We start from the raw sequence: 140,768 nt of genomic DNA on the forward strand, positions 1-140,768 counted from the left end.
AAGACTTTGTTGTCTCTTGGGAAGCCAGAAGGATCTTATCTCTCCACATTGTTCTGAAGTTTTACAAGTATTTGCTGTGCAGCAGATTAGCTTGCTTTCCCTGTGGGCACTTTCCTTCTGTAAATGGCTTACCCTCCAGGTCTGGGAAATTCCCCCAGAATAATTCCATAGCTGCTTTCCTTATTGGTTTTTCCTTTGTTCTTGACTTTTTTGTGTTAAGATCTTAGGTTGATGGGACTCCCTGGTCTGGTTTTCTTTTGAAAGAAAGGAAGAAAGAGAAAAAGATTTATTTTAAAGTATGTGTGTGTGCTCACATGCACACACTCGTGAATGCAGGTATCTGAGGAGGCCAAAAGTGTTGGATCACCCTGGGGCTGGAGTTCAGGTGCCTGTCAGTCACATGAGGTGGGTGCAGGGAACCAGTCTTCCCCAAGGGCGATTTGTGCTCTTCGGCTAGGGAGATTCATCTAAGATTCCAGCGCACACCGGTGGTAAAAGTGGGCGCTCCAGAGCAAGCTGATTGGCTAGACTAACCGGAATTGGAGAGTTTGGGGTTCAGTGAGAGACCCTGCTCCAATTTATAAGGTGGAGAGCTATTGACAAATACACTTGATGTCAGCCTTGGTCCTCTATACACATGTGCACACACAAGTATGACCACTTCTACACGTGCACGCGCGCGCACACACACGCATTACACATACTCCAAAAATATATTTTATCTGTCTTCTAATAGGCCATCTTATTAGTGAATGAATTATATTCCTACCCTGTTATATCAGCAACCTTAAAAAAATTCTCCTCACGCTTACTATTTTATTTTAATGATATAGTACAAAGGATCTTTGTTCTTCCTTAGAGTTTTATGTTTATTTAGCCCCCCCCAACCTTGAGCAGAGTCAGGTCACTCAGGTTGGCCTTGGACTCTGCATAGCCAGAGGATGGATGGACCTTGGGATCCTTCTGCTACCACCTGTCCAGGTGTGTACCCCATCTGTTTCACTCTGGGGTGCGGATCAAACCTAGGGTTTCAGTCATGCTAGCGAAGCACTCTACCAACTGATCGATAAAGCTGGCCTGTCTTTGAGACACGAAGCCCAGGCTGGGTCTTGAACTCCACACATAGTGGAAGTCGATCACCACTTCAGGATTCTACAGCTTTCACCTCCCAAGTGCTGGGATGGCAGGTGTGTCAGCTGAGCAGGTTTGTGATGTGCTAGGGATGGAACCCCAGGCTGGACGTTCTAACCTGGCTACATCTCCAGGAAAAAAGAAAAATTGTGACAGGATCTCACTGCGGCACAAGCTATATAGAATTTTCTAGAAGGGCCTCATGCCATAGCATATTGTAGTTATCCCATAACAAGGGGGCTCAAGAATCTCTCCGTGGCGTTGGCAGGAGAGGACGCGGGAGAACGAGGCCCTTCCTTATATCCGAACTGGCAACCCCACGACTCGCAGACCTTCCCAAACTCGGTCACGCCCGGGATACGGGAGCGTGCCAAGATGGCGGACGCCCCGCCCCGCGGCCCTTCGAGGCGCGTTCGCCGGCTGGAGCCGAGTATTTCCGAGCGTTCCCGAAAGCCCGTGGAACCCAGGAACGGCGCGGGCGGGAGCGGCCCCGCCCGGAGCCTGGGAGCTGCGTCGACGGCACCGAGGGGGAGGGGAGGCCGGATGTGAGTGGAGCGGCCATTTCCTGTTTCTCTGCAGTTTTCCTCAGCTTTGGGTGGTGGCTGCTGCTGTGCTTCGCCTTCCAAGTCCACTGAGGGCCAGGCGGCGTGGACAGCGGTCCCGGCACTCGGCGCCCCGCCGCCCGCAGCCTCGCACCCGCCTGCCCCGCGCTTCCCGAGCCCGCCGCTTCCCGCCTCAGTGACCGGCCGCCGCCGCTGCGGCCCACGAAGCGGCCCAGATGCAGGCCATCAAGTGTGTGGTGGTGGGAGACGGGTGAGTGCACGACCGTGTCGGGGAGCTACGGAGGAGGTATCGTCCGCGGCGCCGTGGGGGGCGGGCGGCACTCGGGTTCCCGCAGGCCCGAAAAGCCTCGGGCTGGCGTAGAGCGCGCGCCCGGCTTTCTGGGGGGCGCGGGCCTCCCACCCTCCCAGGCCTGGTTCCGGCTTCTGGTTGGGGGAGGGCCTGGGCCAGCCGGCCGGAGGGAAAAGTGAACTCCACCCTCCCGCTTTCTTTTCCCCAGGACACCGCCCGTCGCCCTGCTCTCGTTGGCACGTAGACGAGGCTGGTTTGAAAATTTTTGCTTTTTTTGTTTTTTCTGTATTGTTTTTGAGAAAAGGAAGTCCAGTTTCTTCATTAACTTAGGATTTCCCCCCCGAGAACTGGGCTAGGTAACGGCCTCCGAGTCGAACCTATTCGATGCAGGTTTGCACCGGCCACTTGGGTGACCTGGAAGTTGGGAGCGGACTCGATTGCTTCGACTTTGCAGGGTGTTTATAAAAATGCTCATTTTCACGCTTTGCGCCGAGAAAGTTACTGGAATGCTAGCTGAAGGAGTTCAGTGTGATGAAGACTGTCCATTGAACGCCGTGTGGTCATTAAAAAAAAAAATGAGCCTTCTCTGAAGGCATTAGATAGGGACGTTGCAGATCCAGCTCCCTGTGACTCGAGGCAATTCTTTTCATGACTGTTCGTGATGGGTTCAGGCCCTTGAGGGAGACAAGACTGGTCTTATGCAGGCGCCCCCCCCTTTCAGTAGAAACAAGAATCTCAGTGTAATCGGAGCAAAATCGCGCGTCTCAGCGTTGCTTGTGTAGGTTCGTGTTAACGAGGAAGCTTGCAGATTTACTACTCCCGGTTTCCTCAAACGCAAAACGCAACTGGTACATTTTCAAGTTCAGTATAACGCGCTGCAAACTTACTGTCTTCCACGCTTGCAGCGAACACGGATTTTCCTGAATCGCAGCCCCTGAATTCCTGATCGATTGTTCACCTATTTGCATAAACTCTACGTTAGACATTTGGGATTGCCCCAGTAACTAATGTAGCCAAACGATCAAATCTCCCCTTTTTTTGGGGGGGGTTGTCTCACAAACAACAGGGCTCAATGTATAGAACTACATATTGGGAGTTTCATCGGCTAGAATTGCGTGCACTGCTTTCCCTTTCGCCTCCTAAAAGGAAGCTTTGTCGCCTGGGACAGTTGTTTGATAATGAAAGCAGTTGAAGTTCTGTTTTGGAGCCAGGGTCTTTCTGCATCTTGGTCCTCGATGGTTATTCGCCTGTGACAACCTTAGTAGTGTTGGGTTTACAGGTATGAGCCATCAGGCCTGCTTTAAGTGAAAGCGTTTGTTTGTATTTTGAATGCACTTTTCCTGGGGAACGTTTGAAAAGTTATCTGAACTTCCTTTAAAAGTTAGAAATGCTTTTGTGGATTGGGAAGCCGTACCACATTCCTAGGTTTTTTATAAGTTAAATTACTCTATCACCACCCTCGTTGTCCCAAAGCTTACACCGTTGAGGAAGAAGGGAGTTTATAAGAACCAGAGGTCAGGGACACTAGATGGAAGCAGTATCTTCTGGACTATACTTCTGAACTCCATAGCAGCTGTACAGAATCCTAGCCCAGGGCAGGGAGGGCCGAGGCCCGAGGCCGAGTAGGAATGGACCCTTGATGGCTTCTTGGGGTGGGAGAATCAGTTTTCTTTATGGGTGTGGCCTTGGTAGATCCACCTAGCTCCAGGAGATGGCCCCACACTCAAGAGTATATGGGCAGTACAAATTGGACTGGGTGGGTTTTTAAGGGTGGGGGTGTGTGCAAAACTAGGAGGAGGAGTGGGGGATGAATATGATCAAAATCCATTGGAAGACATTCTCAAAAAAATTACTTTTTAAAAAAGAGGCAAATTGCTGCTGATCCAGTATCATACCACAGTGTTTGAAAAATTTTAAGATTCACTGAAATACACATGCAACAGGTATGGTAATATTTTTATTGATACTTATAAATCATATTGTAGGTCTGCCCCCCCCCGCGCTCTGGGGTTGGAATTCAGGGCCTTATGTTATGCTTCTGGCAAGTGCTGAACAGCTGAGATACATCTTAGCGGGTTACCAACTATAAAACAAAAAAGTCAAATAGTTAGAATGCCTACTGTGGGATCTGGAGCCTTCCTTTGGGTTTCATTACTTTTTTTCTTATTTTTAATTTTTTTATGTGTATGGATGTTTTGTCTGCATGTATGTATGTGCTATATATTCGTGCAAGCAAAGGATCCCCTGAAACTGGAGTTTTCTGGCGGTTGTGCATCACTATGGGGTGCTAGCAATCGAACCCAGATCCTCTTAAAGGAGCAACCAGTGCACTTAACTGCTGAGCCATGTCTCCAGCCCCCCACTGCTGTTTCAATTTCTGGAGTAACCCTCAGCCTGTCATTCTTTTCCTCAAGAGAGATGCCTCTAGGGAAAGTTAAACAAGACTAAACAAGATGCTGAATATTAAGAGACTCTTAAGTGCCTGGTTCTTGTGGAGTGCCTAGAAATGCTGGTTACCATTTTGTGTGTGTGTGTGTGTGTGTGTGTGTGTGTGTGTGTTTTCCAGTGCCTTATCTCTTGTGTGTTAGACAAGTGCTCACCACTGAGCCATTTCCATTAGCCCCTATTCTTACTGTCATTGTTGGAGTTTTTGTGTTTGTTTTTACTATGAGGGTCTGTGAAGAATGTTAGAAATGCAGTTTCTGGCCTTGAATTTTTCAGTTTTCTTTTTTAAAAGCAAAACTTTTTTTAAAAAAATGTATTTATTTGTATGTGTGTGGAAGGTATACATTGCCATGACAAGCTGTAAAGGTCAGAGGACAACCTGGAGGAATTGGCTCTTTCCTTCCATCACGTGGGTCCCAGGGATTGAATTCAGGTAGTCAGGCTTACCTTTACCTGCTGAGACATCTTTCTATCCCCAGTATACATTTTTTTTTTAATGGAGTCTCAATATGTATCACTGTCTGGCCTGGAACTCCCAGAGATCTGAATGTTGTGTTAAAGATGTGTATCACCAGCATCTAACTGTACTTTAAACATGCTGAATGTATAAGAGTGTTTTGCCTGCATGTATGTCTATACCACAGTTGTGTCTGGTATCCAAGGAGGCCAGAAAGAGGGCATTAGATGCCCTGGAACTGAAGTGACAGATGGTTGTAAGTCACAGTGTGGATGCTGGGAATTGAATCTGGGTTTTCTGCGAGAGCAGTCAGTGCTCCTAATCATTGAGCAATCTCTCCAGACCTTCTTGGTGTACTTTTTCGTACTATATTTGACATAGATATTGTTAGGGCTAAATGACAGAAGTATACATTTACCAAAAGATTGATGAAATTTACACTTGGAATGTACAGGAACATTAATTTAGAACATTGGTTCTCAACCTGTGACCCCCCCATTACAATTCATAACAGAAGCAAAATTACAGTTATGAAGTAGCATCGAAATAATGTTATTGTTGCCATAACATGAGGAACTGGATTAAAGGTTGCAGCATGAGATCCACTGGTCTAGAAGTATATAGATACATAGCTTTGCATGCGAATAATATTTTTTTGCTTTTCATCAAATAAACTGTGCCTGAGGTATAGATGGAGTGCCTTTTACTCTGAAAAATTTTAAAGCAATTAAGCCTAATGTCATATATAGTATACCAAATTTTACAGGGCTAAAAGCCTCTTGGTGTACCTTCTAATATAAGGAGTGATGACAAACTAAGGTTCTACAAATTGGGAACTTTCTTATTTAAAAGTTCTTTTGAGGAATTTCAGTTAAAAATTCTGATGACCATGTTAGATTAGTCGGTCTGTCTGGAGGGTTAGTCTCTGTTCAGTAGTTAATTGACAGTGGATATAAAATAGGAGAGATTTAACCTTGTATCAGATGGTCTTTCTGAAAGCAGAGCGTGTGGTTTTTCATGGTAGTGGTATGGCATACGCTGAACCACACTGAGCTAGTGCTCTTACTCTTGGACACACACACACACACACACACACACCTTTTTTCTTTGTGCTGGTGCTAGGACCTCACATTTAGTAGATAAGTGTTGTATTACTTCATTAAATCCCCACCCAGCCCTGACTTTGTTCTGCTGGGATTGCTGAGATGTGCCATCACAACTACCTCAGTGGTTTTAACAGGACTGCTTTAGTTTAGGACAACCAGGAAGCTGACAAGCCAAATCTTAAGTTTCCTTCTTGTCTGCGTGTGGACTTGGGTCCAGTACAGTGTCTAACTTCGACATTGCTGTCTAGGAATTTCGTTAGTTCAGCCTCCTATGATGTCATCCCTACAGGAATGCACACATTTTACTCTGCTTCCATTGATCAGTGATAGGTAGCATGGGCCATGAATTTGCTTAAGCTCCTCATGAGTTTTTGTTTTCTTGTGGTGTGGACGGCTGCTTATTTTGGCCTATTATAAAGGCACTTGAATTCTGCACTGGCTTCCAAATTTATATATTTTTAAATTTTTTTTATTTTTTTGGTTTTTCGAGACAGGGTTTCTCTCTGTAGCTTTAGAGCTTGTCCTGAAACTTGTTCTGTAGACAGGCTGGCCTTGAACTCAAAGACATCCTCCTGTCTTCTGCCTTCTGAGTGCTGGAATTAAGGCATGTGCCACCATCACCTGACTCCAAATTTAAAATTTTGTTTCTATTACTTTATATTCTTGGCTGTTTTGCCTGCATGTATTTTTGTACACCAAGTCCCTGGTGCCCTTGAAAGTCAGAAGAATGCTTTGGATCTCTTGGAGCTGGAGTTCCAGACTTTTGTGCGCCCCCGTGTGGGCGCTGTCAGTTGACCCTGAGTCCTGGAGAACCGCTCGTGCTCCTAACCTCTGCAGCATCTCTCCTGCCCCTCTTTCTAAGTAAACTGTGCCTTCACTGGACTCTCATTTGTTACTCCAGTGATTTGATGATTCTAGAAGTGAGGGGGTGGTCTAGAATAAGCCTTCTTGAAGCCTCATCTCTTTTCTGTATCTTCAGCCTTCAGTGTTTGAAAAACTTTGTACAGAGTCTTAGTTTGAAGTCTTTAATGGTGTTAATGTTATCTTTATACCCATTGGTTATGAAGTTCCTGACTCGTAAGCTTGAGAGTTCTGAATTGGAGTTTGTCTTTTCCTGGTATTGAACTATTCCTAATGATTCGTCTATTTTTCTGAACATAGCCTTGTCGTGGAAGAAATATTGTTACAGAATCTCTGTACCTTAGAGATATTTCTTAGAGAAATTTCAGGCCCTAGTTCAAGGTCAGTTACTGGAGGACTATGAGAGAGGAGGACATACATGTATTTGTGAATGAGCACACAGACATGGGTCTACATGGAGGGAAAGGTAGGCATCTTCCTCAATCATCCTCCACTACATTTCTTACTTTAAAATTTTTATATGTATTTTTATGAGTGGATGCCCACAGAGGTCAGGGTTGGGCATTGTCTACTCCAAAGGCAGAGTAACAGGCAGTTGTGAGCTGCATTTGGTTTCTAGTTACTGGATGAGTCCGTTTTCCTGGTCTTAGGAATATTTTGTCTTACAAGACCATGCAGAAAGTTCTTTAATCTTTTTTTTTTTTTCATACAAGGTTTCTCTGTAGCTTTGGAGCCTGTCCTGTAACTAGCTCTTAAAGACCAGGCTGGCCTCAAACTCATAGAGATCTGCCTGCCTCTGCCTCCCGAGTGCTGGGATTAAAGGCATGAGCCACCACCGCCTGGTTATGTTCTCTATTCTTGGACAGGGTTTTGCTGCTTAGTCCATGTAGGACTTGAACTTGAAGCAGTCCTTCTCTTTAAGACTCCCAAGTGCTGTGATTACACAGCCAGTTTTTTACATACCTTTAAAGGTTTTGTGTGTGTAGAAGTGTGTCTTGAGTGTATACATGCATGCACACAGATGCCTGCAAAAGAGTTATAGGCATTGTGAGCCCTCTGATGTGGATGTTGGGACTCACTGAGCCATCTTACTAGCCTCTCTACATGTTTTTAATGTGAGGAAGTTGTCAGTGCTTTCAGGTTATTGATATGTGTGTTTTAAGGTTTGGTCTGTAAATTTCAGAAAATAATATTAAAGCCGGTCAAAGCAGAAGACTTGAAGCACAGAATTCTCTTAACAGGAAAATGAAGACATCAGTAGGAACGGAAATCACTAGTGGGTTTCATTCTTAGTCTTTTCTGCAGGATAGGGCAGGAAGTGAAGATAGGTTAAAGAAATAGTAATGTCATGTGCTAGGGGAAGAACTAATATAGAACAGACAGGAGTTTCTTCCAGTAGACCAGGGCTCGTTTTCTAAAGATTAAAAGGAGGTTGAAACTAAGTACTTAAATATACAAATTCAGAAAATTCCAAAGCAGATAGAAACTTTCAGAAATTCTGCAGCACTGTCAGTCATGGCTGTGACCAAATATGGCTTCCATTCTCCATGTGAACATGTTCTTGATGTTACTTCCTGTAGTTCAATTGTTGACTTTGGCCTCTAGAGTTGATTTATGCCATGTGTTTACAAGGGATGAGTAAATACACTAGAAGAAGGGTAATAACCTTTCTATTTATGCTGATCCCATTTTAAAGTTAAGAATTTAGTCAAAGTACAGAGACAGGCTCTCACACATGCTATATGACCTTGAGCTTCTGATCCTCCTTGTTTCTACCTCCTGGGTGCCAGGATTACAGACAAGTGCCACCCTGCTTGGTTTTATTTAGTGTTGGGGAACAAACCCAGGACTTGGTGTTTGCTAGGCCAGCTGAGCTGCATCACAACCCTATAGTCATGTTTTTATAGAATGTAAATTGTAGTTAATTATGTTAATAATTACATTCCCAGTCATGTGTGGTGGCTCACAACTGTCACTCCAGCATGGAGGAGGCAGAGGTAAATGGGTCAAAGGATCATGATGGGCACAAATTCAAAACCAGCCCAATCTACATAGTAAGTTCAAGGTCATTAGGGTTGTGTATTGAGACCACTTCAGTAGGCGAAGGTACGTGCCATAAGCCTGACAACCTGAGTTCCATCCCTGGGGTCCACATGATAGGAGGGAAGAACGTGTTTATTCCCTTAAAGCAGCGATTCTCGACCTTCCTAATGCTGCAACCCTTTAATACAGTTTTTATGTGTGGTGACCCCCAACCATACAACTATTTTCCTTGCTACTATTTTTGCCACTGTTATGAGTTGTAATGTAAATATCTGTTTTCTGATGGTCTTTGCAACCCCTGTGAAAGACTCATTGGACCCCCAGGTTGAGAACTGCTACCTTGAACTTTTTATCTCACGCATACTATGACGTGTGTGCACAGGTACATTATTACAAATAGCAACAACACAGTTCTCAGTACCAGATTGTCTCAGTCTCTTTCCAGTTGGGTCTTTCAAAGATGATGCCTCTACTCTAGCTGGGCTGCAGAGCTAGTGAAAGGCTTGCCTAACATGCTGGGGAGCGTGATGGTGGTGTGAGGAAGATGAAGTGGTGGGGATTGAGTGCAGGATGCCTGTGTAGTAGGCAAATATTCTACCACTGAGCTACAGCCCCAGCTAAGGTTTTTGTTTTTTTTTTTAATTATTACTTATATTACTTGTACTAAGTTCCTTCATTGACATTTCCATATATGTGTGGAATGTACTTTGATCATCCTCTACCCTCTTCTACCATCCTATGTTTTTGTTGGTTTGTTTGAAGTAGGTTCTCACGAAGTAGCCCTAGCTAGAGGGAACTCAGCATGTAGCCCAGACTGACCTGGTACTCCTGGAGATCCTCTTTTTTCAGCCCCCAAGTGCTAAGATTGCAGGCTTGAGCCCCTACTCCTGGCTATCCATGAGTCTTGTTTCCTGCAGTATCTCAGCACCCAGTATCTTCCTTTGCTGGTGTAAATTGGTATTGGATTATTGCTCACTGTAGTTGAATGCATCTACTTATAAGCAAGAACAGAGGCAGCAAAGGAAGTTCAAATGTGCCAGAAACTATACAAGTAAGTGATTGAGCTAGTTCTGAATCTCCAATCTAGGTCTCTCCAGATCTTAGGCTGTCTTGCTCATACAGGTTTGTTTTGACATTCTAAGCCTTTCACAAGATAAATGTCTAATGAGTCATTTCTGTTTAGAAAGCCATTAGGGATTGGAAGTTAACCTGCTGGTGATGTAGTGTTTGACAGTGAGATCTTTAGGGTGGGAAGCTCTAGCTTCATTAAGCTCTTTATAATGTTACAAGTCAAGCAAGTATTGGCAAGACTGAGTGGTTGAGCTTCTGCCCTTATGGAACCCTTTGCCTCAAGAGTGGAAGGGAAGTACAAAACTTACCTTCTGGATAGTGAACCCCAGTCTGCAGTGGCCTGTGCTGAGCAACAGAATCTTACAAATTAACATCAATGTATCATCTTGATCTTAGTCAGCCATCAGAAGGCCACAACGAGCTGGACTCTACGGTTTGGATGGATCCTTTAGGATGTCCTTGTAGTCAAACTAGGGACTGTGGGGAAACTTGGAAATTTTATATTTTTTTACGAATGGTGCAGCAATTTTCATTTTTAGTTATAGTCTCAAAACAATATTTCAGGGGTTGAGAACTTTTTAAACAGTACCCTAACTTCTGCCTGAGTGATATCACTAAGTGATAGCTGTAGCTGTCTGTCCCTTATGGTTACTTATTTCTCTTTTGCCTTCTCTTTGCAACTGTTTGAGAAGTTTACTCCATCCCTGTGTCCTTTGTTAGCATGTTTAGTGTATTTGACTTAGCTTCTGTCACAACTTGTGAGGATTGGGGGGGGGACGATGTGCCTATATATGAGGGAGTGAGAGCCCTGTGACTGTTTTAACTGGTTGTGCTCTGTTATGGACAGACTTGGGAGAGGCATGGCAGTTTGAGAGCTTGGCCACTTAGAGGCAGGCGGTAGCATTAGTCACTACTTGAGAAATAGCAGTGCAGTTAGCAGAGGCAGTCATTGTTCACATATTAGTGTCAGCTCTGAGTGGAAGATGTTAGTGCTTCTCTGGGGCTTGTACTTACTCTATACCCTTGACTGCTGGTCCAGATGCCACACACACAGAAAGGGAGGTGTCCAATCTGCCTTTCTGAGAGATACAAAGGTTTTGTTTTTAAGATAAAAATATGTGCAGAGTGTTAAATGTTAGAAAAGCTCATTTGTTTATGCTTCTGAATGTGGTATAGCTGTTTCCCATCATTTTCTAGAGTATTCTAGCAGAGTAGTAGAAGCCAGGATTGTGTTGACTAAACAGCCGTTTTCTCTCCCTTCAGAGCTGTTGGTAAAACCTGCCTGCTGATCAGTTACACGACCAATGCATTTCCTGGAGAGTACATCCCCACTGTGTGAGTATCCTCCTCGGGTTGGGAACCATTTTACCTGCAATGCGTTTTCTGTTCTGTAAAGCCTTTGTCAATCCATATATGAATTAATAGTGTTTATTTTCCTCTCAAACATTGACTGGAATCTAATTGTTAGGTATTTAGAACTTCAAAAAAAAAAGAATCAATGTATGATTTTCTTACATGAGGCTTATATGGGGGAATGTACAGTTCCTTACTGATTTTTAGACATTTAGAAAACAAAAGATAGTTACACTATGAAGTGTGTAGACTGGAATGTAAAGAAAATCAGAGCCTGAGCACCGCAGTTCAGTTCCTGATAGCTTGGCTCTGTGGGGCCTGGAGCAGAGCATTGCATTGGTTTTAATGGGCCTTTCTGGCCAGTCATCAGTTGTTCATGTCTCGTTACAGGGCTGTAGAGGTGAAACTAGGGGGTGGGGCAGATTTGGATTCTGAGTTGGATTCTGTATGGGTAACCCACTTGACTGGGAAGACAAAGTACATTTCTTGTAATGGCTCACTGGGGAGCCTCATGATGGTGCAGAGCTCTGTCTAGCCTCAGGTCCCCCTCTAGTGGATCCTTGAAGGCTCAGACCACAAGGGGACCACTAGGGTTTTATTGTGTAGCCTTGACTGGCTTTGAACTCGTGATTATTTTGCCTCCCCTCTGTAAACCCCTACAGCTGCTTGTCTTTATAAAGGCTCTTCTGGTTAGTACAGTCTCTAAATCACATGAGCTTAAACTTTGCTTTTATAATAAAAGTCCCTATTTTTTTTAACTACTACAAATAGTAAAAATAAACCCCGTTAGCCATAACACTGATGTATTAAGATATTGTCTTGGGGCTGGAGAAATGGCTCAGTGACTTAAGAGCACTCACTAGCTGCCCTTTCAGAGAGTCTGGGTTTGGTTCCCAGCACCCACAGGCAGCTCCAGTTTCGGGGGATATGTTGCCCTTTTGAATTCCATGAGCACCAGAGACACATATGCTGTACATCCATATGTGCCAGCATTACAAATAAACACACTGTCTGGTTTTAAATTGCAGGGTAAAGTTGTTTTTGTGGGTTTTTTTTTTATTCTTGTTTTGTTGTTATTGTTGTTTTGAGATGGGGTATTTTGTAACTCAGGTTGGCCTTAAACTTTTCACCTGATCCTGCTCTGTGCCTTTTTGTTTTGTTTTTGAATGATCAGTGATACCAGTAGCATTCTGTTGTTTTGAGACAAGGTCTTTCTTACTCTATAGCCTAGATTGACCTGAACCCTTAGTGATCCTCTTGCCTCTTCCCTTAATGAGGGGATAACAGCTCTTTTAAAAAATGACTTTTCCTCTCTCTGATTAGTCAGTAGGCTTTTTTTGGGTGCCTCTTACTGTAGCAGTTTCAGGCTAATTTGCACACTTATGTGGTCAGGTGTACTCACTCTGAAAACGTGGGTGACTTCTAAAATCGCTGCTGTGTTTGGTTGTACCACTGCACTTTGTCCTCAGGCATAGGTGACTTTGCTGTGTACACTTAAACTGAGGACACTAGTTGAAACAAAATGTGCTCATGAAAATTAGACAAGTAGGATTTTTTTTAATGTTTTCTTTATTATTTATTATGTGTACAGTGTTCTGTCTGCATATACACCTGCAGGCCAGAAGAGGGCATCAGATCTCATTACAGATGGTTGTGAGCCACCATGTGGTTGCTGTGAATTGAACTCACGACCTATGGAAGAGCAGTCAGTGCTCTCTTAACCTCTGAGCCATCTCTCCAGCCTGACAAGTGGGATTTTCCATGTTTTATTTTTCCTGCAGAGAAAACCTCTATTAAAGACAGAGTTTGGTTTACATTTGTTTCCTTGTAAGTCAGTAGCCTGTCCTTTCCTTCTCATCTCTCTGCCTGTGTGTGTGGTTGGTTCTCTGTCCTGTTTCTCAGCCTGCCCTCTCTCCAGGCAGCTTCATAGGCCTCAGGGATGATTTCTGTACTAGCAGCCTCCAGGCCCATCCTCTTCCTGTGGCACACCTCCTTTGGGAAGCTGTGGGGTATGACTGACCTTTTCTTGTCCTGTTCTACAGCTTTGACAACTATTCTGCCAATGTTATGGTAGATGGAAAGCCAGTAAACCTGGGCTTATGGGATACAGCTGGACAAGAAGATTATGACAGATTGCGTCCCCTCTCCTATCCGCAAACAGTAAGGCTCATGCTTGATTTTTACCATGTTTTAGAGTGTATGGTTCTTCAGTGTCCACCTAATGAGCAGTGCGCACAGATCTGCTGTGGCTGGGGTCTGTGATCATTTAAGGGAATATAAATCATTCCGGTAGAAAATACATACCTCATTTCATGCAAACCAGAATTTGGGTTTTTAAATATTATCAGTTATTCAGCCTTTTTTATTTTGCATTCTTTTATTTAGTCTCCAGACAACCACACAGAACAGGTACTGTCACAAAGCCAGTCTTTTGTTTGTTTGTTTGTTTGTTTTTTCAAGACAGGGTTTCTCTGTAGCTTTGGAGCCCTTCCTGGAACTTTGTAGACCAGGCTGGCCTCAAACTCACAGAGATCTGCCTGCCTCTGCCTCCCGAGTGTTAGGATTAAAGGCATGCATTACCACCAACTGGCTGCAAAGCTAATCTTAACAGCAGTTACTTTGAAAGATGGACTGTTTGGGGATGTAAAATCAAATTAAGCAGTTAGGTTGGGCATGGTGGCTCATACCTGTCATCTAGCACTTGGGAAGTTGAGGCAACATTGCTAGAAGTTTGAGGCCAACTTGGCCTATGGTTTGAGACTTTGTCTCAAAAAAAAAACAAAAAACAAGGAGTTAACAGTAAGGTTTCTTGAGTTGGGATGTTGCTCAGTTGGTGAAATGATTACTTGCCATTCACAATCTTGAGCTATATCCCTGGCACCACATAACTGGACATAGTGACTTATGCCTATAATTGAAAGTGAAGGTAGATGATCAAGGTCATCTTTGGTTACATAGTAAGTTCCAGTCTGAACTACATGAGACCCTATCTCAAAAAAAGCTAGGATTTCTTTAAACTGAATTAGTAAAGTTACCTAAGGACTTAATCCCCCCCCCCTCATAAAGCACATAGTTCTTGACTTCAGTATTAGGTGTTCAGTGGAGGTGGAGGTTTCAGTTTTGTTAAATAAACCTTTGTGTTTAGCCAGGAAAAACATTTCTTTAGTTTAGCTTCTGTATGAGGCAACCAAATGATTGATCATTTACCTGAAGTGGTTGGCAGAACAGTGGTGCTGGAAGACAGTGTTAGGCAAAGCAGTTTTCATATGTGTGTCATTTGCTTGTCTTAATACAAGGTCTTCATTTTAGACAGTGTGTTCTGGGGCCGGGGTATGGCTCAGGGTGGAGTGTTGGTCTTTGTACATACCAGCACAGGGTAAGGAAGCGAAAGTGTATCTTAGACCAGTTTTGGTATAAGATGATCAGCATTAAAGGCAACAGAGTGAAAGCCTTGGGTTCTTCCTAGTTGTGCATTCTCAGGCAATTTCTTCATCTCTGGCCTTGCCTACTTGCCACTAGCATGAGTTAATACATCTCAGACCAGGTGTGTTGGTTCAAGCCTATAATCTCTAATACTCGTGTGCACACCAATTCTCGCAGAGTCCACACCCTGTATGCCCACTTGTTCTTCCTTCTACCTTAGATGGGCCAAGGATCCTTGGTCGAGGTTTTCCTTGGATGAACATTCCTTGTGTGCCTTTTAGTGCCCTTAGTGCCCTTCATTGTTTACTGGGAGATCTGGTTTAGGATCAGAAAGACAGCTTAGAGAAAGACAGACTTTGAGCCTTGACTGACAGGGCAACTATAACCAACTTAGTCCCTTTGGAGTGTCGCGAATTAGTTCCAGTCTACACTTTTGTGTTTGTAAATGAACTTCTGTATATTTAGTGGTGGTTTTACCCGTTAGAAGATAACCTTTTCTCTACCTTTCATTTCTTAGTGGAGGAGTTACCAGATACTGTCTTTTTGTTGTTGTTGTTTTGTTTATTTTTCTGAGACAATTTTTCTGTGAAATAGTTCTGGCTATCCTGTAACTCACTCTGTAGACCAGGCTGGCCTTGAACTCACAGAGACCTGCCTGCCTCTGCCTCCCAAGTGCTGGGCTTAAAGGCCTGTGCCACTACCACCTGGCCAGATACCGTCTTTTTGAACTATAGGTGTCTGTTAATTGACTTGTAGCCGAATAAATAAAGATCAAAAATGTAAGAGGGAGGGTTTGAATGGGTAGGATTTTGTTGTTGTTGTTGTTGTTGTTGTTGTTGTTGAGTCAATCTAGTGCTAAAACTTCTGTGGTTGAATATTTAAAATCAGTTCACAATCCCAAAATGATGGCAGTCTTCAGGACCTTTAAAGTGCTCTACCTCTAGTGGAAGCTGAATAATTCCGGGTTTTAGGTGGATTTTAGAACAGCAGTTGGTGTATGTCCAGCTCAGTGGAGTGTCTGGAAGGGTGTGGCATCATTTCTGAGAAATGAGGGCCACCCTATTGTGACTCAGTGGGTACAGACTAGGGCGAGGCCTTTCTGTGTAAGGGAGTCATTCTTAGCAAGTCAAAGGTGACTTGGCAGGAATCAGATTGTGTACTGAGTATCGCAGATGAGTGAGGTGGACTCTTCCAAGACTGAATGAGCCATAGCAGTGTGTGTGAGGCCTGACTCAACATAGGTCTTGTAAATTTGCTGTTTTATCTGTGTAGAGCAGGTGGACGGTTTTCTTATATAAGATAGACTGAGTAGCCAGAAAGGAGTAGGACAAGACTCTCACTCGGCCTGCAGCTAGAGATTTGCTTCTAGGACTCTCTGAGATCTGCAAGTTATGCTCAGATAAAGTCTGCCTGCTGTGGGCCACACTGTTATACAGGAACAGACCTGGGATTTCCTGACTGGCAATTTACTCTCTGTTTCTGCTGACTGACACGTGGTCCTGGCTCTTTGAGGTATCAGCCTGTTTTTGTGACTCAAAAAAACCTGTGTTCAGGTGTTATTCTCAAGTGGAATGTTCTTGTTTGAAGCGCACTAAAGAGATGTTAACACTTCCTGTGGCCATTGTTATTTTGAGACAGGGTCTCCTTTAGTATGTAGTCTAGGGTGGCCTGCAGCTTACAGTGATATTTTAAAGATTTGTTTGTTTTTATGTGTGTGAATATTTGCCTTCATATATGCATGTGTACCATGTGCATGCCTGGTGTCTGCAGGGGCCAGATCAGATCTGTTGGAACTAGAGTTAGGGACATTTGTGAATTACCTCATGGGTGCTGGGAATGGAGCCTGGGTCCTTTGGAAGAGCAGCTAGTTCTTGTAATCACAGAGCAAACCATCATCTCTCTAACCCCTGGGATAGAGTGGTGAGTCCCACGCACACCTGGCTGCAAGCTTTGATTTTCTTTTTTTGCTTTGTTTTTCTAAACAAGGTTTCTCTGTGTTGCTCTATAGGCCAGGCTGGCCTCAAACTCAGAGATCCACTTGCCTCTGCCTCCTGAGTGCTGTGTTCCTCCACCGCCTGGTGCAGTTTTGATTTCCATGCCTTTGTTAAGATGACTGTTAGATGTCTGGTCTTTCAGCCAGAGAGCACTAGAAACCACTTGCAGTTAACCAGAATAGGGTCTGCTGCTCTTTGCCATGAGGGAAACACCCTTTGGACCATATTATGTGATTGGGGGTGTGTAGGACTCAGTAAAAGGGGCTTACTCTGGCTGAGTTCTGTGATAGCCTTGTATTTTAGGAAGTCCTACCTAGAAGGTGGTGGGACGCGGTAGGGCTGAAGCTGCTCCTGGTGAAGAAGCAGTTCCTTGTATTCTGTGCCTCTGCCCCCCCCCGTTAGACTTTACAGGAACACTTCCACCAAGTGTCAGCATCAGGGCAGCTCCCAGGTGTTAGGCTGCTTGCCTTTTTCCAAGGTGTATTTTCTTGGGAACTCCTGTCTAGATTTTTTTAGATCTGCCTTTTCTCTGCTGTGTATGTAACCCCTAGCCATTTTCTGTGTGTGAAATTCCTACATTAAAGGGGCGGGGGGAGAAGAAAAGAAAAGTCCAGGTGTGAACCTGAAATATAGATGCAGTGTTTTAGGAGAGAGTAGAATAAAAGCCACCGTAGTTCTGTGGTGGTGAGGATTCAGCCACCTTTTGCTCTGCCCTGTCTGTTTCTCAACTCCGGCTCATACTGGAGAGATGGTGTGGCAAATAGGACCACTCTAGCTGTAGTTGGTGTTACGCTCTGTGTGTGTGTGTGTGTGTGTGTGTGTGTGTGTGTGTGTGTGTGTGTGTGTTAGTTGGTGTTACGCTCTGTGTGTGTGTGTGTGTGTGTGTGAGAGAGAGAGAGAGAGAGAGAGAGAGAGAGAGAGAGGGAGGGAGGGAGGGAGGGAGGGAGGGAGGGAGGGACGGACACATAGAGGTCAACCTCAGATGTTGTCCCTCAAGAGCCACCTTGCTGTCCTCATACCTCCCCAAAAAACACTTTACTAACTAAACTGTCTCTGCTCTGGCTGTTTTTGTCTGGTGAGGGAGAAGTAGTTGGTGATAAGGGAGTACTAAAGTCATGGGAGACTCACACTCAGCTGGAAGCATGTGAGTGTCCTGTGATCTGAGGAGAGCAGTAAAGTCCCCAGGAAAGATGGGCCAGTGACCATGAGAAAGGAAGGACAGAAGGAAAGGTGCTGTCCTGAGGGTGGGGAGGAGCAGGGATGCAGGTAGCACACAGCCCCTGTGCCTTGATATCAGGAAGGCAAGGTTGGAAGGGATCGATGGTAGGAAAGAAAGCATCAGAAGCTGACTAATTTAATTTAGACGGGGGGGGGGAGGGCAAAAAGGAACAAGAAAGGAAGAGGCAGGTGGTGTAGGTTGGAAGTCTGGTTCCACTTGTGCCTGCCTTCTCCATCTGGAAGATGCTGCAGGGATAAGGGGTAGAGTGAATGAAGCCAGGGGGTGTTCCAGCTCTTTTCTGACCTATCCTGATGACAGTTGCAATGAAACAGTGTTATGTTTTTGTTTTGTTTGGAGAGGGGCACATTGTGTCAATTCCTTAGAACACCTTCAGAAATAGCCCATAGATGAAACCTGGAGTCTCTGGAAATTGCACTCTTTGAATTGTAAATACAAAGCTTGAGTGAGGTGAGGTTAAAATATTGCCCTGATTGTCTTTATTAGCATTTCTGGGATGTTTTATATTGGGAGAGTAAGCGTGCAAATATTTATTTTATTTATTTTTGTGTATGTTGGATCCTGGAGTTACAGACAGTTGAGTGCTATCATTTGGTTGCTAGGAATTGAACCCAGGTCCCCTGGAACAGCAGTCAGTGCTCTTAACTGCTGCGTCATCTCTCCAGCCCCCAAATGTTTATCATTTTTACTGAGGATAAAAACAAATGGAAAGTATTGTGACGAAAATAAAAAGGTTGTCACTTATAAAATTGCTATCAAGTGGTGACTTCTTCAGCTCTGACACAAAGGGACCTTAGTTTGAGTAACATTGTTCATTTGAGTGAGTAACTGCAGTCTGAATTTTCACCGTACTCCAGAACCGGGGTCAGGAGACTGATGTGCCAGGCTGACTCCTTTGGCTCCCTGTTCTGGAAAGCCTCACTGTGCCTGTAGGCAGGTGCCTCACCTATCTTTGAGGTTTCCTTTGGCTTACCTCTGAGAACTATCTTGTCACTGATGAGTGCCATCAACAGGCCTTTTTATGTTAAGGGACACTTTCTGACCACTTTGGGCTCTGTGGGGTGTGTTAAATTCTGGCAGGTGCTACCATAGTGGGAGTGCCTTGGTGGCAGGCCCAGTGTTCCCTTGATTTCCTTGTTGAACTGAGCAGGGGACAGCCCCTTTGATTTTGTGGCTCTTGGTTTCTGAGATGTATTAAATCATTGTACACCTTTGGACTCCTCCGGAGTGCTGAGACAACTTCTGATGAAGACTAACGGGTTATATTGACTTTTGTATTTCTTAGTTTGTACTGAACTCAAGCAAAGTTCTCCTGCATTACTAGGTTGGAGACACAAGTGGTAAAGATAGAACCTCCAGGGGCAAAGACAAGCCGATTGCCGTATGTAAGACTTCCAGTCAACTTCAGCCTCCAGCTTTGTCTCTTCTCTCATTTCACTTAGTCTTCCCAGGAATACTGTTGAGCCTCATGTTCCTTGAGTGTTTTCTAGCTGATTCACTCAAGGAGAGGTTTCACTTGATGAAATAAACTTTTCACTGGAGCCTGACTGTTCACTACCAGTTGATTAAAGTGGTCCAAGAACTGCCTGCTTCCCTCCTTCCATATGAAAGAGGCTTCCTGAAGCCCCTCCCCAGGATGGTAGGAGGTGCAGGTGTGGAGGGTCCACCTGGTGCTTTCCTGGGTGGTCATAACGCTGAGCCAGACTAACCTCACTCCCAGGGTCTTTTCTCTTCCTCTGGTGTTCTGTGTGGTGGGCTGCGGGGGTGGCTGCAGCGCTGGTGAGCTAACCCAACTGTGCTTTGAGAGGGTTTGGAATCAAATCAACGTGGATGCTGGGAGGCCCTGGTGATTCTCCGATAGGCTTGTGCATGCGCCAGCATTGAAGTAAACAATGTCGTTTATAAAAAGCTGTCGTGTGGGATGTTTCTTTCCTTTTCAGGTACGAGATACCAGCTGGATGGTTTAAGGTGCTAGCTAGTTTGGGAACTGTACACATTTCATAAAATAGCTTAATTGCCTTTTCTAGGGCTGTGTCTTGATAAGCCTAGCATTTTAGAAACTCTTGGACATTATTTGTACAGGTAAACATCTGAATTTTATGTCATGTGCAATACTAGATAAGAAAAACTCAGATATTTAGCCAGCAATTTCTCTTGAGTAAGCACTCTTGCATTGCTTTTTCTTTGCATTCTTTCTGGGCTACAGCTGCCCTTGGGGCAAGTTTCCCAGAGGCCCCTGGCTGTGCTTGGGAAGCTGTGACAGTGCTGGGGTGTGGTTGTTGCTTGTCATTGGAAGTCACACTGGGTTCCCTCTCTGACTGGAGGACTGGGGAGCAAATCTTTGAATTCCGTTTTGTGCCGGGGACAGTGACAAGCTGGCTGATTGATACTAGTGATGCTATAAGATGATTTGTCCTTAACGTGCACGTGGTGAGCTTAATGAAAAGCATATCTTGGTAGGTGATGTATGTAAAATCCATGAGCCTGAGACGCTGTTTTTCAGAAGAGTTTCTGTGTTGGTAACTGAAAGCAGATAATTAGGTTCCCAGTTGGGCATGATTGGAAAAAAGCAGCCTCCTGGGAATGTGATTTGATACTTCTTGAGCCTCACACGACTGCCCGCAGTTTCATCTGAAGTCTGGTTGGCAGGCTTGGTAATGGTTTAGGAGTCAACTGATCCACTGGGTGAGATGGGGAGTAAGTGGGAAGTAGTGAGGACCTAGCTGCTGGTATCGGTAGGCACATAGTGTCTATGACGGTTCATTGCAAGCAGCAGTAGGCAGAGCTGGTGGGCAGTTTAAGATTGTCTGATTGTCTTCTACATGTTGCCTGTGTTTCCTTTCTGTAGGACGTGTTCTTAATTTGCTTTTCCCTTGTGAGTCCTGCATCATTTGAAAATGTCCGTGCAAAGGTAAGTGGAACTTACAGAATGATGCATAATGTCATTCTGAAGCATTAGGCTAATTAATCTTTATCAATAAAAAATCAGGAGTCAGCATTACTCTAAGAAAGAAATATTAAAAAGAAAGATGAATGCCATCAGCTGCTGGGAATTTTGAATTGTTTAACTTGACTTTAGTAACTGTACTAAGGAATGGGCCATTTGTAAGTCTATGGCTTTAGGGTGTTGGTCTCTAGAACTGATTTCTTTGGGAAGCAGACTCTCATCCCAGTGGTACTAAGCACTTCAGAATTGATGTAGTGACCATTTCTTTCTGCTCCAGCATCTTGCACCAATTTAGTGAAAAGGGGTGAGGGACCCTGTTGGTATAGAGATGGGGACCATGGTGGGGACAGTGGACCTAGCTTCTATATTCTCATCTCTAAGCTGATGGTGAGTTTTTCTAGGGTGATCCTATAAATTAGACCTTCCCTAAAAACAAAGTGATTCCTTTGAGGGTACTTTCCGTTCTGCCCATCTCTCCTTTCTCCTGGTTCTTGACAGGTGGGGTCTGTTGTGCTCTGTCTCGGGGCCTGGCTAGCCAGGGTACGCATGGTTCTTGAAGGCTTGAGTAGAAGGCAGAGCAGCAGTGTGGGGCCCGCTGTGGCTGGAGGTTTGGTACTCAGTGCATACTTGCTGGCTGAGGAGAGCGGCATGGCTTTGTTTCTTTCTTCACACTAGTGGTATCCTGAAGTGCGACACCACTGTCCCAACACTCCCATCATCCTAGTGGGGACGAAGCTTGATCTTAGGGATGATAAGGACACGATTGAGAAGCTGAAGGAGAAGAAACTGACCCCCATCACCTACCCACAGGGGCTAGCCATGGCGAAAGAGATCGGTATGAACCCTTTTCTTGTGTCTGCTTTGCAGTCCTGCTGACAAGTGGCTGGAGTTGTCCATCCGAGAAAGGAAGGTTTCTTCTACTTGGGGGTCTCTTTGCTTTGGGCACTCAGTCAAGCCAGGCCTTTGCTGGCCTTAGTGTTGGTGTGGGAGTTGGCTGCTGAGCCACTCTGTGCTGGCTTAGTCCAGGGAAACTGTGGTCTGATTTACAGTCCTGTGGTGTGTCATTGCCCGATGGAGTGTCCATCAGTGCCCTGTGGCTGTCTTTTCTAGGTGCTGTCAAATATCTGGAGTGCTCAGCGCTCACACAGCGAGGCCTCAAGACAGTGTTTGATGAAGCTATCCGAGCGGTTCTCTGTCCACCTCCTGTCAAGAAGAGGAAGAGAAAATGCCTGTTGTTGTAAATGTCTGAGCCCCTCGTTCTTGGTCCTGTCCCTGGAACCTTTGTACGCTTTGCTCAAAAAACGGTGGAGCCTTCGCATTTGATGCCAAGTTTTTGTTACAGATTCATTTTTCCATAAAACCATTTTGAACCAATGAACCAGTCAGTAATTTTAAGGTTCTGTTTTAAATGTAAGAAATCCAACTTACGGTCTATTAAAATTCAGCCCTAAATGACAAGCCTTCTTAAAGCCTTATTTTTCAAATACCCTAATCTTGCTCAGATTAAGAATTGCCAAAATACCTTCTGAACTAAGTCGCGTTGTGCTGAGAACACATAAGTACTAAACTGTTGAGAGAGACTTTTGTTTTTAAGAAGACTGCAGCTTCTGGAGTTGGGGTGCAGACCCTTCCCTAGTTTCCAGACCGCGTGATGCAGCACAGCCTCCTTAACGACACGTTGCCATGTAACGCACCTGTAACTTATCAGCCCATGTTCATTGCATAACTTTGTACTGTATGTCACAATGAGTGAGTGTAACAGCTCAGCCCTTTGATTTCATAGTGAGTTTTCTAAAATCCCAGTTGACTAGCTTTTGCAGACTTTGAACAGAACTCTGGTTTCCCGTGTTGCCTCGAATGAAGTATTCTGTTCCTAGTCGTGGGTGTGCTGGGTGGAGTGTGTGAAACACGACATGATCAAAGGATAAAGACAGTATTTTGACTAATATGAAGTAGAGATTACTTTACACTACATTGTACATGGAGTAATTCAACTGAATAAAAGTGTCACGGGTAAAGAGTTTTAACGGTTAATTTCTGTCAGACACAGTAGATGACAAAGGTCTTATCAGTGTCTCTCTTGAGCTTTTCCTTTCCCTACACTGCCGTCCCTCCCCAGATGGGTTGTTGAACCCATATTTAAACTAGCCATCCCCACAGTTGGTAACTTAGCAAGTACTTTTCTTTAGGGCCCCCTTCTTCACGAGCAATATGTCTGACCTGTACTATAAGATCTTTCTGATAATGCATTTGGAGTTTTTTTCTTGTTTTTTTTTTTTTTCTTTCCTTTTGGTAGATTGGTAGAAGTGCATTCCTGTTTTCACCTTACTTTACTCAAAGCTAATAAGTGCTTTCCTTAGTTTTCTAGTAATTAGGTGTAAAAATCATGTGTTGCAGCTTTATAGTTTTTAAACTATTTTAGATATTCTTAAACTATGAACCTTCTAAACATCACTGTCTTGCCGGAGTACCAACACTGTCATGTGACTAATGCTGCCCCTCTAGACCTCACCCACGTGGACACATGCTTCCTGTCGTGGCTCTGCCTAGAGATGTTCCTTTGGGTCTGTGAGGTTCTGTCAACTGCTAGTGCTAACGCTGTTCTGTGCAACCTAACTCACTGGCAAGAACACAGTGTTGGCCTTCCAACCACTAGAACAAACTTTTTTCAATTGACAGTTGCAGAATTGTGGAGTGTTTTTACATTGATCTTTTGCTAATGCAGTTAGCAGTATGTTTTTGCATGTATGACTTAATAAATCCTTGAATCAGACAACTGGTCATGCTTGTGTTTTTGTAACTTGACAAACAAGCTCTTGGCGTGTTTGCCTCTCTTTAAACTCCTGGATTGATGGCTGTGTGCTTCTCAGACTGGGGTGGAGGGAGTGCCACCTCCAGGGAAAAGGTAGGTGACTCCACAGCCACACAATGCGGTGGGGGTGGCCTTCATGTTCAGTCTTGTTGAGCCTGAGGTGCCCGCATGAAGATGCCCACAGTGGGGTGGGTTTGCATGAGCACATCCCTGTGGGAGATGTGCCAGAATTGAGTGCTTAATATGGGGAAGCTGAGTTGTGGAACTTGGCAGGGTAGACCACGTCGTAATCCTTGGGGAACCCGAACATGCACTGTTAATGCAGCCAGTTAGAACTGGCTTTCACTGGCGGCGGGTACCCTTACCTACTAAGCCATCTTTTCTGATCCCAAACCAACCTACCTTCCTTCCTTTCTTGAGAGTGTCTCACGATGTAGTGTTAGCTGCCCTCTGCCTCCCTAGTGCTGTGTGAATAAGGGACTGTGCCACCACACCCAGCTCCAAACCTTTTTTAAACCAGGGTTAAACAATTTAAAAACAGCAGTAAATGCTTATTATAAGGACATGAGCTCTGCCTGACCCACTCCAGAGGCAGGACTTCTTTTTTTTAAAGATTTATGAGTGCTTGCTCAAATGTCTGTCACTAGTGTACAGTGCCCACAGGGGTCAGAAGGCGGTTTTAAATCTTCTGGGACTAAAGATACAGGTGGTGGGAGCTGCTGCCCTGTGGGAGCCGGGAACCAAATGTGACTCCTCTGCCAAGAGCAAGTGCTTTTAGCTGTTCTGGATCTCACTCTGTAGACCAGGCTGTAGAACACAAAGATCTACCTGTGGCTGTCTCCTGAATAATGGAATTAAAAGGTATGTGACATGTCTGACTGTTTCCCCAGTCTAAATTTTTACCGCAGTGTTTGGCCACAGCTCTTAATCCAGTAAGGAAGGATGTGAGGGACGAGGTCTCCCCAGTGGCCCCAACGCCATCATCTTCATTCTCTCCGAACACTGAGTGTCCAGCAGACATGATTTTATAAGTACATACACTTGAAGCTGTATCCAGTGATAACAGAATTTGGCCTCACCCACACTTTCGGTTTCCGTAGGAAAATGCTTAAATCTGTTTATTTGTGAAGAGTTTGACTAAAAACTTCCTGGCATATTGAAATCTGAAGTTTAAGATGTGTGCACACGTCAATAGAGACCAGCCCCAGGTATCATCTCAGTGATGCTCCGTTTTTCTGAAGACAGGTTCTGTCACTGAACCTGCTGGGGTTCACCTGTCGGATGCCGTAGGGGCCTTCCTGTCTCCCTCTCCAGCGATTTGAACTTACATCCTTACTCTGGCCTGGCGAGACTACTGACCAAGTCATCTCTGGCCCTTCTGTTGAATCCTAAGATACTTTATTTTGATCAGTTTGCATTTTGCCACGTCTCAGGATCATCTGGCCACCAAATCTTTGTATCCTACACAACTCCACAATCTAATTTCCCCTATTTTGTCTCTGAGGGCCTTCATCTCAACAGAAGCTGTTCTCCTGGGGGATACTCTCTGGGTCTAAAATTACTGGAATTTCCTTGGGGTTTTGGTTTTGGGTTATTTTTCTTGTTTTTTGGGATGGGGGGGGTCTCATTATATAGTTCTGGCTGTACTGGAACTCACTCGGTTGACCAGGCTGGCCTCACAGGTACTGCCTGCTCGTTGCATGTGCCTCCCTACTGCTGAGATTAAAGGTGTGTGCCACTATGCCCAGCCTCTTAAGATTTCTGACCAAAGATTTGTTTCTTTCCTCGATTTTTTTTTCTTTCTTGCTATACTAGGGTGTGTGCTCTTACTTTTTTGAGACAGGATCTCACCATGGTATGGTCCTTTGTGGCCTAGAACTATGTAGACCTTGAATTCACAGAAAATGGCCTGCCTCTGCTCCAGAGTATTGGGATTAAAGGTGTGTGCCACTGTACTTGGCAGGTGTATTTATTAATATATCTTTTAAGTTTTCCCTTTAGTCTTTGTAGCCCCCTTTTGGGGTTTTGTTTGGAGTCAACATCTCGAGTTAGCATATTGTTGAGTAGCTAAGTGTGACCTCCAGTTCCTGGCCCTCCTGCCCCCCATTCCAAGTGCTGGGAAAACAGCTCAAGTCACCAACCATTTGGCATCTTTGTTTTCTGGACTTGGTGGACTTTGTATTTGGAATATATGCAGGTCTCAGCAGCCAGAGTTACAAGACAACTTGATTTTCAATAAAAAGGCAAAACTCTCATTGCCACCTAGTCACAGTGGTACGTGTCAGCTCCAAGAGGCTAATGCAGGCAGTTCCTGTCCCCCAGTAATACAGACCTTCCCGGGCAGTCACTGATGGTATATCAATTACTTTATTTTAAAAAAAATCCCCTCTGAGCCCAACACCTGGCTCCAGAGCTAGGATAATGTGAGAATTAAGCGTACATGAAAGTTAAACAATCAGTTCATGTTGTACGAATGAGGAGCCACAGTGGGCTCAGAGGATGCTCCGGCTGCCCTTAGTGCCGCACGAAGAATGCCGGCAAAGAATATAAAGTGCACACCTATCGTCTAAGTTCAGACTCTTGTAAACAACGGGATGGGTTCCTGGCAGGGGTTGAAGTGCTAGAGATTCACCAAGGGTCTTCATATGTGGAGTTCTCAGGTGGCTAAAGGAGGCTTGTTCCACAAGCTGTCCCAGAAGTCCTAACACCTCTGCGTGTTCCTGACTCCTGATCCTAGTAATACTGTGGTTAAAAATGGTTCTATAGGTTGGTGGTGGCGACTCATGCCTTTAATCCCAGGCAGTTGGATCTCTGAGTTTGAGGCTGGCCTGGTCTACAGATGGAGTTCCAGAACAGCCAGAGCTCCAAAGAAACCCTGTCTTAAGAAAAAAGTTTCTATGAATTGTATGGTCATATTGTTGCTCATTCTACAGGGACCCATCAGCTTACTGTTGATGGGAACCACCACACCAGCCTCACAGAAGCCACTCACATTCAGTCAGTCTAAAGGGAGGGGGAGCGCAAGCCCATTGTGCTGGGCAGTGTCCACGAGAGTGGTTAAGCCACAGCTGTAGGAGGGCCACCTTGCCCCGGGCAGGAGACACAGGCTGTTCTGTCCGCAACTACTCTGTCCAGAGCCTGATTGACGATGTCAGGCAGGTGGTCAGTCAGCATCTTTGGGCCTATCAGGATCTTGCCAAATTCTGCTTCATGTGCCCACCTTGCTCTGTACCGGGCAGCAGAACAGCAGCCAAACCTTAAACAAAAGAACATGAGTTAGTGATGCTGCCCTTGAGCCGGGCTCCTGGCTGGATGAGCGTGGAGACCCACGTGCCTCCCTCCACTCACCTCCCTGAACCGCTCTCTTCTTCCAGGTGGATGATCCTGCCAGGTGGGTACAGAGGTGGGTACTTGGTGGGAGAATCCAGTGGGGAGTCGCTAGAGCTGTAGCCCGGGGAGCATCGAGTCAGCAGGCTCTGCTCCCCAAGAAGAGGCTGAGTCAGGGCTCTCTGGTTGGCCTCGTCCAGTTCAGTTGGAGAGTTATCAGGGTTTCCTCCAAACAGTCCGTACCAGCAGCCGTGCAGCAAGATCTTGTACTGAAAGGTGAGACCCAAGGGCAATGTTGGTCCTGTGCTGGGTGGCAGCCCTCAGGGTTTAGCCTGTCCTTCCACAACCACAGGTCATGAGTGAGGCTAGTGCCAAGAACCCATCATATATACAGCAACAGTTAAAAATCAAATCATACGTGTATTTTGAAAGTTATTTTTAGGTTGGGCGGTGGTGGCACATGCCTTTAATCCCAGCACTCTGGAGGCAGAGACAGGCAAAACTCTGAGTTCGAGGCCAGCCTGGTCTACAAGAGCTAGTTCCAAGACAGGCACCAAAGCTACAGAGAGAAACCCAGTCTCGAAAAACCAAAGGAAAAGAAAGATAGTTTTGTTTGTTTTGTTTTTGTTTTTGTGCTGGAGATTAATCCCAGAGCTAAGCCCTTTACACACTCTATCACGGAACTGGCCACACCCCAGGAGACAGGTGCTACTTTCTAAAAAAAAAAAAAAACTATTAAGAAAGCATTGGGTTCCATCCCCATTACCACATAAAACCAGATGTGGTAGTGCACAATGTAATCCAGCACTTGGGAGGCAGAGGCAGGATTAGAAATTCTGGTCAACACTTACAATAGCATTCAAGGCCAGCCCAGGCTACCTGAGACTTATCTCGAAAAATAAAAAATCTAGTTGGGTGTAATGGCAACTATCTTGAGTTCGAGGCTGGCCTGCTCTACATACCGAGTTTCAGGACAGCCAGGGTTACATAGAAACCTGGTCTCAAAAACACCAGAAAAAGCTCTTGGGAGGCAGAGGCTGGTAGATTTCTGATTTCGAGGCCAGCCTGGTCTACATAGTTCCAGAACAGCCAGAGCTACACAGAGAGAGACCCTGGTTCAAAAAAATAAAACAAAACCAAAATAAGGTAAAATAAAATCTGGTGGTGGTGCCACTTTTTACTTCAGCACTGGGAAGGCAGAGGCAGGTGGATCTCTGTGAGTTCAAGGCCAGCCTGGTCTATAGAATAATTTCCAGGACAGTCAGGGCTAGACAGAGAGACCCTGTCTTGACTCCCCTCCCCCCACAAAATCCAACCCAAAACAACAACAAAACAAACAAAAACAAATTTAGATGTCTGATAAGAAGTGAATATTAAAATTCAGCTGGGTGGTGGTAGTGGTGCATGCCTTTAATCCCAGTACTCTGGAGGCAGAGGCAGGCGGATCTCTGTGAGTTCAAGGCCAGCCTGATCTACAAGAGCTAGTTCCAGGGCAGGCTCCAAAGCTACAGAGAAACCCTGTCCCGAAAAACCCAAAAAAAAAAAAGTGAATATTAAAATTCTGATAAACAACAAAATTGAAAAGGTAAAGCACCTGTCATCCCATTATCCAGATAAAACCACATTCAGCATACACTTTTTTGATATTGTCAAGATTCTCATTGATACATACCTGTTCTTTAAGAATACTGTTTTAATCCTACTTATTTTGTGTGTTCCTGTAGTGGCATGCCATGTGTGTGTTTGGGGGGTTACAGGACAAAAGGAGCTGACTATCTACCCCCTGGGTTCCAGGGACTGGACTCCGACTGGGCTTAGTGCCACATGGCATACCCGCTATCTTGCTGGCCCCCTCTTTTTCAAACTTACCCCATTAGCAGGCAACAAAACTAGGGCCTCGAGCATGCTGTTGTACCGCTGGGCTCCAGCCCCTGCCCCCTCCTTGGCTTCCTTTTCCTCTTGGCCTCAGATTTTTGGCAGTCCTACCTCAGTCTCCCAGCAGCTGGATTAGAAGCCAACACCATTACACCACCTCATGGCTGTCAGCTCCTATTGGCTAATTCACTTTCTCTTTTCCTGTGTGTGCAGGTTTGAACCTAGAACCTCCTGAAGGCTAGGGAAGTGCTCCACCACTGAGCTACACTTTCAAGTCTCTGCCATTAAAATTTTCCCATTACATTTATTTAGTTAATTGTATGCGTGTGGAAATGAGGACTGAATGCAGGTCAGTTTAGCAGCAAACGCCTTTCCCCACAGAGCCATCTTGCCAGCCCCCTAGAATCTTACTGGAAGCCTGGGACCATGTGACTGAGCACAGAGGAGACAGGCAAGCGTTTCTTTCCTAGGTGCCGCTCTGTGACTCATGCACACAGAATCCCAGACAGGTCTGCTCACAGGGCAGGAGGACGCGAGCATCAGTGTGCTGGGTCTAGAGGCTGTGCCCGCCTCCACGCGGACCCTAGGCGTCTAACCCTGGCTAAGCGCTTACCTTGGGCTTGTTGCAGTTAGCGATCACTCGCAGGAGCCTTCTCTTCAGGTCCTCCATGTTGGTCACGCTTAACCTGGTTAGTAAAAAATAATCTCAGTACCTGGCGTTGCCAATGACCCCGACCCCATGGGCCATTTGAGGGACACTGACCTGGGAATGACATCCATTCCTAGGATAAGTGACACGATGAAGTCCTTGGAGTGCTCGTAAAGGGATTTGCTGAAAGTTCAAGTGAGAGACAAGCTAAGTCAGTCTAGGTTCTGTTGCTGCAGAAGGCTTCGGAGAGAGAATAAACAGCTGCCAGGGCAGATGTTGGTGTCACATTCCAATCTTCTAACGGAGAAACGTGACATGGAGACCCCAGGGCATAGTACAGCTAAATCACCAAATGATCCCTGTGACTCAGAAGGCCCCAGTGGCACAATCTACTGATGTGGCCTGGCAATGTATGATCAGGCAGAGGTAAAAGGCTAGCCACTGCAGTGTGTGTCTGCAGGACAGAAGCTGGCCCAGTGCGGTCAGGCCTGTGATTCCAGACACTTGGAGGGTAAGGCAAGAGGACTGACCTACCAGGGCTAGACTGAATTCAAGGCTAGCTAGCCTGTACTCCCATCTAGCACTTAAGCAGTAAGTGGGACTAGCCTGGGCTACACAGTTAAGACCCTATCTAGAAAAAAAGTAAATATGTAAATAAAATATAAAGGTAAAAGTCATCTAAGAAATGCCTACTTCTGGTGTGAAAGGATTTTTTTTTTTTTGAGAGAGAGAGAGAATGAGAACATGAATACTGGCTTTATAGAACTGACTGGAACTATGTTGATATCCTGTATGCTAGATTAGAAAAGTTAAATAATAAAAGCATTCCCTAAAACCAAGCTCATAGTGTATTTTTCATATTGAGCAGGGTTCTGTTCTGGAGCACACCTATAGTCTCAGCCCTTGGGAGACTGAGGCAGGAAGATCACCAAGAGCCTGAGGCTAGCCTGGGCTACATGAGATCTAGGCCAGGCTAGGCTACACGTGAGACTGTCTCAAAACCAAAAAGCAAACCCACAGTATTTCTGTATCGCTCCTATTTTTCTGGCACGAACTTTACCTCACCACAAGCACATACCTGACAAGTTCTTTATGTTCCTTTCAGCTAATCAGTGCAGGGGGGAAGGAAACCCACTTTCCATCCCTGGCCTCTGAGAAAGTCCAGCTAAGGAAATGACGTGAGATGGCGACAGTGAGTGTGGCCAACAGGAAGTATATGTAGTGCTAAAACCATGCCCTCTGAATCAGATCTAATCTTCAGCGACCTTTTGCCAGGTATGACAGTGCACATCTTTAATCCCAGCACTCAGAGGCAGAGGCAGGTTGATGTCTATCAGTTCAACTTCAGGCAAAGGCTACATAACGAGACCCTGTCTCACAAACAAAAATCAAGCTGGGTGGCAGTGGTGGCGCATGCCTTTACATGCCTTTAATCCCAGTATTCAGGAGACAGAGGTAGGCGAATCTCTTGAGTTTGAGGCCAGCCTGGTCTACAAGAGCTAATTCCAGGACAGCTAGGGCTGTTACACAGAGAAATCCTGCCTTCAAAAACTAACATATAAACCAAAACAAAAGATCTGTTTCTACATTTTTAATTTTTTTCCTTTTTTTTTTTTTTTTGGAGTCAGGGTTTCTCCATGTAGCCCTAATTGACCTGGAACTCGAGCTGTAGACCAGGCTGGCCTCGAACTCACAGAGATCCACCTACCTCTGCCTCCTGAGTGCTGGGATTAAAGGCGTGCACCACCACTGCCCGGCTGTATTTCTCAAATATTTTGATGGCTATATTGTGGGGGGTTTTTCACTGTTCTGTTTTTACCTTTTATTGTTTTAATCCTTCATTAGTTTTAGTTTTTGCTGTAGAACAGATTTCTTTTATAATCAAGGCAAAGCTTACGTGTCCAGTCAGCATGCTCAACTAGCAGGGAAAACAGATGTCCAGCTCATAACTGTCCCGTTTGCTCAGCCCCAGAGACTGTGCGTGGTCCAGGAGAAGCCCATACACATGATGGATGCTAGGTGGCAGTGATGTGCCACAGGGGGCCTATCAGGATCAGAAGCGCACAGCTGGGGTCAGGGGCGGGGCAGGCAGCAGGGGAGGCTCACAGGGTAGGCATGGAGTATGTGGGGATTCTCTGTTACAAAAGAGCTCGGCAGGTAAAAACTCTTGCTGCCAAGCCTGATGCTCTGAGTTCAACCCCCGGGACACGGACAGTGGAAGACAGCAGACACTTCCATGGCATAAACACGCCCACACAGACACACATGCATGCTCCTACAAAGAAGTGCAGTTAAAACGGGAAAAAAGGGACAGATCTGAGGCCAGAAACCTGCTCAGTGGTGGCTGACAAGTACTCTAGCCACAGGCGCAGGAGAACGGACGCCCTCTCCTGGCTCCCACGGACAGCTGCACAGACGTGGTAGACTCTCAGACACACATATATAGTTTGAAGTTTTTTTTTTTCTTTAAGTGGTATTGGGAATTGAACCCAGGGCTTCATACACGGTAGACAAGTGATGTACCATTAAACTACATTTCTAGTCCTAAAGTAAGTTGTCTTTAAAACCCAACTTTTAGGGGCTGGAGAGATGCCTCACTAGTTAAAAGCACATCCGGCTCTCCCAGAGGACCCAAGCTTGGCTCCCAGCCCCCAGTTGGACAGTTCACAATTGCAGCAAGTGCAGCTCCAGGTACCAATGCCTCTCCTCTACAGGTACCTGCTCACATGTGCACACACACACAATGACACAAAGATCTTTAAAAACCAACAAAAGGAACCTTAGAATTCTATCATTTAGTCAGGTTATAATCCCAGCCACTATGGAGGCCGAGGCACAAGGATCAGTTCAACGTCTCCCCTCAGCGCCACAGCAAGTTCCAGGCCAGCCTGGGCTACGCAGGAAATTAGAGCTCTTGGCCGGGCTTCCCTAAGGACTGTAATTCTCTTGCCTCTGCCTTCTGAGTGCCTGCACCATAGGCATGCAGCACCATGTTCAATTTACATAGTCTTTCTTCAACTCCATAGTGTTTCTTAGCCCTTTTGATAGAGGGTCTCACGCAGCTCAGGGTCTAACCCGCCATGTGGTCGAAGAGAACCTTCACCTTGTAAGCCTCCCCCTGCAGCTTCTCCAGTGCTGGAGTGACAGACTACCCCAGGCTTCACGGATGCTAAGGGAGCTACCAACCGGGCCACATGTCAGCACTACAGTGTGTCACAAACTTCTGGGGAGGAGAGGTAATTAAGTTATGTAAATGAAAGAGCACCTGCTTGACGTGTCCTGCAGGAGAGTGAAGCCTTACCTCAGGAGCCCCCTGGGTGGCGAGAAGGCATAAGCGCGGACTTGTGGGTAGGCCTTCCGGAGCATGATGGCTAACAGGGCTGCAGCTCCGGCTCCTAGGCTGTGCCCCACCAGAACAAGCCGGTATTCCTAGGGGACAGAAGGCAGAGGGAGTTGAGGCCCAGAAGAACAGATGGACCGTGACAGGAACAGAAAATAGAAAACTGAACCGATCTCACCGGAGCGACACTGAAGGCTTGGCTCAGAATCCCATCATTGACCAGTCTGCGGTAAACGTACCTGGCAGCTTGAGCAATTCCCTGAAGGAATAGATGGGGTGGGGTCAGCATGGCTGGGAAGGCCGTCTCTGGCCTTACAGTTCACTGATACACTCTGGGCCTGTGTCCCAGAGGCTGGCTGCCAGGAAGTGGATGCTGGTATGTACTTAAGCCAGTGGGTGTCACCAGGAACACCATTTATAAAGCAGGCATATCTGTAGTTGTGTGTGCTAGTCCGTAGCTGCACGACACATGATGTGAATCCTCTAAGAACTGGGGATTGAAGCTGGGGCCCTAGTGTACGCCGGGCAAACAGTCTACCACTGAATTATACCAGACCCTTGAGAGCTTATTTTACGGGCTGGAGAAAGAGATGAACGATGAAGTGCTTCTGTCAGAAGAGCAGAGTTCAGTTCTCGCACCACATTAGGTAGCCCACAGACACCAGTCTGAGGGGATCTGCTGCCCAGTTCTGGGCTCCAGGGGCATGCGCACACGGACACACACGTAAATATGTCTGGTTCTCAATTTGATATGTAAGCCAGCCAGGCCTTGCACTTGGTGTGTGTGTATGGTGTCTTCAAATTCTTCAAATTAAAAGATCACAAACCAAAGAAAGCAGAGGACCTTGAGAAAGCTATTTATTAGTGTTTTGAGCTTTTCAAGCTACAAGAGAGCAGAGTGGGGGCACACTTACAGGTTATGTGGTAATGAAAGACACCCCCCCCCCAAAAGTGAGCCAGGAGCTCTGGTTTTGTGGTTTATTTTTTCTTTTTCTTTTCTTTCTTTTTTCTTTTTTTCTTTTTTTATATTTTTTCTGGAACTGCAGTTACAGACAGTTGTGAACTGCTATGTGGGTTCTGGGAGTTGAACCCTGGTCCTCTGGAAGAGCAGCCAGTGTTTTTAACAGCTGAGCCATCTCTCCGGCCTTGCAGCTAACTCTTAGTTGGAAAGGCAGATGCAGCAATGAATGCCCTACCACATGAGGGTGATGTTGTGCAGGAGAACCAAAGAGAACTGTTTCCAGAGAGCTCTGTTAAAGTCTGGTTGCCCGTTTAACAGCAAACAGAATACGGCTGGTAGTGTTAACAAAGATACGGAAGAATAAGAAACTACTTTGGGGGCCAGAGAGGTGGCTCAGGGGTTAAGAGCATTTGCTGCTCTTATAGAGAGAAACCAGTTTCAATTTCTAGCTCCTGGACCAGGTGAGTCACCCCTGCCTATAGCTCTAATGCCAGGCATCTGATGCCCTCTTCTGGCCTGGGTGGTCACTGCAAACGTATGGCACCCATAGACAAGCAGGCGTGTGTGCACCCAGAGAAATAAAAATACTATTTAAAAATACTATTTTGAGAACTACAGCAAGATTGAAATGAGTTATGAAAGATGGGCAGAATGGGGAAAATGAGGATTTTCTTATCTATTTATTTACAGGGGATCTGTAGTCCAAGCCAGCCTCAAACTCACTTACATGTCACCAAGCCTTAAGCTTCCAAGTCTCCTACTTGTGCCCCCTGAGTGCTGAAGGTTTGCACCACCACACCCAGTTCGTGTGATGCTGGGCACTGAACCCAGGGCTCCATACATGCTGAGCAAACACTATTGGCTTGGCCACATACCTAGCCCTGGTCTAGTAGTATCTGGTGATCTTAAACAGTTGCTAACATGATTGTTTGAAATAACAATACCATTAATGAGTACAGCTTCGAAGAAGCCCCCCCGCCGTGTGTATACATTAGTGTTCATGTACATGCGTGAGGACTCACACTTGTCACAGCAGGCAAGTGCAAGTCTAAGGACACCCTCGGTGTTGGGCCTTGCCTTTAATTTCAGACAGTTTCTTGTTAGCTTCTGTCTACGCTGATTGGCTCTAGAGCTTCTGGAAATTCCCCTGTCTCAATCTTCCCAGAGTGGAGACTGCAGGTGCCCACTTATTGTTTAAACGGTGCTGGCCAGGCAGCATGGCCCAGAATCAGTCTGCTTCCACCCATCCAGTGCTGACATCACAGATGCACACTGCCATGCCCAACTTTTACACGTGAGTGCTAGAGATCCAAATTTAGGTTCCCACACTGCCTGGCCAGCACTTCACCTGCTGAGCCATTTCCCTGGCCCCATTCAACTAAACGGATTTAAACACCCAATCTAGGGTTAGGGTGACCCTATCTCAAAATATAAGGTGGGGAGCAATTGGAAAAGACAGCCAGCATCAACCTCTGACCTTCATATGCACATATACACACATGTACGAGAACCTGCACACACACAGGAGCACACACACGCAAAGATGAACATCAGAAGATGCAACCTCACAAGGAGAGAGGGTAGAATATCAGAGCTGGGAGTGGGGCCGATAGTGTTTAGTAAGCCCAGAGCCAACGTCAGGGTTCATCAAAAATTAGGGTATAGGCAGAAAAGATGGGCATACAACATTGTACAAACGCATGATGGCAGTGACCTGAAATATCACAAACGGTTAAAATGATAAATGTAGTACACCCATCCAGCATCCACATACCCATCTTCCATTGATCTATCCATCCATTCACCTATCCCTCCATCTACCCGTCCACCCACTCACCCGCCCATCCACCCACCCATCCATCATTCATGTATCTGTCTTCCCATCTATCATATGTTTTTTTGGTTTGTTGAGAGAAGGTTTCACTATATAGCTCACAATGGCCTGAACATTGCTGTGTAGCCTGAATCTAACTCATGGTCCTCCTACCTAAGACTCCATGCCTGGAGTTATTACACTTGTTATAATAATAACAAATGTAATAATAATAATAATAATAATAAAAATGGTTTTAAACAATGTTTAAAAACCATTTCATACGCACACATCCATCTGAGGTGGGTTTTTCCTCCTCCCAAGAGGAACTCTGCCCCACTCACCCCCACAGAAAAGGAAGAGAGAAACAGAACTAGGCTCTGGCCACATCCACAGAGAACTTGTGGGAGTGAGCTGTCCATCCAGCCTGTGCCGCCCACAAGGTTGGACCAGGCATTTTCCCACGAAGATATCAGACTTTAATTAGAGGGGAAAGTGACTGGGGCTACAGTTCAGTTACTAGAATGCTTGCCCAACCTGCATCAGACTCTGGGTTCCATCCTAACCTGGAATCCTCATATTCAGACAATGGACGCGAGAAGAAAACGAGTTAGCTATAGGCCAGCCTGGGCTACATGGGACTCTTGCCTAAAAAAAGAAGGAAGGAGGCTGAGGCTGGGTGGTGGTGGCACATGCTATTAATCTCAGCACTTGGGAGGCAGGGGAAGGTGGATCTCTGTGAGTTCAAGGCCAGCCTGGTCTACAAAGTGAGGTCCAGGACAACCAGGGCTACACAGAGAAATCCTGTCTTGAAAAACCAGAAGCCAAAAAGAGAGAGAGAGAGAGAGAAGGAAAGACAGCCCGCCTCAAGTGTCGATCTGGCAGTCCATCCTCCGGCTTCAGCCACGTTACTCCATCTCTTTGAGATGTCCCTCTCAACACAAACATACCTTGTGGGCCACACAGTCCTGCAGCTCAGCATCCAGCTCGATGTTCTCACTCTCTGCAGACAGGTCAGTCAGGACATCCTGGGAATGTGGACACAGCAATGTCAGCCTGTGAAGCTGCACGGCGGGTGAAGGTGGCATGTGTGGGGACTGAGGACCGGGACACTTGGTCAGGCTGCTGAGAGATGTGTCCAGCCTCTACAATAGCGGAGGCAGGAAGCTGGCTGGGCGCCAGGCAGGAATGGCGGTGACAGAAGGACATCTAGAAACACCTTTTGTCTTGCACACTGTAATCTAAGGATCTTCCCAGCCCAGAGTACAGATTAGGGTCTGAGCAAAGCCCTGTTTCTGTCCCCGGAACACATTCAGTGCTCACTAAACAATGTGCTGATAGGGGAGAGGATGAGTGGCCAGGCTGAACCTGGAGGGAAGAATAACCATCCTCCCTGGGCTCCATGATGTTTTGGTTTCTGTTTGTGACCAGCTTTGAACCCCTTCTGCCTCTATCTCCCTTGCTGGGGCTGTAGGCATGTACCACATGCCCGGTTTACTTTCACATGATAAAAAGCCCCTCAGGCCCACTGAGGACACCTGGCACACTTAGTGCTGTGTACAGACTGGGACTAGGAAAGGGTGGCCAGGCAGGTCACAGCGCACCCACCAGGCTGGCAGGGAGCAAGCACTCGGAGGAAAGCCCTGTGCACTGGAGGTTTCTGGAGGAGGAAGGACAACACTGAGGCTTGTGCACAGCACAGAGAGACTGGAGCAGGCTGTGCTGGGTGCACGCTTTCGTTCTAGCACTTGGGGACACTTGGGGGCTACACAGGAAAGAAAAAAATTAACTAGGATGACCGAGATGACAGGAAACCTTTCTTTCGGTGCAGGAAACCAAATGGTCAAAACAAGGGCTGGGAAAGGATCTGGTCAGAGGGCCTGAGCTGTGAGAGCCAAGACGATCGACTGAGCGAGGAGTAATGGGCAATACTAATAGTATGAACTGAACTCCCGCCTTCCACATGGTATGTTAAGTGCTCTGCCTGAGTCTCTGAAAGGGAGTTAGATACTAGGCAGGTGCTCCACCGCTGCATTATATGCCCAAGAATCTTTTCTTAGCTCAGGCCTCACGATGTAGCTTTGGCTGGCCTAGAACTCACTCAGTAGACCAGGCTGGCCTCTAACTCTCAGAGATCTGCCTGCCTCTGCCTCCCAAGGGCTAGAATTGAAGTTGTGGCACTAGCATGCCCACCCCTGCCCTCTTTATTATTATTTATGTGTATGGGTATTTGTTTACATATATGTCTGTATACCAGACACATGCATGCCTGATCCCCTGGAAATGGAGTGATGATTGCAAGCTGCTATGTAGGTGCTGGGAATCGAACTTAGATCCTCTGAAAGAACAGTCAGTGCTCTAGGTCTGAGCCATCTCTCCAGCCCTGTTTTATTTTGATATAGGATCTAAGTTGATAGGCTGGCCCTAAATTTAAAATTCTCTTGTTTCAGCCTTCAAAGTGTCTGGATTCCAGGCCTGTCCTGCATAGTCAGCAGTCACTCTGGTCCTTCCTGGGCACGCCTAGAAGAACCAGGAAGTGAGAGTGGGGGTGGCAGAGAAGAAACCAGAAAGCAGATGCTGAAAGAGGGAAGAGAGCAGGACAAGAAGTGGAGGCGGGAGAGGACTGGAGGTGGACACGGGGCTCGCTGCACCCAGAAGAGGCAGCACATGGTGACTGGAGGAAGGGAGGGCCTGAGAGAACCCGCAAAGGAACTTGAGAGTACGTGACTATCTTTTTAAGTCTTTGTGTGTTGTGTATGTGTGCGTGTGCACGTTTGTGTATGAATGCAGGTGCATGTGTGCCATGGCCCAGGTACGGCGGTCAGATCAGAGGTGCACTCCATGTCAGCTGGTGTAGATGCCAGGCTATCTGGCCCTTGGGATTCCAGAGTCTCCTGTTTTCATCCCCTGCTTTGCTGCAGGAAACGCGGTACCGCCCCTGGGTTTTACGTGGGTTCCAGGGATTACACGCAGGTCCTCAGTGTTCCCCTCAGCGCACTTTACCATCGAGTCATCTCCAAGCTGCCCCTCCCACTTTTTCAAAATTCAGTCTTACTATGTAGCCTAAGCAGGAGCCAAACTTGCAATCCTTCTGCCTGAGCCTCTGGAGGTGGAATTACAGGAGTGTCCCACCACATGCGGCCCAGCGTGTCTTCTCACGGAAGGCTGACCCCACCATCCCATCTGGCTCTGGGTGCCAGAATTAGAGGGCGGGCTACCCAGGCTTGGGGTTATCCAGGCACATTTAAAGAGGGTCAGCAGGAGGCGACCCAAGCAGGTGTCCCTGTAGCCTGTCTTGGAATGTGTTGGCACCTCTGCTGCCAACAGCTGACCATTAATTGGGAACCACCTCCCCATGTTTCATCAAGTCGGTGTTCCACAACCCATGCTCACTTCCTGGCTCCAGTGCTTCCCCTGGTTACCTCACACAGTGGCTTTCTTTGTTCCTAATGAAGATTTCCTCTGCCCCAGCACCCACTCGTGGTTCACTCTCTGCTCCCCAACAGTGCCCAGATCTGAATGTGTCAAACACGGCGGCATTACCTGGAGAGACAAGGTCCCTCTCACAGCAACCACCACGGCCTCTTTTCTGTGATCCAGAACCACTATGAAGGGCAGCTCATAGACCTGGAAGAGAAGAAGCCAGCACAAGGCCTGACCCATGGGACACAGAGCATCACCACCACCAAAGAAACCTGCGTGTCTGTGACCTGGTTTCTCTATCCTCCTGCCTCAGCCTCCCAAGTGCTGGGGTTGTACACACCATCACACCTGGCAACTTCAGGAGGTTTTTGTTTTCTTTAAATTACATTTATTCATTTATTTTGTGTGTGTGTGTGTGTGTGTGTGTGACAGTATATGTGAAGAAATTACAAGACAACCCGAGGGAGCTTCTTGTTCTCCTTCTATTGTGTGGGTCCCAGAGATTGAACTCAGGTCCTCAGGCTTAGAGGCAGACACCTTTACCCACTGAGTCATCTCACTAGCCCGACTGTAGAAGTCTTAGAAGTTCTGCCAACAGATTCTGTGGGTTACAGAGTCTGAAAACAGTTGCCCTCCACCAGGTTTTGGAGTAGAGAAGAGATTGGAGGGCTACTGAGCAACGATAACCACAGATCTGAAGGTGGTAGGCAGGTAGGTGGGTGTGTGTGTATGTGCACGCGTACACACGCATACACTCAAGTATGACTTCCATTCCAGGCCTTGTGGTGCAGGCTTGTATCCCAGCTGTTTAAAAGCTGAAACTGAAGCTGAAGCAAAGCAAATTCAAGGCTTATTGGGGTCACAGGCTAAGCTCTGGGCCAGCAGATAGGCAACGTAGGACATCTCAAAATAAAAAGTAAGGAGGCTGGGGATCAGCAAGATGGTTCATGACTGAAATACTGCTAGGCCTGATAACCTGAGTTCAACACCCAGGACCCACATGCACGCACGCCACTCCTACCACTAGATCCCAGAGCACTCGCGGACCCTCATCTAGACACCCCGTCTGAGCGGTACCTTGTTGTGAAAGCTGATGTGAATGAAGTCCCTGTACTGCAGCCCGGTCGTCTTCAGGATGGAGGCAAAGTGGCAGCTGTGCTGGTCTCCTTCAACTGCGGCATGCTCTGTCTCTCTGCTTCTGCAGCTGCAGGGAGGACAAAGAGCTGACGGGCAGTCTGTGCCCCTAGCCAGAGCACAGTGATCCCCCTCTAGGATTTATCTAGAAAATTCAGGGCGGGGGAGGGCCGACCACTTCTAAGACATTCTAACAGCACAGTTTCTCAAGTAGCAGGGAATGGAATCCATGGTCTTGCGCATGGGGCAAGCACTTTTTCACTGAGCTACATTCCTGACTCTTCTTTCCTTCCTTTTCTCTTTCTTTCATGTCTCTATGTGTGTGTGCACATGTGCATGACCATGCATGCATTCATTCATCTCTGTGTGTTTGTGCACATGTGCATGCCCATGCATTCATTCATCTCTGTGTGCCTGTGTGTGCACATGTGCATGCTCATGCATTCATTCATTTCTGTGTGCCTGTGTGTGCACATGTGCATGCCCATGCATTCATTCATTTCTGTGTGCCTGTGTGTGCACATGTGCATGCCCATGCATTCATTCATTTCTGTGTGGCTGTGTGCACGTGCATGTACATGCCCATGCATTCATTCATTCATTTCTATGTGTCTCTGTGTGTGTGCACATGTGCATGCCCATGAATTTACTCATTTCTGTGTTTGTGTGTGTGTGTACATGTGCATGTCCATGCATTCATTCATTCATTTCTATGTGTCTATGTGTGTGTATATGTGCATGTCTATGCATTCATTCATTCATTTCTGTGTGTGCACATGCATGCATACATTCATTCATCCATTCATCTCTGTGTGTCTCTGTGTGCTCATGTGCATGCCCATGCATCCATGGAGGCCAGAGGAGGCCATGGGATTTCCTACTCTGTCATTCTGTGTTAATTCCTTTGAGACAGGGCTTCTCACTGAACTGGAGCCAGGCTAGAGGCCAGCAAGCCCCAGGGATCCTTCTGTCTCTCTACCTCACCCCCACCACGGGGGACACAGGTGAAAAAAGCTGAACAAGCTTTTTCATGTGGATGCAGGGCTTTGAGCTCCAGGCCTCCTGTTTGAACAGCAAGCACTTCACTGGTTGAGCCACCTCTCCAGCCCCATTACCAGTGGATACAAGGACTGCCAGTGTGACTTAGGAAACACTGGGGATCAAGCATGAGAACAAACTGCCCTGTGGCTGGGTTCAGGGGCTTACAGGGGGTGAAAGCGACAGAAATATGATATGAGAAAGTTACGCAAAATTCCTGTGTCGGGTCAGGAAAATGGCTCAGCAGTAAAGGCACCTCCTGCCAAGTCTCATGACCTGAGTTCAATCCCTGGGATGAGATCTATATGATAGACAGAAAGAATAAACTCCTACAAGTTGTCCTCTGCTCTGACATCCATGTACACTTACACACACACACACACACACACACACACACACACCAAAATGTAATTTAACCTTTTTTCTTGAACTGTCAAACTGTCGACCTGGAAGTCCTGCAGGCCGCAACACCTCAGAGGGATGGACGCCAAGCACTTAGATCTTGGTTTCTAATTAGCATCTCCACCTTGCAGGGTGAAGGGCAGAAACCACTCCAGGGCAAGCACAGGATGCAATTTCAACTCCTTTCATCAGGAACCTTCCATCAAAGCCAAGATGGCTCATGGGTAAAGGTGCGTGGTGAGTGATTTCACACGAGTTCACTCTGAGATCCCATGTGAGGCATGTGCTGTCTTCTGACCTCCACGTTTGCTGTGGCATACACGTACCACACACATCTAAGGTGTATGTTAATGATAAATAAAATCTGAAATATTTCCATCCGAAATGCAGGAAGAGGCCATGTGTGGTGACATGAGCCTGGAATTCTAGCACTTGGGAAGTGGAGGGAGGAGGATCAGGAGTCCATGTCCTTGGCTACATGACATCCCGCCTCAAAATCACCAAAAACCAAAACAGGTAACTAGGGAAGTGCTCAGAAAGTGACAGGGACCCATCAAAAGGACACAGAAACCAGCCTGCACAGTCAGGCCGGGGCATGTGAATACCAAATACTAATTATAGAAATGACAGCAATGAACCATGGCTGTGAATGCAGCAAGAAGCATGTGTTGGAACTGATACCAAGGAGCTTGCTGCACAGCAGAAGAAATGGTGATTTGAGAAAAACAGCAAGTTCCCACCCACTCTAGTCATGATTGACTAAGAACAAAGGGATGCTAAATCTGGACCTGGTGGCTGAGGACTCAGCTTAATGTGAGGATGCTTTCCTAGCATGAGCAAGGCCTGGATTCAAGCAGCAAGGAAAAAAGTAGGGCTGGTGAGGTGGTTTAGGGGGTAAAGAGCGCAGGCTGTGCAAGTAAGAGGATCAGAGTTCGAATCCACAGAACCCCTGCCCTGTGCCAGGCGAGGCTGTGAAAGTCCTGGAACCCAGCACTGCGAGGTGATGGGGTGGAGACAGGAGGATGGCTGGGACTACCAGTCACCAGCTTAGCTCCAGACTCAGGGAAATACCCTGCCCTGAGAGAATAAAGTGGAGAGAAGGGCAGCAGGACACAGACATCCTCCTCTGGTCTCCAAACCCTACACACGCATGTGAACATGCATACACGTTTGGACACTGTCAGATATCACACACATACACATTATTGTGTATTCAAGTTACCAGTTAGTTAGCAATCAATAATAAGAGTATTGACTTTTATAATTTTACTACAATGAACGTCCTGGGGAAATTGAGCTAAGTTGTTAGCTGACCTTTATCCAATAAGCATAAAATGTTGGCCCAGTGGGAAAGGTCCCTGCCGCCAAGCCTGATATGAGTCTGAATCCCAAGACCCACAGTGGGTGATAATAGTTTCCTTAAAATCCCTCCTCCCTTCAGAGATTGAACATTTTCCAGACCATGTGATCAAGTTAATAATATGCCCTGAAAAGGCAGGCATGGTGGTGCATGCCTTTCACCCAGCACTCAACCTGCTGAAGTCTAACCTGCTCTTGAGAGGACCGACCGTAATATGCTTGTGTTTCCCATGTAATCAGCGTCAACAACCTAAGTCAAATGCATAGCCTCTACTCTTTCTTGTTTGTTTTTTGAGACAGGGTTTTTCTGTGTAACAGTCCTGGCTGTCCTGAACCTCACTCTATAGAGCAGGCTGGTCTTGAACTCAGAGAGCTCTGCCTGCCTCTGCCTCCCAAGTGCTGGGCTTAGTGGCATGTGCCACCACTGCCTGGCAGCATAGCTCCACTCTTAAACTATTTACTCTTCCATGCTGGCCCAGAATAACATAGGTATGTGTGTGCTGTGGTAACCATTTGCTGAAACCGCCAACAGGTTGAGAGTGACCTTAAATGATGATGACCCCATGAATGCTGGAAACAACATGTAGATACAGGCTGACAACATCTGTATGTGGTTCTGAGCGCTGTTCTGAGTCAGCTGGGGTCAGTAAAGCTTTTTCAGAAGTTGCAAGTGCCAGGCATGGCGCACGCCTTTAATCCCGGCACTTGGGAGGCAGAGGCAGGCAGCCTGGTGAGTTCAAGCCCAGCCTCATCTATATGACGAGTTTCTTTCAGGCCAACCGGGACTAACATAGTGAGACCTTGTCTCAAAACTTAGAGCTAAAGCACGAAGTCTCAGGACACAGGACACAGTCACAGCTCTAGAAAGATCCTAGGTAAAGGACTTAAGACTCCATTCTAGTCTTGGATGCTTTCTCTTAGAGAGACAACAATTCCATGAGAGGCTCACACTAGGCCAACCTACCAGTCGCCACCAATCCTGCAGAGCCCCGTGAACGGGTTCCTGTAGATGTAGAGGGGCCATCCATAGGCGGCTGCTGCAAACGGCATGAAGTGATGACAGTTCTCCACTTCGGCATCCAAGTCGGCTTCCTGGGAGAGAGGAGGGAAAAAGCCTTTTTGTGTGTGGTATTCATGCAAGGGATGAACCCGGAGATCTGTGTGTGCGGCACTCTGTGGGGACACAGGTCCCACAGCATGAGTACCTTGTCAGAACCATGTTTGCTGGACCCACCCAGCTAGCTGGTCCTCCAGCCTCTAAGAGTCCCCTACCTCCAGTTCCCATCTTGCTGTAGGAACCCCAGGATCACAGAAGTGCTCCATCATGTGAGTTCGGTGGGGGGGATCCCCACACTTGTGAAGCAAGCCACTTAGCCCACTGGGTCACCCCACCCCCACACCAAGACCTTAACCTTGAGCTCCACTTTCTAACCCTTCCTGCCCTTTTCCTGCTTGACTCTCGAACATTCCTTTTCTCCCCATGTGTATTTGTGCATGTGTTCACAGGGTGTGCACCTGTGTTTGCATCTGTGTGCACATGGACACCCAAGGCTCACATCGAGAATCTTCACTCTCCCACCTTATTTGCCAAGGCAGAGTCTTTAATTCAAACCCAGAGGTCACTGACTTGAGTAGTCACCCTAACCAGCTTGCCTGAAGGCTACCCCACCCCTATCTTCACCTTCTAAGACTATAATTACAGATGGGCCAGCACACCCAGCCAGCATTTACATGGGTTCTGAGGACCCCAACTCCAGCCCTCACAGCTGTGTGGCAAGTACGTAACAGCTGAGCTGTCTCTCCAGTAGGGGGGAAACTGGTATTTTTTTGTTTGTTTTAAAGACAGGGTCTGTGTACCCCTGGCCGTCCTGTCCTGGAACTTGCTATGTAGACTAGGCTAGCTTAGAACTCACAGAGATCTACCTGCTTCTACCTCCTGAGTGCTGGAATGGAAGGCATGTGCCACCACAGCCAGCACCTCTGTTTCTTGAGACAAGGTCTCCCTATGTATCTCTGGCTGGCCGGGAACTCAGATCCACCTGCTTCTAAACAGCCACCGGTGGACTCCACCGGAACTGTGGCGAGGGAGGAAGGCAGCGGTCCCTGGAGAGTCTTCTGGCTCCTGTAGGAGCTTCCTGCCTAGAGTTCTTTACGACTTTCCCTGCTGGACATGGGTGCTTTCAACACCTGGAGGAGGCACGCCACTGGGGTAGGGTTTTGAAGTTTCAGAAGACCAACACCATCCCCAGAAGCTTTTTCTTTGCCTCACGGTTGTGTCTCAAGATGTCAGCTCTCAGCTGCTACTCCAGCACCATGCCTGCTTGCTGCTGCTGACAGTCACGGGCTCCAGACCTCTACAGCTGTAAGCCCCCAATAGATGCTTTCCTTCCTAAGTTACCTTGGTCCTAGTGTATTATCACAGCAACAGAAAAGTAACTAAGACACGGATTCCTGCCTCGAGGACTCCACGGCTTTCGACCCCAGTGACACAGGTGCAGTCACCGCCGGCAGAGGCAGAGGGACACAGTCTATGGCTTCTCTGCCATAGGCTCTATGTGTTATTTTTCTGTTTTTTTTTTGTTTTTGTTTTGTTTTGTTTTGTCTTGTTTTTGAGGATCTGGGAACATGGTACATGTGCCTAGTATGTACAAGACTGGGTTCCACATCCAGCAATACGAGAAGGGAGAGAGGAAAAGAGAGAGGAAAGAGGAAGAGGGAGAGAGAAAAGGAAAGAAATGAGTGAGTGAATTAGTTTTGTCCCTTCTACTGTGTAGCCTGGGATGGCCTGGAACTCACAATCCCCCTGCCTCTGTCCCCCACTGCTGGAATGCAGGCCTACGCTTCCAGGTCTGGCATGACTTTGTCTTTGGAAAACAGATCTGTGGCAGAAACATTTTCACTAAAGCTTGAGCTGTTTCTGCTCTCCAGACCTGGAGAAGAAAACACACTGAGGTGTCTCAGGCCCCATCCCAGAGGGAATCCTTCCTGAACATAGGACCAAATATTGACTTCCCTACAGCGCCACCTAGACAATAAGATGGAAGTGGGCTTCCTGTGCCTGGAATCTAGGTGAGAAAGTTGGGTTTCAGTCCATAGGCTACTGAGACTGTTCTTGGCTACTTCTCCTGCCTCTTCTCCCTTCTCCCATCTGTCCCTGTCTCCCTCTCATTCCTCCCCTTCCCTCACCTTCTCTCCTCTTACACAGGGTCTATTTCTAGCCTGGGGCTCCCTAGATAGCCCAGGCTAGCCTCCTACTCATAATCCTTCTGCTTCCTCCTCCTGAGTGTCCCACGGCCAGCTTAAGCTGTATGGCTCTGAAGGTTCACATAGACGCATGAATGTTGGAGGTGTTGTCATTACCTGAGACTGCCCTGGAAAGTGGGTGACGACCTCCTGAGGCTCCAGGCTGCTGCTGATAGTGTCCTGTTGCTGGTGGAGCAGGGTGAAGCCTGCTGCAATATCACTGGGCACCAGGTCTGTGTCCTGGGTGGGAAAGCACAACGGCTGGCCGTAAAACCCATCAGACTGTCCAGAAACCTCTTAGCATTCAGCTGAATAGAGTTCACAGGCAGATATGCAAATACACAGGTTCAATACATAGAAAAAGGTATTTATTATTTCTTGTGTGTCTGGGACAGTCTCGTGAAGCTTAGGATGGCCTCCAGCTTACTAAGTCGTTAAAGACGACCTGCGTTCCAGATCCTCCTGACTCCACTTCCCAAGTATAAGCATGAGCCACCACACCCAGCTTACAGAGTATCTAAAGGGACTTCTCTCTCTCTCTCTCTCTCTGTGTGTGTGTGTGTGTGTGTGTGCGTGCATGTACATGTGTATGCATGCATGCACATGTCCATGCATACCACATGAGTGGGGGAGCCCCCAGAGGCTAGAAGTGCGGGATTCCCTGGAGCTGGAGTCACAGGAATTTGTGAGTTAAACCAATGTGAGTTCTGGAACTGAATCCAGGTTCTGTAAGAGCAGGAGCTTTAACCACTGGGCCATCCCTCCATTCCCTTAAAGATCCTTTAAAGAGCATTTTCCTTTGCGGGATTCCTCCTAGATGTGAGCTTAGCATTTTCTCCTATCTTGTCCTCAAACAAATACACTAGATTGATCATTTTATCAAGATTTGATTTTAAGTGACTTAATAACTATTTCTGTTTTAAAAAAAAATGTGTCTGTGTGCAAGTGCACACATGTCAGAGTGCGTGTGTGACGGTCACAGGACAACTTCCATGGGTTGGTTCTCTCCTGAGGCAGGGTCTCTCTGTTTATGCTTGTTGAACTCTGTACTCCAGGCTAGCTAGCCTGTGAGCTCCCATCCTAACCACAGGCGTACTTATGCTTGTGTGCACGGGATTAGAGGTGTGTACCACCATGCCTGGCATTCTCACTTCTTAAGCTGATGGGAAGTTTGATACAGATACATTGATACAGACTCTGTGGCAGATTCATGAGTTTGAACATATGATTACTGGGTACACTGTGCCAAGAAAGAAATCAAAAACCAGTAAAACACTAGTGAGACTTCTCGTGTAAACAAATCCGGAAGTCAGAAATCCTCTACTAGCTGGGCTTGGTGGCACATGCCCAGAATTGTAGGACCCAGACGGCTGAGGCATGAGGATGGCAAGTTCAAGACCAGCCTGAGCTATACAATGAGTCCTTGTGTCAAAAAGCAAGGGAAGGAAGGAGTGAAGGAAGGTGGACAAGCATCGGCAGGCCACAAGATGAACGGCCCAGTGGGCAAAGACACTTGCTGCCAAGCCTGACGACCTGAGTCTGAGCCCCAGAACCCAGAGTCAGAGAGAACCAACGCCAGCACACTGTCCTTAGGCCTCCACCTATGTCATACATGTGTCCACACACACAAAACAAATGGAATTAAAATCAAACTAAACTAAAGGAAATTTCCACCAATAGCAGGATCTTCTAGCAGACTGGAAGGACCACTGGGCCTCTGATGGACAAAGGACACATGAAGCCTTGGGTTCCACCTCCATCCCTGCATAAAATCTGTCTTGGACCGTGGTGGTGGCGGGGCGGCTGCAGTAGTGCACACCTTTAATCCCAGCACTGGGGAGGTAGAGGCTGGCGGATCTTTGAGTTTGAGGCCAGCTTGGTCTACAGTCAGGGCTAGAGAGAAATTCTATCTCAAAACAACAACAACAAAACAAAAACTATTTGGTGGAGCACACCTGTAATCTCCACACCCAGGAGACAGAGGCAGAAGGTCCAGGATTTCAAGGCCTTCCTCAGCTATAGAATTAGTTCAAGGTCAGTCTCAGCTACAGCTAACAGCTACAGGAGACTGGTAGTGACTAGGGACCTTCTCTTCTCTTCTGGATATCTTCAGATTGGGTTGAACTGCTCCTGTAAGATTTAGGATGGCTCAGTGGGTAGACTGCTTGTTGCCCTTGCAGAGGGCAGTTCAGTTCCCAGCACCCCGGCAGACAGTCTCACAGCTCCATGTAACTTCAGCTCCTGGGGAGCCGATGCCCTCTTCTGCCCCCTGTGGGGTACCTGCACGCACGCAGCACATGCTCATACAGATGCAAGTAATAAAAACAAAAAAAAAATTTTTTAAAATTTAAAAAAAGCTTTCTGGGCACACCTCCGAATCCCCACACGAAGGCACTGCTGTGCAGTCTGCTGTCCCAAGTTGCCAGGCTACCTCTCAACAGTTACAAGTCAGAGCGAGCGAGCGAGATGGGAAGGTGCATGGGATGTCAAAAGGAATCTTCTCTTTTACTTGGTTTCAGTATCAAAAATAACAGTTAAGACACATCGTTACACAAACACATGGAGACGCAAGAAAAACGAGCGCGTCCAAGTCCTCGGGCAGCTCATCCTGGAACAGCGACTCCCTTGGTACCTCCGTCACTGGTCACGGAACGGAGTGGCAAATATGTAAGTTACTTTGTACATTTGTGTGTGTTTGCGTGTGTGTGTAGAGGTCAGAGGACGATGTGGGGCCCAGGGACTGAACTCAGGTCATCAATCTTGGCAGCAACCGTCCTTCCCTGCTGAGCCATCCTGTGGAAATGAGGAATTGCTTTCTGATACTCCCCTGCCTGTACGTGTCTATCTGCTGACTGCGCCGGATGGAGGAGACATAAGACAACTAGCAAATTCTTTCCTAACAGACACGTTGTGTTACTTAGTTCCTTAAAAAACAATGCACAAGCTGGGCTGTAACAGACTAGTGTCGATGAAAAGACACACCTGGCTGTCAAGAGAAGGGCTGAGAGCTGGGCTGGGGCTCAGCTAGTATATAGCACATGCCAAGCCCTGGGTTCCATCCTTAGTACCAAATAAACCAAGCATGGGGGAGCATGCCTGTAATCCCAGCACTGAAGAGGTAGCTGAAGGAGGATCGGAAGTTCCCGATTATCCTTGGCTACACAATCAGTTCCCGGTCAGCCTGGGTTACAGGAGACCCACACCTTAACAAAACAAAACAAATAAGAGGCAGAGAAGGCTTGGCCATCCTTGCGGTTAGCTGCCGCCTACCAAGCCCACCCAGGCAGTGTACTCCCGAACCCCATGCCCAAGGGGTCCAGGTCCTCAAAGCCACATTACGTTGGCTCACGTGGCTTTGTGCAGCGTGCTCAGCTTCCCACCGAAGACTTTACAGGAGAAAGAGACCACAGCAGATCCCTTCTGCTTACAGAGAAGTAAGTGGAGAAAAGGTCGGCCATGCTGGAAAAAGCGACCCTCGCGTTATCGTCCTGCACCACACAGCAGCAACAGAACATCACTCTGGTCTCCCACACGCTTTTGGCCGCTGTCTTCAGGCCAGTCAACAACTGGCTTGAGTTGTTACTGTCCAGGTGCTCGGGGCAGCCCGGAGGATGTGGAGACGTCAGGCCGCCCAGCGGATCAAAGACAACGAAGATGGTGACCATGGTGGCAGCCAGGACAATCCAACTGCAAAAGTAAAGCATGGGAAAGGCTTGGTGATCGAGAAGGCAGAGTAGCCTGAGTCCCCTGCAAGCACACAAACTAAGCCTGCTTCTGTACTGCCGAAGGAGAGGCAGAACTCCGAGAAGCCCACTGAGACAAGCAGTTTTCTTCTAGAAAGTTCTCTGAGGGTCAGAGAGATGACTCAGAAGGTAAAGGTGTTTTTGAACCTGCCTGGGGACCTGCATTTGATCTCGAGGGACCACATGATAGGAGAAAAATCAATTCTAACTTCCAACAAAAAAAATCCAAAAAAATCAAATCTAACTTCCAACATGTGCCATGTCATGCACACACGTACACACATATGACTAACTACACAAATAAATACAGAAAAAGAAAGACATTTCCTCATGAGTCCACAGCTAACCAAAGTCCCACAAAGGCCAGAGTTCTGAGAGGAAAGCCCAGAAAGGACACAAAGTGGGGGGGCAGCACGTAGCCTGGGCACAGAAGCCACGAGAACTATTCTCCAGGAGCCCCTGACTGTAATCCTCCGTGTCCTGGGGGTCTTCAGAGTAAAACTGAAGAATTTCCACATTATCGAATACTCCAATAGGTGTTCCCCGGCCCACATTTAACTATTTCTATTTGTGTGTGTGCTGGATATATGTGTTTGTGTGGATATGTGCATGTGTGTAGAGGTCAGTGGTTAACTTTGCGGGGAGGGGGTCTTCCTTGATCAGTCTCTACTAATACAGGGCTCTTACTGAGCATAGAGCCCAATGACTGGGCTAGGCTGCCCATGTCCACCACCCGAAGTGCTAGGAATCTGAACTGATTCCTACTGCTCTCATGACAGGCTTTCCCAACTGCTCCACTTCCTCAGCCTCAACTGTTTCTACACTGCCCACAGTGTGCAAGGCCCTGTGTGTTCTCCACTGCAATGCAGACGCTGCCGTCCCTGCCTGCCTGCCTCAGGGATGGCAGCACCAGCACCAGCCTCTACTTCCTTATTCATAACAATAGGGACAAAATTAGACTACTGTTAGGATCTTTAGCTTGGCGGTGAGAGGGCTCAGGGGGTACAGGCATCTGCTGCTCAAGACTGACGTCCCAAGTTCAATACCTGGGACCCACGTGGCTGAAGGAGAGAACTGACACCCACCAAGTTGCTCTCTGACCTCTGCATGTGCAATAAAATATAACCATACTTCCCCACATAAATAAACAAATGGTAAGGAAGATGTGAAAACTGCATTCTAACCCTTATTACACCGCCAGACGGTGGTGATGCAAACCTTTGATCCCAGCGTCTGGGAGGCAGAGGCAGGAGAACTCACACATCTCAATGAGTTGAGGCCAGCCTGGTGTAAAGAGTGAGTTCCAGGACAGCCAGGGTCACACAGAGAAACCCTGTCTCAAACAAACAAGCTTTATTAGACTATTATACACCATCTCAATTCCTGGCAGTGGTTCTCCTGACCTTTAACCTTCATCACATCTTTAACTTTCACTCTTTCCTTTGGCTGTGGGCTTCTCTCTGTGTAAGATTTATTTATTTTTATATTATGCGTGTGTGTGTGTGTGTGTGTGTGTGCATCTGTATGTGGGCACAGGTGCCCTGGAAACCAGAAGAGGACATCCCTAGATGCTGGAATTACAGGCAGCTGTGAGCCTTTTGATGCGGGTGCTGGGAACCAAACCCAGGTTTCTCAGGAGCAGCAAGTGTTCTTAACCACTGGGTCATCTCTCTAGTACCTGCCCCCCCTTAAAGAATTTATTTACTTATTTTATCTGTGTATATATGAGCTGAGAAGTAGCTGGGGCTCCTCTGAACTCACCGCTCTTGGCCGCTGTCTTCAGCCGGTCAACAACTGGCTGTTGAACATGTAAGTACATGACAGAAGGTATCCTCCTTGATCAATTTCCACTTTCTTCCTTTAAGGAGGATCTCTTCCTTTGAACCTGGGCTCATGTGTTCTGGGCTAGGCTGGGAGGCTGGAAGCCTCAGTGATCTCCTGGCCCCAGAGGTGAACATGGGAGTTCTAGTTTTTTACACGGATGCTAGGAACTGAGCTTCGGTCCTCACAATAGCATGGCAAGGACTATTAACTGCTGAGCTGTCTCTCCAGTCCCTCTTCCTGCTTACTTGCAGAAAAGTGAGGACTGGGAAGAAAGTGAACACTCACAAATGAAAGCTGGAAGAGGAGATGTTTCTTTCGGTCTAAAAGCCATCTTTAAGTTTTCATGAATTACTCAGAAAGACCCCACTCTGTGTTAGAAAGTCCCCAGGATATCAGGGTGTTATACTGCTCGGAAACACACCTGAGAAGCCAAGAGAAGGAGGGAGACCTCACCTGACAATGACGGTGGTGATGATGCCAATCACAACTGTCTTGTCACATTGGATACCTTTTACCACCCAGAAGGCCCCCAGAGAAGCCCAGACCATCTCTGGCAGGAAGAGCGCCAGGCGGACATAAAGCAGCTTAGCCATAGACTTCCGAGGTCCAGGGTTACAAATGGTTCCTGAAACACAGAAAAGAATGAACTGCTCACGAGCTTCCTAAGATGCAGAGCTGTCTGTCCGCAAGAAGACAGCTACCGGGGGCTGGAGAAATGGCTCGGCTGATACAAGCGCCTGCCACAGAAGTATGAGAACCTAAGCTTGGATTTCCAACAACCACATGAGAAAGGTGATGTGTGTCTCTAACCCGACGGCTGGCGGGAGCGGTCCTGGAGCCCACTGGTCAACCAGCCTAGCTGAACTAGGTTCACTGAGACCCAGGCTCAAAATGTAAGGTGGGGCGTGACTGAAGACCTCCCTGTGACGCTTATAGGTACCTGTAAGTACACACAGACTACAGGAGCTGGAAAGACTGCTTAGCAGTTAAGATCATGCACTGCTCTTGCCAAGGACCTGGCAAGAGGGTTCTCAATCTCTATAGCAGGCAGCTCACAACCCCACATAAATATCTCCAGTTTCAGGGGATCTGACCCCTCTAGCCTCCACGGGCACCTAAACCACACATAGTCACACACCCATAATTTAAACATAAAGTCAATCTTAAAAAGAAAAGAATATGGCTACTGAACATCTCTGCATTTTGCTGAACCCACCATAGGGCGTCTTATACTTGGTGACATGCCAAAATTAGAAAGCAAGTGATAACGCCAGGCGGTGGTGGCGCACACCTTTAATCCCAGCACTCGGGAGGCAGAGGCCGGCGGAGCTCTGTGAGTTCGAGACCAGCCTGGTCCACAGAACAAGTTCCAGGACAGTCAGGGTTATACAGAGAAATCCTATCTTGGAAAAAAAAAAAGCGCTGGGGTGGGGACGACAACAGAAAGAACAGAAAGCATGTGACAAACAGGAATGGGCGGCCGACTTCTCAGGCTCTCACTAAGGACTACATTGTCACTGCCCAAACTGGAATTCTCCTGAGAACCGAAAGTGGCACTCTGGGTAATTATACTGCAGCAACAGACATTCGGGGGCTGTCCCAGCCAGGAAGGGAGACAGACACCCAGATTAACAGCCAGGAAAATAGTCCCACCTACTGAACACCTTACCAAATATTTGTACTGCTAAATAATATCAATTATGCTCTAATTCTCACAAATTATGGGCGAGTCATTAACTCATCTTACAAATGAAGAAACTAAGGCTTAGAAGACATGTGTGGTGTGTGTGGTGTGTGTGTGTTGTGTATGTGTGGTGTGTATATGAGTGTATATGTGGTCTCTGTGTGTGTGGTATATATGTGTGGTGTGGGTGTGTATATATGTGTGGTGTGAGAGGCATATATGTGGTATCTGTGTGTGTGTGGTGTGTGTGTATGTGATATATGTGTATGTGTGTGGTGTATATGTGTGGTGTGTCTGTAAGTGGTGTGGGTGTGTGGTGGGGGGCGTTATGTGGCATCTGTGTGGTGTGTGTGTGTGTGTGTGGTATATGTGTGGTGTGTATGTGTGTGTTGGAGGGGTGTATTTGTGTGTGGTGTGTACACGAGTGGTGTGTGCGTGTGCCTACTACCTCCCATGGAAGCCAGAGAGGAATGCTGGGTGCTCTTCTCTTTCACTCTTCACCTAGTTTCTAAAAAGGATTTATTTTGTTTTTAATTATGTGCATGTGTTTGTATGGGGAGATGGCATACGCGGGACACACAGTGAAGCCAGGGGCTTTAGAAATCCTTGACCTGGAGCTGCAGGCAGTTGTGAACTGCCCAGTGTAAGAGCTGGGAGTTGAACTGGGATCCTCTGCAAGACCTCTGGGTCATTTCCTCAGCCCTTCCAAGCTTTAGCTTCTGAGGAAGGGTCTCTCGCTTCTTATCAGTTCGCCAGGCTGGTTGGCCAATGAACTCCAGGTGTCTGCCTGGCTCCACGCTTCCACACTGGGATTACAGGTGTACGATAGTAACAAATCACGGATTTAAAACGTTAGTGCTGGGGGATGGCTCAACGAAGGGCACCTGCAGCTCATGCAGAGACCCTGAGTTTGGTTCCCAGCACCCACCTCACCACACTGACCTCCAGTCCCAGGGCCCCGGTGCCCCTTCTGCTCTCTACAGGTACTCCCACATATGTGGCATCCCCCACACAGACACTCACACATAATTAAAAACTAAAAATATCTTTAGTGCTGGACGTCAGAGGTAGGCAGATCTCTGTAAATTCAAGGACAATCTGGACGACATAGCAAGTTTCATGCCAGCTGGGGTAACATGGAGAGACCCTGTCTCCAACAAGCATAAAACAATTAAAAAAATTTTTTTTATTATGCACTATCAAGCCTCCTGCTTGGCATTGACACTGTAATCGGTTTTTAAATTTTCATTTACATATATTTACTGTGTGTGAGCACATGTGTGACATGGCACAGAAGAGGAGGTCGGGGGACACCTGTGGGAGTCAGCTTCCTCCTCTCAGAAGTCCCAGACTGGGCACAGCAGCCCCTTTACCTGCTGAGCCCTCCGGCTGGCCTCACGGTGCTCTCGCTCCTCCTCTCTGAGGAACAAAGGAAGCCCGTCACTATGGGACAGTGGCCGAGACCCTAGAAAACAGGAACCCAGGCCTGCGCTGGGCTGGTAGGGTACTAAATATGGACACATTCTAACATGGTCAGCAGCATCAGCGATCGGGACTTCCACATAAAAGCCTCTGACCCAACATTTACCAAATACACAGGCAGACAAAGAAACAAAAGAGATGGAACACGTTTAACTTCCCGGAAGATGAAGGAGACACTGAAGGAAGCTGCATCTACCTAGAGAAACACAGTTTTAAATTCTTGGACAATGTCATGCATACATGGGGAACATTTTGGTCACTACCCCTCCCTGCTCCTCCCACTCCTTCTGGGACCCCTTCTTCCCAAGAAGTCCCCTCCTAGCTTCGTAGCTTTTGCTTTGTTTGCTTGCTTGTGATTCACCGAGTTTAATTAGGGTGACTGCTTAGGCAAAGGCAGGGAGTTATTCCCTGGAACACGGGCAGTTTACCAGGGGCTACATCACTGAAGAAAAATGACTCCCCCTCCATCAGCAACCATTAACTGCCAGCGGTCGGTTCCTGAGCTAGAGGTGGGGTCCTCAGGAGTCCCTCCCCACCCTGTGACAGAATGCTGATGGCCTCAAATGGATCTTAGAAAAACACATTTTTAAAGACAAAGTTCCACTCTGTAGACCAGGCTGGCCTTGAACACACAAGAGATCTGCTTGCCTCTGCCTCCCAAGTGCTGGAACTAAAGGTGTGCACCACTATGCCTGGCCAGAAAAACACTTTTATTTTCATATTTACTTTTTCTCCTCAAGATAAATAGGCTGGTAGAGACCCCCGGTTACTTAGCAGATATTCTAATTTGATGACTCTGACCTTCAGAGACACTGCTGTATTAGGCTGTCCTTAACAAAGACTTCCTAAAGTGACCCAAGGTCCCTGCCTGAAAGCAACAAAGAGAAAGTCTATGCCACAGATTTATGAATGACAGATACCTTAGCCACTGCAGCCATATTCTCTGACACAGAAGTTGAGCTATGAGCTCTTCAAACACAGAGAGACAAAGGACCCTACCCAGACATGGTGGATGGCAGTCCTCACATCTACCATGGGTTCTTCTGTTAAAACCCAACAGCCTTGAATGCAGACTATCCACAGTTACCCCCTATATAGTAGCAACTGTAGGGTTTCATGGGGGGAAGTTCTGGAGGTACAAGCCTTTGATCCTAGCCCTCATTGGGAAGCTGAATAGCACCCTGAGTTTGGGCCAGCCTGCGCTACACAGTAATATCCTGAAGAAGCAAAGAAAACACCACAACAAAAGCAAAACTGTCCTTAACTATGCCACGCATATCTATGACTATGAAAAAGAATCATCTTGGCCCTTCCTTCCACAAACGATACAAGGACGGTCACAAGCACTCCTGTGTGTATGCGAATATACAGGCAAAAACTGATTCATTTCCAGCTCCTGATGCAATGATGCGCTTATTTTAGTGTGTGTGTGTGTGTGTGTGTGTGAGAGAGAGAGAGAGAGAGAGAGAGAGAGAGAGAGAGAGAGATTGAGTCTGAACCTTTTGTTTTGTTTGTTTTTGTTTTATTGAGACAGGGATTATCTGTAGCTTTGGAGCCTGTCCTGGAACTAGCTCTGTAGACCAGACAGGCCTCAAACTTACAAAGATCCACCTGCCTCTGCCTCCCGAGTGCTGGGATTAAAGGCGTGCGCCACCACCGCCCTGCGAGTCTGAACCTTTTAAAATAAGAAAAAGTCTTCCTTTATTCTTCAGGCTGTTTACTATTGTTCTGCTGACCCAGGGTTCTTCCCTTATTTCTTACGAAAGCCTCACTGCTGGGTCTGGTGGCCATGCCTGTGATCCCTGTGCTAGGCAGGCAAAGACAAGAGAACTGCCCACTGTAGTTTCAGGCCAGCCAGGACTATCGTGCAAAACTTCATCTCAGAAAGACCTGGCCTCTGACTCAAGTGGAAAGGGTTTGCCTCATATGCACGAGGCCCTAGGTTCAATCCCTATTGATGCAAAAAAAAAAAAAAGAAAAAGAAAAAAGAAAAGAAAAGAAAAAGAAAAAAAGGGGAAAAGTCTATATCTATCTCTCTACTATCTATCCATCCATCCATCCATTCATCTCTCCCTGTATGTACCAAGGAAATTACCCCCTTTTCCCTATGTGCTACAACCTCCCCACACCTTTTTTTAAATTTTCTTTATTAAAATTTGTGTGTATGTATGTATAATTTTATTTTTTTTTTTTACATTTGTTTTTTTTTTTTTTTTTTAGTAAATTTTATTAAATTATAAAAGTTTCCAATTCCGCACCCCCTCCCAACACCCTCCCACTCCCCCCACTCCCCCCCTCCTTCCCCTATAATTTTATTTTTTGAGACAGAATCTTACTATGTAGCCCTAGCTGGTCTGAAATTTGCTATTTCAACCAGGCTGGCCTCAAACACAAGAGTCACGTACCTCTACCTCCCTGAGCGCTAGGTATAAAGTCATGAGCCACTGTGCCCTTAAGAAGAATTTTCTTTAAACATTTGTGTGTGGTGGACATGTGTGCTGTCACGTGTTTGTGGAGGTCAGAGGACAACTTGTGTGAGTAGGTTCTCTCCTACTGCATGGGTCACAGGGCATGAACCCAGTCATCAGTACAGGCTGCAAACACCTTTACCCACTGGGCTATCTCACTAGCCAAAAATCTTACCCGTGGCATTGACTTTGTTTACTTATTCCTGTTTTCGAGGCAGGATTTTACTATGTAGCTCTGGCTGTACCGTTACAGCAGTCCTCCTGCTTCTGGCTCCTACGTGCTTGGACTACAGGCATGAGCAGCAGCATGGGAGCATGGGAGCATGGAAGCACGGGAGCACGGGAGCACGGGAGCCGACACTTTAGCAGAACACGTTACTTAGAACCAAGAGCAATTAAAGGAACTAATTTGGGGGTTTGGGAGTGGTACTGAGGCCACCGAGCTCATCCCCAGGGTCTGAATTAAGCTTGTTTTTTCTTTTTCTCTCCCCCCGCACCACTCCCCACCCCGACAGTTTCTCTGGGTAGCACTGGCTGCCCTGGAACTCGCTCTGTAGACAGAGGCCTCAAACTCAGAGATCTGCCTGTCTCTACCTCCCAAGTTCTGGGATTAAAGGTATTTGCCACCACAGCCCAGCTAACATTTTTTAAGTTTCATTTTTATTCTTGTATTTGAGCCCCCTCTCCGTGTACACTATGTGTACACAAAGCCAGTAGAGACCAGTAGATTACATCAGACGCCAGGAATTAGGATTACAGAAGGTTATGAGCCACCTCGTGTGGGTGCTGGAAACAATTGTGTAAGAATAGAAAGTGTGGGCTGGAGAAACGGCTCAGAGGTTAAGAACACTGGCCGCTCTTTCAGAGAACCTGAATTCAATTCCCAGCTACCACATGGTGGCTCACAGCCATCTATAATGAGACCTGGTGCCCTCTTCTGGTGTGCAGCAAACATGCAGGCAGAACACTATATACATAATAAATAAATCTTTAAAAAAATTTCAATTTAAACTTGCACAGGAAGGACCTGTATCAACTAACACTGAACATGCAGGTAGGGGTAGGACAGAGGCCAGGGTTTCTTCGGACAATCTCCTATGTCACAGCTCATCTTGGCTGTGAGTGGAGACAGCCCCACCCAGAAGAAAAACAAAATCATGCCTTGGTTTGTTGCCAGCACCTTAGGAAGAGAGGTAAACTCTGCCCTAGGAAAGGAATTTTGACAACACCCTGCCTCAAAAAATTAGGTGGAGAATGATTCAGGGAGGCAGTCAATGGCGTCAACCTCTGGCTTTCACACATGTGTGCAAATGCCCACACAAACGTGTACATACACCACATACACAAAGAAGAAAATGCTCTGGTGTCAATTGTAGTGATAGCTTTTCAACTATGGAAACAGTCAGAACCTTAGTGAGGGCTGGGGAGACGGCTCAGTGAAGAGCACCTGCTGCTCTTGCAGAGGACCTGGGCCTGGTTCTGAGCACCTGAGTGCCGCGGTTCACTACCACCTGTGTGGCGTGGTTCACTACCACCTGCAACTCCAGGTCCAGGCTATCCGATCCAGTGCCCCGTTCTGACCACAGCAGGCACTTACAAGCATGTGCTTATCCACACACATAAACCCACACACACAATCTTAGAAGGAAAAGAGAGCCCCTGAATACACTCTGAAAGGGTCAGCTGTATGCTACACAAACGGTATCGCAGTCCGGCTGTTAAGATAAAAACCCGGCTTCACACGGGAAACGTGGCTCTTTACCTCTCATGCTGACACACACCATGGCCAACACGGTGCATATGATAACTGCCAGGAGAACAAGCAGAACCACCAAGTAGGTGCTGAGCAAGGCCCCACTGGGACAGTCCAGCTTCCTCCTATGCACGAGATACAACGTCAGACTGGCGATCCATCTGCGGACAAAGGAGAAAGTGGGTTCATAAAACAAGAATATGAGGAAATAAAGGGAGTCAATATTCTCCAGCGCAAGGGTAAGGTTCACTGTGGAATGTAATTTTCATCAATAAAAAGTTTGCCCAGAGCCGGACTGCTGGCTCACATGTTGCTTTCTGTTCTTACCTCATATCTACTGCAATCCAGGAACTGGGCACGCCTGGAGTCCCAGCACCCGAGAGGCAGTGGCAGGAGGATCGTAAATCAGGCCTGAGCCTGAGTTCCAAGACACTGCAAAAGGAGCCCCCGCTTAAAAAGCAAAAAATAGGCAGGGCTGTAGAGACGGCTGTCTTTCCAGAGTTCCCCAGTTCAAAACCCAGCAACCACATAGTGGCTCACAACCATCTATAAAGAGATGTGGTGCCTCTTATGGCATGCAGGCAGAACACTGTATGCATAAAAAATGAATAAATCTTTAAAAAAAAGCAAAAAGGCTGGGGATATAGCTCAGTCAATAGTAGGGTGTTTACCTGGTATGCGGAGCTCTTAGGTTCAATCCCCAATGATATACACTAACTGTGCACACCTGCAATCCCAGCACTGGGGAGGTGGAGGCAGGAGGAGAAGTTCAAGATCATTCCCACCCCCCCACAGTAGAGTTTGAGGCAAACAAGAGATACAAAAGAGCCTATCACAAAGCAAAGCCTAGGCAAGCATATATAAGGTTCTGCGGGAAAACACCTGAACACCTGTCATGACTTAGAACCGTGTGAATTGGAAACCACCAGCTGTGTGGCCGAACTAGTCACAGGAGGATTTGTGCATGTAGAGTAATGTACAGTGTAGCCTACCACAGTCCAAAACCAGGCACACACAAAGGAAATTATAAAAATAACTGATAGATTCAAAAAGGGAAGCCCTGCAGGCAAAATAACTGATAGACTCAAAAAGGGAAGCCCCGCGGGCTCCTAGGTACATTTTGTAATTCTGGAGTGAACAATGATACTGCACGGACCTCCAGCAGGTAAATTCACCCTAGGGGTACGTCAGCAGAGGACAGCACCACTTAGCAAGAATGTCTGCTTTTTTAAAATTACATTTATTTACTCTTTGTTTGGGGAGGAGTGTCATGGCATGCCTGCAGAGGGAGGTCAGAGGGCATCTCGAAGGAGTCAAGTTTTCTCCTTCCACCTGGGGATACAACTCAGGTCACTGGGCTTGGCAGCAAGCACCTGTACCCATTGAGAGATCTTGCTGCCCAAGATTGTTCTATTAAAGATTCAAACTCCAAGCGGAGTGGGGTGGCCCATGCACCCAGGAGGCAGAGGCAGGTGGATCTCTGGCAGCTCGAGGCCAGCCTGGTCTACAGAGCAAGTTCCAGGACAGGCTCCAAAGCTACAGAGAAACCCTGTCGTCTCTCCCCCCACCCCATCCGGGCCAAAAAGATTTTCAAATTTCAAAGCCCTAAGAGGCGTCATTCCAGATGATGGGGATTTAGCTCCGTTGTAAAGCACTTGGCTAGCAGGCATGAATGAGGCTGGGCTCAAGCATTAGAGGCAAAAAAAAAAAAATGAAGAATTGTTTTAGATAGCTTTTCTTTTTTCAAGATAGGGTCTTGTGCAGCCCAGTTGTCCTCAATACGTATCCAAGGGTGAATTTGAACTCCTGATCCTCTTGCTGCCACCCCCTAGTCCTGGGAGTTTTGTGCGGTGCTGGGGATCCAGGCAAGGGCCTCATGCATGCGAGGTGAGCACTCTACCAAAATGAGTTACACCCCCCAGGTCCTAGATAACACCCCCCAGGTCCTAGATAACTTTTTCTGTCCGTTTTGCAAACACCAAGGCTCCATGTCTGGAAATAACGGCAAAACAATCAGAGAAAAACCCGACCCTTAGAAGCAGAAAGTTCCTAGAAAGAGCTCTTGTGCTCCCTCCCATTCCTTTCCTCCTTGAGAATGCTTTTTCCTAAGAACGCTATTCCTCGTTGCCAGGCATGCCAGGAGCTGACTTCACGCACTAGTGCCGTTTCCCACTGAGCGTGGCTACGTTTTGCAAAACCAACCTATTATACTGGTTTCTGTGAATTGCTCTGAAATTGTAATTGCTCAAATGTTTGTTTTTGCAGAGACAGGTACTTCGCTACCCGCCCAGCAAAAAAGACTGGAGTGAAGCAAAGTTCCAAAGCCGGGCTCCCGAAAGGAGAGACCTGGAGGCTACGGATTTTGGGATGCTCACGCTTCCCTCACGCTCCCAGTGCCAGGGCTCGGCGCCGCACCCTAGCGCTCGTGCCCCGCGGCGCTGCAGGTCTGGGACACCTGTCAAATGCACAAAGCGACTGCGCCTATGGTCTAGGTGCAGACAGACCGAGCTCGGCAGCCGCGCCTGCCGTTAAGCACCGAGGAGGGACGACTTGGATCGCCTTCTGCAGCCACAGCGCGCCCTCCCGCCCGCGATGGTGGCCTCACTTACGATAGCACACGCAGGAACAGCTCGAAAGACCCGGGGAACACCAGGTCGTCGCTGGCTAGGGACCAGCGCCGGCCGAACAGCACCATACCCGGCATGGTGCACCTCCTACTGCGCCGCCCGGAGTCGCGCGCGCCCTTCTGACTCCGTGGGCGGCTAGGGCCTCAGGGCGCGCAGGCGCACGCTTAAGTAAAGGCTCGCGCATGCGCCCTCTGGCCCGAGGCGTGAGCACGCGCATTGATTAGCACGCAGTCGTCTTGGCCGGCTTTTCAGGTCCGCTGGCCCGGAAGGTAGCTGCTGGCTTACGACTGCGGGTCGGGGATGTGTGAGGTTTGTTCCGATGTGGTCATTTCTGTTTAACGGATTAAGATTCGGAAGACCTGGAAAGACTGCTCTCCCCACACTGCCAGGGCCACTAATGCCGAAGCTAGGACTTAATGCTTGGGTCTCTGAATCTTCTAAGCTTGGGGCAACTTTACTGTCATTTGTGGTTCCTTAGGACTCAAGACTGAGTTCAAGTCTGACAGGCCACCCAGCGGTTGGCAAGATAAGGTTTGATTCCTTTTCGCAGCTCCAAGGCTCTCCCTTCTCTTCTACACACCGTGGTGTAGCCACCTTCATCCTTGCTCCTGGTTGGTCTCACTCGCCGTTCTTCCACAGTCCCCCGGGTGACCTCGGTGACCCGTCAAACCTAGTCTAGGCGTAGAGTACATCTTAACTCTTCTCAGAGATCTTGCTCACAGAGTCTTACATCAAAAGCTCGTAATTCGTGCCTGTATTCCCAGGCTTCCACCTGCTGTCCTCCACCCTCACATCACATCCGTTTTAGTTACCCAGTTTTTTGTATCGGTGGTGTGTATGTGCTCGTGCGTGTTTTTGCATGTGTTTGGGGTGTGCCATGTAGTAGATGTGCGTGCACGTGTGCTCATGCATGTGACCGGCTGAGGTTGATATCAAGAATCATACCCCCTCCCCAAATCAAGGCCAGATGGTGATGGCACACGCCTTTAATGACAGGCAGAGGCAGGCGGGTCTCTATGAGTTCGAAGCCAATCTGGTCTACAGAGTGAGTTCCAGGACAGCCAGGGCTACATAGAGAAACCCTGTCTCGGAAAACAAAACAAAACAAAAAACAAAACAAAACAAAACAAAAGAATCATACTCGATCACCCAGTCACTCTTCACTTTGTTCACTGAGGCGAGGTCTCGCAATCTAATACAGAGCTTGCTGATCTGTGTAGTCTTGCTAGCCAGCTTGCTGTGGGGATCTTCTGACTGCCCCTGCCTAGGTTGCAATTACAGGTGTACTTCCTTGCCCATTCTGCATTTTCTTGGGTTTCCAGGGATCTGAATTTTATTCCTCACACCAGTGCAGCAAGTCATCCATCTCCTTAGCCCCTCACCCCCAAATTTTAACATTTTCTGTTTCCTCTTAAGGAGATGGTACTCTTACAGGTGTTTTTCTTTTGTCCCACCCCCACCCCCGCCACACACACAAACACACACACTTTTTTTTTTTCCTTTTTTTGGTTCTGGGGATTTGTTAGGCCAGCACTTTACCCCAGCTGCTCTGTCTCCCACTATCTGCAAGCGTCTCTGTATCTCTTCACCGAGGTCTCAGGTGTGGGGTCAGTATTTCCCAGATGCCTCTGTGAGGCCCTTAGCTAACAACACAGTGTGGGCTCCTTTTCCTAGCTCTTGTTTCCTTATTTGTGCTGAATCTCTCCCTGGCCCAAGTGTGACTGCTACCTGGCATGCTGATAAATTGAGACATGGTGTTCGGGCAGGGGAGATTAATTTTAAGGTCAGGACTTCGAATTAATTGAGAAGATGGAGGCTCTGTTAAAATGTCCATCCTGGGGCTGGAGGATGGCTCAGAGGTTAAGAGCATTGCCTGCTCTTCCAAAGGTCCTGAGTTCAATTTCCAGCAACCACATGGTGGCTCACAACCATCTGTAATGGGGTCTGGTGCCCTCTTCTGGCATGCAGACTACACATAGACAGAATATTGTATACATAATAAATAAATATTTAAAAACAAAAAAAAAGAATGTCCATCCTGAGGCCGGGGATGTAACTCAGTGGCTGAGTGCTGGCCTAGCATCTACGACCTTGATTTCCAACCCCAGCTACTGTGTAAACCAGATGTGGTGGATCATGTCCGTGATCCCAGTTATTGAAGGTAGAGGCAAGAGGTTCAGAAATTCTCAGCTACATAGTAGCTCATTCTCAGCTACATAGTAAATTCAAGGCTAGCCTGGGCTACTTGAGACTCAGAAATCTGAAAACAAAGTCCATCCAGGAAGAAACAAATTTGGGAGCACTTTATGTAGGTAGTGACAGGTGTTCCCAGGCTGGTGGGAAGATGATAGGGTGTTCAGAAACCAGGCCTGGACGAGTAGCTCCTTCCTAGGAAGCATCTGATAGCATCCGTGTTCCTGTCCCTTCACTCCCTTGAGGATGCTTTTCCTGAGAATAAGACTCATCGCTAGGCATGCCAGCACTGACTTCATGTACTGGTGCCGCTTCCCACTGGGCCCACATTTTGCAAAACAAGTTTATCTTGGCTGCTATCGCAATGCTTTTCCATTTTGCAAGCACAGGCGTTATTTCCTCACACGGCTCTTGTTACTGTAGTTTGTCCAAAGAGTTTCCTGACGCGTTATACAGCGGAGGGACCAGAGGGGATAGCTGTCACCCTTTGCCGATAGACAAAAGAACTCATTCTCCACCTGATTATTGTGGACATCAAGGGGAGGGTGAAGTTAAATAGAGAGTTATGCAGATCTCTGTCCATCTACTTTTTTTTTTTTGAAGCAGGGTTTCTCTGTGTGGTTCTGGTTGTCCTGGAACTCACTCTGTAGACCAGGCTGGGTTCAAACTTGCAGAGATCCACCAACCTCTGCCTCCCGAGTGCTGGGATTAAAGGTGTGCACCAACTGCTCCTGGCTGCCCATCTGCTTTAAAAAAAAATAGGTTTGTTTTTGTTTCTCTCATTATGTATATGTGGAGTGGGAGTATGTGCATGTGTGCATATGTCTGCAGAGGCCCAAAGAGGAGAGGGCATATATATTATATGTACAAAGCTGGGCTTTCTTGGTCAATAGTCTGTAGTCTGTAACTCTTGTAGCAACCCCTCAGCGGCCCTTTTTGCAATCTGCTTTCCTGGGAAACCTCTGATGGAAGGCCAGGAGGTCAGCATTTAGTGTCTCTCAAACAAGGTGGGCAAATTTTTAAATCTTTGGGTAACCTGGTCCATGTAAGTTGCCCGCTCTAGGGGCTGGAGAGATGGCTCAGTGGTTAAGAGCACTGACTGCTCTTCCAGAGGACCCGGGTTCAATTCCCTGCACCCACGTGGCAGCTCACAACTGTCTGAAGGTCCAGTTGCAGGGGATCTGACACCTTCACACCAATGCACATAAAATAAAAAATTAAATAAGCCTTTTTAAAAAAAGTTGCCGTTCTAACTCTCCCCTGGGTCTGTCCATTTAAAAGCAAAGATGGGTTGACTCACCTCTGCCAGTGCGAGGCTGAAGAATGCATCCTTCAGGTCCATGTACATCTGTTTCCCTGGAAGAATCAGACTCATGAGAATCCGAGATCCCAGGTTTCCTTCATAGGCAGGAGATGCAGGGTCACTGACAGGGCACCAGGAGGCCCGTCCCTTCAAGCCAGGCAGTATGGACTGCAATTTCCCCTCTTGTTTCCAGGGTCACTGGGTACTGTTTAATCTAGAGAAAGGTAGCGGAACTGGTTAGTTGAGAAATTATAGGAGCTTGGTGTTGGGCCAGTCCTTGGGGGGCTGGTTTCTTCTGACAGAGGGCAAGACAACAACATTTTGGTGGAAATCTTTAACTGCGCCTCATCATCGGTGAAGGTGACGGTGGCTTTCAGTCTATGCCAAAGGTTCCGTCCCCACCAGTTCTCTGTTGTTAGACACCCTTTGAGCTACCTCCAGCAGCTGGGACCTGCTTACACTTTAACAGTTTTCTAACTCGCTTTTAATATCTGGGTCCCACTGGGTAACAAAGAAAATATTTTTTTGTTTTGTTTTGTTTTTCGAGACAGGGTTTCTCTGTCTAACAGTTCTGACTGTCCTGGAACTCACTTTGTAGACCAGGCTGGTCTCGAACTCACTGAGATCCACCTGCCTCTGCCTCCTGAGTGCTAGGATTAAAGGTGTGTGCCACCACGTCCAGCAAAAGGGAATCTTTTTAACAGCTGTCTTTAATCCTTCTAAAAAGTATCTAGTGAAATTGCTTAAAGTCTCTTTGGTGAGCATTGGACAGAAGGGGGAAAAAAAATCTTCCATCAGCCTGTGTTGCTTTGCAGCAATGCCCAGGGGCAGTGGTTTGTTTGTTTGTTTTGTTTCATTTTTTGTTTTCTCAAAGAATAATGGGTTTTACAGATCATTGGTTGAAAAAGAGACATAAATTATGAAAGAGAAAGGAGTAGACCTTTCTCTTTCCTTCAGGCTCAGCCCAGGGGAACTTTTCCCTTCCCCAGGGCTGCTGAGAGCAGGCAGAAAAGAGGGACCTCACCCTTCCTGTGTGCATTCCATTTAGACTGCAGGGGCCCTGGGTGAGAAGCCAAACCCCTCCCTCCCTCCATGCAGGGACCAACCCTGACTGAGCAGGAGCCAAGCAACCAAACAAGCAGGTGCTCCTGCTCCCTGAGTGGGACAGTGGAGGATTTTTTTTGTTGTGGATTTGTTTGCTTTGGTTTTTTATTTATTCATTGGTTTCTCTGGGTGACCTGGCAGAGCTGGAACAATTTAAGTGCCCAACAGGGTGAGGCACAGGTCTTAAGCTGTAAGACCTTACACCAGAGAAAGCCACTGATCAATACAGAGAAACCGAACTGACAGAAACACATAGAAGACACGCGCACACACACACTAAAGACAGCCAGGGTGGCCAGCACACATTCACATGCCTGAACAGACAGGCGGATCGAGCCACACATCATATGGATCCCAGACCCTTAGTCAGCGCATACATCCAACCTTCTCCTCCCCGTCCAGACAGAAGCCGCCTTAACCATGCTTGTTGCCAGAGGTGACAGACCAAGCAACTTCCTGATTTGTTTCCTTCTGGGGTGGAGGTGTCAGACCCTCCTGAGTCATTAGGCAGCGATGGTCGATGGTCGAAGGGAGTCCTGGGGACCTGGAACATCTCGATTGTACATTCTCTAGGAGCCACTTGACTCTTCCTCACTCCAAGGGGCTCTGAGACTCGCCCCACCCCCATGTCTCGAGGTCTGGTCTCTGGGACCTCAGTGGGACCTCCAGAATGTGGGGCATTCGCCAGAGAAGACTGCTCAGCCGTGGGTCTCAGCCAATAGAAAGTCTTTATCAGCTGGCCAGCGACTCACTGGGTGTTTGGGATCCTGGTGAGCAGCTCAGGGTGAACTCTGAAGCATAAAAACTATGTTCTGGGTTGACATACTTCAATTAACAAGAACTGTTAGCCAGAAGCTGAACTACAGAAGCCAAAGGGCTAGGGTAGAAAATTTAGAGTTTCCCAGAACTGTGGACTTGGGTAGATTGGGCCTTTATTTAGCTTTGGCAGGTGCTGCTGTCTACGTGCTGAGTTTACAGCCTGAATGGCACTTCCATCATGGAGCTAGTTGTGCTAAGGGCCTACTAAGGTTGCTCTGTGGTCATGTCTGTGGGTGATTACCTTGATTATACTATGAGGTGGGGAGACCTGCCCAACGGTGAGCAGCACCATTACCTAGGCAGGGGATGCTTCTTGACTGGATACAGTGTGACCAGCTGTGCCCTGCTGCGCTGACTTCCCTTCCACAATCAGTTACCTGGAACCGGGAGCTAAAATATTTTCTCTTCTATACTGCTTTGGTTTTGGTTTTGGTTTTGTTTCGGTTTCGGTTTTCAAGACAGGGTTTCTCTGTGTGTGACTCTGGCTGTACTGGAACTCACTCTGTAGACCAGGCTGGCCTTGAACTCGCAGAGATCTGGCCTGCTCCTGCCTCCTGAGTGCTAGGATTAAAGGTCTGCGCCATCACCACCCGGCAAATTTTGGGTTTTTTAAAATGGTAATGAAACCATTTCATACAGAGAATATGCCTGGCACTTAAAGACCTGGGATGCAGACTTAGCAACAAAGATAACTGGTTGTTTGTTTGATCGTGGATTTTTGAAAAAGAGATCTTTGATAGTCTTCGCTGCTCCTCCTTTCAGATTAGCCTCTGGCCTCGATACTTATTTGCAAATGTATAGTAAGTTTTCTTCAGAAACCTTCTTGGCAGCTCACCACATCTGATATTACCTTGAAGAAACCTTTGTGCGCGCACATTCTCACACTCACTCTTGTACGCGTGGGTGCAGGTGCGGTGCGCTACTCTCCACCTCACTTTCTGAGACGGGGTCTCCTTGTCTTAGTCAGGGTTTCTATTGCTGTGAAGAGACACTGTGATCACAGCGTCTATAAAGAAAACATCTAATTGGGGTGGCTCGCTTACAGTTCCAGAGGCTCAGTCCATTATCATTGTGGCAGCATGCAGGCAGATGTGCTGGAGCAGCTGAGAGTCCTACAGCTTGCAGGCAACAGGAAGTTGACTGATACACTGGGCAGTATCCTAAGCATAGGAAACAAAGTCCCACCCCCACAGTGACACACTTCCTCCAACAAAGCCACACCTCCTAATAATACCACTGTCTAGGAGATTATGGGTGTCAGTTACATCCAAACCACCACAACCACCGAACCTGGAGCTCCCTGTTGTGGCTACACTTGCTGGACAGTGAGTCCTCAGAATCCATCTGACTGTACCCCACTGTGCTGTGTTGTAGGAACACACCACCACGCCAGACTTTGATGTGGGTTCTGGGGATCCAAACTCAGATTCTCATGGCTTGTGCAGCAAACACTTCACGTACTGAGTCCTCTTAACTAGGCAGAAAGGGACCTTTCATCTGTCATTTCCCCAAACTAACTGATTCCCTACCTCCATTTCTCTATGTAGGGCTTGACTTTCGTTTGAAATAAAATCCTAGTATCTTTGCGCTTACTGTTTTGTCGCTGTTGCCTGGGTTGGATTGGTATCTGTGCATGTGTATTTTTGCAAGGTCATTATTCAGGAATTTGAATAGGATTTTTTCTTTCATTTTTATTTCTTGTAAGACGTTTTCATTGGAGAGTTTTGTTTGTAGCATTTATTTATTTAAACATGTATTTAGTTTATTTAGTTGGGTTTTCTTTTGCGTTGTTTAAGAGGGAGGGGTCTTACTATGTTCCCTAGCTGGCCTGGAACTCATTATGTAGCCAGGGTAGCCTCCAATTTAGGGATCCACCTGTGTCTGCCTCATAGCTCTGTGTGGGCATTAGCCTCGATTCTCGGGCTTTAAAGGAGATAATAAACCACTCCTTTAGCCCGGGGACACCCCAGTTTCCTTATTGCAGAGGCATTTACTACCACAGGCACTTACTGTGCAAACAAGTTCGGGATTTCTTTCTATTTCAGTGTACTGACGTGTACTGTGGTGTTTGCCTAGAATGAAACTAGAAGTCATAGGTGAAAGTCAGGCAGAGATTTTGAGTGTCGTATTTCATTATCACACATAAGTTTGTGTGTGTGTGTGTGTGTGGCGTTGTGCTGTTTAGCTTTTCTCCCTCCCCCACTTCCTGTCCATGCTTCTGTCCCTTTCTCTTCCTCTCCCAATTCAGGAGATAGAACCAAGGACCTTGTGTATGCTAGGCAAGTGATCCACCATTGAGGTACAATCTTAGCGTGTGTGTGTGTGTGTGTGTGTGTGTGTGTGTGTGTGTGTGAGATATCCAGAGGTCAACCGGTCAACTTTGGGTCTCTATCATTCTCTACCTTCTTCCTTTCCTTTCCTTTCCTTTCCTTTCTTTCTTTTCTTATTTTCTTCCTTCCTTCCTTTCTTCCTTCCTTCCTTCCTTCCTTCCTTCCTTCCTTCCTTCCTTTCTTTCTTTCTTTCTTTCTTTCTTTCTTTCTTCTGTCTGTCTTTCTGTCATTCTTTGTTTTTGAGACAGGGTTTCTCTGTGTAGCCCTGGCTGTCCTGGAACTTACTTTGTAGACCAGGCTGGTCTGGACTCAGAGATACACCTGCTACCTGAATGCTGAGACTAAAGGCATGTGCCACACCTGGCCACCTTAATTTTTAAAACTAATACTTTGTGTACATGGGTGTTTGGTCTGCATACATGTGGGCTTTGTGCCCTTGGAGGCCAGAGGAAAGTGTTGGATCTCTTGGAACTGGAGTTACAGACACTAGTGAGCTGCCATGAGTGCACCCTGGAAGAGAAGCTAGTGTTCTTAACCGCTGAACCATCTCTCCAGCGCTGCTTCCTACCACCTTATTACCTTATTCTTTGAAACATGGTCTCTCTCTCTGACTTAGAGCTCATTTCTTCAGCTAGGCTGGCTTGCTAGCAAGCTCCCAGATCAATCTCTCTACCCCACAGTGCTAGAGTTACAAGCGCGCACTCAACTTCCAGGGAGGTGCTGGGGATTCGAACTCAGGTCTTCACGCTTGCACAGCTTATTCCCTGAGCCATCTCCCCAGCCCCAGATTTTCTTTTTTTTTCTTTCTTTTTTTTTTTTTAAAAAAAGATATACAGTGTTCTGCTTGCATGTATACTTGCAGGCCAGAAGAGGGCACCAGATCTCATCACAGATAGTTGTGAGCCATCATGTGGTTGCTGGGAATTGAACTCAGGACCTCTGGAAGAGCAGCCAGTGCTCTTATCCTCTGAGCCATCTCTCCAGCTCCCCCCCCCCCAGATTTACTTTTAAAGATAGGCTCTCACTAGGTTTCCCAGGCTAGCCTGGAATTTACTTACTACTGCCAGAGTCTCTGGAGTAACTAGGATGACAGTCCTGTACCACCATACCTGGCTTCACCTTTTAAATTGGCTTTTAAATTGCAGGGATAAGAAATTGGATTTAGCCGGGCGGTGGTGGCACACGTCTTTAATACCAGCACTGGTGAGTTCAAGGCCAGTCTGGTCTACAGAGTGAGTTCCAGGACAGCCAGGGCTACAAACCCTGTCTTGAAACACCCCCCCCCCCCCCGCCACCAAAAGGAAGGAAAAAGAAAGAAATTGAAATTATAAATGAGGCTTTTAAAACCAGCACTTGGGAGGCAGAGAAAGGCGGATTTCTATGAATTCCAGATCGGGTTGGTCTACATAGGGAGTTACAGGCCATCTAGGGATACACAGAGATTCTGTCTCAAAGCGAAAAAAAGAGAGTGGATTATTCAGAAGGAACATGTACACAAGATTCCACACTACAAAGGTTAGCTCAGACGAGAGAGCAAGGGACCTTGCAGAGCTCAGGCTACACGGAAATTCCAAAAATGACCACTAGGGGGCAGGAAAACAGAACAAAACTCCAGTGGAGGTCCCACTATTCAGGAAACCAGACTGATGGTTTGGGAAGGTCCCTAAAAGCCCATTTCTATACATCCATTCCTTTCCAAGGATTTATTTAATTGGTGATGGAGAGATGGCTTAGCAACTGAGAGTGTTGCTGCTTTTGAAGAGGTTTGAGCTCAATTCTCAGCACCCACATCAGTTGGCTCACAACCCCTGGAACTCCAGCTTCGAAGGCTATTTTATGCCTCTGGCTTCTGCAGAGACCCACATACACCCACACACCTATACTCATAATTTTATATATTTTATTTGTTATTGTCGGCTCATATGCTACAGCATGGAGGTCAGAGGACAATTTGCGGAGTTGGTTCTCTTCTTCCACCTTTACATAGGTTGCAGGTATTGAACGCCCACGGAGCCACCTCACCATCCTACACAGGTGTTTCTAACAAGGATTCCGAACCTTCTAGCAAAACAGTTGTCATCTGGGCCAGACAGGCTCCTGGCAACGCCAATTCCCAGAAAGCTTTTGGAGCAGCTGTCCCTAAAGAATGAAGGGAAAGGGAGTCTGGCAGGTCATTTGTTGTTGGCTCTTATTTATTTATTTATTTTTTAAGACAGGGTTTCTCATCGGGGCAGTGGTGGCACACGCCTTTAACCCCAGCAATCGGGAGGCAGAGGCAGGTGGATTTCTGTGAGTTCGAGGTCAGCCTGGTCTATAGAGCAAGTTTCAGGACAGGCTCCAAAAGCTACAAAGAAACCCGGAGGGAAAAAAAGACAGGGTTTCTCTGTCCTGGAACTAGCTCTGTAGACCAGGCTGGCCTCAAACTCACAGAGACCCACCTGCCTCTGCCTCTCAAGTGCTGGGATTAAAGGCCTGTGCCACTACCACCCAGCTTGGCAGGTCATTTCTTAAGAATACCAAGCTCAGGGCTGGAGAGATGGCTCAGCAGTTGAGAGCACTGACTGCTTTTCCAGAGAACCCAGGTTCAATTCCCAGCACCTACATAGCAGCTCACAACTGTCTGTAATTCCAATATCTGACACCCCAACACAGACTTACATACAGGAAAAACACCAATGCAAATAAAAGTAAACTATTTAAAAGAAAATATACCAAGCATAGCCAGGCAGTGGTGGCATATGCTGTTTGAGGCTAGCCTGGTCTACAGAGCAAGTTCCAGGATAGCCAGGGCTACACAGAGAAACCCTGTCTCAAAGAGCAAAATAACAAAACAAAGAATGCCAAGTTCTGCATCAGAAGCGTTTTGGAGGTGGAGGACCATGCACACACCATGGCGCTTATATGGTAGGCTCCAGAGACTGGATCTAGGTCATCAGGTGTGTCTGTAAGCACTTTGGCCCACTAAGCCCCATCTTACTGTCCCAGGGGATCATGTAAACCTCTGAAAGCCTGCAGATGGAGTTTCTTTATTGAACTGAGCAGAACTGAGATTCATAGTAAGTTCCATGCCTTGAGTTGCCAGAATCCACATGAACCTGAGTCCAAAATTTACACTTTTCTTATGTGGAATTTCAAAGAACATTATTTTAAATTAAAACCTGTCAAAACCCCCAACCTCTATATTGGGCTCTGCATGGTGGTACGTCTTTAATCTATGACTAGAAGGCAGAGGTAGGCAGATCTGTGTGAGTTGTCAGCCTGGTCTACACAGTGAGACCTCTCAACAAAACCCCAACCCCATAAACCTCAATGAGAACATGTTAGCTGGTAACCTTTATTCAGGAAGCAAAGTTAACTAGGAAACCATGCTTCAAAAATATGCCACACAAGCCAGGCCTCATGAGGCCACCGTCCAGTCATGCACTGATGCAGGCGCCAGTCTCAGCAAGATTCACCCTAACAGACCACCATGTGTTGGTAACACCAGTCAGTTTTACTCTACTCAGGTAGCATGAGCAAAGGTGCTGGCAACCTCAGGTTCAGATCCTTGCTCTGGGCAGTGTGCCCAACCCCAGCCAGTGCCTCATTTACATGTGAAATTCAGGTGTGAACTCCCCAACACCCTTCTGCCCTGTGTGGGCAGACAGATGACCTGATTCTCACTCATCCCCACAGAACTGTTAAGGATAAAAGCAGGTCCAAGAAACTAAGCAAGACTAAGATGCTGGTGGGGAGAGGATGCTGGTGTGTACGGAAAAAACACAGGCACAGGAGCAAAGTCATCGGACAGCAGGAGGCAAGCCTAGGTGTAGAGACCCCCACAGCAAATAAAAACAATGGGAAGTAGAAAAAGACAAGATCTCCTGAGTAAATTGGGAGCATGGGGACTTTGGGAGAGGGTTGAAGGGGAGAGAGGCAGGGAGGGGAGCAGAAAAAAAATGTAGAGTTCAATAAAAGTCAATAAAAATAAAATAAACACACAACCCTCAGCCGGGCAGTGGTGACACACATCTTTAATCCCAGCACTTGGGAGGCAGAAGCAGGGTGGATCTTTGTGAGTTGGAGGCCAGCCTGGTCTACAAGAGCTAGTTCCAGGATAGGCTCCAAAGCTACAGAGAAACCCTGTCTCGAAAAACAAAAACAAACAAACAAAAAACCCAAAATACAACCCTCCCAGCTTTCTTCATCCACAAGGCACTTTAACTGTAGGAAGTAAAGCTACTCCATTCTTGCCATCAGCACATTATAATTATTCAATACTTCTAATATTTATGGTGTATCAAATAAAATCATTCAAGTAAGTAAAAAAATAAACCAATGATGAAAAGTCCTACTTTTCCCATAAAACACAGGAAGATGTCCAGATTATTAGTTTTTATGTGTGTATGAGGTACACCTGCATGCATGTGCCGTTAGGGCCCAGAAAATGGTGTTAGATTCCCCCAGAACTGAAGTTAGAGGTAGTTGTTAGCCATGTGGGAGCTGCAAATTGAACTCTGCAAGAACGGCAAGTGCTGAACCACAGAGCCATCTCTCCAGCCCCTTGTAGAGCTTCGTGCAGCCCTGTAGAGCTTTGGCTGCATTGTAACACAATTTTTAGAAGCCTAATTCATAGAAAAGACTGTATATTCTGTTTAATAAAATGTTTATTTAGGATGTTAACACAAGGTAGGTCATGCAAGAGCCCAGTTTAAAAAAACAAACCTAAAAAGAGTGTAAGGAATGACAACTGGTGTTGCCAATTAAAAAGATTGCCAATCATTTTATCACCAAAAGCGCAAATGAAAACATTTGAATCTGACATGGTTGAAGTGATCCTTCGAATTTGTGACTGACAGCGACAGGTAGCCATTTGTGTCCCATCCTCAGAGGAGCAGAGTGCTCTGTCCAAATAGCCATCACCCTCCACTCTCCATATTCAGAAGGCAGGAGGCTCAGAACTTCCGGGTGTGGTGGGCTCTTGACACCCTCTGGACAAACTCAAGCTGCCACGTCTCAGCAGGGATGAAGGGTGAGTGTTTGGTGAGCATCAGCTGACACCGTTTCCACTGGGAACCTGATGTGTTGATAACGAAAACCGTAGGCCTTGCCAGCCACTCTCGCGGACCTGAAGTGTAGTGTTTTGACGTCTGGGGAAGGATTTTCAGGGCAATGAGGACTGATTTGAGCAGAAACACCAATGGAACACAGTGCCTCAGATTTCAGACAAACACAACTCATCTTTTGGCAAAAAAAATGAAATAAATAGCATGGAAATTTGACAGATGTTTGAATAATCTACCAAGTGTTGAGTATAATTTCATTGTAGACACAAAGAAGCGACCATCTCAACGAATTTTCAAAAAATAAAAAAGGCTTGTACTTATTCTGTACAAAACTGTCACTTTTGGAACTGCCCCAATTCATCTACACATTGAATTTATTAACACAGCATTAAGTTTCTTTGTGTAAAAAACTCTTTGTACATAGTAATAAAAAAGCTAAGGCAGGATGCAGTGGACAGAGCCTCCTGGTCCCTTCCTCTGCATCCCCGCAGAGCCACAGGGAGCGGCTGCGACAGAAGGAGCCATCTCTGCTTCTCCGCACTGAGCATCCGCGCCCTCGCTGTGGTGAGAATCCTGTCCGAGCACCCTGAAGGACAGAGGCTGCTGGTGATCTTTGGCACTTACGCTGGCAGACTGAGCTTCTTTCCCTTGAGTACTGGATTTGACAGAAAAGAACAGAAACAAGAGGTCACTGTATGAACAAGTTCAGTTCCCTTCTCCCTGGTCCTTGCACATGCTGCACAAGTACAAGGACATAACAGCAATAGAAAAAAACAGCCAGGCCAGGCGGTGGTGATGCACGCCTTCCATCCCAGCATCTGGGAGATAGAGAAAAGCAGATCTCTGAGTTCCAAGCCAACCTGGTCTACACAGTGAATTTTAGAACAGCCAAGGCTACACAGAGAAACCCTGTCTCAGAATCTTGACAGTACCTGCATCTATGAACTGAAGGCAGACATGACGTACCTTTTGTAATGTATAAGTAAAAGAAGTCGCAGTAGAGAATGGTCTGGACCACACCAGCCACCACAGCAATGAGATCAAAGAAACCCTCGAAGTAGAAGCGCCAAATCCAGTTGACGAGGTACAGAGCACGGTAGAGGCCCAGGAAGAAGAGGTAGTGGGTGGTGATGGTCTCAGCCTCGCCAGTCTTGCTGATCATAAAGAGCTGTGGAAGGATGGCCACGGACTCCAGGTAGATGGAGAAGGTCCATAAGATCTGAAAGGCAGGAGACGGGCTTCAGCTGGGGGGAGCAACCAGCTACCACACACGACACCATCTAAGAGGTTGGGTGAGCTGCCTAAGACGAGCTAGGTAAGGGAACTGTCATGTCTTACCTACCACGAATCCACACGGACAGTGTTCCTGTGTGGGCTCATCTCACTCCAGATCCAGAGTCCCCAACCCACCCTGCTTTCTGTCACTGCTTCTCTTGATTCTCCACCAACTGCCCTTATTTTTCCACCATAGATGGCTCTGCCTGACAATTCTTCAACTTTGCAACAATATGAAAGCAACGTACACCCAACAGAAACCATACTTGATTTTCATGTTCGGGCTAGTGGGATGTACTACGATGCTGGGCAGCAGCAGAGCTGCTGATCCCAGTCGGTCACAGTGCACCTCCTGCACCGACAAGAAACAATAGTCTACAATGTGCTAGGTTAGTAAGAACGGGTAAGGAAAAGGTGGTACATTTACACAAAGCAGTACTACACAGCAGAAAAAAATAATGACATCTTGAAATTTGCAGGCAAATTAATGGATCTAGAAAACATATTGAGTGAGGTAACCCAGCCCCAGAAAGATAATTATCACATGTACTCACTCATAAGTGGTTTTTAAACATAAAGCAAATAAAACCAGTCCACAAATCACAATTCCAGAGAACCTAGACAACAATGAGGACCCTAAGAGAGACATACATGGATCTAATCTACATGGGAAGTAGAAAAAGACAAGATCTCCTGAGTAAATTGGGAGCATGGGGACCATGGGAGAGGGTTGAAGGGGAGGGGAGAGGAAGGGAGGAGAGCAGAGAAAAATGTAGAGCTCAATAAAATCAATTTAAAAAAAGGAAAAGATAGCTATATTAAATGTTTCCTTTCTTCCTTCCTTTCTTTTTTTTTTTTTTTTTTTTTGAGATAGGATTTCTCTGTGTAGCCCTGGCTGTCCTGGAACTCGGAACTCACTCTGTAGATATGGCTAGCCTTGAACTCAGAGAAGCCTCTGTCTCCTGAGTGCTGGGATTAAAGGTGTGCACCACCACAGCCCAGCATGTTTTTTCAACTAGCAATGAATCTGTCAATAAATGGTCACAGCCCCATCAGAAGTTAGGAAGCTCCTGCATTTTCAGTGTGTATGCACATATGTGCTAGTGCTGGAGAACAGCTCAGGTGTCATTCCTTAGGTGCCATTCACCTCTTTTCTGAGATAGGGTCTTTCATTAGCCTTGTAAGTAAACTAGAAGCCAAGCAGTGATGATGCACACCTTTAATCCCAGCACTCGGGAGGCAGACACAGGTGGATTTCTGTGAGTTTGAGGTCAGCCTGGTCTACCAAGTGAGTTACAAGACAGGCTCCAAAGCTACAAAGAAACTCTGTCTCGAAACAAACAAACAAACAACAACAACAACAACAAGAAAGTAAGCTGGGCTGGCTCATAGTGAGCCCCAGCAATCTATTATCTCAACCTGCCCAACACTTGGGATTATATGCACCACTGCACCTCCATTTTTCATATGGGTTCTGGAGGGCAAACTCGGGCGTTCAACACTCTACTAGCAGATATCTCTCCAGTCCTTCTCATCCCCTTTCTTTTATTGAGACAAGGTCTTATATAGCTCACACTGGCCTCAAACTCACTATGTAGCTGAGGACAGCCTTGAATTCCTGATCCTTTTGCCTCTGCTTCCCAAGTGGGGATGAGAAGCACGTACCACTACACCAGGCTTAGTTTGGGGAAGCATCCAGCAATAAATCGCCGGCAGACACCCAAGTACCCAGGCGCTTTAATTCCAATATACCAAATCTATTACAACAGTGTATGCTGTACCAGAAGTCTGTCAAACACCAAAACAAAGGGAAGAAAACAAGAATAATTCATTTTCTGTTAACAGGAACCAGATGTGACCAGTAAATCCCTTAACCAACCTCAAGAGGAGAGAAGTCATGATTGACTAGAAATGAGAGGCCTCCCACGGGAACCACCAGAAACTCCACTCGGAAGGTGTCGTGATTTCCATCATAGGTGGCCTTAAACTTCATGTAGATCAGGTACACCGTGGCATAGGAGCAGGCAATGTAGATAAGCTAGGCAAAGGAGAGACACCAGGTTAGGAGCACATTGCAACTGTTCCTAAACACTACCTACCGTACCACCACCTAGTCAGCTTCTCTCTCTCTCTCTCTCTCTCTCTCTCATACACACACACATACACACTTCTGGCTGATATACAGTCCTGAGTCACACAGCCACCATAGGGCAGTTCTATCACCCAGATCTTACCCTCCAGGCTCCAGTTTGCCCTTCCTGTTCTGTTCCCAGTTTTGCCTTCTCTAGAACGTCACATGAGTGATGTCAAACAACACACTGTTTTCTGCACCTGTCTTCTACAGATGGCACAATGTGTCTGAGGGTCTGCCAAAGTTGCTACATACATTAGTAATTTTCCTTTTTAGAGATCAAAAACTTTTTATTTTTGAATGTGTACATATGCATCGACGGGGATCAGAAGAGGGCACCAAACCCCTTGAAGCTGGAATTACAGCCTACTGTAAACCTGCTGTAAGCTGTCAAATGTGGGTGCCGGCACTTGAGCTCCAGCCTCACAGCTGAGCAGCAAGCACTCTTACCCACTGAGCCATAACCTCTGGCCCGTTTCCTCCTTTGTGCTGAGCAGAGATCTAGTGTACAGGAACATCACAGTCTGCTCACTCACTCACTAGTTAAAGGGGAGGTGTCCTGTTTCCAGTTGGAAGATGGTGAGTAGCTGCTATGAACATGGATTACAGCCTTTGTGTGAATATAAGTTTCATTTCTCTTGCATTTATACCTTGGAGCAGGTTGGTTGGATCAAATGTTAAGCATATGTTTTAAGAGTGTAGGAAACTTCAGAGAAACAGGCTTTGCATCTCATCTTACCCTATGACACAGCAGCTTTAGAGGGAAAAGACTGCAAAGTTCACTGCAGTTCTGGACCAAGGACTTCCGTCTAACACTTCTTTGGCAGCTTTTTTGTAAAGATAAGATTAAGCACTGTAATACAGGTTAAACTTTTGCCACAGTGGCTTTTGCTTAAACTTCACTCATTTGTTTAGGGCCAGAAAGAAGGCACTTAAGGCGAAGCCCCACGACTGGAGTGTAATCTCTGGGCTATATGTGCTGAAAGGAGACCAACTCCTTCAAGGGATCCTGACCCCACACTTGAGCACTGTCATGTGTGTACTGGGGAATAGTATTGTAAGGTCTGTGACTTTTGTTTACGCTGCATTTGTTTAACTCTGGGAAGCTGTGTTACTGTGCCTGTCTAAACACCTGAGGGTCCTAATAAAGAGCTGAACAGCCAATAGTGAAGCAGAAACAAGAGTAGGCGGGGTTGGCAGGAGGAGAGTATAAACACGAGGAGAAGCAAGACCAGGAGAGCAAGGAGCAAACAAGAGAACAAGGAGAGGAGGACACCAGGGCCCAGGCCAGGCTACACAGCAAGCACAGAGAAAGAAGCAAGAAAGGCATATAGAAATGGACAAAGATAAAAGTCCAGAGGCAAAAGGTAGTTGGGATAATATAAATTAAGAAAAGCTGGCAAGAAACAAGCCAAGCTAAGACCAAGCATTCATAACTAAGAATAAGTCTGTGTGATTTATTTGGGAGCTGGGTGGTGAGCTCCTCAAAAAGCCAAAAGAGTAAAACATCACATAACATGTGTGCACCCATACATGTACACTTAACAGATATACACAAAATAAAGGGACATACTAAAATGTAAAACATTGTGTTACTTTAACAATAAATATCCAGATTGTTGCTATGAAATTCAGACTGGTATTGCAACAAAGCAAAGCCAAAAGTTAATTTTGTTTGTTTAAGATTATTACTATTTTAAGATTCTAAGTTTTTATTTTGTGAGTGTTTTGCCTGCATGTATATATGTACACCTGTCTAGTTCTCTCCACGGGCAGAAGGGATCGAAGTTCCTTGAACTGGAGTTATAGGCGTCAAGTCCTCTGCAAGGGCAAAAAGTGATCTAATCCACTGAGCCATCACCTTTCCAGCCTTTACTATTATTTTTAAATACTATGTGTCTGACTGTGTGTCTGTGCACTTGTGTGTGTGATTGCAGACTGGAAGGTACCGGATTCCCTGGAGTGGAGTTACAGGCGACATGATCTGGGTGCTAAGGACTGAAGTGGCGTCCTCTGCAGGAGCAGCACGAGTTGGAATCTTACTCCCTTTTCTGGCCTTTGTAGACACACAAAGTGCACATACACACACACATAAATCAAAAATAAGTTTTGGAGCTGGAGAGATGGCTCATCAATTAAGATGTTAAGTTCATACTGCTTTAAAAATTAGATTTAACTAATTATTAGTTATGTATGTACACTACATGTGTGCCTAGTGTCCATGAGGTCAGAAGATCCTCTGACCTCTGGATCCTCTCGGTCTTAAGTTACAGATAGTGGTGAGCTGACATGTAGGTGCTAGGAATTGAACCCAGGTCCTCTGCAAGAGCAGCCAGTGCTCTTAACCAGCTGGAGCTGGAATCACAGGCTGCTGTGGATGCTGGGTACTGAACTCCTGTCCTTTGCAAAAGCAGCAAATGCTCTTAACTGCTGAGCCGTCTCCCCACCCCCCTGAAAGCTAGTTTGTAAAACAATTCTGCCTCTAAGACAGCAATTTTGGGTACAGAGCAACAGAACTGTCCAAGGGCTTACAATTGAGTCCTGTGTTCTTTCATCTTCAAAAGGTCACCCGGCCCCAAGGAAAAGCCTAGTATTCTGAAATTATATCAATTTGTAAACTGCAGACACTCAGGCCTAAGAATCAAATGCAGATTTCAATCATGACTAGAGATGGCAGGGAAAGTACTACACTGTCTTGTTACTCCTTCTTCCTAGGAAATACAACTTAAGAAACCTAATTAGGAAAACACTGGGGCAAATGACTTAAATGGGGAAATGAGGGTAATCACCAAGTCCTTAACCCCACAATGACACTAAACAGTTCCCAGGCCTCATTATGCATTTATGTTTGTAAATCATCAGCATGTATTAAAACTGTTGGTTTTAACCTACACATTTATTAATAAAGAAAGCACACATGTAGGTGCACCCACACTGCGCCCCCTCTGGACCATACCTAGTCCAGGCTTACTGTAGCCGGGGACTTCCCAGGGCCCTGCCTGTAACCTACAACTGGGTTCTGGCTAAACAAGCAAGCAAGCAAGCAAGCAGGATTGTGCTGAGTTGGGACTCTGTAGAAGAGAGGGCTCTGACTCTCCCATCTGCAGTACCTGCAGTTTCATCTTATCAGACAACAAGCAGAACCTAGTTATCCTGGATATATGCATTCATCCAGGTTTGTGTTCCTGTGTGTGTAGGAAAGAGATTGACCTTGCGTGTTTGAGTTATTTTAATTTTTTTTTCTAGATTCTTTTTTTTTTGAAAGTAATTTTATTAAATTATAAAAGTTTCCATTTACGCCCCTCTTCCCAACACCCTCCCACTCCCCCCACTCCCTCTCCTCCTCCCTCTTCATCCCTAAGGGCAGTCAGGGTTTCCTGCCCTGTGGGAAGTTCAAGTTCCTCCCCCCTCCCTCCAGGTCCAGGAAGGTGAGCATCCAAACAGACTGGATCCCCAAAATCCAGTATATGCAGAGGAAACAAGTCCCAGTGTCATTGTCAATGGCTTTTCAGAGTTATTTTAATTTATGTGTATGTAAAAGTATATACCTGACAGAAGTCACAAGAGAGCAAGATCGTCTGAAGCAACAGACTGTTGTAAGCCTCTTGATGTGGGTGCTATGAACCAAACTCAGTTTCTCTGCAAGAGCAGTATGTGTTCTTAACTGCTAAGTCACTGCTCCACCGAAGGTGTTCTTGATACAAAGGGCTCAACACTCAGACTAGGCTGGCAGGACTGAGCCCTGGGGATCCTTCTCTCTACCTCCCTAGAGCAGGGACTACAAGTGAGTGCCCCCACGCACAACTTATATGGGTGCTGAGGATCAAATGACACTGCGCTGACATGGAAGCCACCTTCCTAGCCCAACCTAGTCATTTTTAGACAGTCAAATATTTCCTGGTTACTAGAGCCCTGAACGAAATGATTACAAGTAACTCAAACTTGCTCGTTTTTCCTTAGTTTTTTACACATTTATTTGCTATATGTGTTTGTGTATGCATGTGGCAGTTAAGGGACAGCTTGCAGGAGTTGATTCTCTTTTTCCACTATGTGAGTCCCCAGGATTGAACTCAAATTATCAGGCTTGGTGGTAAGTCTCCTTATCCACCGAGCCACCTCACCAGCTCTCAAATTTGACTTTTAGCAAAGATCATAAACCCAAATACTGCATGCCCACTTTAATCTATATTTATCAAGATGCTTTCAAACACAAAGTGTTGGGTAGGGAGGGGGTGCTGTAAAGTGCTTGCAGAACATGAGGCCCCAGTCGATTCCCAACACTAGAAAAATCAAGAAATAAAGCAAAAGACATGAAAGCAGAAGGGGGACAATAGAGTGCAATGGGGTGACTATGACTGGAAGCTCAGATCTCTCTAGAGAGAGAGAGAGAGACAGACAGACAGACACATCAGCAAGGTGGATCAGCAGGTAAAAGCCCTTGCCAATTGAGGCTGACAACCTGGGTTGGGTGGAAGGACAGAACTTATTCCCAAAAGTGCCCTCTGGTCGCCATGTGGGCACCACAGCATGTGCTTGCCCATGTTTACACATACACACATTGAAAATGAAAACTTTTAACAGAATAGCGTATCTAGCTATTAGTCTTAGAGAATTTAAATTTTAAAAAAAAGTGACTAGTTCCCCTGGGTGTGCACATGGGGGGTAGGTGTGCTGGACTGATGTCATACTATACCTTCATAGATGTATTATAGAGGGAAATGAATGAAGTAAAAAGATCCAGGTAACGAGTTGTGAAGACCAGTGCAAACAGAAGCTGGCTTTTCCCAGAAATGCCTGAAGAAACAAAAAGTGAGAGTTAGGACAGCCCTGGGGAAGAACTTTGGCTCCTGAGATCATTCTGGTCAGCAAGTCCACAGACAGGGAGAAGATACTTGGGGTCAAAGGCCCAGGCCTGGGGACAACTGATTAAACCAGAGAAAATAAAGCTTTTCTTTCTTACAACACCCCATTTTAGCTCTCCTAACCGGTCCTCCTATGGTGGATGAATCTCGGCAAGTGACTTTCTTACAATATCACCAATACACCAAGATGTCTACCCTCCAAGGACTAAGCTCAAACAGCTCAGCGCTTGCTATTCAGTACCACACATCTTTACCCTCTTTACCTCTGTATGACTCACATATGCCTAACTCCTGGGGCTGACTGTGCTGGCACACGCCTGAGTTCCCAACACTCAGGAAGCTGGAACAGGAAGACTGAGTTCCAGGCCTGCCTGAGCTGCACTGAGACCCTGTCCTGGTGCAATACATAATAAAAACGGATACACCTTGACACCATGTTTCCCTCTACAGAGCAGGGCAGCCACAGCTCACGTGGGGAAACCAGATCACATTACACAGGGAACCTTGCCCACATGTCTGTGTGAATTTCAAGATGCTGCAGACGGAGCGATCTGTGACAACTGGAAGGTGACGGGGATTCGAAGTTGACCGCCTCAGCGGCAGTGCACAGTCCACCCATCACACAGCGCAGAGCATGGACCCAGCAGAGAGCTCTCTCCACTCCCACTCCCTTCTCTCCTATGGAACATGGTTAAGTGCACTCTTTGACTTTCTCAGGTCATTTACAGCTTACAGAAACAACAAACCTGGACAGAAGACCTTTCTTATCAGGCGTGAACAAGCTCCTTCACAAAGGAGTAGAAAGAAGGAAAGCTGACTGCTTCCAATCAAGGACCTAGGGCAGAGCTGGGCAGCCGATCTGCTTACTGCTTTCCTCAGAAAGGGGGGCCTCTTTCTACCAGAGATCATTGTTTCAGAGGGAAAATGTCGAAGCAGATGCTACACACTGGGGTGAGAAAGACAGGAGCCACAGACAGGTCCTATGGGATACTTGGTGAAGTCCTGAGAATTTTCCAGTTGTCTTTTCAATAAAACAGAATATAGACAGGCAGTCTGTCAAGAAAGGTTTGTTCCAATGGGGCTCTGGTGCCAGGTACATGCTTATCAATCAGCATTCCTGCACTAACAGTCAAGAGTGCTAGCTCATCACTGTCCTTTGAGACCCAACTGAACAGCTATCACCTCCACTTGGAGACTCCCTTCCTTAGTGCTGCTGATTCATCCCATGGGCACTTCATGCCAGCTGCTGCCCTGGCTTCTCCACGGGCACTGTAAGACACTCTGTGGAGCTGGCTCAGGAGATGAAGCACTGGTCATGCGTGTGAGAGGATTCCCAGAAGCCATGTGAAGCCAGACTCAGCAGCAGGCACTTGCGATCACAGTCCTTCTACTCAAAGATGGGCAATGGAGACGAGAACCCCCGAGGTGCTCAAACATGGTGGAAGGCAAGGACACCTCTGCCCTCACACACTCTGACACAGCTTTGATGGTTCGGTTCCTGTGCCCTGCAAAGCCTCCAATAGTCACAGAACTCTCTTGTGGAGGTTGTGCCTCATTCCGTTTAGTATTTCCTGTGCTGTGCACTAGGCCTGACATGTAGTAGGTCTAGAAAAACACATGTTCAAAAGAAAATGGAATCCATTTTATCTTCATGTCATGGGCAGTCTCTGGATGAAACTTGCAGAGGATCTGAATTCTACTGTGTCTCTAGGACAGGAAGCAGATAAAGTGCCCTGGGCTCTGTCCTAACTTACTACAAATGGGAGGGTGCGACGCCCTGAGTGAGCAATGGGCAAAGGAGAAGCCAGGTGGTATGTGCAATGGTGTGGAATCCACACAGGAACTACCATCTGGGAATCTCGGACACTTAAAGGATGTGGCAACCATTCTCCCTGGTATGGAGCTTGACTAGAAAGTAACAGCTTTGCTCTTTCTCACTGAAAGGCGTTTCACCTCACAGAAGGAAGCAATCCCAAGTTAAAGATAGGAGGAGGTGGGCAAGAATCACCTGGGGTAGGGATGGAATTGAATAGCTGCTACCTTATCTGTCTACTGATGGATCAGCAGAGCTAGGCCTGCCTGCCTGCAGTCCTGAAGGTCAAACCCAGGTAGGCAAGCCCCTCATTACTGAGTTACAATCTCAGGCAATACCAACTTGATCTTGGATTAAAAAGTTCCCAGGTGATGGGCTACAAGAGCTAGTTCCAGGACAGGTTCCAAAGCTACAGAGAAACCCTGAAAAACCAAAACCAACCCAAACAAAAAGTTCCCAGGTGAATATGTACAAAGCACTCAAGAGCACTCCAGACTGACGCCCTGATATCTAATGCATCTTCCTGTTACATTTAACAGCAAAACACTTTAAATTAGTATCACTCATTCTTGTTCTTCCCCACAGAGCTCATCAAGGTTTATGAAAGCCCACACCTCCACAGTTGAGCCCACAGGACTTTAAATTACAGTGAAGTTCAAAGTTGGGTTTCTGACATTCCTACTGGTTTATCCAAACAAGAAGGAGATTCTAATAACAGCAGAGATGCCACCAAGCACTGTGGGTGAGGCCACCCGGAGAGGTTGTAATCTAAGAGTCTCTCAAAGGATCTGGATATTCTAAATTTAAAAAAACAAAAACAAAAAACTTTCTTTTGGTGGAGACAGCTGATCTTGAATTTGCTGTGGGTCAAAACTGGCCTTGACTTCCTTATCCAATCTCCACCCCTCCATCCCTCCAAGTGCTGGAATTACAAATGTGCACCTACGCACCTAGCTTGAACATTCTTTTAAAATTCATGACCTTTCCCTGGACTCCATAACTCAACACTTAAGAACGGTCTCACAGTCAGGCATGGCAGAAAGAGCCTGCAACCCCAGCCTAGCTGCTGTAATCAGGAAGCTGAGACAGGAAGATCAGAGTTCAAAGCCAGCCTGGGCTACATGGCAGGTCTCAGGCAGAGAATGTAGTTCACTGGTAGAGTGTCTAGCATGTCCAAGGCTCTGGGTTAGATTCTCAGCAGGAAGGGAGGTTTTGGAACCAAAGGGTCTAGGTTCCAATTCAGTCAAGATGCTTCATAAGGCTGGACTTATTATATGCCACCCTAATTCCATTATCTCTGCTTGTCAAACACAGATTACACTAACTTATTGAGAATGTTGAAACAATGGAGGAAAGTGCTTTATAGTACATATGCTATTGTGAATACTTAAGAAACAACAGTCAATATTAAAAAGTACATATCATTCTTAAACCTTTCCAAATGGGCTAAAATATACAGATGAGTAGAAGATCTTCTCTTTTAAAAAGATTTATCTTCATTACTTTTAAGTATTTATGTCTTTGTGGGTTAAGTGCGCATGAGTGTAGGTGCCTGCAGTGGCCACAAGAGGGTATCAGACCCAAATCCAAGTCCTCTAGAAAACCAGGAAGTACTCTCAATGACAGCCACCTCTTCAGCCCCTCTTTTAAAGAGCCCTCCCATCTCCTTTTTAAGTGTATGAGCTATTTTAAGGTCCCTCTTGGGCTGGTGAGATGGCTCAGTGGTTAAGAGCATTGACTGCTTCTCCAGAGGGCCCAGGTTCAATTCCCAGCACCCACATGGCAGCTCGCAGCTGTCTGTAACTCCAGTGCGCATGAAATAAAGTTAAATAAAATTTAAAAAAAAATCCCTCCCTTTCTAAAAAAAGTATTTAGTTTTACATGTACGAATGTCTGGCCACATGTGTGTATGTGCACCACATGTGTGCTTGGGGCCTGTGGAAGCCAGAAGCAGTCAGAGTCCCTGGAACTGGAATTACAGATCATTGTTAGCCCCATGTAGGCACCAGGGAGCCAATTCAAGTTCTCTGCAAGAGCAGTAGGGGCTCTTAACTGCTGAGCCATTGCACCAGCCCTTAAAGTCCCCTTCCCATTCATGTTTATATGTGTACCACATACATTTTTACCCTTTAAAGTAATCTGTGTTTTACAATCCACTGTTTGAAGTCATATCTTGGAATCATCTTTTCCTTCTAAGAATACACATGTCTGATTCCATCCTGTTTAATGTCTTCACAATGTTCAGTGTGGACATAAAAATATTTGAGACCACTGGACATTTGAATTTTCACAATTTTCCCTGTGGATTTATGTTTATTTTATAATTTTTATATTTTCTACTTATTTTTATTTTCTAGATTCTATTTATGTGGGGAGGTACACAGTGAGGAGAGAGAGGGCATCAGGTCCCGTGGGGCCACCCATATGGCTGCTGAGAACTGAACAGCAGCGAATGCATCAACAAGCCATTTCTCCAACCTGTTTATAGCTTTACTGGTGTAAATTCTACCCAAACATGTCTATTTACATCTGCTTTGTGGTTGGAGATGTGGCATAGTGATAGTGCTTGGCTGGCAAGCACGAAGCCCAGCACTCCATAAACTGGGCACGACAGCACACACCTGTGAGGACAGCACTGAGGGGATACAGGAAGGTAAGTAACTCAACACTGTCCTTGGCTACAGAAGCACTCTCCCCTCGGCAGTCTTTATACTCCTAGTTGGGAAGGCACAGCAGGTGTCCACTTCACACTCACAGAAGTTACTGCCCTTATGGCTTGACATCCATGTCTGTACCTCTTCACACATGATTTACCATCTCACCTGACCTGCACCTTTCTTTGTGCAATGCTAAGGCTCAAACCCAGGCCTCACACATGCTACACATGCTGAACAAGCATTCTCCCACTGCAGCATCTTTTTTTATTCTCTCAAGATTTTTCATAGCCAAAGATGGCTTTGAACTTCTGGTCCTCCTGTGTCTACTTCCAGAACTTACAGCATGCACTGCCATGCTCAGTTTATAAGATACAGGGATGGAACCAAGGGTTCTGCCATTGCAGCCTTAGACTGGAAACTTTGCTGCCATCTGCTGCTGAGTGTCTCACTGTTGTGTACACAGAGGGTGATCAATCAATGCATGCCATGATTACTAAGAGACTAGCCCTCAAAGAACAGAGGAAAGAACTCCAAGAGGAAGCCAGGAATGTGATGCAAAAGCTTCAAATATTCAGTATCAACAACAACAAAAACAAGCACTACCACTGGGGGAGAGAGTCCTGTGGCAGAGAGCTTGACCAGTACACACAGATCATGAAGTCCTAGGTTCAATTCGCAACACTAGCAAAATAAATAAATTAATAAAAGTATTAATTAAGAAATTAATTATTCAGCTATGTAAAATACAGGGACAGTTGCTCCTGTTGAATCTGATAGGTTGAAAAGTTTGTAACTACACAAGGGCTAGGAGGAAAGGATTGAGCAAAGGAGGCAGGCTGGAGGTCACTCACCTCAGGACCCCACTAGGCTTTTACTCAGTGCTCAACACTGACAGTGACTGTCAACTTAGACGGAACGTCAGAAAGCACTTCACCTAAATACACAGCTTTGTATTTGGATTTGGTTGAACTGGTAGAGAACTTGCTTGACTTCAATGAGGCTCTGGGTTCAAACTCCAGCACCATAAATGAGTAAATACTACAGCTTCTTCTTCTAAAGTACCCTAGATAAGGGCTTAGAACAACAACAACAACAACAACAAAAGTGACAATCTGAGAGAGAATGTAACCAATAAGATGCCTAGCAATTCAGGCACACAAGATACTCTACACTTCATTTCCCGATGTACTGACAACAGATGCGGCCACAGATTTTACACTCAAGCAAGATCAGCTTGCTGCCTCCAACTATCAAACAGGTCCTCAGAGTGGCGGTGCACAGTTGCAATCCTAGCTCTAGGGAGGCTGAAGCAGGAGGATTTCAAGTTTGAGGCAACACTAAATACTCAAAAGACAGAATGTCCCACTTCCTTGCCAGTCTGCCTTATCCTTCCTTAGGGAGAATTATCCTATGGTTTGGGAGTGCTGGAGTGCTCAGCACTGGTGTTCAAATCCTAATGTGAGCTCCCATTATTAAGCTGAGAACCACCTGGACAGACATGGCTCAAATTCCAGATATTTGAGAAACTCCGATCAAGTTCTTTCTCTCCCAAAAGTCACTAAACAACTATTATAACTTAAGATGAAAAACAAGCTAGGACAAGTCAGCGTTTAATTCAGAATAAAAGATCTTGGTGATTTTCATTTTTGAGAGGCCAGGATATTTTATATAGCAGCATGAAGAGGACCCTTGAGTCCAAGAGTGAGGATGGTTTAATAATGTTCATAGAATACTTGGGAAACACCTGAACTGAGCTTACCCATTTACCTCTCATCTTATAACTTAAACTGGAATACTTTGTTCATAATGCTCTAATCTCCCAGGAAAATATGAATATTCAATAGCACCACCTTCCATTCCCTTGTTATTCAAGGTTCTCTTAAGAATTCTACTGGGGGGACAGCTCAATGGTTGAGAGCACTTGCTGCTCTTGAAGAGGACCTGAGTTCGTTTTTCAGTAACACCATGGTGTCTTCTGACTGACTATAACTTCAATTCCAGAGGATCTGACGCCCTCTTCTGATCTCAAGGGCTCTCTGTACACTTGTGATAAATACACAGGCACACATTTATGCACATAAAAATATTTTTTTACAAAAAAACTCTATTTCTGGGGGCAGGAGAGATGGTTCAGCCACTAAGGGGATGTACTGCTCTTGCAAAGGACCTAAGTTCAGTTTTCAGCATCACATTAGACAGCTCAAAACTGCCTGTGACTCCATCTCCAGGGGAATATGATGTCTTCTGGCCTCCACAGGAACCAGCACTCACACAACTAAAATAAATCTTTACTTGGCAGAAGAACCTAAGGAACGAAGTCTTAGAGATTTTGAAAGAAAGCTAAAGACTGAAAGTTGTGTCAGAGTCCAACAACAACAAAAACACCTGAAGCACTGGCATCAAAGGTGCAGAAGAACCGCTGAGGACAAAGCAAGTGTTAATTTGAAACCCAGATTACGAATTACTGCTTATGTTTCAATCCTGGCTTTATCAAAACTGTGCTTCCCTCCCCACGACTGGTTCCCTCCTCCAGCATGGGTACCTGCCCACACGGTTATTTTAAGGGCTGTCTGAGATGAGCCATACAGAACACTAAGCTGACGACCAAATGCACACCCTATCCCAACTGCGCCGATTAATCTGCTGTCATCACAAATCATGCAATCGAGCCTCTCAGGTCACCTCCAAGCCAGACACGACGTTTTCAGGACTTTGTAACAACCACTTTGATTGATCAAAGGTCTTTTTTGGTTGTGCTCACTTCCTGGATCTCAACTATGTTCCAGGGAAAGAGATGAGACCTTCAGACAGCAGAGGCAAAGGGGTAGCACTAACTTTAGATGAGTTAAGTTTGTTAATAAACCAGATAAGTGGCGTCTCCATCACCCAGGTCCTCTAGGACTCCTATCTTCTGCTGTCTCTAAAAAAAATTAAATTTGAGTTTACAAAGCTATTTCATTGGGGGCAATGGCATTAAGTTTAAGGACAGCATTTTAAGAATGTATTTTGGGTTTGGGTTGACAGGTTGTTTTTGGAGACAGGGTCTCATATAGTCCATGCTATCTTTGAATTCCTGATCCTCAGGTTTCTACCTCTCAAGTTCTGGGATTACAGACAAGTACCATCATATTTACCAAGAAATTATCTAAAACTTAGAAGAGTCTTAAAACTTAATGACTTGCAGAAATTCACAGCTATTGTGCAGGGAAAGTTCATTCTAGTGCCTCTCTGCAATACTCAATAAAATATGCATGACTTGGGGGGAGGGACAGGGCCAACTCACTGGTGACGTGGAGCCAGGAAACTAGATAAGAACACTGAGGAGACCTCAGTGGTACCCAGCGCTTGCAGCTTAAGAGAACCAGTTACTAGATGGTCACACCCAAGAAAGAAAAAACCAGTTCGCTTCTCAAAGAAGCACGAAACTGTGCCAAATAATTCACTTACGACGCACATTTTTTTTTATCTTTTATCTTTTTTTTTTAATGATGGACGAGATCCTGAACCCCAAGACTTGAGTGCAGCCCTCTTAACCGTAAGCACAGGTCTGACCTGACAACGTCCTGCCTCCCCAGTCCATCCCCTGCTCCAGTCCCTCAAGAGAACAGGATGGAGAGCAGGATGCCCTCTTCCTCCAGTCGGCCCCACCTCGCGGGTGGCCTGGCTGCCACGTCAGGCCCTGCTCGCTCGCCCGCGGTTCAACCCATCGTCCTCGAGCAAGTTTCCCACGGATTCCTGGGGACTCAGCGGCGCCCCCCAAAAGCCCAAAGAGAGGGACAAGCCTACTAGAACCCCACACACCCTGTCCTAAACTTTTCAGATCCAGCGGGACCGGGGGGGAGGGCAGTTTAGCGCTCTGCACCCGGACGGATCAAGTTCGCGGGCGGACCAAGCGCAGACCGGGGGGCCCAGGACTGCGACGGACACCCCAACCCGTGTGCACACCGGGAGGGCTTTCAAGGCCCGCTGGGCCGGCCGAGGTGGGTGTGTCCTGCCATCGCGAGCCCCGCGCGAGCCTCCCAGCGACCGAGGGCCGAACGGGTCCTTCCGTGCGGTCCTGCCCCTCGCGCCTCGCCCCGGCGACCGCTCACCCGCACAGGAGCGCGTCTTCCAGATCTTCAGCAGGAGGATGACGATGGCCGCCAGGTGGGACAGGTCCCCAGTCAGCCGGAAGATGTTCATGGCGGCGGCAGTCGGAGCGGCGGCCCCGAGGCTCGGCAGCGACTCAGGACGCGGCGACAGCCCCTGAGAGAAGAAGCGGCGAAAGATGGCGGGAGCGGGCGCGACGTGGCCAGGGACGTGGCCGAACTGCCGTCGCGCGCGCGGGGCAGCCTGGGAGAGCAGGCGCCGCTGGTGCCACGCCCCCTGCCACGCCCCTTAAAGGCCCAGAGTCCGTGAGCTGCCGGACCCAACACCCCGCGTGGGCTGCCGACTGAGGAGGACCCAGAGTGCTCCGCAATTTCCGTCTCCAGGGTTTCCGCCTAGCTGCCAGCGATTTCCTTTTTTTAAGTTTTGAAATGACACTCCATTGTGAGGGTCGTCTGCGTTTTCTCCCTGATCCTACTAAGACAGCTGGGGTTATCCCTCTTAGGGGCATTGTGGGAGTACTAAGCATTGTTAAAAATCTCTGCAGTTAAGAACGCGTGCTTCCCAAGTTCAGTTCCCAGCACCCACACCGGGCAATTTACAAAGCCTGTAACTCTAGCTCCAGGGGACTTGATGCTTTAGGCCTTTGAGGGCACCTGCACTCACGTGCACATACCCACACAAACACCTCTGAAATAATAAAAATAAATACTTAAAAGTACATTTATTTGTAGGTTGTGTGGGGGACATCCAATCAGATACAGTTCTCTCCTTCCAACATGAGGGTCCCCAAGAGTGGATCAAGGTGTCTGGATTGATGACAAGTTCTCTAACCACTGAGCGATCCCACCACTTCTTTTCTTTCCTCTTCCCCCTCTTCCTCGGCTTGCTTTTTGCTTTTTATATGTTTATTTGCTTGTGTGCACACATGGGTATGCTGTGAGGCCACATATTGGTGTCTATGGCCTCCTAGCTCACTTTACGACTTATGTATTGAAGCAGGGCATCTCACTTGAACCCAGAACTTGCTGACTTGGCTAGTCTAGCCATCCAGCTTGCTGAGGGGGTCCCCTATCTCCACCGCCCAAGCTCCACCACACCTGCCTGGCATTTATGTGGGTGCTGGAGACTGGGACTCGGTTTCTTACGGATTTTTGTCTTTGACAATCATTCTGGATTTACAGTGTTTCTTGTTTGCCATTTATAAAGAAGAAATTTGAAGACTTCAATTGTGGGGCTGGGAATAGGGGGCTGGAGAGATAACCCAGTCAGTGACATGCTTACTATATACACATGAGGTCTGGAGTTAAGTCCCCAGCCTGGATTGGCTATCTCCCCAGCCTTACTATCAATGTTAACAACTAATTCTTGTAAGCTATTCCCAGCACTCCTGGTATTTCCCTGTAAATAAGCAAGGATGTTGGGGGTGGGGCAATTTGGGTCCTGAATAGGCAGCTCCTGGGCTTTCATATGCAGCCCTGGCCGCCTTGAAAGAAAGAACTTGGCTCCACTCAAGCCAGCACCAGAAATCCAGACAGCTTAAGAATGCTACACAATGATTTTCTCTCTCTCTCTCTCTCTGTGTGTGTGTGTGTGTGTGTATGTGGGGGGGGGTTGTGGGTGTGGGTGTGGGTGTGGGTGTGTGTATGTGGGGGGGTTGTGGGTGTGGGTGTGGGTGTGCTTGCCCGTGAGGATTCAGCTCAGGTGATTAAGCTTGGCCGTAAGCACCCTCCCTCCACTAAACCATCTTGCTGTCCCAGTGAACCTCAGCAAGAATGGTTTCAAAAGAACTGGACCTTTTTTTTTTTTTTTTTTAACCAGTAGTTTATTTGAACTCTAAATGGTACAGCTAAAGAGGTAATGTTGTGATTGGTGCAAATATTAGCCCTCATTTGCATGTCAGGTTTGCTGTGATTGGTGGCGATTTCCCTTCCCTGAGGAATTTTAAACCCACTGTTGGGCTCACTAGGTGAGACATCATTCCAGAGGTGATCTCTTCAGTATTCTGTCTGATTTTTTAAAATGACTTGTTTATTTTTATTTTACTTGAATAAATGTTTGCCTCCATGTACCCATGCAGTGCCCTCAGAGACCAGAAGAGGGCGTTCTTCAGCAGATTCAACCTGCAAGATGGACATGATTTGTCAAAGTTTTGCTTTGGATACATAGTATCAAACTGGAGTACATAAAGGAACTGGTTGCTCATTCACTCTCTTTACCCTTTCTTTTGTTTTTTAGGTTTTTGGAGACAGGGTTTCTCTGTGTAACTGCCTTAGCTGTCCTGGAACTCACTCTGTAGACCAGGCTGGCCTGAACTCACAGAGATCCACCTGCTTCTGCCTCCTAAGTGATGGGATTAAAGGTGTGCGCGCCACTGCCCAGCTTTTTGGGGTTTTTGTTTGTTTGTTTGTTTTTGTTTATTTTTCTTCTTTTTTCTTTTTCTCTTTTCTCTTTTCTTTTTCTTTTTCTTTCTTTTTTTTTTTTTTTTGAGCCAGGGTTTCTCTGTGTAGTTTTGGAAGTTGTCCTGGAACTCACTCTGTAGACCAGGCTGGCCTCGAACTCAAGAGATCTGCCTATCTCTTCCTCCCAAGTCTACCACTGCCCGGATTTTTGTTTTGTTTTGTTTGTTTTCCGAGACAGGGTTTCTCTGTGTAGCTTTGGAGCCTGTCCTGGAACTCATTCTGTAGTCCAGGCTGACCTCAAACTCACAGAGACACGCTTGCCTCTGCCTCCCAAGTGCTGGGATTAAAGAAAAATGTGTGCCACCACTGCCTGGCCTTTTGTTCCTTTTGTTTTGTTTTTGAGATGACTCAGTGTATACCCCTGGTTGGCCTTGAACTCACAGAGATCTGCCTGCCTCTGCTTCCTAGGCACACTGGGCTTCTTCCTCTTTTGAACAAACATTTTTTTGAGACAGGGTGTCACGTCACCCAGGCTGACATCAAAGTTAATAAGAAGCCAAAGATGACTTTGAATGTTGAGATAACAGGTAATGTACTCCACACCTGACTTCTATGGTCTGGAGATGGAACTCAGAGCTTCCTGAACGCTAGGTAAACAGTCAGTCTACCAATCAAGTTGGCAGCCACGGGTTGTTTTCTTGAGCACTTCGGTAGCCCTTTTTTTTCATGTTACTCTGGGTTGGTTGATCATGCAATTACTGAGCACTTGCTGTTTGGAGAAGCTAGAAGGAGCTGCACCAGCAGGAAGCTCTGGGTCAGGTAGGACACCTGGGAGCTGAACCCTGGGTGTGTGCAGATTTGCCAAGGGAGGGCAAGCAGTAGCCCAGTTCAAAGGTCATGATCACGGCAGATAAGGAGAACAGGTTCCCGAGGTTTCCTACGTGGACAAGTAGTGGGCTCAGGGAAGAGATAGCAGAGACACCAGTCCGTGTCGTGCCCAGGAGAGTGGAGGACACTGGTGACAGGGGGAGAAAGTGGCCCAGGAAGGCCTGGTTCGGAGGAAGGGGAGGGGGCAGAAAGAGCCAAGGGACAGTGGCCTCTGGTCACTGATGGACTGAGAGGCCAGAGTGCCCAGGAAGACAAGTGCATGGTACAGGTGAAGAATCAGCTTTTCGGGCCCACGAGATGGTTCAGCAGGTAAAGGTATTTGCCACCCAGCCTGACATCTTGTGAAGGGAGAAAACTGACTCTTGGAAACTGTCCTCCCACATGCATACACGAACTCACATGGTCATGTGCACATATATACACATATGCATACATACATAAAGATTTTTTGGTTTTGTTGGTTTTTCGAGACAGGGTTTCTCTGTGGCTTTGGAGCCTGTCCTGGAACTAGCTCTTGTAGACCAGGCTGGCCTCGAACTCACAGGGATCTGCCTGCCTCTGCCTTCCGAGTGCTGGGATTAAAGGCGTGTGCCACCACCGCCCGGCTAGATTTTTAAAGGGAGAAGGGGACAGCAAGATGACTCAGAGGGCAGCGATGCGTGCTACCAACCCTGATGACGTGAGTTCAACTCTCTGGACTCATATGCTCAAAGAAGAGAACCGATTGCCACAGTTATCTTTTGACAGTCACACAGTGGTTTCTCTCTCTCTCATACACACACACACACACACACACACACACACACACACACAAATAGATGTAGTACAGCTTACTTTTTAAAAAATAGCTCTGAATAGGAGGAGGTGAAGGCAGGATCAGAAGACATGAGATGGAGATGGGGCAGATGCATAGAAATGTATAGAAGTGTGTGTGTGTGTGTGTGTGTGCCTGTGTCTGTGTATGTATCTATGTGTGTGTGTGTATGTCTGTGTGTGTGTCTGTGTATGTCTATGTGTGTCTGTATGTGTGTATCTGTGTGTATGTCTTTGTGTGTGTGTCTCTGTGTGTCTGTGTATCTGTGTCTGTGTGTGCCTGTGTCTGTGTGTGTATCTATGTGTGTGTCTGTGTATGTCTGTGTGTGTGTCTCTGTGTGTCTGTGTATGTCTGTGTGTGTCTTTGTGTGACTGTGTGTGTGTCTGTGTATGTCTCTGTGTGTGTGTCTGTGTGTATCTGTGTGTATGTCTTTGTGTGTGTGTCTCTGTGTGTCTGTGTATCTGTGTGTGTGTGTGTGTGTCTGTGTGTGTATAGGGCCCTGCCCTGCATGATAGAATCTGGTTGCTGTGAAGCGTCCCTTACCTAGAGACTTCTGAAGTTTCCTTGGTGCTAGGACCATTCATCACATCCTTGGTAACCACAGCCCGCCCCCAGCCAAACATCCCCTATCCTCTGGAAGTCCAGTTGTGCCTGCCTGCAAAGATGAGCCAGTTCAGCTGGCCGTGCTGACTGTTGGCACTTCCTCATGGAAAGAGAGGGTACAGACGGGCTGTGGACCTTCACCAGGGTCCCACTGCTCCTCCAAGCCAGTCTTGGGCAGTTTTTCGATAATTGTACAGTGGCCTGAATTGGGGGTGCAGGTCTCAGGAGGTGCTAGGATATATGCTGGGAAGGGGGCTCCATCTCTACGGAAGCCATCATTCATGCTGCGTGAAGACTTTCTAGTGTGGCCACTTTGGGGTTCCCTACACTCCCTATGCACTCGAAGTAAGCCCAATAAACTCAGTGGTTCTGCAGGGGAACTTGGGTGAAATCATTCTTTGGTTTGACATTGGGAACTTAGAAGGAGGGGTAGACATGGTATACCTCCCACTCAGGAGAAAATTCTCACAACCCTAGCTAATAAAGGCACGGTGATGGACTCAACTGTGCTCCCCTCAAATTCAGATGCTGAGGCCCAACCTCCACTACCAGAGGTGGTGAGTGTATCTGTAGACACGTTCCTTAAAGAGGTCATTAAAGCCGGAGGCAGAGGGATTTCAAGTTAGAGACCAGCCAGTGGTGCATGTTAAGAACCTTTCTCAAACAACAACAACAACAAAAAAAAAACAAAACAAAAAAACCTAGAGGATATTAATGTCAAATGAGGTTGTGTGGGTGGGTCCCAATTCAACAGGACTGGTGTCCTTATAGAAAGAGGGAGCCAGGTGTGGTGGCGCACGCCTGTATTCCCAGCCCACAGGAGGCAAAGGAAGGAAGATTGCAAGATGCTTGGCCTATATTACTACACAGAGAGTGCCTCAAAGGGTGGAGGGGCTGGAAACGTAACACACTGGCAACAAGCTTGCTTAGACTCCCCCACAGTGGCAGAGCACTAGTCCAGGGTGCACAGGGCCTGGGCTCAAGAAGGCAAAAAAATCTAAATGAGACAAAATTCCCAAGAGACACACCATGGATACATGTGTACCAAGAGAAATCATGTAAGACATTGAGACACAGTGGCCACTTTACTGTGTCCCAGAGAAACCTGGCCTCCTGACACCTTGAGTTTGGACTTACAGCCTCCAAAACATACATATGAAGTAGGTGTGTTCAACCCTGGCCCCCACACAGTGGAAGGAGAGAGCCAACTACGGAGACGTGTCCTCGGACTTCCACGTGCTGTGGTGGGAACCCCCTACACGGATTAGCTGTCTATGTTTTTATGTTGTCAGCCTGGCCCAGGCTGGAGTCATCTGGGAAGTGCAAACACCAGTTGAGAAGTTGCTCTCGCCAGATTGGCCTGTGGAGAAGTCTCTGGGAGCATTTTCTTGATTAGTGATTGGTGTAGGAAGGTCCAGGACACTGGGGGAAATGCCACCCCTGTACAGGTCGTCCTGGGGTGCTGAGTGAGCCAGAGGGAGCAAGTCAGCAATCAGTCTTTCTCCAAGGTTCTGTTTCAGTTCCCACCTCCAGGCTTCCGCCCTGCTTGAGTTCCTGCCTTGACTTCCCTCCTTTAGGTGACTTCCTGCCTTTAGTTCCCTTGTGAACTAAAGTTGCTTTTTGACCACGATCTGTATCATGGTGATAGAAAATGAACTGGGATACCCTCCCCCATAAATAGATAAAATAAAATAAAACATTTTGAAGAGAAAAGAAACATTTTCTGGGAGATGGTGGTGCAGGCCTTTAATCCCAGCACTCGGGAGGCAGAGGCAGGCGGATCTCAGTGAGTTCGAGGCCAGCCTGGTCTACCAAGTGAGTTCCAGGACAGCCAGGATTGTGACACAGAGAAACTCTGTCTGGAAAAAGAAAAGAAACAGAATAAAATTTCCATTCAAGAGGACTTTGAATGCCCATAGACAAGAGTTTTTGGATCCAGAAAGTTCCAGCAATTTCCATGAGTTTCAGACTTTTATTTGTAAAAAGGAGATCACAAAATCCACCTCGGAGGGCTGTGAAGAAACTGAAACAAAACGTGTAAACACACGAAGCGTACTACTCAGTAAAGGTCACGGTGTCACCACTGGGAAAGCCACGCAGGGCTAGGCTACGTCACTGCTATTGTCGAGGAGCAACTTAATTCCAGGAGCATAAGCGCTGCACCCACATTTTATCATTTGGGGGAGGGGTTGGAGAGGGGACACATACTGGTTCATACACGGCACTGTGCACTGGTTCTGGGGCAGAACCCCCGTAAGATACAGTATATTAAACTGTGAGGTCCTGACCCACAAGGTGTCTATACCCAGCATTGTATGTGGCACCTGTCAACAGTATTGGCAGCTATGTTCATGAGTAGAGAAAGCCTGTTAGAAACACGGAAGACCTGTCTGTAGCCAGCCTCGGTCAAGAAATTAACATTTTACCATAGGCGGGGAATGTGGTGGCTTTGGAACTGCTAAGCCCAGATGTGTACTTCAGGCACGGTTGGATCCAGGGGCAAAGATGCACACATAGCAACCTTCTCTTGTATTTTGCTGATACGGAGGCACCCCACCCCCAGGTTCCCACCCTTTGTACACACACTGCTTCCAGAGAAACGGAAGCTTTCCCTTTCAAGCTGTCTGGACTTGAGTCTTGAACTGTCTCCGAGCCACATGGCCACTTACTTTCTGTACCTGCTCAGCTCACTGGCCCTGGAGTAAGGGAGCCATAATATTCCAAAAGAATACAAGGGGCTTTTCTGACAAAAGGTTGCAAGGTAGGCCCAGCTCACAGCTGCCCACTGGAGTGTCTGCAGGAGAGACTACTTACAGGTGACCTAGCAGTCACCTGGTGACAGTCTGGAGCAATGCTCACTCCAGGCACGCTTAGGGGCCATGTAGAAGTTTTTATTTTGTTTTGACATTGTTTTGAACATTTTAATAATTAGTGTGTGTGTGTGTGTGTGTGTGTGTGTGTGTGTGTGTGTACTAACGGGTTGTGTGTGCATGTAGAAGTCAGAGGACAAGTTTTGGGAGTCAGTTTTTCCCCTTCCACCATGTGGGTCCCAGGGATCAAACTCAGGTCTCAGGCTTGGTAGCAAGCGCCCTTACCTACTGAGCCATCTTTCTGGCCTTGTTGTATTGAGATACGGCCTCATATGTAGCCTAGTCTGGCCTCAAATTCATTATGTAGCCAGGAACAACCCTGAAACTCCTGCCTCCACTTCTAAGGGATCATGGGTGTACATCACCACCCCTGGCTGCCACCTAAAACCTTAAGGAGGCTGGAACCTGCTTGGCCAAGGGGCCATGTAGCAGATTTCAAAAATGTCCTGATACTCCCCACATTTCTGAGTTCACAGTGTGGCCATCACAGCATCTGCCTACCTGAACTCAAGGCCAGCCTGGGCTACCCTGTCTCAAAATATAAATTAAAATAAACAGATGGTTTTTCTCCCACTCCAATATGATGGCTCTTGTCACTAGTGTGCCAGTCTGAGACAACCCCAAGAGGCTTGTGTGCATTGATTTATTGAATGAGACGAGGTCTCCTGTCACTCAGGTTGGCTCCAATGACTTTGAACTCCAATCCTCCTGCCTCCACCTCCTCAGTGCTGGGATTACAGGCATGCACCACTACAGCCCATTAATGCATCGACAGGAATCGAACCCAGGACTTAAAGCACGGTAGGCAAGCACTCTACCAACTGGGCTACATCCCCAGCCCTGAATTTCTGTGCTTTTGCTTATTTGTTCTCTTGGGCTCTTGCCTCACTTAGGAAAGTGATCCCAGTTTTGGGTAGAGGATGAGCCACCACTTGAGGCTGTCCTCGCTTTCTCTGCCACAGTTCCACGTGTGGGAGAGACCTCTGCATGACTGGCAAGGCCACTTACCGTGACTCACACTGTTGCAGAGGTGTGAGGATCCACGGGGTCTGGTTCAGATCAGCCTGGCCCAAGTCACCCAAGCCTTGAGCACTGAGTGGTCGTCATTTTAAGTCATTTCGAGTTAAGGTTTTTCATCCCAACTGCCTGGGGCCTAAGACAGAAGGATCCCAGGTTCTAGGCCTGCTTGGATTATAATGAAAGAGTTCAAGACCAGCCTGGGTAACTTAGTAAAACTCTGTCTCGAAATTTAAAATTTGAAAGAGGGTGGGGATAGAGGTTAATGGTAGAATACTTGCCTAGAATCCGCCAATAAGGGGCTGGGACTTGGCCCAGCAACATAATGCTTACCCAGAACCCCCTAGTGACAGTTCCATTCTCCAGAATACACATGGTGAAATAAGAGAACTGGCTTCCTCAGGTTACCCTCTGACCTCCACCTGCCTACGTAGTGGATGCGCCCTAATAAATAAATAAATGGATGTTAAATAATCCAGATAGAATCCCTTACTGAGGAAGGAACTGGGGGCATGGCTCGGCAGCAGGGCGCCTGCCTAGCATGTCCAACACCTTGGGATAATGGAGAGAGGAAAGCAAGGTTAAGGCTGGCTTGTTACACAGCACTGCTGTAACAAATCGATAACAGATACAAGGCAAGTTAAGGAAAAAAACCCTAGCTAGTGCTTGGTTTGTCAAACCGCAGTCCAGTGGCTGGATCTTCGGGCAAGGGGCATGTGTTTCTAACTTCAGGAAAATGCTACAGAGCTCTGCCTGGGCTGAGAGATTTTGCCTGGTGGAGTCTATAATCTGTAGATCTCATGTGTGTGTGTGTGTATATATATATATCCATTCTGGAGATTGAACATAGGCGACTCATGCATTCTCAGTGAGCACACTGCCACCAACTGCACTTCTAGCCTCCTCTTCCTCCTGTCTAGTTTTTCTTTCAAGGATAGAGTCTCAATAATTTACCCAAGCAGGCCTTGAACTCTCTATCCCCCTGCTTTAGCCTTCTGAATAAACCGTGACTATTACTTTACTACTTCTCCTTCCAAGTCAGGGTTTCCCTGTGTAGCCCTGGCTGTCTTGGAACTCACTCTGTAGACCACGCTGGCCTCGAACTCACCTGCCTCTGTCTCCTGAGTGCTGGGACTAAAGTCGTGCACCACCACATCTGGCATAAGCTATGTTTTTAAATCCTAACTCCATCAGAGATTTTAAAAATATATTATTCTTTATTTATTTGTGCATATATTCCAGGGTGTACATGCAAGGAAGTCGGAGGACAACTTGTTCCTTCTCTCTACCCCTTCATATACATACTGGAGATTTGAACTCAAGTTGTCAGGTTTAGTGGCAAACACCTTTACCCACTGAGCCATCTCTCCTGGCCTACAACGTGGACCAAAACTTGTAAATCCAGGTTTAGTTATTTAATTTTATGTGTAGGGGTGTTTTACCCGCATGGATGGATTGCATGCTTGGTGCCTGGGAAGGTCAGAAATTGACATCAGAAGATTACCCACCCCCAAACAAAACAAGACAAGACAAAACAAAAGTCCCTGGAGTTTGTGAGCCACCACGTGTTGGTGAGATTGGAAACCCCGTCCTCTGTAAAAGCGACTAGTGTTCTAAGCTGAGCCATCTTTCCAGCTCCCCAGCAAGGACTGTTTCTAAAGAAAATTGTTTTATGAGTGTATGGGTGTTTTACCTGCATGTATGTCTATGTACCACATGTGTTCAGTGCCTGTGGAGGCCTGAAGAGGGAGTCAAATCACCTCCCTCTTCATGGTTGTGAGCCTCCATGTGGATGCTGGGACTTGAATCTAGGTCCTCTGGAAGAGCAACCAGTGTTTGAACCACTGAGGCCCTCTCCAGCTGCCCAACAAGGGTTATTGACACCCTTTTCCTGGGACACAGGTACCAGGCACTGTGTACAAGCTTTGCTGCTAGGGAGAAGTGCATGCTGACGAGCCAGGTTCCTCCTTGAACATACACATCTTGGTTCAAATGTTTTTATGGGTTGGATGGGCATAAGAAAGGAACAAAGAGAGAACACACTCAGCGTCAAGGCCTGTGGAAGGCTCTCAAGATCCAGATGTGGGCTGGGGATCTGACTCCGTGGGTAGAGTGCTTGCCTAGCGTATATGAAGCCCTGGCTCCCAGCCCCAGCGCTGTAGAAAGATTCAGTGGTAGTGGTGCATGCCTGTAATCCCAGCACTGAGAAGGTGGAGGCAGGAGGATCGGTTCAAGGTCATCTTCTACACAGAGTCTGAGAGTAGCCTGGTCTGCATAGTCTTCTGTCCCAGAGAAAAGAAACCAAAGGTTCCAAGTCCTACCTATTGGGATTTTGATTTTAGTGGGAGAAAAAGTCGGAGGTGCTGGAGAGATGGCTCAGCGGTTAGGAGCTCCCAGCTTATACCGGCCTCCAACTTCTGCTACAGGTCACCGGATCCCCACTTCTGACCTCGGAACACTAAACTCACGTGGACAAACCCACCCGTGGATGTGTATATTCACACAGAATTAATTTCTTAAAATTCAAGATACAAAAAATGAAATTAAAAAAAAGGGCAAGAAAAAAAAATCCAAGATACAGATGAAAGCCTTTCATACTTCTCCTGGAGAAAGTCAAGTGAGGAGCTGGGGTGGGTAGTTCATGCCTTATGGTCTCAGTAGGCAGAAGGTTGAGGCAGGGGACTGCCACAGATCTGAGGCTTGTCTGGGCTACAGAGACTGTGTCTCAAAAAAAAAAAATAACGATATAAATTAAAATAAAAGTCAAACTGGGCTTTGTGGTACAGGCCTATAACCCCAGCAATTGAGAGTGAGAGGCAAGAGGAGTCAAAGATCAAGGTCAGCCTGGCTATGAAACACCATCTCAAATGCATAAATAAATAAATAAATAAATAGCCAGGGTTGGAGGAATAGCATGGTGGTAGAAGCTAGAAACACAGGGCCTGGGGTTTGAATCCCAGCAACATAAAATAGATTTAATTTAAAAAAAATTTAAAAAACAGAAAGCAAGATGGCTCCTTGGGTAAAGGCACGTGCAGCCAAGCCCGCAAGCTGCCCTCTGACATCCATGCTGTGGCACACACTTGAGCAAACACGCACAGAGTAAGAGACCCAAAGAGAAACAGCCCCACGGGAGAGAGGCCTATGGCATTGTATTGTGGGAATCTGGGGCCTAGAACACCAAAACCAAGGGATGGGAACTCTGTTCATTGTCCCATCCACGTGCAGGCTCCAGGCGACTCATCTCTCATCCCAGGCTTACACAGTGCAGTCTTGGGGCTCCCGGACGGCCCAGATTGTGTCAGCTACCCCTGAGCCTGCCCTCCTCACTCAGCCTGTTCCGGGCAATGGCATCACTACCCAGGTGAGGAGCGGCGACTGACCACTGAACTGACGTCACTTCCCCATCCAGCCATTGCCATGTCCCCTTGGCCCTAACCGCCGGATTTCCAGTCTACTCCCAACTGCTCCAGCTCGCATCTGACCACCTCTAAATAGGATCTGAGCTGGTAAGATTGAAAGCTCAATTCTTAGGGCTACCAAGATGGCTCAGTGGGTGAAGGTGTTTGCTGCCCAGCCTGATGACCTGAGTTCAATATCCAGGACCCACATGGTGGAAGGAGAAAGGCAGCTCATGCCAGTGTCCTCTGACCCCCAACTGCTCTGTGAACGCCCCTCCCACCCCAATTCCACACAAAATTAGAACCCCCTATCTCTCGGTTTTGGCTGGACCAGGAGGTGCAGAACTGCCTTCCACTTACTGGGGAGGCTAAGGTAGAAGACTTAAAAGTTCAAGGCCCACTTGGTCTACAGAGGGAGGTCAAAGTCAGACTGAGCAACTAAGACACTTCCCCAAAAGCAGAGCGAGGGCTGGGGTGTAGCTCGGTGGCAGAGTACTTACCTAGCATGTTCCAGGCCCTGGGTTCATTCCCTTAGTAACATAATGCCAGCGCTGGGGAGGCCTAGGCAGGAGTACAGCGGTGAGCTGGGGGCCAACCTGAGCTACATAGTGAACTGGAAGGCCAGTCTGTTGTTATATAGTGACTCCTTATGAGAGAGAGAGAAACAGAGAGAGAGAGAGAGAGAGAGAGAGAGAGAGAGAGAGAGAGAGAATATAAATAAGAATATGGAGCACAGTAGCACACGCCTATGATCCCAGAACTTGGGAGGTAGAGGCAGGAGGATCAAGGTTACCCTTGACTGCACAGTGAGTTTGAGGCCAGCCTGAGCTACACGAGACCCTGTCTCTCAAAAATAAAATTAAATAAATTCATAAAAAGAAGACAAAGCCTAGATCCAATGGCCTAATAGCAGTGGCTCTCCTCTCCCTCTTTCTCAGTAACCCCAGCCGAGAATTTTTTCTCCCACTCCATGTTGCCACAGCCCCCCCACTTCCAGCCTCTACAACCCTGTTTCACAGTCTCCATCTTGCCTGCCCTCCTCCAGGAGCCGTGGAGGCAGTGAACTTGTAGGCTTTTTTTCTGGTGCTGGCTTAGTGGGTTCATCCTCGAGTGTCCGTCTCTGGTCCAGAGCCCCCTCCAGCAGACTCAGAGAGTAACTCTGTACATCCCGAGCGGTGTATTCCCACCAAGCCACAGGCAAGGGTTCCAGGCCAGCGGCCACTTTGCAATCCGCCCTCAGGTGGGACAGCCCCTGACATAAAGCAGCATTTTATTCACCGTTGTGGGTACGAGGCAGGGTGTGGTGACGGGAAGCCAGGCAGGCTGTCTGGGAGACCAAGGAGGATGGGCAGAAGAGGGCCAGGCGGAGCTTAGCAGCTGAGGTAGCAGGAGATACGGGGCTGCGGCCCCCACTGCACCCAAGCCCTTCCTGCAGACAAGCTGCATGATCAAGTACCCTGGACCCTGTGACGTCCCTCGGGGGTTACAGCCTCCACTTCCGGTCTCCGTGCTCAGACTGCAGAAGATGCTTGGTGGCAGCTATCACCAGGCCAGGGGTGAAACCATCCCGGAGCTGCGTGGGCCATCTCCTGCCTGCAGGTCGCTGAGTGCTCTCTAGAGATGTGAGGGAGTGGTCAGTGGTCCCAACATCAATGACACCCTTCCTGCCTCTTCCTGGCACCCAGGTGGCTGGTGCTGAGGCTGTGACCCCACCACACCAGAGACAGGGTATATGCCATTGACAGACACTCTTTCCCAGGGGAACTTGGGGAGGACGCTGTCCTAGGCCCACCTCCCTTCAGGGGCCCCTCCAGCCTCCACCCCGGCTCACCTCAAATTTGCTCATGAATTCTGAAAAGATGCCAAAGAAAGCCTCTGAGGTAGTGGCCTTGGAGTCCTCTCCGAAGAAGGCCAGGGCCTTCCCTAGCTCTTCCATGGCCTCCCGTTGCAGCCCGTCCAGAGCCCGCAGAGCAGGTTGTGCCGTTTCCAGAAAGGACTACAGGGCGGGGGGCCTTGGTTAAGGAAAGAGTCACTGGATGACTGACCCTCCTCGGCTGGAATCTGCATGCTCTCTCTCTCTCTCTCTCTGCTCTGATAGAGTCTTCCTTCCTGCAGGCAGAGAACTGTGCCCCACCCTCACTCCCTATGCCACAGGTTTCAGGCCACCCGTCCTTCATACAGAATTAATTTACATTGTGTACGTCCTCAGACATTCCTCTCTCCACAAGGGGGCGCCATCGTCTTGGAGAATTCTGCTTAGTAGCTTCTTGACTCTTGTTTGTTCATTTTGTTATTATTTGTTTGTTTTATTTCCAGACAGGGTCTCATTAAGGCCCAGGCTGGCCTTGAACTCCAGCTCTTCCTTCTCCTCCTCCTCCTTTTTTTCCCTTCAGATACAGGGTTTCTCTGTAGCTTTGGAGTCTGTCCTGGAACTAGCTCTTGTAGACCAGGCTGGTCTCGAACTCATAGAGATCTGCCTGCCTCTGTTTTCCGAGTGCTGGGATTAAAGACGCGAGCCACCACTGCCCGGCTAAACTCCAGCTCCTTCTACTTCAGCATCCTGAGTGCTGGGATTTCAGTGTGTTGAGCTCCCTGCCCACTTCTCAGACCACTCCCTTGGGCTGATCCTGTCTACCTGATACTAGGTTATATGTTTGAGACAGGATCTCTTGTAATCCAGGCTGACTGAGAACTAGCTAAAAAGTCGAGGATAACTTTGAATTCCTGATCCTCCTGCCTCTACCTCCGAGTACATGTGTGCAATACCACAGCAGGCCTTTTCTCTTTTGCTTCCCCCTCCTTTTTCTTCCTTCCCCTTTTTGTTTTGCTTTCTTTCTTTTTTAAAACGCCTCCTTCTTTCTCTAGCTTTTGTTAGTATTTAAAACGGTTCAAAAGCTCATTGTTTCTGTCCTCCAAGGGCAGCTTGTTCCCTCTCTGGACCTCCAGGATTTAAGATAGCATCTGGTGCACCATAAGAAAGACTTAGTGGTCCTAATTCAAAGTGTGCAGTTCATTGGGAGAACAATTATTGAATGCTCTGGATTCAATCCCCACAATGCCTCTCTCATCTTGCTTTGAGCTTATAGTGCCTGACTGGCCAAGCTTCTCCTTGTCTCTTGTGATTTAAATCCGGGCCCCACCATTTTTAAGGACAGATAGTTGTCAACATATCAATGACTTTGGGAACTATGAGTGTGCCTGATGGTAAAGGCCTGTCACCCCAGATCCTTGGGAGGACGAGGCCAGAGAATTGTAAGTTCAAGGCCTGCCTGGGCAATAGAGTGAGTCTGAGGCCAGCCTGGACAACTCAGAGAGACTCAGACTCAAAAGAGTAATGGGGACTGAACTGGGTATTATAGCTCAGTGCCTCCCTGTGTCCATTGTCCGGAGCTCAATCTCCAGAGTGGAAAAAAAAAGAAAAGAAAAGCAGATAAATAGGGGGAAAAAAGAGTGGTGCAGATGTAGCTCAGTGGTAGAGCCCCTGCCTAGAATCCCCCAGTGAGGGGCTGGGGTGTGGCACTGTGGTAGAGCCCCTGCCTAGAATCCCCCAGTGAGGGGCTGAGGTGTGGCTCAGTGGTACAGCCCCTGCCTAGAATTCCCCAGTGAGGGGCTGAGGTGTGGCTCAGTAGTAGAGCCCCTGCCTAGAATCTCCCAGTGAGGGGCTGGGGCATGGTTCAGTGGTAGAGCCCCTGCCTAGAATCCCCCAGTGAGGGGCTGAGGTGTGGCTCTGTGGTAGAGCCCCTGCCTAGAATCCCCCAGTGAGGGGCTGGGAGGGGCTCAGTGGTAGAGCCCCTGCCTAGAATCCCCTAGTGAGGGACTGGGGTGTGGTTCAGTGGTAGAGCACCTGCCTAGAATCCCCCAGTGAGGGGCTGAGGACAGGGCTTGGCAGTAGTATACCTGTTGGGAATCCTCCAGTGACGGTTGCCAGCCTGGCTCAGCAGTAGAACATATGCCTGTACACCTGAAGCCCTGGGTTCGATCCCCAGTATCATAAATACACAGAAGAACTCCATCTTCAGCTACCCAGCTTTGGCATAAGCATATGGACTCTACATAATCCAGGATGGAACCCCTCCCAGAATCCCCAGGCACACGCAGCTTCTGCCTGGAATTCCTGCAAGGGTCTGCACTGAGCCCCAGAACCACAGTCAGCTTTACCCGACCATCCCAGAGTCCGGTCTGGTGCTGGAGCAGGCTGGTTAGAGGATACAGTCATGACGACAGCAAACCTGTCCTCGCTGGAGGGGGACATGCTCTGGCAGGCCACCTGAATCTCACTGACAGTGCCATGGAGGTCAGCCAGGTCACCAGTCAGGGCTCGTTGGTTCACTGCGTGTCAGGAAAGGAACCAAGTCTTACGGGGGCTGCATCCCCAGCTCAGGGAAGCATGCATCTGTCTCCCTCACCCACGAACCCAACCTACCTTTGGCAGCCAGGGGCACAGTGGGAAGGTCCTGGGCAAAGCCCAGGAGTTCAGGAAAGTGCTGGCTTAGCGATTTGGCAAGGATGTGCAGAAAGGTAGATTTCCCATCCACTGTCTTGGTGGAGTTTAGCTGTAAGGGACGCCCGCCACAGAAGCTCCTCAAAGTCCCACCCACCAGACTTCTGGCCACATGACCCCAGGCTTTTCTGCGTTCCTAGACTCCTTAGTCTTTAATACCCTTTCCAACAGCCCTCCCAAGCCTAGGTCCTGGATCTGAACCGGAGAAGCCCCGTCCCATGCTCCTGCCCTTTGCCTGAGTCACATCTGGGCCTGTGTGCAGCCGGCATCCCCCTTCCCCAACCAGGGGAAGAATTTGTGGGCATAACGTTTTCTTCTCCCCCGCAGAACATTTTTTGTTGTTGTTGTTGCATAAACCAGGCTCTTATTTAGCCTAGGCTAGACTCCAACTCCTGATCCTTGAGCCTCAACCTTCTAAACGCTGGGCTTACAGGTGTATGCCACCACACTTGGCTCTACTGCCACAACTTGACATAGGTTTGATCTCCAAGTCTGGCAACTGGAGCAAGTGACTGCCTGCTGGCCCTCACCTCTGTCAGGAAGTTGATCTTGAAGCCGGTAGTCTTGTTGGTCTTGGGCTGTCCATCATTGAGATAGTTACCCATGGCCAACACAAACTGTGAGAAGAAGAGCGAGGGTAACGGGGTCCATAGGCTCACCCCATCCCTCTCCCCATGTGTAGTTTTTGGTTTCCAGACTGGAAGCCCCAGGAGACAGAAGATCAGATTAAACAAGCAGGGATGGGAAGCCACCTGACCTCCAGGATCTTGGCGAGTTTCCGGCTGTTTTTGAGCTCCAGGGATGCTTGTCGCAGGCACTCGAGGCTGCCTCGGATCTCCTCCGTCTTCTCCTGTAAGGTGGCCTGGAAGTGTAGACTGCGCAGGCGGGTCTTGTATTCGGGAACCGACAGCATCTACAGGAAAGTCGGGGCCAGGATTCATCCATCTGCCGTCAGTACCTACTGTCCAGCCCGGGGAGGGAGTCCTCTAACTACTGCACTGAGTACTCCTTGGGAAAAATTAGCACGACCCCTAGGGGACGTTCTCTACCCATCTGCTTGACCGCGAGTGGGAACGGATCATCAAAGGAGTTAAATTGGGACGCAGAGGCCAGGGACAATCTTCAAGGGATCTGGACAGAAGCCAACTCCCGACTGCGGAAGGAGCCCAGGCGAAGGCGCCCGTAGCCATGTTGGGTGGGGGCGACAACTACCAGGGGGCCGTCTTAGCACCTGCAGGACGAACTGGTCCGGCTCGCTGAGGCGGCCTGGAGCCTCGCGGAAAGCCTGGTAGCGCTGCTCCTCGTCGGCGTCGGGAGCGAAGAGCAGCAACTGCGCCAGATGCGCAGGTTCCAGGCGCCTGGGCTCCATGCTCATGAGTACCTGCCTCAGCTCGCCAGGGGTCAGCTTCAGGTGCGCTAGGAGGATGGCTGAGGGCAGGGCACCAGAGTGAGCCGGGGCGGGGCCCAGGGAGAGGGCGGAGCTCAGAGCAGGGGTGGGGCCTCAGGGCAGCGGGCGGTGCGGGGGGGGGGGGCTTGATGACTGGCAGTGTCTACTGGGAGAAGCATAGAAGGGATGCGGGAGGAGGGGCCTGGGAGAAGTGCCTAGTGGAGAAAGGTGTGGCATGGATTTAGCCAGAGCCTAGGGATCTTATAGACTGATAAGGGGCGGAGCCCCAAAGACATATACCAGGAATATGTGCGGGATCAGCAGACTGGGCTGGGAACTAGGGAAGGACGAAGTAGATAGGTAACGCGATTGGAGGCGGGGCCAGAACGAAGGAATCCATTGTGGTGAGCGTGATCAATAGAGGGTTTCTAGGTATGCACCTGAGTCCCAGGTAGGGGATCCTGCTACCCTTAGAGGCAGATTATTTAGCAGGGTGACAGGTCCCAACTCCCACATCGGAATTTCGGTCACCCCACCCCTTTGCGTGTCTCAGCTTCTGTGACCCAGGGGATGGGCCCCTTAGGCTTCTCACAGGTGTTGTAGGCCTTCTTGTGGGACAAGATCTCCACCACTTCTTTCTTCCTGAAGGGCTCGGGGCCGGGCACAGGCTCTGGAAGGGAAACTGGATGGTTTAATGGGGAGCGGGAGGCTAGGCTAGGACTGATGTGGCAGGACCAAGGGAGAGATGTGATCACAGCAAGCGGTCAAGGACCCTTTTCCTGGCAGTCATCACCTTAACTACATCAGTGCCAGGCATCCAAACTCCCCTCATTCCTCAGCCTTTTAGCCTAAGGCCGTTCAGCATGTGACTTGTCTGACCCCAGCAATGAAAACCACCACTCTCTGAGCTTGTGTCACGTACAAGAACTGACTGCGAATGCTTAGAGTCACATTCCAACCACTACAAGGAGATACCTAGGAAGGACTAGGGGGAAGGGTAGACTGAGAAGGACATTCATAGATGCCTGCAGCTCACCCTATCCTGGTTCTGTGACTTTCTGCAAACTACCTAGCCTCTCTGGGCTTCTTCATTAAGAACTGAAGGTGGCTGCAGGATCTAGCTTGCAGCACTGTCGAGGGATTCAAGCATGCAGAAGGGCCTGAAGCTTGGAAGACCCAATAGCAATAAGTGCATGCTGTGGGGACTGGGAGCTAGAGCATGCCCAGAAAGCAGCAGGCAGTGTGGCTTGTTGACATGACCCAGGCCCATCAGGCCACTCACTCGAAGGTTTCTGGGTGCCGAAGTGGAGTTCCAGGTCCAGGTATTTCACCATATCACTCAGCTTATCATAGTCAGAGTCTGCCCCGAGCTGCAAGGGGTTATGGGAAGGTCAAAGCAGGAAGAGCCCAGGCAGCTAGCCTGCTTTTGTCCTCTGAAGTTCGTACGGGGGTCTCCCAAAGTGATGTAGGTGATCCCGAGACCTCCAAGACCCAGGAAGTCCAAGAGGAAGACAGGAGTGAGAGGAGGCTGCAGGAAGTGCTAATCAGAAGCTGGGCATGGTGGAGCATGCTTTTAATCCCAGTACTCAGGAGGCAGAGGTCTCTGTGAGTTTCAGGCCAGCCTGGTCTACACAACAACATCTTTGTCTCAAAAAGGAAGGAAGAGAAAGAAATTAGCTGGGTGGTGGTGGGTGGGTGGGTGCATGCCCTTAATCCCAGCACTAGGGAGGCAGAGGCAGGCGAATCTCTGTGAATTTGAGGACAGCCTGGTCTATAAAGTGGGCTCTAGGACAGTCAGGGATACATGGAGGGATCCTGTCTTGAATGTCCCCCCCCCAAAAAAAATAGAACAAAAGAAATGCTACAAGCAGGGCCTGGAGAGATGGCACAGCAGCTAAGAATACTTGCTGCTCTTGCAGAGGACCTGAGTGTGGTTCCCAACATCCACATCAGGCAGCTCATAACTACTGGTCACTCCAGTGCCAGGGTACCTGATGCCCTCTTCTGGCCTCCAGCAGCACCTGCACTCATGTGCACATATCTGCACACACATATAATTTTTTAAAAGAAAGAAATACTACATAATCCAAATTATAAACTGACTACCCTTCTGGTCAATAAAGCATCCATTCTTGGTACTCTATCCATGAGGACGGGGCTGGGACAGGAGAGATGAGGCTGGTGACAACCACGAGGGCTCAGAAGAGACCTGAGGAGTTAGTCCTGTTTCAAAGGCTCCTTTTGTGTGTGTCTGGTCTATGTGTACATACTTGCCCATGTGTATGCATGTATGTGGAGGCCACTGGCAGGCTTCAGGTGTCTTTAACGTATTCCACCATTTTTTCTTTTAGGTTGTTTTTGAGACAGGGTTTCTCTTTGTGGCTCTGGCTGTCCTGGAGCTTGCTTTGTAGACCAGGCTGGCCTAGAATCCACAAAAATAGGCCTGCATCTGCCTCATGAGTGCTGGGAGTAAAGGCGTGCACCACCACTTCCTAGCCACCTTTTTTTCTTTTGCTTTGTTTTGTTTATTGAGACAGGGTTTCTCTGTGTAGCCCTGGCTGTTTTGGAACTCACTCTGTAGACCAGGGCAGCCTCGAACTCAGAGATCCGACTGCCTCTACCTCCCAAACGCTGGGATTAAAGGCATGCACAACCACCACCCAGCTCATCTTTTTGTTTAAGCATGAGTACTGGGGATTTGAACTCAGGTCCTCAAGCTTGAGTAGTAAGTGCTCTTACCTACTAAAGTATGTCTTTAGCTCTATCTACCCTAGTTTTTGAGATCATCTTATCACTAAATCTAGAGCTCTACTGTGGCTAAATTAGTTGGCCAATGAGCTCCAGGGATCTGTCTGTCTCTACCCTCGTCAGCCCTGGAGATATAGATGTACACCACCATGTATATTTTCACAGATTTTCACAGGGGTGCTGGGGTCTGAACCCAGGTCCTGATGCTTATGTGGCAGGCACCACCCACTGAGCCACCTCCCAGCACTCTCCTACCCTCTTTTTGAGATAAAGACCTGCTATGTAGCCCAGAGAGGTCTCGAACTCATAATCGTCCTTCCTCAGCCTGCTGAGTGTTGGGATGACTGGTACACGCCACCACACCTGCCTGAGGGTTGGCAGCGAATGGGTTCATCTGAAGGTTGGCAGGGAATGTGTTCATCCCAGGGCTGCCTTAGGCAGGATGAGCTAGTTAGTGCTAGGGCCATTGAAACTGGGACAGGCCAGCGGCTGGACGCTGAACCGAAGGACTAAGACAGTTCATGTAGAGGGTGACCACCTGCAATGGCCATAAGCGGCTTGAACAGGGGCTGAGGATGAGGGTGGTTGCTGTGGGAAAGATCCTAAAGGAAGAGAGACAAGTAGATATATAGTTTCAGAAAGAGGCTGCTGGGTAAGAATGCCTGGCAGTGTGGGTGGCCAGGGGTGTTCAGTCTTGGTGACTGGGGATGATATTGGAGAGCACGTTTGTGGACACATCTCAGGCTTGGGGAGCACGTTTGTGGACACATCTCAGGCTTATAGGAATCTGGTCTCCAGGAACCCAAGACGAGAAACTTCCCTTCCCACCACCACCACCACCAAACTGATCATACAGACAAGGATGACCTTGAACTGACCCTCCTGCCTCCACCCCCCCCCCCAAGTGTTGGGATTACAGGCATGCAATATGATTCATGTGCTTGGAGTCTCGCCGCAGCCTCCTAAATGTTGGAATTACAGGCATGAGCCACTGTCACCAGCTTTCCGTGGCCGTATTTGAGGAGCAGTTGAGCTGGCTGGAGTGGTTCATTCCTCTAACCCTAGCACTTTGAGGGTGTTGAGGCAGAAGGATTGCCTGGAGTGAAAAACCAGAAACTAAGAGATCTAGTTCAGCTGCAGGAGTGATGGGTTTGCAGGAGAGTAGGGTAGTATTTCCAGAACTCCCCACTGCGCTTTTGGCTTGGGGACACATTTATCTTTGGGAAGGCTGTCACTTCTCCTCGGCTCAGGATGAGAAGGACCAAGGGATATTCTAGCTGATGTTAGAAGAGGCCAGGAACTGGTGAGATGGCTCAGGTGCTTTCACGACTTTGATGACCTGGATTAAAGCCCTGGGATGTTGCCCTTTGACCTCCACACCCATGCCCCTCTCCCACTCAATATAATTTAATAAATGTAATTAAAAAAAAAAACTAAGGAGGAGTGGAAGGAGGAGGAGGCAGCGGCAGTGGACTAGAAGATGGATCTTCCCATCAATGTTACTATCCAGACTACTCAGCCAGTTGGGAGAGCCACTGGTCCCCGGGTCACCTACCTGACCCCAGATAGTGCCTTCTGAATTCTCCACCTGTTCCCAGCGCAAGCGCTTGACGCTCATGTGGCTGGTCTCGCTTCGGCGGTGGCCCACGCCCCGGGAGAGCATGGGGGGCGCGCAGGGCACGGGTGGGGGCAGGGGTGGTGGAGGTGGGGGTGGGACTGGGTGGCTGAGCTGGGTGAGGGGTTTGGTCAATGATTGAGGAGGACCTCGGGGAACATCGGAGGAGCGAGAGCTGGGTTTGGGGTCGTGGAAAGGCAGGGGCGGTGGCGGTGGGGGGCTGAGTGGGGGCGGGGGGATGTGGTCAGAGATGGAGGAGTAGGTCAGAGAGCTGCCTTCCTCGCTGCTGCTGACACATTCGCTAGCGCTGCTTCTCTCATTGGTCACAAAGCTGCCCTGGTCGTCGTGGAAGCTCATCTGTCCCGGGGAGAGCAAGGCGAGCGGGAGGTCAGGTTGGAGCCCTGTAGACTGGCACAGTTTGCAGTAAAACCGCAAGCAGGTGGAGAGCAAGAGAAACTAGGGACCAGGATAGGCAGTCCGCTGCCTTAGGCTGAAGTCGCTCGTGGGATAGCTTGAGAATGGGCTAACCTGAGACACAGTAAGTATATGGAGGTAGCCTTAGGGAAAGGATGAAATAGCCCAGGGAAAGGTACAGAAGCGATTGGTGGGTTTGGCCTGAGGCTGTGAGCTGGATATTCTAGGTCGAGGAATGGGGTAACCTGAGACAACAAATATATGATAGCCTCAGGCAACGGTGGGATAAATACTGAACAGGGGATAACTTGGGGTGGCTACAGACGTGGAATGGGGTAGCAGACAGATTCCAGCACAGACTGAAGCAGGGATGAAGCAGTCGGAGGTAGTCTGCAGTGACACAGGCCTCCTGTAGACTCTGGGGGACACTGTACCCGCTATACACCTCCACCCCTTAACTCTCCACGCCCACTCGCACGCCCACCTCCTCATAGTCGTTCTCAGGTGTCAGGAAGTCATCCACAATGGTCACCCGGGGACCCAGCTGCTCGCTCAGAACATCCAGGAAGCGATCTGTGTCTCGGCTCCGCACGGGGCGCGAGAAGGCAAAGAGCTTCCTGCGACTGGGTGGCCGGATGGGGTCTGGACTCGGCGGGCTGTCGGGGTGGATGGATCCAAGGCCTGGCTGTGGGGAGGGCGCCCTGCTGCTGTCCAAGCTGGCGTAGGGGTGGGACTCCGAGCTGCTGGGGGAGGCCAGGCCCCCAGAGCACAGCGGATCATAGCAGGGGGATGGCAGGAGCCGCTCGCTGGGCCATGAGACTCCAGACAGGGTCCTGGGCCCTTGATTGGTGGTGGAAGAAGAGGAAGTTTATCAGCCAGCATCCAGCATGGGGTAAAGGAGTGGTCAGCCATCTGTCATGCTTTCTGTCTCTGGGCTATTGCCTCCCAGGCTCTTCCCTGAGAGAGTAACCAAACCTACAGGAGGTGAAGCAGAGACTATCTCTTGGCTTCAGTTCTTGCCATACCCCAGCTCACAAGGGAACATACCCCTCCCTGAAGGTCTCACCAAGACTCATGAGGGATCGTCCCATAGGTCTCAGGCAAGGGTCTTGAGGTACCACCCCTGCCCAGCAAGTCTCAGACACACAGGAGGATCTTAGGGAGTGGGAGGATCTGCCCTCCCACCCTACCGCCATTTTCTCAGTAGTGGAGACCAAGGCAAGTACCCTGTCAGTTAGTTATAGCTGTATACCTCTTTATCCCCACTTAATACTTTTTTTCTTTTGGCTGGGCAGTGGTGGTATATACCTGTAACCCCAGTACTCAGGAGGCAGAGACAGGCAGATCTCTGTGAATTCAAGGCCAGCCTGATCTACAAAGCAAATTCCAGGACAGCCAAGCTGTTACACAGAGAAACACTGTCTCCAAAACAAAACTATATATTTAATATATATATGTATGTATATATATATTTTATAAAAACAGAGTCTCACATAGCTCAGGGTGGCCTTGAACCCCCTACGAAGGCTGAAGATGCCTCTTGCCTCCATTTCCTGGGGTCTCCATCACGGGTGTGCTCCCCCACACCCACTCTTGTGTGGTGCTGGGAATGGACCCAGGACCTCATGTACGCCAAGCAAACACTCTGCCAACAACCCCGAACCCCACTTTCTTAACATTTTGAGGCAGGATCTTGATAAGTTGCCCAGGCTAGCCCTGCACTCATTCTGAAGCCCAGACAGGCTTTGAACTATGATCCTCCTGTCTTAGGTCCTGAGTAGCTAAGACGACTGTGTTACAGGCACAGCTGGTCTTGCTTAGACTGCGGAGAAACTGTCTTCCCAGCTGTGACATTCATGCGGCAAGACATGCAGTTTACAGTGTGTTCGAGAGCCACATGCTAACTTGAGGACTCGTTTTGGGGAGCACTCTGCTGTTTCGGGTCACCAGCCGGGGTGAAGACCACAAAGGACAAGCTCACCTCGATGGCCTGTTGCACATGCACAGAGGTCTCTGGGTTTCTCTAGGACCCAGATGCACAGCCTCTAGGGGGTGTGCCTGGGAGCAGGGATGACATACGCACAGTCACCTAGAAGGACAGAAGCCAGGACCCCCTCAGGACCAGAGGCTGGCTGAGGCCATACCTGCTGTGCCTACCAGGCTGGGGACTGGCGGAGACGCCCGGGATTTGGACACGGTTCCTATCTTCCCTTTGAAGCTGCTGTTCAGTCGCGACTCAAGCTCCGCGTAGACGGCAGACATCTAGTGGGCAACGGAGACTCGTGGTTCAATGGGACCATGCATGGACAGTTTGCCCTAGCTGCTGGGAAACTTTGGTCAGGGTCCCACACACACTGGCCACCAGGGCCCATGATCATCGATTACATCTGGAAGACAGAAAGGCCTCACCATTTTGGGGTTGGGGGTCTCCGGAAGGGATGTGCCGTCACCAGCCTGACGCTCGCCTGGGATCAGAGGTAGAGGCATCTCAGGGCAATCACCAGGACCTGCCAGGAAGGTGCCACGGAGACTTCATTATCCTTCCTGAGCTCTGTGGCTCAGTCCAGACCTGCACAGCCTCACTATTCCCCAGGTTCCCGACTCCTCATCGGGATGGTTAACCCTGGTTGTCTGCTCAATTGGAACTGGAATCAGCTGAGTCTCCCTTTGGGTGAGTCTCTGAAGGTACTGCCTGGAAGGGTTACCTGAGAAGGGAATACTCCCCTGGAGTGGGCAGGACCTTCCTGCAGCAGCGCAGGTAGAACAAGATCTGATGGAAAAGTTTGCCTGCCTTCCTTCCCTCCTTGCTGGCGAGTCTATCCACTCTGCCACTGCAGCTGCTGTTATCAGAAGCCACATTCTTCAGGTTCCCAGTGTAGATTGGATTAATAGCTCTGTGGAATCCTGTGGGCCTTCAGGCACTAAATTGGGACCTAGAACTACTGATGTCTCCAGCTCATGGACTGAGCAGCTAATGGATGCGCAGCCTCTCTGGCATGCAGGCGGCCATTGCTGGGCCACTCAGCTGTTACCATGGGAGCCAATCTAATACATCCTCTTTGTGATCTACGATCATTGTGTGGGTTCTGTCCCTCTAGAGAACCCTGACTAATACACTCATCCTTCTGCTGACTCTGATGTACAGGAGAGGAAAGCTGCCCCAGTTTTTCTCCATGGGGTGGGGCCTCACCACAGCTGAGGCTGGCCTCCAGGCCCTGGGAGCGCAGGCTGCGACGGCACATGGAAGAAGCTCTTTGGGAACTCCTTGGTTGTGGCTCCGGCGTGGGCTCCGGTGTGGACTCTGGCTCCAGGTCCAGTGAGGACTCAGGTTCTGTGGTGGGACAGGCAAGGTTTGGCATGCCGCTCTTGAACCATCAGCCTCCACAGCAAGGGAGGTGAGGGAAGAAGTGACCACCACTGATATGTGACCGCTCGACCCTGGGGCCTTCCTGCCTTGTCCCCAGCATAATGCTACAGGTTTTCTTAGGTCGTGCTGAAGATGAAAGCCAGTACCTTGTGCATGGTCGGCAAGAGCTCTACCACTGAGCCACACCCCAGCCCCTCACTGGGGGAGTCTAGGCAGGTGCTCTACCACTGAGCCACACCCCAGCCCCTCACTGGGGGAGTCTAGGCAGGGGCTCTACCACTGAGCCACACCCCAGTCCCTCACTGGGGGATTCTAGGTAGGGGCTCTACCACTGAACCACACCTGGCCCCTCACTGGGGGATTCTAGGCAAGCACTCTACCACTGAGTCACACCCCAGCACCTCACTGAGGGATTCTAGGCAGATGCTCTGCCATTGAGCCACACCCCAGTCCCTCACTGGGGGATTCTAGGCAGGTACTCTATCACTGAGCCACACCCAGCCCCTCACTGGGGTTCTAGGCAGAGGCTCTACCACTGAGCCACATCCCAGCCCCTCACTGGGGAATTCTAGGCAGGGGCTCTACCACTGAGCCACACCCCAGCCCCTCACTGGAGGAATCTAGGCAGAGGTTCTACCTCTGAAATACATGTATCTCCAGCTCTTTAGAGTAATGCTTAAGCAGAAATCCTGAGACCAGAAACCAGGTACCTGGAGTAAGAAAAGCAGCTGAAGGATGGAAAGCATAGTGGAGGCTGGCACTGTTCCCAACAGGGCTCTGGGTCCAGGCTTCTGGGTCCCAACACCCTGTGCTTATTCCAGGCTGCTTACCGACACCCAGTAGAACTTGTTAGGCAAACTGAAAATGTTCTGGGCACATGCTGCCCTTCTGGGGACCCTGTGTTTCATGCTAAAAGCCCTTAGCCCTCCTCAATCCTCCAAACTATAGGAAGTAGGTACCTTGAAGGAGAAGCAATAGCAAATGTGGCTGCAGAGTGTCTGTAGCAGGTAAGGTCACAGGACACTATGCTCACCCAGTACTTATGTGGGTTTGGGGATTTGAACTGGGGTTGGTTCTCACACTTGCACAGCAAGTCCTTACATCACTAATTCTTTTCTTCAGCCCCAAGTGTAGGGGGTTTTAGGCACACGGGGGATGTCCTCTAACAGTGTAGGTAGCACTGGAACAATGAATGAGGTTGTGTGTAGCTCAGCGGACCCCTGCATGTGTGCTTGTGCAGTGGAGTCTACCAGCCAGGGTGATCTGACCATGGGGCCATAGTCCAGGTGACATGGACTGATGAATTTGTAAATGGTGACCAGGACGCATGAATTCAATTATATGTGTATTTGTGTGTATGCATATTTGCATGTGTGTGTTTGTGGGCATGCATGTGTGCACATGTGGAGGTCAGAGGTGCTTCTATCACACTCTCCTTTATATACTGAGGCAGGGCTTCTCTCTTGAACCCAGAGTTCGTCATCAATTTTGTTAATCTAGATAGCCAGTTGGCTTCAGGAGTCCCCTATCCCCCACCTACCGAGTGCTAGTATTATAGGTGGTCAGCCTCACCTACCTGGCGTTAATATGGGTCCCGGGAATCTGAATTCTAGTCCCCCTACTTGCGCAGTAAATTCTTTTACTACTGAACCATCCCCAGCCTCTTGTTTTGATTCTGAGACAAGGTCTTACTATGGGCTACCGTGGTAGTTTGAATGAAAATCGGTCCCCATAGGCTCATAAGGTGTGGCACTATTAGGAGGTGTGGCCTTGTTGGAATAGGTGTGGTTTTGTTTGAGGAAGTGTGTGTCACTGGGGGTGGGCTTTGAGGTTTTAAATACTTAAGCCCAGACCAGTATTACTCTCTTTTCCTGCCGCCTGCAGATCCAGGTGTAGAACTTGTGGCTACCTCTCTAGTACCACATCTGTCTATGTGCCACCATGCTCCCTGCCATGACGATAATGGACTAAACCTCTGAACTGTAAGCCAGTCCCAATCAAATGTTTCCTTTATAAGAGTTGCTATGGTCATGGTGTCTCTTCACAGCAACAGGAACCCTAACTAGGACAGCTACATTGTGAGTCTCAGCTGGCTCCAAACTTAGAATCTTCCTGCCTCAGCCTCCCCAAGTGCTGAAGTTACAGGCCTGAGCCACGGTGCCTGGCTATGGATTCTCCAACAAGGACAGGGCTGTAGTTCAGTGGGAGAGCACTCGGTTAGCATGGGCAAGACCCTGGGTTCCGTCCCCACTGATGTACCCTGGCTGAGGTGACACACACCCAAAATCCCATCACATGGGAGATGGAGGTGGAAGGATTAGGAGTTCAAGGCCTGCCTGGGCTACATATGAGTTTGAGGTCAGCTTGACTGTGTGAGACCCTGTTTGAGACAGGAGAGAGGAAGAGGAGGAAGCAAAGGAAAGGATGAAGAAATGAGCATTTTACACTTATGCTGTGCTGGCCACATGAAGGACCAACTGGGCAAGCACGGTCCTCCCAGCCAAGCGCCAGTGTTGAGTATGTATCTGCCAGACACCGGGCATGGGGACGTATGTATGTGAAGGCCAGACCTCTGGGAGGTGAGAACAGGTGTCTGCTGGGTCACCTGGCAGGTGGGGCAGCTGGCAGCCACCCTCAGGGACTGAATGCTTACCTGTCATGGCCGTGTAGCCCAGGAAGCATGCGATCTTCTCCTGACACAGCTCCTGCTCCTCGTAGGTCAGCAGCTGGTAGAGGAACTGCCAGAGGACCTGCTTAGCAGGTGTGTCCAGAACAGGGTACACGTCGACGATGAGGGTGTCGATGTTCCTGCAAAGGGGGGGTGCAGAAGCAGGGAACTCATCACTCAAGAGTGTGGACGAGGTGGTGGTTCCAGACCCTGGAATTCAGCTCATGCCTCGACCCCCAACGTTGAAGGACAGAGCAGAGAGGGCAGGAAGGCAGCCTCCAGAGGCAGTCGACTCTGATTCAAATCCCAGTTTGGGCTGGGGATGTTAACACATTGGCTCATTGGTGGAGCGCTTACCTAGCATACCCAAGGTTCTGGGTTCATTTCCCAGCACCACCAAAAAAAAAAAAAAAAAAAAAAAAAAAAAAAAAAAAAAAAAAAAGTAATAGTCAAACCTCAGCTTTGCCATTTACCAACTAAGTGACCTTTCTCATGCAACTTAACTTGTTTTCTTTTGCAAAATTGGAGCTAAAAATAACATCTAGTGGGGTGAGGAGATGGCTCAGCAGGCTGTGGGCACTGCGGCATGCATGACCCCCATATTCAATCAATCAATCAATCAATCAATCAATAAATGTTTTTAAGAGAAAGATTGGGGGATGAAGATGAAGGAGCATGTCACAGAAAGTTGTTGGTATTCCTTTTACATGTGATAAGGTTCCAAAATTCACCGTGGTGACGGTTACATATACTTGCAAGGATACCCAAACCACCAAACCACTGAACTGTACAATTTGATGAATGAATTATGGCCAGAGAGATAGAAGGCTCAGTGATTAAGATCATTTGTGCTGTGGGGCAGTGATGGTGCTTGCTTTTAATTCCAGCACTCAGGAGGCAAAGGAGGGTGGATCTCTGTGAGTTCGAGGCCAGCCTGGTCTACAGAGGGAATTGCTAGACAGGCAGGGCTACACAGAGAAATCCTTTCTCCAGAAATCAAAACAAACAAACAAAGAAAGAACATTTGTAATACTAATGCAGAGGACCCAAGTCCAGTTCCCAGGACCTACCTACCAGCTCACAAACACCTATAAGTTCAGTTCCACGAGATCTGACACCCTTTTTGGCCTGTGTGGGCACTGCACATATGTGGTGCACTTGCATGCAGGCAGAATTGCCATACACATAATTTTTAAAATTAAAAACAAATGAATGACTGAATTATATAGCATGTGAATTATATTGCACACTATATGTTATTTAAATGTTATCATTATATATACTTTCAACCAAATCAAGAAGAATGGATAGGAGGAAGGCTTGCTACAAGGCATGACAGACATAGCTACTGTAAAAAAAAAAAAAAATCCAGGGGGCTAAGTGCGAACTGGTGAGGTTTCTTGATTGGAGTCCCATTAACTGTTTCTGCCTGCCTCAATTCACAGAAACGTCTGTATTTGCCCAAGGTGTCAGAGTCCAGATTAGCTGGGCATAGTGGCAGTGGCCTTCAGCACTGAGGAGGCGAAGACAGGCTGATCTCTGTGAGTTTCAGCCCAGTCAGCTGCTACAGAGCAAGACCGGGTCTCAAAAGTAAATAGAGAATTAAATTTAAAGGGTGGGGTTTGTTCTAGGGCACCTCAACTCCCTTGATACTAGCTATTGACTTTTTAGGGCCTTCTCTACCCAAGAAGGGTGAGGAGGCACAGGCAGGAGGATGAGGATTGCCAGTTTTAGATGGGACTTGGTTGGGGCCCAAACAGGTTAGGTCCCTATCACTGCTATGCCCAGGCACCTGTGCTGGAAGAAGCTCTCGAGAGCCCGACAGATTCCATAGCGCTCGGGAGGAGTGAGGAGGTGGTCCAGCTGCTGACTGAAGGTCCTCCCCTGGACTCGGATACTGGAAGGCAAGATATCTGCCACCCACTGCAGCGAGGTGAGAGCCGATGACCGGGTCGGGGAATCCAAAGAATCTGAATCTGCGAGAGACCACAGGCATGGGGAGGTACGGGTGACCTGGAGTCACCAGGCTAGGTACAGTTTCCCAGGCACCTGGGGTCAGCAGCCTGCTGAGCTGGGGCGTGCAATATATTGGAAAGGCAACCTTGGTAGAGAGCACTGAACAGCATTGAACGCGGCGCATTGGGCTCTATAGCACCCCCTGGTGGCGTTCCTGGGAAGCGACCAACACATTACTTGTATGGCTTAATAGTCTCACCGCTAGCAAAAGGGACCGGTCCTTCCTCTACCACCAGCGTGGGCATTGCGCCACTGCCTTGCAACATGGACACCACCTTGTCGTGGGAGCAGTTCCTGCAAAGGAGATGGCCCGTGAGGGCCTGACAAGTGATGTCTGTCCATCATGTAGAGGTCACCCAGCAAATCCACTGTTCATTCAGGACTAGCCAGAACCCTAACTTTCACATAAGTTAACGTCTTGTGCAGTATGTGCCCCAGGCATTCGACAGTTTGGTCTGCAGATGCCCTGGGTTTGGCATTCCTGGCCATAGAAGGAGCTATTTCCGTATCAACCGAGCTATTTCCAAGACTCCCCTCCAGAGCAAGAAATAATTGGTCTTTTCCTTTCTGTGTTCTCAACATGTAGCTGTAACATTTTCGGTTGGAAGGATGGACTGGAGGGTCTGCCAAAATGGAAGGATGGGTTCAAGTGGAATCCTTGGTACTGGCTGAGCATGGTGTAATCCCAGCACTTGGGGAGCTGGGGCAAGAGGATTGGAAGAATTTGCATAATTTGAAGCAGTCTGAACGATACAGCAAGTCCAAGTTGCCTGGACAACTAAACAAGACCTTGACTCAAAACAAAGAACTTAAACAGGGCTGGCTTGGTAGCTCACACCTGCAATCCAGCACTCATTAGAGGCAGGTGGATTTTCATGAATTCAAGGCAAGTCCAGGTTACATAGCGAGTTTCAAGCCAACCTGAGATACAGAGTGAGGCACTGTCTAAAAAAGAAAAATCTTAAATAAGGGGCTGAGGATGTAGCTCTGAGATAGTGTTTGCCTAACCCAGGGTCTTGTGTTCAGTTCCCAGTAGGACAGGGGAAAAAAAAAAAAACAGCCTTCAGGGGACGATGGGTAGGCACAGGAGACATAAGCCATAGGACATATGCCAGAAGGCCATCAGGGCCACTGTTAGTGTCCCAAGAGGCCAAAAGTCCTGGGGGATGGCTCATCTCCAAGATCACAAGACACCTCAGGGACGGCTCACCTCATGTCCAGTCCATTGAGGAAGAGGATCCGGTCACCTGACTTGAGGGACGCGTTTTCAGCTGGGCTGCCTGGAGAAGAGAGAAGGTATATAGTCAGCTGACCACCTCATAGTGGAATTGTATAGGACTCTCCTCTCTCTCCCCCATGGTGTGAGCCAAATAACCATTCTTCAATTTTGGGGGTGATAAGAGAGACTCGGGGCTGTCGAGATGGGGTAGGGAGCCAGAAAGTTCACCTGACTACCTGAGTTTGCTCCCTGAGACCCATGTGGTAGAGAGAACTGACTCCTACAAGTTGTCCTCTGACCTTCATACACACATACACACACACACCCCGGATGACACATGTGTGCTCCCATCCCTCCTCCTCCAAATAAATAAGTGTAGTTTAAAAGAAGATAAATGAGCTTTAGAGACAACTGAGGGATAGAAAAGGACTCACCTGCCATCATGCATTTCACATGCAGACCAACCAATCCATAATCCTAAGCATGCATCTCACACAGACCAACCAATAAGCACGCATTTCATGTGGACCAACCAATCCACAACCCACACCTCCTCTAGGGAGCGTGCCACAGTAGGCCACTGTCCACCTGCCTTCTGCAGCTTGAGGCTAAGAACCAGGCAGCCAGAAGGGCAGCAGCCTCTAAACCTAAGAGCCCATGGGCATTGTTTAAAATCACGATGTTTAATATTGCCAGCTGGACAAAAGCTAGAATCACTTAGGGGCAGGCCTCCAGGCACACCTGTGAGGGGTTATCTGAACTAAAGTTAGTCTCTGAGAAGGTGAGAGAATGTCTTCATCATGGTAACCCATGTGGGGAGACCCCTTTTAGCCATCAGCAGAGATGTTCCCCGGGCAGGGAGGCTACTACCTAAAACAGAGAAGGCACGCCAAGTGCTAGCATTTACCACTCCCTGATGGTTCTCCCCTTTTATTTCCATGAGTGTGCATGTGGCATGCATGCGTGTCCGTGTGTTTTCATGTGTGTAGGTGGATGTATATGTGTGGTGTGGGTGGATGTGTGTGCATGTGTGAGTGTGTATGTAGAGGCCAGAGATGACCTTCCACCTTGCTCACTGAGACAGGGCTCTCACTCAAACCCGGAGCTCATCCATGTGGCTAGCTTGCCAGCCAGCGAGCGTGCTCTGAGAGTCCCATCTCCTCCCTTCAAGGCTGGAATTACCAGCAGGCTACCATCCCACCCAGTATTTTGTATGTGTTCTGGGGATCCAAACTCCAATTCTCATGTCTACTCAACACTTGCTCAAACCATTGGGCCGTCTTCTCAGCCCTCACTCTCAGCTTCTTCACTTTGGATGCAATGTGGCTAGCAGTCAACAGAAAGAGAGAGAGAGAGAGACAGGCAGACAGAGACACAGAGAGAGAGAGCTACCACGGGGTTTTTCACTTCATCTCTGATCTTAGACACTCAGGCAGGGCAACCTGTCTATCCCTCACCAGGCAGGACAGATTCAATCCAGACCGGTCCATGGCCGCGCAGAGTGAAGCCGAAACTCTTGTTGCCCTTGTATACTCGAACAGTCCTAGGGGAAAGGATGGGATGGGGGGTTGGAAGTAAGTGACCTTCTCCGTCTCACCCTGAGGACATTAGACCAGAGCTCAGGGAGCGGATGTCTCACGTCCCTGTCCTTCGCCCACGGCACAAGTCTCCTACCTAAGCTCGCGCACGGGAGGTATCTCTTATTATTACCAGCGCCCTACATACCTGCGAGGGCCCCCAGGGCCGGTGCGGCCGCCCAGCAGCGAGGCCGCCTTGCGCGGGGGCGGCTCATCAGGACGGCGCGGGGCGGCGCTGGCGCGCGTGGACACTAGGAGGCGCTCGGGACGCTCCTCGCTGCGGCTTCGGCGCAAACGCTGCGCGCCCTGCGCCCTCCGAGCGCGGCACAGCTTGCCCAGCAGACCCTGCGACACCACCTCGTCGAAACGTGCCCGATGCTTCTTGGGGATGAAGATCCTGCAAAGCGAGGGCCGCAGTCAGGCGCGGCCCCTGACTACACCCCAAAGGCGCCTCCTAGTGGTTCTCCTGTCCCTTTCCAGGGGTAACCAGGGAAATTTTCACTCTCCCCTTGGGTGAACAGACTTGCTTTCCCAGTTGTCGGAGACTTGGTCACATGATGGCTTAGCAGGTGGCAGCACTTGCTGTCAAGACTGAAGACCTGAGTTCGATTCCCTGGGACTCACATGGGGGACTGAGAGAATTGACTATCCCAGACGACGTCAGGAGTGCGGTGTCACCCCCCCCCCCACACACACACACCTTGGGAAAGCCGCACGACCCTAACTTTTGTGGGGCCTTCCTTCTCCCAAAGCAGTCTATGGAGTATCCCAATTCCTGCCTGTCTTCCATCTCTCTTCGTTCTCCCCCTCTGTCCTCTCATGCACTTGCACCTAGTAGGTCAAGCCTGGGCTAATGCTCTTCTCTCCCCGGCTTATTTTCAGGTGACTGCTAGAGAAAACTACATCAGGTATCGGCGGGATGTCTGACTTCCTCTGAGAATCCTCACACCCGCGGTTCTCCTGCTTGCTTCTCTGCCCTCAACTGTGAAGGCAATTACCACCTCCAAGCTTTTGACTCTGCCTGGGCCACTCTCCCGTCACCCCCCCCCCCCGCCGCTTTAATCTTTTTAAAAGAATGCTTTTTATTATTTTTTAAGTGTGTGTGTGTGTGTGTTCCCAGTCCCCTGCATGTATTTAGTAAACCTCTGCCCATTTGTCCCTGCCAGCTATTAGGGGCTCAACTGTGAAGGTCTGTGAAGACGTCATCCTGCAGGTGGTGGGAGAAGACAGCCTCCATGAAGCGTCCAGACCCTGGGATGAATCCTTGGTGCCTGTAATTCAAGGAGCTCTCCAAAGCTTGATTTTTGTAGCTGGGCTGTGGGCCACAATGACCGGAAAGGACTTGGCACTTGAGAAGGAAGGGCGGGTGCGTGTCTGTGAGTGATCCAACCCCATCTCCACACGACAGCTTCCGCTAACACCTTGGTGGACTTACTAACCCACGGCAGAGGATTCTGAGTCAGGCAGAAATCTGTAACTGACCAGGGTGACACAGCTGGCCTCTGACACAGCTGGAATCGGGGCTTACATTAGCAAGTGCTTGCTTCCTGGCTGTGCCCCAAGGCTCCCTTCCCTCTTCCTTGTACCAGGAGCCAATGCCAAGGGCAAAATGGGGAGTCAGGAGAGAAAAGAGAGAGGGGAGCGATGGCCCGGCATGCAGCTGTGGTACCCCTCTCCTGAACTTGCTCTGTGGCTCTGCCCGCCTCAGTGAGGCAGGTTAAGAAGGCTCATTGAGCAGAATGAACTCCCTGGTGGGACAGAAGGCAAGCAGATTCTTCAGGAGGGCTCATGCTAGCCCCGCCCCCCAGGGAGTTCTGCTTCGGATTGGATACTCCAGGTGACTAGGAGGTCTCCTGGGCCTGACACTTCTATCTGCCTGCCACAGGGCCCTCTCCTTATCCTCCCACCGCATGTCCTGGCAAAGGACACAGAGACTGTCCACCTCACACCCTCGACCTCAGCCCCTGCAAGGCAAATGGCTCAGATTCTAATCTGGGCAGGGGTCAGATGCCCAGCTCAGTTCAGCATCCTACACCAAGTAGTTAAAGTCCTGCTTGCCAGGTGGGCACCAGGCTGAATCACAAACTGGGGAGCTGGAAGGACTGGTGGCTAGTTCCCTGCTTGGCGTCCTGGCCAAGCATGGGCCAGAGGCCAAGGTCGCCTGCTGAGCCAGACACCCTTCCTGGCTGGCATGAACCTTCCCTGCGTCTCCATCACTGTCTGCCCCAGCCACCCAAGTTCTGGCACTGCTGTAGGTTAATTAAAGCTGGCACAGCCAGATGCAGTGGGGCCAAATTCATTATAGGGACAGATTATTGCCTTTTTGGCTGTGACAGCCCAACAATGGGCCTCCAAGGCTCCTTATGCCCTTGCTATGCCAACAGGCCTTCCTGAGTTCCCAGGGTTCTTCTTGGGAGTCACAGTATAGAACTTTCCACTGGGCCAATTCTGCTACCAGAACCTCCCCTAGGGTCCTCTCTTTCCTGTGTTCTAGCCCAGCCCAGCTTTCTTCAGCTAGCACTTGATCTGAGAACAGGTGGGGACAGGGGTAGGGGCCTCAGAGGCTGCAATCGGCAGTTCCTGACAGTGGAAAGGTCTCTGCCTTCCAAACTCAGAACTAGATGCGATGCGCTAGGTTCTCATCCAGAGCACGCGACAACCCCATTCTTGGTCCTCTGTCCTATCCCGTGAGTCAATGCAGGGAGGTTGGCTTTTTAATCTTGGCCTTTCACTTCACCCCAACTCCTCTGGGTTGCGTGTGGGTCCTGGATGGTTTACCATCCAGGTTTACCCAACGTCTAAACCTCACCACCCACATAACCATCAGTTTATTCCTATTGTCCCCTGTTTCTGGACTCCGCCCAGTCTCGATAGGTTGCCCACCCAGGACAGGGAACCCCCCCTCGATGTCCCAGCCCCCTCCCCCAACCTCAAGTTGGGTGGATGCGGGCGCAGGGTTCCCAGAGGCGCAGAACGCGATGGGGAAGCTACCTAAAGTGCCGAGAGAAGCCCTGGTCCTTCCCCATCTGGATCCGCGAGGGCGGCGCGGCAGGTGCGCACCGGGTAGCGGGTGGCAGAGCCCGCGATGACAGAAAGGGTACCCGCGACTCCACGCGTCTTTGCCGGGCGAGCGTGCATGGCCCCTCCCGGCCAGTCCCGCATGGTGGCCCGATGCCCGCCCCTTCTTGGTGGCTCCGCCCAGTTCCGCCTTTTCTCTCTCCTCCCTTGGACCCTTAACTAGCTGGTGCTCCTGAAGGAGTGGAGATCTCGGCGATTCCAGGCTGTTAAGCTCCTTCCTTTGGCTCTCTACTCTGTCCCTCTCCAAGAGTCTTGCCCGGGACATCACTCGCCCTGCGAGTCCCCCTTACAGTGGCTGCAACACTCTGCCACAGCCAACACCGTTTAGAAGAATCCCCTTTTGTAGTACCTGGGAAGGTAGAGGACTTCGAGGGAGTTGGCCAATGAAGGAAACTTACCCAAGGGAAGTAGGGAGGAGGAGGAGACCTTGAATGCCCAGGCCAGGGCCAGAGAGTACCTACACTCCAGAGCAGTGGGTGGTCATGGTAGGGTTTAGGGATTAGAGGGGAGGCAGAAGAACCCAGAGTTTTGAGGTCTTGGTCCGTCCAGGGAGGGGGACGACGCTGGGAGCTAACCCAGTAAAAGGTATGGGATGGGACAAGAGGGTAAATTTTTTTTTCCGCCAGTACTGGACTCGAACAAAGGTTTCACACCTGCTACTCAAGTACCACTGAGCTACATCCCCAGGACTTTATTCTTCTTATTTTAAGATAGAGTCTCACGAAGTTCCTCAAGCTGGTTTTGAGCTCGCTTTAATCCAGACTGGACTGGAATACTTCCCTTTCCCTTTGCTTTCCCTTTCCCTCCCCTCCCTCCTCCTCCCTTTCCCTTCTCTTCTCTTCTCTTTTCTTTTCTTTTCTTTTCTCTCTCTCTCTCTCTCTCTCTCTCTCTCTCTCTCTCTCTCCCCATACCCTCAGGACAGTGTCAAACTTGCTGTACAATTACGGATAACCTTGAACTTCTGACCCCCTGCCTTCATCCCCTGGGTGCTGCGGTTACAAGCACATACCATCAGGCCTGGTTTTATTCCAGCCCAGGGAATCAAAATGAGGTCTATGTATGTGCTAGGTAAGTACACTGCAAACTGAACCTCATTTCCGGCCTAGACTTTGAAGTTTTGATCCTCCTGCCTCAGCTTCTTGAGTAGATTGGATTGTAAGCCTGTTCTACTATGTTTGACTGAATGGTTAAATCTTTAAATACAGAAGTGGAGCCCCTGCCTAGAATCCCCCAGTGAGGGGCTGGGGTGTGACTTGGTGTAGAGCACCTGCCTAGAATCCCCCAGTGAGGGGCTGGGGTGTGGCTCAGTGGTAGAGCCCCTGCCTAGAATCCCCCAGTGAGGGGCTGGGGTGTGACTTGGTGTAGAGCCCCTGCCTAGAATCCCCCAGTGAGGGGCTGCGGTGTGACTCAGTGGTAGAGCACCTGCCTAGAATCCCCCAGTGAGGGGCTGGGGTGTGACTTGGGGCCCGAGCTAGAATCTACCAACGAGGGACTAGTGCAGAGCTCCATGGTAGAGGGCTTTCCTAGCAAGAACAAAGTCCTATGTTCAATCCCCAGCCCTGAAAAACAAAACAAAAATACCAGCAGGGCAGGCTGCTCCCCGACACTTCAGTCCCCTCCACCCATTCTTGGCCCCACTGCCCAGTCGTAAGCTCTTTGAGCTATTTCTCTTCAGTGGCGGTGGCAGTGGCAGCAGCGGCGGCGGCGGCAGCAGCAGCAGCTATGCCTCCTCATGCCGTGTCTCCCTTGCCCTCCCCCATGCCTGACGAGTCTCATCCTGAGCACAGCTCCTGACGGCAAGCCCATGACTGTCCCATCATGGCCGACGCATTCATGGTGTTACTTGCCAGCATGGTTGTCCCAGAACCAGTCACTCCTAAAGGCTATGAAATTATCCACTGGGCTGATGGCAGGGAGGATGAAAGGCATGGGATGAATGACCACGCTGCAGTCTGGACGTGCTGTCTCAGGGCCAGGCCACTGCCATCACAGAGAAATCCCCAGATAGGGTGGCAGTGGTGGGGGCATTTGGCCAGGGGACTCCAGACAGCAAGGTGTAGACACCGGGGAACAGGCTGTACGTGGACCGATCTACCACACTCACCTCCGCAAAAAAGAGCATTGCCATCTAGAACAACCATTCTCAACCAGAGGCAATTTTGCACCCACCCCACCCCACCCCTTGAGGACAGCTGGCACTATCTCAAGACATTTTTTGGCTGCCACAAAATGACAGCTGGGAGAAGGATGTGCTGCTGGTGCTAGCGGTAGAGGCCAAGGCTTCCAAATGGCCGATGTGCATGGGACAGCTCCCAGTCACAGAGAAACTGTGGAACCCCAAAGTCACACTGCGGTGTGCATGTGTGCTTTATGCATGATTGCATGAATGTGGGCATATATGCAGAGTGTGCATGCACTTATGTGCTTATACATGTGGAGGGCTGAGGCTGATATCCAGCTCTTCCTCCATCCCTCTTCCACCTTGCTCATTAAGGGAAGGTCTCTCAATCAAACCCAGAGCTCATCGATAAGGCTAGTTTTGCTACCCTGCTTGCTCTGGGGAATCCTCATCTCTGTCTTCTGAGCTGAAATTACAGATGAACGATTAACGTGGGCTTTGGGGATCTGAACACTGGTTCTCATGCTCATGCCAAAAGCACCCAAGCCACTGAGCTGCTTTACCTACCATAATGTATAAATATTTTTATTTTTTCTTTTGAGACAGTATGTCTGGCCGGTCTCAAACTCATAGAGATCCACCTGCTTCTGCCTCCTCAGCACTGAGATTAAAGGTGTGTGCTACCATAAATGGTTTTGTTTTATTTTGTTTATTTGAGAAAGGGTCTCATTATGTAGCTCTGACTGGCCTGAAACTCATCAAGTAGACCAGGCTGTCCTCAAACTTACAGAGACCTGCCTGCCTCTGCTTGTGAGTGCTGGGATTAAAGACATGTGCCATTATGCCTGGCTTTGTTTATTTTTTTAAAGGTTTATTTATTATTATGTATGCAACATTCTGCCTCCATGTACGCCCACATGCCAGAGGAGGGCGCCAGATCTCATTACAGATGGCTGTGAGCCACTATGTGGTTGCTGAGAATTGAACTCAGGACCTCTGGAAGAGCAGCCAGTGCTCTTAACCACGGAGCCATCTCTCCAGCCCTGAGTTTGTTTATTTTTAAATGTTTGTGTGTGTGTGTGTGTGTGTGTGTGTGTGTGTGTGTGTGTGTGTGTGTGTATGAGAGAGAGAGAGAGATGCCTTTGCCTGAGTGTGCATGTGGAGGTCAGAGGTCAATACAAGATGTCTTCCTCAATTGCACTCTACCTTATTTTCTTTCAGACAGGCTCTCTCACTGAACATGGAGTGAACTGATTAGACCAGACAGGAAGACAAGTGGGTCCCAGGGATCCTGCCTCTGCCTCCCCAGCACTGGGGTTACAGGCTGTGCCACTGTACCTGACTTTTACATGGATGCTGAAGAGCCGAACTCAGGTGTTTTTTACAGGAAGCACTTCACATGAAGCTGTCTCTCCAGCATTATATAGCACATAAATATTTTCCTTGTGTGGTACGGGGGATCACACCCAGGTCTAGGGCATACTAGGAAAGAACTCTACCACAGGACTATCTCCTGTTTTTGTTTTTCTTTCCTTGTGCTGAGGGCTCTTTATGTAGCTCAGGCTGGCCCTGAACCCCGTCTGTAGACTCAAACTTGCAACCCTACCTCAGGTGCCTGAGTACAAGGTTTACTAAATGTGTGCACCCCCACGTTTGGCTCCAAGGCATCATGGTGTCATTGACACAGGGGTTCCTCTCCCCCTCCAGGCCTCCAGCTACCCTCCTCCTCTGCTTATACTCAGTGCAATTCACTTATAGGGCGTCTTACCCAGAATCCTGTTGGACGCACGTAGGATAAACCCTATTTACCAGACAGTCAATGGAGGTCAATTCCCATGTTCAGGGTTGTACCACTGGTGAAGGGCTCCCAGGGCTCCAGGTGGAAATTCCAGATCACACCACCTCAGCCATGCCAGTTGCTTTATTCTCTACCTGCCTCCCCCTCCCCTCCCCCAACAGATACATCCCCGCAGCTGCTCTTCCTGTTCCCTCCTGGACACATCACACTTTCCAAACTGCCTGTCCTGTCCTAATTAGAAAGCCATTTTACCACCTAATCAGACTGAGATTCCTTGGGGGACAGACCCAAATTAGGCTCCGAGTAGCAGCAAGAAGTGCTGTTGTAAGGGGACACGATGCCTTTGCAAACTGTGGCCACAAACCCGGACACATTCCAGGTCTTGACTGCCCTAAATGATCGCCACTCACCCTATATTTATATCAAGTACTTAAAGTGTGATTAATGAGAGCCAGATAAACTCTATAAAAATTGGGCAGTTTTTATGGTAGCCCAGGCTGGCCTGAAACTTGTTGTGTAGCCTAGGATGACCTTGGACATCTGTGCCTTCTACTTCCGCCTCTCTAATGTTGAGATTGTAGGTGTACGCGACTATTCCCTGTTTTGTTTTATTTCCCTGTATTGTTTGAGTGTCCTAGAACTCACTCTGTAGACCAGGCTGGCCTTGAACTCCTAGAGATCCGCCTGTCTAAGCCTCCCAAGTGCTGAATGTTGGGATTAAAGGTGTGCACCACCACTGACCGGCCACCATCCCTGGTTTTATGTAGTGTTGGGAACTGAACCCTGGGCCTTTCTGTGTAACCCAGGTTAGCCACAAACTTGCAGGGTTTTTTTTTTTTTTTTGTTTTTTTTTTTTTTTGCCTCAGCCTCCCAAGTGCTGGGGTTGTGTGGTCATCCAAATTTATGAAAAATTCATCCATATCAATAACCACATGTACTTAGTGGCTACTGTGGGAGAGGGTTCAGGATTGTGATCTCACTCCACAGTTCTCTCCTCTGCTGGGGTCGCTGCTGTCACCCCCAACTCTACCCCCCCACCATAGGCCACTCTTCTGTGTTCCAAGTGGCTCTTAACCTCCTCGGAAAAATTATTTATTTATAGCCAGGGACTTGATAAATTACCCAGGCTGGCTTTGAACTTGTGACCTGCCAGCTTTAATCTCCCAAGTAGCTGAGATTTCAGGTGTGGCTCTGAAGAAAACTCTCACATATATACACATGCGCACACACACCATTCAGCAGCAGCAGCATCACCTACCACCCTTTGTCTATTCATCCTCCTGTTTAAGCCTTGGTTTTCTGCCATGTGGGCTCCTGGACCGGAACAGTGATTCCCCATTGTCCTTGTTCAATGGCAGGCTAGGGTGCCCCTGCTCTTGAGGGGGCTAGATGAGACTAGATGCTTGGTGTTGAACTCTTCTTGGTGACTGACTTTCGTGTCCCCAGGACTCTCTTTGGGATCCCTCTGAGACCCAGCTTTCTGAGCTGGAGTGCTGACACCTGCTGAGTCCCTGTCCTGATTGCAGGAGTCTGGGTTAGCAATGGGCTGCCTCTGAACTTGGATCTCAGAATTAGCTAGCGGGGCTGGTATGCTTCATTGTCCCTTCTGAGACTTCTCTAAAAGACTGCACTCAAATCCCCAACACCCAAGAGCTCATCACACAGTGGGGACGTTGGAAGCTGGCCAGCTCTAGGAGGGAGGAGGGAGGAAATGCAGAATGGTTGGGAGGGTGGTGGCGGTGGGGAGGTGTTGTCTGAAGACCCCTCTGCCACGTTACCCTCTTTTCGAAGCCCAGCTGGGCGCCGCCCCCTCCTCCAACAACCTCCTCAATTTTCCTGTCGCACTTGACACCCGCTGGCAACATAGGGTTTCCATTCATCCTCCCAGTAGCGCCCCAGGGAAGCAGCGGGCAACCGGGGCATCCCGGAGTGTCCAGGGGTTCCCGCTTTTTCCGGGCTCTAAAGCTAGACCACCTCCTCCCTTCCTGATCTTCAGCTGACAGGGGCCTGTCGATCGCTTGGGGAGGAAAAACAGCCAGCAGAGAGGCAGCCGCCGCTGCCGCTGTCCCAAGAGAGGTGGCGGAGACAGAAGCCCCGCAGCACTGAGATAAAACCAGAAAATCTGAGCAATCCTCCAGCTGAGTCTGACCTGGAGACAAACGCACCAAGTTCCCTGGGGACCGTCGCGTCCCCCTACAAGCCCAGCCCTCATGGAACTGGGCAGAACCGAGCTCTGCCTGTCACCTCCCCAGGAAGTCCTCAGCCCCCTGCATCGGCTCCGAGACAAATTCCGCCCTAGAAATAACTTTTTTTTTTTCCTATCCAGAGCTTTTTCTTCTTCTCCCCAGCAAGAATCAGTCCCCTTACTCACCCCAGGCAGCTCATGGTGGCCTCTTTCGGTGGCCTCCAGTGCGTTTCGCTGCGGAGTCGAGATGCTGAGCCCGGGCTGGTGGGGGCGGGGGGCTGGCCAGCTCAGTCCCTGACATTGGCCAGGCCCAGAGGGAGGGGCAGACCGCGGGGTGAATGGCAGCGAGGGGAGGGGGCAGACTGAGCCCGGGAAGGGGGAGGGGTCGGGGCAATCGCTGGCCACAGAGGCAAGAGCCTGGAGAGAAAGCCAGGCAGGACTCAGAGAGGCTGTCTGATTGCAGTCCTATGTAGACGAGGCCCTCCGTGAAGGAGACCAGGGATTGGAGATAGATCCTGGGTCACTCCAAGCCAGAACCCACCAGAAATTTCCTCCAATAAACTTAGAGGGTGAGCAAACCCAGCTCAGCACAGCAGCTAGCAGGGTTCACGATCCTGTGACCGCCACCAATTTGCTCTGTGATCCTCTCAGAATCTCAACTTGACTATATGTGCAGACTCAATTAGGTGACAGAGTGCCCTTCAAGGATCTAATGTGGTCCTTGGCACATATCTGTCACCACCGCCACCATCATCACCATCATCAAACTGATATCAAAGAGCCCTAGTTTAGGGGCTGGGGAGACGGATCAGTGGGCGGGGTGCTTGCCCAGAAAAGCACAGACCCAAGTTCCAACCTCAGCACCGTGTGTATGTGTGTGTGTGTGTGTGTGTGTGTGTGTGTGTGTGTGTGTGTGAGAGAGAGAGAGAGAGAGAGAGAGAGCAAGAGAGAGAGAGAGCGTGCACATGTGTGTGACATACAGTGGCTCTGGGTAACTCCATCATTGAGATGGGGGAGGGGCAGACAGGTGGAAACCTGGGGCTCTCTACCTGCAGAGCCAAGTCTAGCTAAAGTGGAAAGTTCCAGGTTCAGTGAGAAAGCTTGTCTTAAAAATTAAGGTGGAGTCAGGCAGTGGTGGTGCACACCTTTAATCCCAATACTCAAAAGGCAGAGACAGGCAGATCTCTGTGAGTTCGAGGCCAGCCTGGTGTACAGAGAGAGTTCCAGGATAGGCTCCAAAACTACAGAGAAACCCTGTCTCGAAAAACTGAAAGAAGAAGAAAAAACTGAAAGAAGAAGAAGAAGAAGAAGAAGAAAAAAGGTGTCTGGGTGTGGTGTTGGAACAATCTTCATCCCAGAGCTCAAGAGACAGAGGCAGGAAGATCTTTGTGAATTTTAGATTACCCTGGATTATATAGCCATCCAAGTTCAGGCTGTCCAGAGCGACCCTGCGTACACACACACACACACACACACACACACAGAAGGAGTCTGATGTGATGGTTCACACCTGTAATCACTTGGGAGGATGGGGCAGGAGAGCCTTGAGTTCAAGGCCCCACCTGGGTGACATAAGGAGACCCTATGTCAAAACAACAACAACAAAAAAAAAACAGGGGGGGATATCAAGAGACAGAGGGTGATCACTGCCTGTAGGGCTGGGTGGGTGTCAGGACCCTCACAGAGTTGTTTCCTTCTAAGGTGCCACTGCTTGGTCACAGTACAGGGCTGGGCGTGTCTTGGTGTCCTATGGGAGATTCCTGCCCTCGTGGTTTGCGTGGAGTCAGAAACTGTGGCTTTACCTCAGGAGGCCACCCCTTCCAGGCCAGCATCAGCTAGCTTCACCGCCATCACAAACACAACCGCTGAGACAGGCTCACCTTGGTCACCAGCTCGAGAGCAGGGCCCCTGTCTCACTTGGACTGGAAAGACACCCTCCTTGAGTGAAACCCACTTGATCTTCCCATCTTGACATCAACAGGGATACCTGAGGTTGTCCAGGACTGGCCCCTGAGCCTCGCTGGGCAGTACCAGAGTGAGAGCCCACACCAGCTCATCCACCTGCTGCGCGGCAGCGAACTGCTTCAGTGCAGCAAACATCTGCTCCTTGGCTGTGGGCCGGTTCCCCAGGATGTCATCCACCTGCGAGGAGAAGATGCCAGGTAGAACCACAGAGAGCCCTCCGTTGACCTCCACAGGACAGCCGGCACAGGAAACACTGGCCCACCGGACTCTACCTCTAATGTCTCAGGTGCCCTGAGACAGGGACTATGAATATCTTCACCTTGTATCTAGAGAGCTAAGATCGCAAAGGCTGACAGAGGAAGGACTTACAGAGTAGTGACTTGTGGAAGGGCAGTTCGCACAGCTGATGTGATAGGCAAGGTTATCGGATCGGGATTCGAACCCAGGATCCGCCATTGTTGGCTTTTTTTTTTAAACATTTCTTTGCATATCTGCATCTGTGAAGGTCAGAGAACAGCTTGCAAAGTCAGTTCTCTCTCCTCGTGTGGGTTCTAGGGACAGAACTCAGGTCCTCAGGGCTTTGGGTGAATGCCTCTACCCGCTGAGCCATTTCATAAGCCCAGGAACAGCCATTCCAAGGAATCTAAGGATCAAAGGATTTAATATAAGTGGTTAAGCACGTGCCACGCGCTCACTAATTGCTGGTTACTATTATTATAATACTATGCTGGTGTTTCATTTCGCGGCACTGTTTGCTAAGGGTCCCTACAGAGAATATTCTGGTTCAACAAAAGCACTATAGAAAGCGTGCCCTGAATTTTAACTTTCTGAACTTTTTTGGGGGGTGTTCTTTCCCTTCATGCACATAACTAACTAATGCTAATAAGGGAACAGCTATTCAGAGGGGAGTGGGGGCCATTGAAACTGGGTGTGCAAATGCACGCAGTGTTCCTGGAAAGCAGCTTGTTCATATACCTAAAGCTCTCTCTCTCTCTCTCTCTCTCTCATTGTCTCTGTGTCTCTCTGTGTCTCTCTCTGTGTCTCTGTCTCTGTCTCTGTCTCTCTCTCACACACACACACGTTAGGTTTTGTTTCTGTTTTGCAGTACTGAGGATGGAACCCAGGGTTTCTTTCAGGCTAGGCATGTGCCACTAAGCTACATTCCCCAGCTCTCTTTGTGTGTATGGCGTTTACGTGTGTACCTACCTGTTCATGTGTGTGCATATGGAGGCCAGAGGACATCACTGGGTGTCTTCCTCAGTGGCTCTCCACTCTCAGCCTTAAAAAAAATTTTTTTTTTGAGATGTCCCACTCAGCTGTCCAGGCTGAGCTTGAATCTCCACTGCAGCCAGGTAGGCCTGGAACCTGTCGTTCTCCTGCCTCAGCTTTCTGAGTAGCTAAGACAGCAGATCTGTGTCACCAGACTGAGACAGTTTTCTTTTCCTTTTTCCCACCCACCCCTCCCTTCCTTTCTTTTCTTCTCTCCCTCCCTTCCTTTCCTTCTGTTTCTCTTCTGGACAGATTCTTGCTATGCTGTCTAGCCTGGGCTCAGACTAGGTATCCTCCTGCCTTTTAAGTGCCTTGGACCAAGCTAAAGCCCATTCTTTCATTCAGTGACCTGATATCTATGAATTCATTCACGCAATATCCTGACAAAGCAGGCTCATGCTCCTATGAGTGAAGTTAATCTTTTTGTCAGTACATTTTTATTACATTGTGTGTGTCTCTGTCTCTGTCTCTGTTTCTGTCTCTGTCTCTCTCTGTGTGTGTGTGTGTCTGTGTGCCACAATACATGTGTGGAGGTCAGAGGACAATCTCTGGAGTCTGAAAGTTCTCTCCTTCTGTGAACTCCAGGGACTGAATTTAGGGGTCAGGCTTTTGCAGCAAGTATGTCTTTTCCTGCTGAACCATTTTGCTGGTCCTACTACTGAACCTTGGAACTGAAGTTATGTCTGACAGCTTTCTTTTTTTAAAAAAAAGGGGGGGTCTAAAGAGACAGCTCCGTGGTTAAAAGCGTTTGCTGCTCTTTCAGAGGACCTGGGTTGGGTTCCCAGAACACACCTTGGACAGCTCACAACCTCCTGTAACCCCAGTTCTAGGGAATTCAATGCCCTCTTCTGGCCTCCATGGGTACTGCACAAACATGATACAGGTACACTCAGTCATTCACGCATACACATAAAATAAACAAATCCTTGAAAAATGTATTATTATTGTATATGTGTGTGCACTCTTTGGCCCAATTCTGGAGTTCAGGGGATAACCTTGTGAAGTTGTACCTCTCCCTCCACCTTTACATGGATCCTGGGGGTGGAATTCTGGCCACCAGGTTTGGGTGGCAATTGCATTTATGTACTGAGCTATCTCTAAGGTCCCAACTGCTTTCCAGGTGGTTCCGCTAGTGCATCGCGGCAGGCTTTCTGATCAGTGAGAGCAGAGGATAGGGGATAGGTTGGCATTAGCAGGTGAAGCCGAGGGATTCTGAGCAGAGGTCACTTCCAACACTTGGGATCTCTGTGCATCACAGTCTAAATGCCCATCAGCGATGATGGATGGCTGCTCATCTGCCTGCAGCCCAGCTTCAAGCACAGGTCCTGGCGCACAGCGGGCACTCCATGCATATTTATGGGGTGGAACTAAAGGGCAGCAGATACACAGCATTTTCTGAGGTCCCCGGCTCACCTCTGCTGTCTTCAAAGTGGTTAGGACCGTCTGTGACACCAGCCACCACCAACCCTAACCCCTGCACACCCGGGATGCTGCAAGGGCTGCAGGTTTGGAATCAAAGCCAGAAGCAACAGCCTCATTTCAAAAGAGTGTGTGGCTAGCTGCAAGGATGCTTTATGTAAGAAAGAGGAAAAAATAGCTCCCCCTCCTGGGGCCCGGGCCACAGAGCGGTTTTGGTGTCACTACCCAGATGTTCCCAACCTACATCGAAGCGTGCGACTCCATCACGGGGCACTAATGGGTTTTCTATTAAATATCAGTGACTTAAAGAAGCAAAAACTGGGGCAGGCCGAGCACTGGTGGGAACCCGGGTGGGGGAGCTGGTTACTATAAACTAGTGGGGGTTCCACAGAGGCCATCTTTTATTGGCATCTACCTACTTTTGGGGAGTGCTTGGTAGGCCCCAATCAGAATCTACCATTCACATATCCCCAGGCTGAAAAACATCACGTCAGACCTTCCCCGATTGCCTGGCACAGTCCATCTTTGCCAGCTATATATCTGGACAAGTCTATATGTCCACTCTGCCTTTCTAGGGGCTCTAACTGCTGCCTTCCAACTCTGCAGGAATTAGATGGGACAAGCTTTCTGCTTGCTTGCTTCGTCCCAGCAAATCACCTGGGACAGTAACAGACGTGATTTGTTTTATTTTTCTTCCTTCCTTCCCTCCTCCCCTCCCTCCTCCGTCCTCTCTCACCCCCTCCTCTCTCTCTCTCTCTCTCTCTCTCTCTCTCTCTCTCCATCTTAGACATCTCTGGGTTATCTCAAGCATGCTAAATAAATGAGGATGACCTTGAACTCTTTCCTTTTACTTTTTAAAATTATATTTCATATGTTACGGGGGAGGCGAATGTGTGTCGTATCATGCAGGCGGGGCTCAGAGAACAATCTACAGGCGTCTCTCCGGCTTTCCTCCCAGCTGCCCCTTTTAACTCCGAAGCTTCCCATTGAGATGAGGTAATCTTACATGGTTACCAGCCATTCTGGAAAACCAGCTGAACTTTCTGTAGAGAACCTGGTGTGTGTGGACAGTAACTAGTTTAGTTTCTGAGACCCTCCAAATCCTAATGGTCACCCCCCCATGCCTACCCAAGACCAGGATCAAGGAGTTTCCCTTCTATGGAGGACAAGCTCAGGAGTTCAAATGCCCTTGTCAAGAAGTAGAAGCTAAGTTTCCAGGCTTAGCATCCAGATGAAGCGGGATATCTATGTTCCAGAGAATTCCCTGGTCACTCACAAGTTCACTCTTTGTTCTGCTGGAGCCTGGCCAGATGAGGAGCAGGAACATCTGTCTGTCTATCTATCTACCTATCTATAGCATCTCTCTACCTACCTACCTACCTACCTTCTATTTATCTATCTACCTACTTATTATCTATCTGCCTACCTATCATCCTCTATCTATCTATCTATCTTCTACTTAACTACCTATCATCTATCTACCTACCTATCATTTATTGGTCCATCTATCATCTATTATCTACCTATCTATGTGTCTCAATCAATCATCTATTTATCACCAGTCTACCTACCTGTTTCTATCTATCTACAGACATCTATCTATCTATCTATCTATCTATCTATCTATCTATCTATCTATCAATCAATCATTTATCTATCTGCCTGTTATCTACCTACTTACTAGTTTAGCTCTCATCTATCAAACACCTGTCTATTAATTTATATATTATCTGTTTATCATTAATCAATGATCCAGTGAGTTATGAATCACGTTTTAGAAGCAGGGTCTCATTATGTAGCCCAGGTTGGCTAGGAACTTGCTTTGTAAATCTTCCTGAAGAACTTTGTTCACCCAGCACTCAGAAGGCAGAGGCAGGTAGATCTCTGAGTTCAAGGTCATCTTGGTCTACAGAGAGCGTTCCAGGATAGCCTG

The 140,768-nt window shown here is 48.3% G+C and overlaps 4 protein-coding genes and 1 long non-coding RNA gene across 9 annotated transcripts in view; 2 read left to right on the plus strand and 3 right to left on the minus strand.

The window, feature by feature from the left end:
* The first annotated feature begins 1,690 nt into the window (after positions 1–1,690).
* Rac1 (Rac family small GTPase 1) lies at positions 1,691–23,696 on the plus strand. 2 transcript variants are annotated; one of them, XM_048436809.3, is made up of 7 exons: positions 1,691–1,944; positions 11,230–11,301; positions 13,362–13,479; positions 19,298–19,354; positions 20,822–20,884; positions 21,596–21,755; positions 22,031–23,696. In XM_048436809.3, exons 1-7 carry the CDS (start codon positions 1,910–1,912, stop codon positions 22,159–22,161), a joined length of 636 nt encoding a protein of 211 aa, XP_048292766.1. In that variant the 5' UTR covers positions 1,691–1,909; the 3' UTR covers positions 22,162–23,696. The 2 variants fall into 2 exon arrangements, with proteins under 2 accessions (XP_048292766.1, XP_048292767.1); XM_048436810.3 differs by lacking the exon at positions 19,298–19,354 and having other exon boundaries at positions 1,699–1,944.
* A 2,384-nt stretch (positions 23,697–26,080) lies between these two features.
* On the minus strand, positions 26,081–65,519 carry Daglb (diacylglycerol lipase beta). 3 transcript variants are annotated; one of them, XM_087903308.1, is made up of 15 exons: positions 65,371–65,519; positions 59,260–59,411; positions 52,317–52,488; positions 49,725–49,983; positions 46,414–46,536; positions 44,018–44,145; positions 40,198–40,324; positions 39,241–39,324; positions 36,648–36,725; positions 33,102–33,182; positions 32,885–33,012; positions 29,698–29,766; positions 29,548–29,620; positions 27,081–27,328; positions 26,081–26,988 (listed from the first exon to the last, which is right to left on the minus strand). In XM_087903308.1, the coding sequence occupies exons 1-15, from the start codon at positions 65,397–65,399 to the stop codon at positions 26,790–26,792; spliced, it is 1,950 nt and encodes a 649-aa protein (XP_087759434.1). In that variant the 5' UTR covers positions 65,400–65,519; the 3' UTR covers positions 26,081–26,789. The 3 variants fall into 3 exon arrangements, with proteins under 3 accessions (XP_087759434.1, XP_087759433.1, XP_087759435.1); XM_087903307.1 differs by lacking the exon at positions 65,371–65,519 and adding an exon at positions 61,860–62,023; XM_087903309.1 differs by lacking the exons at positions 52,317–52,488; positions 65,371–65,519 and adding an exon at positions 61,860–62,020.
* LOC148123094 (uncharacterized) lies at positions 38,102–39,519 on the plus strand. Its single transcript, XR_015737262.1, has 2 exons — positions 38,102–38,416; positions 39,204–39,519. It is a non-coding gene; the product is annotated as an uncharacterized LOC148123094 (long non-coding RNA).
* Positions 65,520–75,145: 9,626 nt separating the features above from the next.
* On the minus strand, positions 75,146–91,716 carry Kdelr2 (KDEL endoplasmic reticulum protein retention receptor 2). Its single transcript, XM_048436811.3, has 5 exons — positions 91,501–91,716; positions 82,771–82,871; positions 77,826–77,984; positions 75,638–75,890; positions 75,146–75,326 (listed from the first exon to the last, which is right to left on the minus strand). The coding sequence occupies exons 1-5, from the start codon at positions 91,589–91,591 to the stop codon at positions 75,292–75,294; spliced, it is 639 nt and encodes a 212-aa protein (XP_048292768.1). The 5' UTR covers positions 91,592–91,716; the 3' UTR covers positions 75,146–75,291.
* Positions 91,717–98,160: 6,444 nt separating this feature from the next.
* The window catches only part of Grid2ip (Grid2 interacting protein), a 43,140-nt gene continuing 532 nt past the window's right edge, over positions 98,161–140,768 (minus strand). The window contains exons 2-22 of one of the 2 annotated variants that reach the window (XM_087903311.1): positions 136,170–136,324; positions 125,151–125,399; positions 124,883–124,968; positions 123,417–123,486; positions 122,406–122,500; positions 121,983–122,166; positions 120,176–120,330; positions 117,346–117,486; positions 116,565–116,662; positions 116,300–116,417; positions 114,640–114,995; positions 113,682–114,098; positions 110,661–110,748; positions 109,971–110,048; positions 109,223–109,419; positions 108,749–108,904; positions 108,522–108,608; positions 107,914–108,043; positions 107,701–107,819; positions 105,322–105,486; positions 98,161–105,104 (exon numbers count right to left, since the gene is read on the minus strand). In XM_087903311.1, the coding sequence (XP_087759437.1) occupies positions 105,033–105,104; positions 105,322–105,486; positions 107,701–107,819; positions 107,914–108,043; positions 108,522–108,608; positions 108,749–108,904; positions 109,223–109,419; positions 109,971–110,048; positions 110,661–110,748; positions 113,682–114,098; positions 114,640–114,995; positions 116,300–116,417; positions 116,565–116,662; positions 117,346–117,486; positions 120,176–120,330; positions 121,983–122,166; positions 122,406–122,500; positions 123,417–123,486; positions 124,883–124,968; positions 125,151–125,399; positions 136,170–136,324 (3,216 nt within the window). In that variant the 3' untranslated portion in view covers positions 98,161–105,032. Of the gene's footprint in view, positions 105,105–105,321; positions 105,487–107,700; positions 107,820–107,913; positions 108,044–108,521; positions 108,609–108,748; positions 108,905–109,222; positions 109,420–109,970; positions 110,049–110,660; positions 110,749–113,681; positions 114,099–114,639; positions 114,996–116,299; positions 116,418–116,564; positions 116,663–117,345; positions 117,487–120,175; positions 120,331–121,982; positions 122,167–122,405; positions 122,501–123,416; positions 123,487–124,882; positions 124,969–125,150; positions 125,400–127,993; positions 128,122–136,169; positions 136,325–140,768 lie in introns of those variants that run through there. The other variant, XM_087903310.1, reaches the window with a different exon arrangement.

Source organism: Myodes glareolus, chromosome 2 (assembly GCF_982192425.1).
Source record: "Myodes glareolus chromosome 2, mMyoGla1.1, whole genome shotgun sequence".
NCBI classification, from domain to species: domain Eukaryota; kingdom Metazoa; phylum Chordata; class Mammalia; order Rodentia; family Cricetidae; genus Myodes; species Myodes glareolus.

Coding starts and splice junctions, on each gene's coding strand:
- Kdelr2 (XM_048436811.3), bottom strand. CDS start 91,591: ATGAACATCTTCCGGCTGACTGGGGACCTGTCCCACCTGGCGGCCATC. Junction 77,985..82,770: donor TCTATAATACATCTATGAAG/GTATAGTATGAC, acceptor TCCTTTGCCTAG/CTTATCTACATTGCCTGCTC. Junction 75,891..77,825: donor ATGACTTCTCTCCTCTTGAG/GTTGGTTAAGGG, acceptor CCTGCCTTTCAG/ATCTTATGGACCTTCTCCAT.
- Rac1 (XM_048436809.3), top strand. CDS start 1,910: ATGCAGGCCATCAAGTGTGTGGTGGTGGGAGACGG. Junction 11,302..13,361: donor GGAGAGTACATCCCCACTGT/GTGAGTATCCTC, acceptor CCTGTTCTACAG/CTTTGACAACTATTCTGCCA. Junction 20,885..21,595: donor TTGAAAATGTCCGTGCAAAG/GTAAGTGGAACT, acceptor TCTTCACACTAG/TGGTATCCTGAAGTGCGACA.
- Daglb (XM_087903307.1), bottom strand. CDS start 61,954: ATGCCGGGTATGGTGCTGTTCGGCCGGCGCTGGTCCCTAGCCAGCGAC. Junction 33,013..33,101: donor AAGCCTTCAGTGTCGCTCCG/GTGAGATCGGTT, acceptor TCTGTCCCCTAG/GAATACCGGCTTGTTCTGGT. Junction 29,767..32,884: donor CCACCCAGGGGGCTCCTGAG/GTAAGGCTTCAC, acceptor TTGAACTTTCAG/CAAATCCCTTTACGAGCACT.